The 144179-nt window shown below is 36.1% G+C and overlaps 10 protein-coding genes, 1 long non-coding RNA gene and 4 pseudogenes across 15 annotated transcripts; 4 read left to right on the forward strand and 11 right to left on the reverse strand.

Moving 5' to 3' along the window:
- Positions 1-290: 290 nt before the first annotated feature.
- LOC122315476 lies at positions 291-2532 on the reverse strand (annotated as a pseudogene).
- Positions 2533-10844: 8312 nt separating this feature from the next.
- LOC122315883 (malignant T-cell-amplified sequence 1 homolog) lies at positions 10845-15196 on the forward strand. 2 transcript variants are annotated; one of them, XM_043132168.1, is made up of 9 exons: positions 10845-10998; positions 11471-11531; positions 12420-12501; positions 12599-12666; positions 12784-12881; positions 13841-13977; positions 14131-14198; positions 14576-14639; positions 14841-15196. In XM_043132168.1, exons 2-9 carry the CDS (start codon positions 11521-11523, stop codon positions 14856-14858), a joined length of 546 nt encoding a protein of 181 aa, XP_042988102.1. In that variant the 5' UTR covers positions 10845-10998; positions 11471-11520; the 3' UTR covers positions 14859-15196. The 2 variants fall into 2 exon arrangements, with proteins under 2 accessions (XP_042988102.1, XP_042988103.1); XM_043132169.1 differs by having other exon boundaries at positions 10899-10986.
- A 1042-nt stretch (positions 15197-16238) lies between these two features.
- Positions 16239-17567, reverse strand: LOC122315484 (annotated as a pseudogene).
- On the forward strand, positions 17485-19997 carry LOC122315882 (60S ribosomal protein L18-2). Its single transcript, XM_043132167.1, has 5 exons — positions 17485-17644; positions 17733-17822; positions 18597-18725; positions 18807-18989; positions 19554-19997. The coding sequence occupies exons 1-5, from the start codon at positions 17642-17644 to the stop codon at positions 19710-19712; spliced, it is 564 nt and encodes a 187-aa protein (XP_042988101.1). The 5' UTR covers positions 17485-17641; the 3' UTR covers positions 19713-19997.
- A 2068-nt stretch (positions 19998-22065) lies between these two features.
- On the reverse strand, positions 22066-22995 carry LOC122317060. Its single transcript, XR_006244368.1, has 2 exons — positions 22661-22995; positions 22066-22588 (listed from the first exon to the last, which is right to left on the reverse strand). It is a non-coding gene; the product is annotated as an uncharacterized LOC122317060 (long non-coding RNA).
- A 1509-nt stretch (positions 22996-24504) lies between these two features.
- LOC122317028 (epoxide hydrolase A-like) lies at positions 24505-27760 on the reverse strand. Its single transcript, XM_043133917.1, has 3 exons — positions 27237-27760; positions 25108-25349; positions 24505-24955 (listed from the first exon to the last, which is right to left on the reverse strand). The coding sequence occupies exons 1-3, from the start codon at positions 27702-27704 to the stop codon at positions 24706-24708; spliced, it is 960 nt and encodes a 319-aa protein (XP_042989851.1). The 5' UTR covers positions 27705-27760; the 3' UTR covers positions 24505-24705.
- Positions 27761-41458: 13698 nt separating this feature from the next.
- Positions 41459-42154, forward strand: LOC122314681 (pectinesterase inhibitor-like). The gene has a single exon (XM_043130188.1). It carries the CDS (start codon positions 41482-41484, stop codon positions 42013-42015), a length of 534 nt encoding a protein of 177 aa, XP_042986122.1. The 5' UTR covers positions 41459-41481; the 3' UTR covers positions 42016-42154.
- A 756-nt stretch (positions 42155-42910) lies between these two features.
- Positions 42911-44241, reverse strand: LOC122315485 (annotated as a pseudogene).
- A 5683-nt stretch (positions 44242-49924) lies between these two features.
- On the forward strand, positions 49925-50920 carry LOC122315489 (pectinesterase inhibitor-like). The gene has a single exon (XM_043131419.1). The coding sequence runs from the start codon at positions 50405-50407 to the stop codon at positions 50918-50920; it is 516 nt and encodes a 171-aa protein (XP_042987353.1). The 5' UTR covers positions 49925-50404.
- Positions 50921-81873: 30953 nt separating this feature from the next.
- Positions 81874-84163, reverse strand: LOC122317144 (probable pectinesterase/pectinesterase inhibitor 21). The gene is made up of 2 exons (XM_043134080.1): positions 82825-84163; positions 81874-82699 (listed from the first exon to the last, which is right to left on the reverse strand). Exons 1-2 carry the CDS (start codon positions 83870-83872, stop codon positions 81978-81980), a joined length of 1770 nt encoding a protein of 589 aa, XP_042990014.1. The 5' UTR covers positions 83873-84163; the 3' UTR covers positions 81874-81977.
- A 2480-nt stretch (positions 84164-86643) lies between these two features.
- On the reverse strand, positions 86644-100117 carry LOC122315490 (annotated as a pseudogene).
- A 4962-nt stretch (positions 100118-105079) lies between these two features.
- Positions 105080-107202, reverse strand: LOC122316984 (putative pectinesterase/pectinesterase inhibitor 22). The gene is made up of 2 exons (XM_043133858.1): positions 106009-107202; positions 105080-105854 (listed from the first exon to the last, which is right to left on the reverse strand). The coding sequence occupies exons 1-2, from the start codon at positions 106940-106942 to the stop codon at positions 105184-105186; spliced, it is 1605 nt and encodes a 534-aa protein (XP_042989792.1). The 5' UTR covers positions 106943-107202; the 3' UTR covers positions 105080-105183.
- Positions 107203-107510: 308 nt separating this feature from the next.
- LOC122316983 (F-box/LRR-repeat protein 3) lies at positions 107511-112533 on the reverse strand. 2 transcript variants are annotated; one of them, XM_043133856.1, is made up of 7 exons: positions 111688-112533; positions 110830-110955; positions 110519-110623; positions 110009-110408; positions 109648-109777; positions 109253-109547; positions 107511-108016 (listed from the first exon to the last, which is right to left on the reverse strand). In XM_043133856.1, exons 1-7 carry the CDS (start codon positions 112318-112320, stop codon positions 107771-107773), a joined length of 1935 nt encoding a protein of 644 aa, XP_042989790.1. In that variant the 5' UTR covers positions 112321-112533; the 3' UTR covers positions 107511-107770. The 2 variants fall into 2 exon arrangements, with proteins under 2 accessions (XP_042989790.1, XP_042989791.1); XM_043133857.1 differs by having other exon boundaries at positions 107816-107988.
- Positions 112534-113672: 1139 nt separating this feature from the next.
- Positions 113673-118918, reverse strand: LOC122316745 (glycine-rich domain-containing protein 1). Of its 3 annotated transcripts, XM_043133503.1 has the most exons (8): positions 118607-118917; positions 118408-118525; positions 117643-118023; positions 117062-117334; positions 115041-115552; positions 114808-114932; positions 114403-114563; positions 113673-114308 (listed from the first exon to the last, which is right to left on the reverse strand). In XM_043133503.1, the coding sequence occupies exons 1-8, from the start codon at positions 118801-118803 to the stop codon at positions 113760-113762; spliced, it is 2316 nt and encodes a 771-aa protein (XP_042989437.1). In that variant the 5' UTR covers positions 118804-118917; the 3' UTR covers positions 113673-113759. The 3 variants fall into 3 exon arrangements, with proteins under 3 accessions (XP_042989437.1, XP_042989439.1, XP_042989440.1); XM_043133505.1 differs by lacking the exon at positions 117062-117334; XM_043133506.1 differs by lacking the exon at positions 113673-114308 and having other exon boundaries at positions 114419-114568; positions 118607-118918.
- A 16398-nt stretch (positions 118919-135316) lies between these two features.
- LOC122315494 (F-box/kelch-repeat protein At3g06240-like) lies at positions 135317-136498 on the reverse strand. The gene has a single exon (XM_043131422.1). The coding sequence runs from the start codon at positions 136496-136498 to the stop codon at positions 135317-135319; it is 1182 nt and encodes a 393-aa protein (XP_042987356.1).
- Between the last annotated feature and the right edge of the window lie 7681 nt (positions 136499-144179).

Here is a 144179-nt window from a genome sequence, read left to right on the forward strand (position 1 = left end):
TATTTTCATCACAAATATTTATTGTTCTTGCGGTGACCATAATTTCATGCATACCTATTTGTAATCATAAAGAATATATAGGGCAAAGAGATTCCAAGTGCACCATGACCATAGATCACATATAAGGCCAAAAACAAAAGGATAGCCACCGGACTGATGATCTGTATATTAGATATCGTAGCTTGCTAGATTGATATGTTTCAGTCATTTAAAATCATCGCCTAGCATATAACGTTATTTAACATATACATGATGCATGATAGGATTCGAGTTGATCATCCGGCCATGTCTTACTCAACGACGTTTTCAGCAATGAAACCTTTGACAATTTGTACGACTCTCTCAGCCACTTGTGATGATCGATGGATGTTCAGAAAAGAAACCATGTTGCTTTCCTTCAAACTCTACGTACTCAATCTTCTTTCCTAGCTCTTTCAACCTTTTTGCATAGTTCTCCACCCTATATTTCAAAATTTCGTCGCCCCCTACAACCACCAAAATTGGATCGAGGGCCACTTTTGCTAGGTTGGGACTAGAGGGCCGTCCAAAGGGGTTCACCAATGGGTGTTCTATAGTTCCTTCGAGTGGAAGAGACAATCTCCAAAGTAGGAGGATCCAATATATATATATATGAAAATAGTTATTTTATTCTTGAGCCGATATATGGATCACACCATTTACATCACTTAAATGGTAAGATTTTATTTGTAAGATTCAAATTCAAAAATATATCTTTCAAATCAAATTATAATACGTAAGCACTTTACCAACTAGGTGTGCTTTACATATACCAACTTAATAATAGAATTTCTTATATAAAAAAATATTGATAGATTAACAAAGGGGTTCACCAATGGGTGTTCTATAGTTCCTTCGAGTGGAAGAGACAATCTCCAAAGTAGGAGGATCCAATATATATATATATATATGAAAATAGTTATTTTATTCTTGAGCCGATATATGGAACACACCATTTACATCACTTAAATAGTAAGATTTTATTTGTAAGATTCAAATTCAAAAATGTATATTTCAAATCAAATTATGATACGTAAGCACTTCACCAACTAGGTGTGCTTTACGTATACCAACTTAATAATAGAATTTCTTATACAAAAAAATATTGATAGATTAACATGAAGTTGACCAAAACGATTGAATAGGTCTCGCATACACATTTAATTTTGTCTTCATTATTGTGTGATAAGTTCAACTACAACTCGCAAAATATAAAGGCCAAAATTGATATTTAATTGAGTGCTAATAGTTTTTTTCACCTTACAATTATCATCCACTTGTTCTCGATATGATAATGTTATTATATACATAAGAGTTCCTAACACATGCTAAACCACACACACACATATATCGATGTATATATTCTCCATCTATAGGCCAGGCCGTTTACTAGCTAAATGCTTGGCCGGCAGATGCTCACGATCATATACATGTTTACAAATTAATGTAATGATAAAAATATTTCCATATCATGTTTTAGTAATTTGAGAAAATTAACAATTCTGAAAAATGACAAAACATGAACATATATATATTACCATGTTTTTCTTTGTTAACATATTTCATTGAGATCTAGCTAGTTATGATCTTCACAATGATCAACTAATAAGATTCGCTTAATATGAACTGTTTTCACTAATAACCAAGGCCAATTCTCACTAAAACATGGCAGCTAGGTGATCTAATGAGGATGTTCAGTAGTGATCATGTCGATCTCTATACTCCTATTTATCATGCTTATATATAATATATGTAAGTATAATATATATATCATGCGCCATACCTGTCATGCATATATATCCAAACTCTAGAATGCTTCACATGGCCTCTCTTCCTTAGACCTAGTCCTCACGCTTCTGCCAAAAAATGGAGACAGTAGCACTTAACCCCGCACCTGAATTGGTTGCAACTCGACCGAACCCTTGCCCCCAAACCTAATTTCTATATGATGCGCTATGTTCCCACCAGACAAGTCACCCAACACAAATACCTTATCAAAGTCTACTAATATCCCATCACCTAAACACTTGATTTTCCTTATCATTCCCATGGCTAGATTTTGTAGCCATCTTAGAGAGCATATTGCATCATCAATGGCGGAAGGAAGTCTATGCTCTGGCGCTAGTCTAAAGTTAGGTGAAACGACAAGGATCCTGAGCGTAGATGCAAGGCTGTGACATATCACTACAAGAAATTTGAGTTTTTACAGTGATTTTTATAGTGTTGCAAATAAATTTGCTGCAATAGATAACTTTTTGCAACGAAATATATGTCCTTGCAAATATTCATTGTAATAGATGATTTTAACAGAGGCGGTCACTTAACTTACTTTTTTACAGCGTTTTATTTATTTATAGAGGCGAAAGTATGCGTTGCTTTTGATAAAAACTTATTACAACGGACTACCATCGTTACTAACAGATCGAGGCGCCAACTTACACAAAAATGAAAATATTTTTCCCCCGAAATCATACCCACTCTGTGCTCCTTCTCCACTTCGTCTTGCTTTTCCATTGCTCATACCTTCAATGCCCATGTAACCAACCCGATACACACGGCGTGAAAATCTACCCCCATTGTCGACTACGTCCCGAACCCTAGATTCTCCTCCACTTTATTTTCCATCCGCGGAAGCTACGGTCACGGTTTCCTGAGTAGACGAGCTATGTTCCTTCATCGTTACTATCGAAGTGATTTCCTAACCGATAGCTTTTTGTATCGGTAGCCAAACGGGAGGACGAGACTCTTGGGTATTTACATACCCAACGTCAGGTATCTTTGAAACGATTTTGTCCTTGTCTCCCCCTTCATCTGCCCTCGTTGATTTACAAAAATGGAAGCTTTTTTTTTTTTTTTTTTACTATTGATAGTTGCTAGAATCTGAAAGCCTAAACGTTTTTGCACAATTTTATTTTATTATAACTGCATTTTGGCTACGGGTTGATGTGGGTATTTGATGTTCATAATTTTTAGAGTCTAGTTTTAACCTGTGTGTCCTCTGATTGGCATAATTTTTGATTGAAATCGAAATCCCTAATTAGATGACTAATTATCCAATATGAAGTTAGGTTTTGAAAAGCCGAGAAAAACAGTTTCAAGATACAGGTCAATTAGGGATAACTAAGATGCTTAAATATTGGACTTTTTCCAATTTGAATGCTTTTATGCATGAAAATCTGAAGTTGGCCCTTACGTGGGGTATTTTATTAGATTTTACAAATTTCTCGTCTATTTTATGTTACATATTCAACGTACACATGGTTGATGACTTTGTGAGGAGAGACTAATTGTGTGCTAGGGGAGATATAATTAATTAGTCACAGACACTGCATAGCTAGCTTATATCCTAAATTGTTTTTTTTCCAGATTTTTCTATCCTTTTCAGTGAGCTGAACCCAGAATCATCTCCTTGTAGTGATCATTAGTATAGTCTCCTTTCTATATACATATACTAAGCTCTCACCTCTCTGCCTTTCATATAAAGTTACTGCATTCTAGTGCTAGTCCAAAACTGGAGACTCCCAAAGCCAGAGGTAAGCCCACCCTCAATGCTAGGGAGGTGATGTCCTACCATTTGGTGATGTCCTAGGGAAAAATTCTAAACCAGCATTCTTAATACCCCTTGTAGCTTAATTGAAGAATTGCTGCAGTAGCCGCTGCATCAATTTGTGGCTCAGTGGCTTTGGAAGGCGGATCCTGCCCATCCTTCTTAGACTTTGCAATTAGTGGCATAAACTTTTCTTTCTTGTCATAATTATATGGTATATCAAGACTAGCAGATCCTCCATAGAGAGTATCACTTTCTTTTGAAGAAGCAGTTTTCTTGTCCACCCCATGCCCCACTGAATCATGCTTCTTAGAAACAGAGGCCTTGCCGGGTAGCTTAGACTGAAAACAAAGGACCGAAAAAAGATATTAGTGAGCAAAGAAGATCAGATGAATGTACTTGAGTGTTTCTGACTTGATATCTTTTTATTTTCTTGAATTTCAAAAAGACATTAATACAATAGCAATGTTCAAAGAGAACCCCACAGACTATGGTCAGTGCTCATACGTGCCCACAAGTCAATATATTGTAACGAGTGCAATAAAACTCAACAAGATTGGCAACAGTAGCATTACAACAAACCTCAAAACTTACTTACAAACCAAACTTTGGCACTAAATAGAGGAAGTAACATATTTATCAACCACTTGTAACACATCATGCTTGGACTGTTCCTTTTCTATGGTGTTGCAAAAGGAAAATCCACAAACTTATACTTAGCAATATAAATCTCATGTTAACAGCCTAAACCCATTACAGTCCAAGGAACAGAGAAACGCACCTCTTTAGCTTTCTTAAGGACTTCTAAATAGTAAGCATGATATTGATTAGATGGCAGAAGGAATGGAAATCTGAAAATGTTTTTTATTCTGTTCAACTAGCACAGCTTCAAATTCCAACAAACCATTTCTTAGGATGAACTCAACTATCTTGTCAACAACTCTCTTTAAATCAGATGGAGACTCCACAATAGGAGCCTCAACCTTGGATGTTCTTGGCAAAGACGTCTGTGACTTGTCCCCAGCAGTCTTGGTATGTATAAACCCACTATATTCAGTGTTCATATAAACTTAAAGGTACTAATTCTGTTCCATTAAACTTTGTCCCAGGGACCTGGAGCACCTCATATTTTCAACTTTGTATGTTTTGGAACTTGGCTTTACAATATTAAGTGGTTTGTTAGTGAAGGGAATAAACATTTTCAGCCCTTGAATTATATGATTATTATAGTATTTTATTAATCAAAAAAACATTTTCAGCCCTTGAATTTCGCCTGCCTTACTTTTTTTTTCTGTATTGATTGTAGTGCATCCAATAATGCCAACCAAAACCTCCCTCAATTTTTAGAAGGGGGACCTACTAGAAGATATTAACTTTATTTTTTTTATTTTTTGGGTGGTAACATGCTAAAAGAATGTTCAAGTGAGATTTCTAGCATGCGGTTAAGATCACCATCTTAGCACTAATTTCATTACAATTTAAGAAGCAACTGATCATACATTGTTTTCTTTTACAGTTTTCTCACTGAGATACAAGGATGCAATTTATAAAGGGTAAGTTTAAGCAATCCCACAAAGAATGGCTATTGTTTTGATTCAGAAGAAGTCCAATTTACATCTTAGTTTCATTACTAGCAAAAAGGGCAACAGGACTTACATTGGTAATTGCATTTGGTAAGCTTTTGGATGGTACTTCGACTTTCAATGGTCTAGACAGAGTAGGTCTCTTTAACAGAACTTCTTTACTTGCATTTGAGGTAATATGTGAGGTCTCTTCATTCAGTGTTTTTGCATGATCTTTTCATATAATGTATGTTCCAATCAGAACACAAATATTTCCTGTATTATGAACAGGAAACAAAGTTTGTGCTTCATGGGAAATATCCATTCTCCGTATAGGCTTGATTGCTTTTTAACTATATGAACCTGTTACCCAAGGTAGCTTCTCTAAAAGTTCCAACATCCTAAACTGCTAAAATAAATAACCATAGGATTACATCTATTGTCATAAGTAGTTGCATTCATGTCCTCTATAGGCCCATCCTCTACTAGCTGAATAGCTTTTGACAACCATATGGAAATTGTATGGGTAAGTTACTATATTAAAAACTTGAAAAACACCCAATAATGTTGCAAATCTTCTGTATCACACAAGAAAATCTAATAACTATCTGGTTTGATTCTTTGAATCTTGAGATTTCAGATGCCCTCATTACTCATTAGAGAGAAAAATACTAGAGAAAATAAAAGGAATCCTTGATATGCCAGAGGATAGTCTATTTTGGAAAACCTTAATCCTTCCTTTGTAAAAGTAAGAGTCTAGTTGCTATTCTGCTAATCACTGCATTTAAACTCAATTGCAGTATGTGCTTTCTATTTGAAAGAACCTGCATATCATTTTCATGATAGATGGGGTGTGCTTTTATATTCAATACCTATTGCATCTACTTTGAAAATCTACATGAGAGATTGCATCAATCAACTCTTTTATTCTTCCAAAGATGTTGATCTGCTGGATGTTTAATTGATGACTAATTATGTGCAGGGGGTATGTTAATTTCTAGTCACTGCTATAAGCTACTAACATCTCCTTGTACATGCCAACATGTGAAGTTCCAAGAAGCCATTACTCTAGCTGATGGTAGCATGAAACTTGTTGAATCCATGGAGGGAATTGTGAAGAGCAGTCAACAGGTACACTATAATTCAAAGCCTTTGAAGATACAGGGTTTTAGTGAGAATGCTGTTACACTTGAAAGACACTAGAATTCTATAGATGCATACCATGACTGATAAAAATAGGTGGCAAAGACAAAAAGTGTAATGAGTCTGTTGAAAAGATAGTCTTTCCAGTGAACCGAGCCATCATTGATGATGGTGATGTTGGAGTCTATGTTGGTTGAGCATGAAACGGAGCCATCGCTATAGAGCTTCATTGAGACCAAAGCAATCTTCAACCACATGAAGAAGAGAACCCATTGTTGTACCTCTATTTCTACTAAGGTGTCTGGTACATTAATAATGCTTGCATGTTTGGTTGGGGAAATGAGCTCTATGTGGGGAAGAAAGGTATATTAATATTATATATATATACATAGTCATAAACTACACTAAATTTATTGAGCATGTTTCCACTTGTTGTTCTTATGATTATTTATCTTGTGGTGAACAGTTGCATGCTTGCATGTTTGTTGTTATGAACGTATATTTTAGGCACGAGGAAATTGTCATAGTCCGAAACTAAAAATAATTATTTTCAAACTATTAAATGCCCAAATTACAATCGTCATTCATCATTTGTTTAAAGTTTCATGATTTGTCTTAGGTATCGTTTCATATATGCATTACTTTTAAATAGAATTATTCGAATATCAATAATCCCATTTTTTTAAGGAAATAACTCTGTGCAAATTAATTATGTTGCATTAAAAGAATTTTATTCCAAACCTGTCAAACTACCTAAACCCACAAAAGCGAGTAGAAGCTTTCCAAACTGGAGGGTCAGACCAAAACTGGGGGCAAATCATGAACATTTTCTTTTCTTACATTTTGGTCCCATCCCATTGACCCACTTTAATCCTACTATATATAATATCTATATATTTATCTTATTTTGATAAATATATCATATCTTATTTAGCGAGATGTGATATGATAATATGGTATATATAATTTTTCTTATTAAAAAATACTACATCTATCCAGCGTACCATACCGAACTACATCAATTTATAAATTCAATTTTATGAAATTTCTTTATAGACCAAGCTATATTTTCCATAATAATTTAGGTAACTGGCACATAAAATTACGTATAATGTGTCACATCAAAAAACACTATTAGAGACCATAGAACCTGATATGAAAAATAATATTGTCGTTCAAGTGAAATAGATAGCATCTATTAAATATAAAATACGAAATTTTTTAATTATTATACTTAAAAACATACTATAAAATGACTAATATCATATAATTTCACCTAGGATTAGGGATAGAATAAATAATTATAGGAACCTTAAATCAATAATTTATATTTTTGAAAAATTTTATATACCATACTATCATCTCACTTTAATTTTATTATATAAGATTGTGTATATTTATTACCATTAGATGACTATTTATTATATAATTATTTATTATTTATTAATAATAAATATATCATATCTTATATAATAAAATAAAAAACATTACTCTATATATATATTTAGAGAGTTGAATAGTCACTCAAACCCAATGGTACAATTCTATTAACTTTAATTTGCGCAACCTGTTCACTAGGTCTACCTAAGGAAAGAAAGACCATCGAGGTGTTGCAATCAAATACAAATAAGTTTTTTCTCTTACAAGGTTAACTGGTCCAAAAGGGACTCAGTCAGTCATGTCAAGTCCTTCTAATGTCATCCGACCGTTTTAAGACTTTTCAAGCGTTGTTTTTTGAAATCTTCAGTCAAAGTAATATTATTAAAGCTGTAATCTTATTTTATCCATGTCATTGATTTTTTTAGAGTTATTTTATTATAATAGGGGCAGGAATTTGTATTTTTGAGTAGTGTTTGTATTATGTTAACTCGTTAACATTCGGTTATATAGGTTAATCTGAATCCAATCTCTTAAGTTAAATCTATTAAATTTTTAAATTCCAACTCGATTCATTTAGATAATGAGTCATATTGTACTACCTATTTTGACCTATTTCATAATTAATTAGAAATATAAATATGAAATGGGTCAACACAACACAATTAATTAAATAAGTTGAACTAACACGTATAACTCATTTGATATAATTAACATAATTTCATATCAAAGTTAAAATCTATATTCATTAGTAGTTACAATATCTTAAAAAAAAAAAAAAGACTACCTACTAACAAAAAAATATTAATAGTTTACAAATTTTAACATATAATAAAATCAATATTACAAACCATATAATAACAAATATGAACATAGATCTAGAATTATAATTCCAAGAATAAAAATATAAACATACTAAAAAATACCAATATTGCATTAACTCAACAGTAATAAAATTGTGATTTTAAAATAAAATCTAAATAGGTCACAATGGATTGATTTTGGATTAAGCAGATTGACTTGTTAAAAATCATGTCTTAATGGGTCAATCCGTTTGACTTAAACCCTCTAAGTTCGTGCTGTGTTCTAATTAAATTCACAAGTCGTGTCACATATTGCCACCAATAATTTTTAAATAGGTATATTAAACGCATTATTCATCTATATAATTATATGAAAGCCAAGTTCTATTCTTGATTTGGCTTGTGTACCACATTAGTTAGTTTTAAACTTGATTCGTGCCGCATTACTTGGGTACTCAAGGATCAACCAGCTAAAGATTGTTTATGAAGTGGTGCTTTTATGCAAAAAGTAAAGGAACCGAGTTAGGAAGATTGTTAAAGACTAAAAAGGATTATTAAAGATTGTTTATGAAGCGGTGCTTTTATGCAAAAAGGAAACCGAACAATATTCCCACTAATGGGCACACGATGTTTCTATATCCTACACCATTTTACAAACAATCTCTCCACTATAAGTTACCTTCTTGTCTATTCAATTCAATGTTAGTTTTTATTATGATCCCAATTGAGAAATAACGATAAAAAGAAATAAAGGTGAGAATTAAGGATGTAGCGTTGATAGAAATGGAGATGAATTGTAAAAAGTGTAATTCAGTAAAATTGCTACGGATTGGGGATGTTCGAAGCTCCCCAATTCCTTCAATATTTTCACATACAAAACATTCAAGAATTAAGCTTTTCCAAAGATAAAGATCCTATCTGCCTCCCTCTTCTTTCATATATTGCTAAGTAAGATAATAGAGATTAGCAAGACATTAAAAGCCATGGCCCAACAAACAAAAAGGCTGAATTCCAATTATGGAAAACCCACTAAACAAAGTAGGGGTGAAAACCAACCTCATCGGCGCGATTTTTGGGTAAAATCGACGCCCGACCTACGAGGTGAGATTTGCCAGAGGAACCGACCGTAACCGGTCAATGGAGAGAAGGAAAACCATCCGCATCTACTCCGGTTGTTTTCTGGCAATTCACGGTCGGTTCTCGGTTCCTCTAGTGACGCTGGTTCTCTGAGAGAGTAGAGAGAGAGAGAGATACAGAGGAGAGAGAGAGAGAGAGAGAGAGAGAGAGAGAGAGAGAGAGAGAGAGAGAGAGAGAGAGAGAGAGAGAGAGAGAGAGAGGATTTGAAACTCAGAAACGGCGTGAATCGGGGAAGAAGAAGAAGAAGGAAGAAGAAGATCAAAATGACGCCGTTTGGTTCTAAATCCAACGGCGTCATTCTACTTATTTTTTTTCCTTTTCCCATAGATAAAACGACGCCGTTTGTTTTAATACAAACGACGTCGTTTAAATGTGTTTTAATCACAACTGATAGCATCAAACGACACTGTTTCACTTAAGTTTAAGTAGAACGGTATCATTTTGTATAGATATAAATTAAAAAAAATATATGTTTATGTGGTCGGCCGGTTCAGCGGTTTGAGCTGGCCTCAAATCGCGACCGAACCGACGAACGTCGGTTTTGTTAATTTTATACCGCCTGCTGACTGGTTCCCTGGCGGTTCCAGCCGATTTCTGACTCCAACGGCCGGTCTGTGTCGGTCACGATCGATTTTTCGGTTTCTTGTACACCCTTAAAACAAAGCAGACTAAATATCACTAACATCCCAAGGAATGCTTTCCCAGCCCATCTGCTACATAGACTAAACACTAAAAGACTATAATATTGGCCCATCCGCTTGGCCCATTACGGAAGTAATTCTCCAACTCCATTATTTGACTTAGTTCGGACCCAATTAATGGAGTTTGTTATGGTTTTTTATCACCATTTTACAAACAACCAAGCATTGTAAAAGGAAATCGAATAGACAAACCAGGGTCAAGCAATGTGAAAAAGAAATTGAGGCAGACAAATGGCCCACGGGCATATTTTTTGTTGAAAACGTCTTGAAGAGTTGTGAATATTCTCTAATTTATCTTTTTATATTGACTCTTTTTTTTTTCATCCCTATTTTATGCTCTCTCCATGAACTACGGGTGTTCATAACAGTTGAATTCATGTTTAGGTTTAAGTGGTGTCAATTGTCAAAAGACTCAAAAGTCAAAACATAGAATTAGTTCCAAAAATGATTTATATGCGAGGGGTTTGTGGAGTCTTAGGCCCGTATAAGCGAATCATAGCCCACTTTGCAAAGCCCAACAAGAACCCACAAAAGATTTCATTTCAAACCGCCAAACCCATATTACCCAAATGAATCGGTGCAGGCTACACCGAATCACCGATCGAGTTGCTTAATTACCACGCGGGCCTGAAGCACCTCAAAACCCTAGCTTTTACCTGTACCAGTTCCTCGTATCAGTCGCGAAGCAAGCTTTAATGGTTGCTCTAATGGTTCTCTCTCTCTATCTCTCTCTGTCTCTCTCTCTCTCTCTGCATAGATGGATATATAGAGACGCACGTATATATTTTGCCCCACTTCATATATAATACTTTCGTGATTCTTTTCCTTTTTTTTTTTTTAGGGCTTGAATTTTTAAATTTTTCCCCAAACACTCCGGGCTTTTGAATCTAACGTTAGCTTCATTATCCTTAACATGATCACTTCCACCAATTCAATTTTGCAAATTTAATTTTAATGTCGTCTTTGGTGATTTTATTGCATTATTAGGACGGTATGTCGTAACAGTCAATGGACATTGTTTGAGCGCAATAGACAGTCATATACTAAGATCTCATTTTGATTTAAAAATTTCATTTCATTGATGTATAAAACTTTTGGCGGTCTTTGGATTTAGTCCATTTCTAGAACCAGATTATAGTATGATGGTCACAATTCTAATTAATTTCTATGGCGTGCCTGCAGCAATCTCAAATCACTTCTTAAGATCCTCGAGATATTTTACTGAGGGCAAAATGTTCAAAAAGTAATCCCTCTCTCCGTTTATTCTATTATTCGTCTGTGTGTTTTTTTTTTTTATTATTATGATTTTAGCGAGTTGCAATGGGTTTGGTCCAATTTGTAATGGAGGTCACAAATGAATGTCAAAATGATATAGTGCTTTCGTTTTTGTGCACCATGAAGTTGGCCATGATTGGGAGCGAACGAGAGAAATTGGGGAAGTGGGTTTTACGGACAGTGTTTTGTTTGGCACGTGAGTTATCAGATGGAGATTGTTTATCTTTGGATTTGGAGGTGCAAACTTTTTATGTTTGTGGAAAAGCATTTGAAGCTCGATTGGCTGGGCCTAACTAATTAAGAACGGTAATAGTAGGGGAAACAAATATGGTCTTGCTATGGGAGATCATGGATTTGTGGACTTTGGGGATCACCTTGTTGCAGGCTCTTCTGGGATTTCATGATGGATCTGCAGATGGAATAATGTTGGTAGGAAATCTAAATATTAAAAAATAATGATCTTATTTGAAGGCCTTTACATCACACACCATTTACGTGGTATAATTTGATCTGGTAAATAAATTTTAAAATTTTGAAAAATAGAGATGGTTGGAAATTTCTAGAATGGGTTGTGTTGTGCAGTTGTGGTATATATTTAATTTTCTTTCAAAGGAATTGGGGAATAATTATTGACGCGAATGGATCTTTGGCTTGCTAGTGTACTATTAAGGTTTATTGTATTGGCCTTTGGGGTGGGCTATGCGTTAATCTTCTTGCACCACAACTCTAGGGTTTTTAGCCTTTGGTACCCAATACCTTTTACGCCGTGAATTTAATTTTGATAGGCAGGTATTATTGTATTTATTAATAAATGCAAAATTTTCTCCATGATCCATGCATGTTTAATTTCTACTAGGTTTTCCTCTGAAGAAGTCTCTGCACAAAATCAAGTCAAGGCATCCGTGCAACGCAAAATTCGACAAAGTATTGCAGAGGAGGTGCAGCTACCAGTGGATTTTTTTTATATTCTTTACTTTCAAACAAATGCTTGAAAAGAAATTCAGAAATTTAGATAAGATCTCCTATCTTTTGCAGTATCCAGGGCTTGAACCAGTGCTGGATGACTTGCTTCCAAAGAAGTCCCCTCTCATTGTTGCTAAATGGTTTGTAATTCGCACGAGATATTTTCCATTCACACATTGTTTTCATGGCAACTGTATTACCCAGTCTATTCAACTCCTATTTCTGACAAATTGTTTTTCCTTATCTTCTTCTTATAGTCAAAACCACTTAAATCTGGTTTTGGTGAACAATGTGCCTCTATTCTTCAACATTCGTGATGGACCATACATGCCTACCTTACGACTCCTCCATCAGTGTAATGTATTTCCTTCCTTTATTTCATTTCCCATTTAAAGTTGTGTTATCTACTTTAACAGTGAAAATGTTTTACATGAAAATGTTTCTGTGCAATGTCCATGTTTTTCCTGGATTTTCTTAATTTGATTTGCTTGTCTTGAAGTTATATCTTCTACTTGATTTATATGTATTTGAAAATTTTTGCTTACTGATCATCAAAAAAAGAAAAGAAAAGAAAGAAAATAGACAGATGATTTCTTAGAAAATTGGGTTCATAGCTCTTGGATAACAAAAAAAAGCTCATAAATTTCCTCTCACGAGCTCTAACTTAAATAGCATCTTAGAATAGGATGGGAGGTGTGATTGTTGGTTCAAGACCCACCTGGAGTGTTATCAATCAGAGGAAAATAAAAGATTCAGATGGTTTCGCATCCATACTCCTTTTAAGCAATTATAAAAATCCATTTGGTGAATGGAATGATAAGGCCACAAGGGTTCATGGTTAGTTACCAACTGACTTAGTTTCTTGACTTTCTAGGTATCTTGTCTTAAAGTGGCATACGAATGAGGCTTTCAATGCGGATTGCATTCTAGTTGGGAGCCAAGAGAGACTATTTTCATGGAAACATTCATTTTTTAGCAATTTAGAGGCTCATTTACAGCGGACTATACCTTGCCCTTTATCATTAGATTACTGTCTTTTCGTTTTTTGTATCTACCAATTTAGAGGCTGAAATCAACATAGCACTGGTTTTGTGCTTTTTCCCTTTTAATATTAGATTTCTGAGACTCTTTTACTTATCAAAAAGATTTCTTCCTCTTTTATTTAAAATTTTCTTTGAAATTCTTTAATCTTCTTCTATATCTAATTGGATGGGAAGTACGCATTGTCTATCACTACTGGAGTTTATTGTCAATGGAAATATTATCCCTAAAATTCAAGGCCCTTCATATGGTTTTCTTTTATTGGTTTTACAGATCCAAATATAATGAAGAAATTACAAGTTGACAGAGGTGCAATAAGATTTGTCCTTGCTGGTGCCAACATAATGTGTCCTGGTCTTACATCTCCTGGTGGCGCTTTGGATGAAGATGTGGAGGCAGAAACTCCAGTGGTATGAATTCTACACTTTTTTCAATGGATGCGATCATACATGTTGTACTCAGCATATATACTTTTTGATGTGTACTGATCATATCATGTTTTTGTGTTGAAGTTTTGTTTTTGCTATATATATATTTCTGATTGTAGAACTGAATGCTCTCAGGCCATTATGGCTGAAGGAAAGGAACATGCCCTTGCAATTGGATTTACAAAAATGTCAGCAAAGGACATGTAAGTTAGTATGGCATATTGCAATTTCTATTAATCAGAGTGCTAATCTGGAAGTAGAGGGTAGCTAAGTACCTAGGTTTTCTCTCTCCCTCTTCTTCCCAGAAGGGTAGTGGAGCAATCTGTGACTATGACAAATGTTAGAAGCACAGGCTAAAAGATTAGGTTTACATCGAACTGAGCCAAAATTAGGGCTTCAGCATTGCCGATTCTTGCCAAACAAAAGCAAAAGAGAAAAAAGCAGCATATCCCTATTAGCATATTAAGTTCACTCGTTCAATTATTTATATATCACATGCACGATGTCACTAGTCAGAATAGAGGTTATTCCTTTGCTCATTGGCATATTTAATAAGTTGATCTATTTGCTTGTCTTACAGAAAAGCAATCAACAAAGGCATTGGAGTGGACAATATGCATTATCTAAATGATGGTCTTTGGAAGGTATGCTATGGTTAAATCCTTACCTCTTTATTTGTACACACTTTATTGTTATAACCCCAATGGCCATTCTCGTGTTAAAAACCATGTGACTTTTCCTATAATATGGCTGTCACAGACATTAAAAAAGTATATAATTTGACTGTATATGATATCTTAACTTCGAACAATGCGATCATCTTGATTTTACTACTTACTCTGCAGATGGAGCGTCTTGATTAAGGTGGTTTTCAAGAGCCACAACATTAACATCCTTGGGATAAAGAAATAACTTTGTTATCTCTGTCTATGATAAATGATGGTGACCCGTTGAAGGGATGATGTGTACCAATTCCCATGTAGTTTGTTCATTTTTTCACTGTATACAGTGAAGAAATTAGTTTTAATATATATGATCAATCATTTTATTAATCGGTTTTGTTTAGGTTGGTCGCTAGAAATATTACATTTTGAATTCCTTGCTGCTTCCTTTTGAGCCCCCTCAGGTTTGCTGCTTTTTTGTAATTAAGTTCTGAACTTGTTGAGTTTGAATAACATCTTGTTTGAAGGATTCACTCTGACTTCCTTTTTGTGGCAAATATCCATAACACAAAATGGGTTAATTGAGTGAGATGTTCGTTCACTTTAGAAACCAGGTAGAGCTATATATCTTTATCTGCTGCCAGAATTACCCTTACAGAGAACCAGTTATGAGACCTTTGGAATTAATGGCAAGGAATTGAGTGAACAGTGTGGTGTTGCTTTTAAGATGATGATACTTCTCATGAGGGGTGCAATGTGATTACAGTTTTGAAATTTTAGCATCTACATTTGTAAAACACGTGTAAGAAAGTGGAAAATGTATTTCTCCTCTTCCTCGTATCAAGGCTTATGATTGAAGTAAAATCTTCGTGGTATATATACTTTCTAAAAAATAATAGAAAATAATTTGTTCATGTTATTAGGATCTTAAACGTTTAATAATGCTAGTTGTAGTAGCATCATGGAAATGACAATCGGCTAATACTAAAATTTCATGACAACTATGATTTCAACGTTATAGTTGGATTTTACAATTTTATTTATTATTATCGATGCATTTTTATCACATGAGGTGATATTACATGGGGTTATGCCTATGGTGTTATAAATATCATTACTTAAACAAAAAAACAAACATACTTTTTCGGCCTTGCTTAGACAAATTTCCCAGTTATTTTAAATCAATTTAAACATCTTTTAAATCTCAGGAAAATATCTATTTTAGCTTTTCATCCTAACACAAACTTCAGGCAAAGCCAGTCATGCCTAAACGTTGAAGCAGGTATTGCTTATACAACCAACTTAAAAGAGGGTAAAGAATAAAGAGAAACGCTTCTAGACAGCCCTGTTGTTTATAGCAGTATAACAACCCTCCGATAAGTATCAGACATGTAAGAAAGTGATGAATTAGCACAATACACGAGGATGGAAAGTGATGAATTAACACAATACACAAGGATACAGGTGATTAAAACCGAAAGGTTAATCATTGAAGGAGCTTTCACCCCTGCAGCTTGCTGTTCTTACCTTGGTCAGATATTCGACTAGGTAAAATATCAACTTTAAATTCCCGTCTGTTTTCTAATAGAAATTATCTAAAAATCGAGTTTTTTTGCATTGAAAATGTTCATTAGGCTCGACTGAAAAGTATTGTCTTTGTCGATTCAAAATTAAAAAAAAATGGATTTCTTGTTTCTTGTTCTTTGGGTGAACTACCACTAGGTACTTGCTCCTACAAAATTTTCCAAAAATGGAATCTGGATTTTGTCCTAACATATCCAATGGATCCATCTCCCTTAGAGAAAGAAATTGGTAGAAGAAGTTGTCTTTAGTGACTGTGAGATTGTCCGATTTGACAAAGAAGCTTGCTTTCATAAACCCACTAAACATTCTTTGGCATATATGGGATTCAAATGCATATTTTTAGGTTCAATTGAGTTTGCAGTAGCATCAAGATCCCACCCAGTTGCTTTCATCATGTTGATCAACGAGTTAGAAAAATCATGAATGACTTTGAAAGTAGCTTCTACCGCAGATGTAAACAAATTAGGGGATAAATCAGGAGGTAAAAATCTATTTTCATCTGATGAACCTTCTGATTCTTTTGTTGACAAGCCCTTGAGCTTAAGATTCTTCTCCAAGTTTGCTTGTCTCTGATTTGCCTCATCAATTTGTTGCTGCAACTGAAGAACCTCAGAATCTTTATTTTGAATTTCAAATTGAAATTTCAGAACTCCGTTCGTGTTGGTTGGGGGGGTCGAGCTTAGTCTGTGCTGACTGGGGTGGTCGAGCTCCTCCTGTGCCTTGGGATGAGTGTGGGTTGGGATGGAGTGGAAGAGGAAGAAAGTGGCTCGGGAGGGCTGTATGAGATGTTTTGATCAAGTATTGCCAAATGCAGAACATGTAAAATGAAAGGCTTACGTGTAGTCTTGCTATTGGAAGACTGTTTATTGAAGAAGATCAGCCAGACCGCCCTCTAGGTTTTCTAAAAAATAAAAATATAACCTTCTCAATTATTAATTTTTTCTATTTTCTCGAATGTCCTAATTTTTAAATTTTACTTAAAAAAAACACATAAATGTGGAATTAAGTATCAATATTGTTTGAGAAATTCACATAGATCATAGTATTCTCTTCATATATATTAATATTAAAGTTATAACAAAAGCCCTTAAAAAAATTACTTCTTTCTTTTGGGAAGTAAAATGAGAACTATCAAGTAAAACTGGGCCAGTCTGTTAAACTTCCTAGGGTTCGACAATGGACTCATTGTAAAGCCCCAAACTATGTCTTTTACTATTTTTCTCCACAGACACGTGTCTTTCCAAGATCTGATGCTCTATGAGGACCAATACTGCTCCCCAGTCCGATAACGCGCGATAAAAAGCCTCTCAAAACCCTAGCTTTCATATTTTGAGTTCTCGCATCAGTCGCGGCGTCGCCCAAGAGAGACACCAGACCATCGTCTGCCGAAGCAAGGTCTAATGGTAATCTCTCTCTCTCTCTCTCTCTCTCTCTGTGATTCTAATTCTTATAATACTAATCTGACTGCGTGGGCGTTTCATTTCCGTGTAGGGTATCGATCTAGTCGCAGGAGGTAAGAGCAAGAAATCCAAGCGTACCGCTCCGAAATCCGATGATATATACCTTAAACTCCTCGTCAAGGTCTCTCCGAACTCTACCTATACGCTCGCACACACATGCTCACGTGTTGATTTCAGTATGAGTATGCATATGCTCTTCTGTATCATGTATGTTAGTGTTTTAGTTTCTTATGAACGGATTATGTCCCATGATGTAGTTTTGGTGTGTTCGGAAAACATTAAAGCAGACCCAATGTTGTTTGCCTTCGGAGAGCAAACTCTGGCATAGACATCGTAATTTGAGTTCTTTTTTAGTTTTGTGCACTTTTAACAACGCCTAAGGCCGAGCGCTTCCCTCTTGAGGAAGGGGTGGCGTGGTATTCCACGGGAGAGGTTTCTGTTACAAATCGTGGCGCACAATAGTGCGATAGGCGCACATTAGCAATTATGGGGGCTGCTATGGCCGCTTTGCTGCTCTAGTTTTGTGCAGCTTAAGCGATAGGATTGCCCTACATTTACTTGTAAAAAAAAAAGTCATAATTATTCTCTTTCAAACTTCTCTTACCCAGTATGGGACTCTTAAGAGTGAGGCATCGCAGTGGGCGCGTTCGTCTTTTCGACTTATAATTTTCTGAGCTAAGAGTTGGAATATTGTCAAATCCGTGGATTTGTCTCTCAGCAGTATTTTTTTTTACTTATTAGAAAAAATCATGTTTCCTTCTTTTAAAGTTGTTCTCTGGAAATGTTCAAAAAGTGACCTCCAAGCCAAATGCTTGCGCCTGTAATGTTCCTGTATGAATGTGTGTATCTTTTTGCATAAGTTTACAGTCTGTCTGACTTGATGCTACATGATTAGCTTTACCGTTTCCTTGTTCGGAGAACCGGCAGCAAGTTCAATGCAGTGATTCTCAAGCGGTTGTTCATGAGCAAAGTCAACAAGCCACCACTTTCTCTCTCTAGGTTGATCCGTTTCATGAAGGGAAAGGTTTGTACTTTTTTGATCCACTTTAGTTAGAAAACATGAATCATGGGTTTTAATCCTGTTGCATCTGTGGTTTGCTTATAGGAGGGTAAGATTGCTGTGGTCGTGGGGACTGTGACTGATGATATTCGGGTTTATGAAGTTCCTTGCTTGAAGGTTACAGCACTGAGATTTACTGAGACGGCTAGGGCAAGAATTGAGAAGGCTGGTGGTGAGTGTTTGACGTTTGACCAATTGGCTCTGAGGGCTCCGCTAGGCCAGAACACGGTACTGACTTTGATGCCATTATTAGTTGCTACATTTTTGAATTAGTTTAGGCTATCGCTGCTCCCCTGTGCTTGGATATAACTTAGAATCTTGTTATTTAAGCTCGAGGATTAACAAATGTTCTAAAAGTTTGCAGAGACAATTTGAAATTGCGAATCTTCCCCCTTCTGCATTGATTTTGTTTTGGTTAAAGAGAGCTGGCAACAGTCTTCTTTCTATATTGTGTATATGATGATTCTCTAGTAATACCTTTTAACAATCACAATTTGATATTCCATCCATTATTTTGGAAAATTGTGGAGTCTTGACAAAAGAAGGCATTGTGACATTCAATCCATAAATGCATGCATACACATATACAAGAGTCTATGTTCAAGGTAGTCATCATTTACATAATGGGAAAATAGCAGTTGAGTATTGCCCGAGTACAGAGGGGGGTGTACATGAGAAACACATTTTTCTCTGTAGGGAGATTATGTGATTACTTGTAAGTTCTTCCAAGTCAGTTGGAACAATGTTTGAGAGGTCCACTCCTATTGTATTTAAACATAATCTTTGATGCAGGTTCTTCTCAGAGGTCCAAAGAATGCACGTGAAGCAGTGAAACACTTTGGTCCTGCTCCTGGTGTGCCACACAGCCACTCCAAGCCCTATGTCCGATCAAAGGGGAGGAAGTTTGAGAGGGCCAGAGGAAAGAGGAACAGCAAGGGATTTAGGGTTTGAGTTAATTTTTTTATGGGTAAGGTTTGAGTTAATTTTAGTAGTTGTTGGGGAAGAAATGTTATTTCTTACTATGGTAATTCAAATTTTTGCTAGACTATTAGGTACCTGTGTTGTGGTGGTTGTTTGGCATCGTTATTGTGATATGCACTATGGACATGATCTTTCAGTGCTTGTTACTGGGAGACTTATCTTGTTTTACACCGTCTTGTCTCAAATGTATCAAGATAGGGCATCATGAATATTACGTTTTCTTAATTAGTAAGAAAGACAGTTTTATCTCGGATAGTCACGTTTGGTTCAATACATTTCCGACATAATGATTGATCACAGGAAAAATCCTAAACATAAGCACTCATACAACACTTTTTTTTTTAAATATTTCTTTTGAATTTATTTTTCTTAAACTAATTGAATTCTTCTACTTATTATTCCTATACCAAACATTTGATAAAAAAACAGGGGGGTTGTGATTTGTGGGTTTATTTGTAGCAAAATAGTTAATTCATCATCAATCCTGACCGTATTTGGTGCAATAGTTAATTATTATTGGATATTTTTGTTTGGTCACTTGAGCTACCAGCATACCACCTGATTTTGAGTCCTCTTCTTTACTTCATGTAACTAGAGTTCCCCTAGTCCTGCTTGATTTATTAGATCTTGGGGGGCACTGGGCCCTGGGGAATCCAAGTGGGGCATTAATAAGGCAAGTATGTTCTTCTCAATAATGATCGTTACAAGCATACGCAACAAATTATTGGGCCTATAATTATATTTAATGAGTTATATTGGATAAGCTCATTAATTATAAATTATTGAGGTTCATTATGTCTTTAAATTAAACTCAATAATTAGGTTAAATTTGATTTATTATTTATTAAACGAGTTAGATTATTTAGAATTTAAAAATCAGCCGTTAGAATTTACTTCAATTTAAAATAATTACTTTTAAAATACCTTATGTAGTTTCAGACACTGCCAATTGAATGAATCCTAGAACACGTCTTTGAATTTCAACTTCTCTGCTTGGATGAGCAAGTTTGTACTAAATTAGTGTTACTATGTATTAATCGAGTCAAACTTGAACTTGTTGGTTCTCTCTTTCAAAATTTTCTATAAATATCTTCATATCGTGTTATTTCAAAAAAATATTAAATCTTTATCTAAATCCCAACTCGTAGGAAATTGTAGGAAGACACCCAGAAACAACGGGCCAGTCACCACCCATATCTGTCGCCTTCTATCTCGACCAGTGAGCTGTTGAGTTCAATCTGTCGCACGGTTTCATGATTTCATCCTCTCAATGAGCTCTCTATTCTTAGTTGCTCTTTTTCTCTCACCTTTCTTTCTCACGGAATAGCACTCCTTTTGCAATGTTTTATTTCTAAGCTTGGACACGGACCTTCAACCATTTAACTGTTTTTTTTTTCTTTTCAAAAACAAAGTATAGATATATTTAATAGTTACAAGATACAATAGTTAGCATGGTGGGCTGTGGGAGGACCCTATATTCATCCCAAACCAACAAAAACGATACAAAACATTAAAAAAAAAAAAGAGAAATCTAAAATCAATGACTTGACCCAACCTATTACGGCCATTACAACCTTCTTTTATTTTCTCAAGTGCATATTTGTTCTCTCAGCAACAACCCAAGCTATTTAAATTCTTCTCCTTTCAACTTGTAAATGCTTTTCTGATCTTCAATAAAGAGCATTGGCAATGGCTCAAAGTCTAAAATGAAATTCCGACGTGCTCTTTTGGCTATAATATAAACTTCTAGTTACATTAGTCCACATTTGACTAATTATCTTAAATTTCAAATAATAATATAATATTATTTATTTTAATAATATTGGATTTTTTTTAATATTTTATAAATACACTTCATATTAATTAATAACTTTATTAAAAAATAAAATTATTATTTTTCAATTATTTTTTCCCTCAACCTAATTATTCAATAAATATATTTTATCAACCATTTACCCAACAATCACATATACAAACATACCAACATTTCTTCTACCCAACATTTATATTTAGAATTGTGGTTGAAGCTAACAAACATGCCAACAACTTATTATACCAACCAATCATGATCTACAATTCTTGGGGTATAGGCCCTTTGGGCTTAATTAAACATACAAGTTATTCCAGGAACTTCATCACTTTCTACAATGACATAAAAAATGATTTCAGAACAAGAAAACAGCATCCAAGCTTTTCCCCTCCGCTCACCAATAAAATAGTGAAGTTTACGTAAGTTCCATATGTAAATGTTTTATAAATTAAATGTTTTATAAAAAACTCTTGATCCTAATGCCAAAAAAGGTTCAATATGTATGCTAAAATGTAAGAATAGACATCACATTTGGTGATATTTGTAGAATTGTCTTTCACAGTGCTTACCATTGTGGTTACATTAATTTATTTTCCATCTTATCATTTGCTATATTACATTATGCTTATATGTCTTGCGCTTTCACAATTATGTCTACTTCCAGAATTGAAGGTTATACCGGCCACACTTAGCTCACTCTTCCATAACTCGAGCAGGTAACCAGGTTCCCTCATTTATGTACAAGGCTTCCTAACTCCATACAAATCTTCAATAAGATCATTCCATAAGACATTCTAGGAACTATCTCCACCATTACAATAGCTTTTCTATTCTTGCAAAGAGTTCAATATCCCAGAATTCAATTACATATTCTAAAGCAAGAAATCCGGAGCAATTCACAAGAATTAAACAAAAAATGAGAAACCAAAGAACCCAAAACGCTTGTATGAGTTGAGATTGAGAAAATAGAACAAGTTACCTTCCATGTCGAGTGAAATCGTGACGATTCCTTCTATCTCTCTAGGAGTTCTAGATTCTGTAGACTCAAAAAGTGAGACTCGTTAGGCCAAGCAGCTCAAAGCCAAGAAAAATGCAAACTTTTGCTTACATATAATCCACTGCTGATGAGAAGGGAGGGCGTTTTCAGCAAGTGGGAAGGAAGAAGGAATTCTATGATTTCATTTGGGGAAGAGCGACGGGTTGAAGAAGAAAAGGGCGACAGAGAGAAGGGGACGAAGACAGAGATGAGAGTTTCAGAAGAAAGAAAGAAAAGAAAGAGAAATGGAAGATTTTGGAGATGAAGACAACGAAAAATCGAGAGAAAGAGAGAGCGACAGGTAGAGAAATGATAAAATATTATTTTGATTCTTGTATAGTTCCTCGTCAGGCATGAAGAGCTGTTAAAATATACTGTAGCTAATATGCCAAACTTGAGCTGTTAAGATATACTATAGCTAATATGTCAAACTTTACAGTTAAATCATTGCAGATGATTTTTCTCACATTTATTTTTACTTGGACTCACATTGGGCAATGACAAGGTCATTGTCGATGCTATAAGGGAAATGTGTCTTCCACATAAGTGGTCACTGATAGTGGCCACTGATAGAGTATTTTTTTTTTAATTTAATAGTTAAGTAAATATTTTTTTAATAAATTTGTGATTTTCATTTTTTTAATTAGTTAATGAATTTAAAACAAATAGTTAAAAAAAAAAAGAGAATATTTTTACCTATTTGGTGACTCTCCTATGTGGAAGTAGCACCACCCCTCAAGTAATAAGTCAGACCATGCTTGTTTGGTTGGAAAGAAATTACTGTAAGCCTGTAAATAACATGTTCAGACTTTCTATAAAATTACCATATTACCATAAAGACTTATAATACCCTTTACTTCGTACAGAACCGAATTTCAAAGGAGAATGGAAATTACTTGTCTATCTATAACAAATCTCTAAAAATATTAGATTAGTAATATAAGGTAAGTAACTTGATTATAAATTAAGAGTAACTTATATTAACTAGTTATATTATTATTAATTAAAGTTCGTTCTTAAAAATCAATATTGCGGCTTGAAAATTTAACAGAAAAGGGAATAGGTATATAAAGAAATTGGGAGAGGGTGACGTAGAATTAAATTTGGATTGTGTTAATAATCAATGAGAGTTTGAATTTTTTTAAAAATATGATCTAGTAGTTCATTCAATATAGGATTAGCAGTGACCGAAATTACATAGGGGACTTCTATTAATGATGATTTTAAATTAAATTAGATTTCTAATGAAAAATCTTTAAATTTTATAAAGAGTCTAACTCGCTTAATAAATAATAAATTGAATTCAATCTAATTATTGAATCTAATTAAAACCCTTAATCAACCTCAATAATTTATACCTCGTAAGCTTATCCAGTATGATCCATTAAATATAATTCAAGCCCAATAAGAATGATCAAATTAGAACTATTGAGCCAGGTTGTTATGGTTGGCTAGTCAAACAAATTAGTTAATTAAGACATGCCAGATAATTCATATAAGTCAATATACTAGAAATATTTTCAAGTCATGTATGTCATTAGCATATTTATGAAAAATTATGATTTTAAATTCTCAGCATATAATATTTTATAAAAAATCTTATATTAAATATGTTTATATTATAATGGATTTCTTAATGAGTCTTTGACTCATTTTAATTTGCTTTATATTTACTACAGAACAAGACTTGATCCAGAGAGACGTGCTAGTAGCCTAGATTATATACCAAGATTTTGAAATTATGGTTTTTATAACACAGATTACGAGAATTAATTTTCATAAATACTTCCATGCACTCTTTCTTATGATCTTAGTATTTTTAATAAAGAACAATTTTATAGAATCTTTATATTTGGCACAATTATAAGAAAATATTTGATAGTTAAGTTCAGTAGTAGCACACCAATTTCTCGGAATTTTCTAAAAATAACTTTATTCATAACAATGAGAAGCGGGTGTTACAAAATATTTGCAACATGCATCATATTACTACATAGCTGCGTGATAGATTATATTTATAGGTTTAGTCAACCATTAAGCTTACTTCAATTGGAGGTAACAGACTGAATTTCGAATAAACTAGCAGGAACAAAGCTCAATATAAATAATAAAGCAGTTCAGAACTTTGTGATGAAGTCATAGATGTGAGAATTGGTTTCCTCAGCTCTTTCTTGGTTGATGAAGTGACCTACTCCTTCCATGATAACAATTTCCTCCAGACAGGGCACATCTTTCTTGAAACCACCATTGTTGTGCACGTACTCCTTCACTCCTGGAGTTGTATACACAGTGTCCAACTCCCCTGTAATATACTTCACTGGTACCTTTATTTGAACCCCATTCCATGGTGCCGTGAGCTCCCAATTTCTGCAAGATAAATAAGGAATGCCAACATTTAAGTTTTCATGCTTATATTCGATAGTTAGACCAAGAACTCAAGATTTCTTGGTCTACCTACCAAAAGAGAATTTTTGATAGTTAGACCAAGAAACGTTTTCCCAGAATTTTGAAGTACGTACAGGTCCCAGGCTCGGTAGTAGTTCAATCCTCCAGTGAAGCCATTCTGGTCATATTTGGCGGCGTAATAACTAAACTCCTCTTCTGAAAGCCAAGAGGGCAAGGTAGCTGAAGTGTCGGGACCGGTCCCGTATGCATTTCCTTTAGGTAAGCAGGTTGGACCCAGTCTGCGAGTTGAGAAAATGCCTTTGAGTACATTTGCCGTGCCCAATTGACCAAACTCAGCCTCAATCTCTCCTTGTGCCTGCAACATGCATGCATGGCAATATCAAAGCATCATTGGTTGTGGTTACACTCAATTTCTTGCCATTAGGAATGCCATCTGTATCAAACACTATGCTTTACCTAAAAGCCTCGAGCAAGAATCGTAGCAAACCAGATCATGGGACATACAAAGCTTTCACTTGAAACAAAAAAAGAAATGTTCTTGGATGAAGTTTTAATGGTGATACTCTCTGTATTTTTTGTAGAAGATTTCTGGACATGTTTTTCAAATAGATTGTGGAAGATATATTTACAGAATGCCTTTCTAAGAGGAACAGTTGGCGATTGGGATATGAAATTACAATGAGCTATCAATAGCTCGAGGGGCAGAAGTTTCCATGCTATTTATCATGCATAGCTGGAACGAAGTGCTAGCATTCATGGGGGAGCATATGATGATAAGATTCACTCTTAATGTTGTTGGCACCAATGTTAAAGGCTCAATCGAGATCATCTTCAATTCTCTCTTAATACAAAGAGACAAACACAACATTAAAAATACTATGTGGGATCCATCCAGTTAAAAAATATTATTCTGGCAAATGCTAAATGCTGTTTGGCACACATAATATGGATATATTTATAGAATTTGACCGTCTAAGAGCATTGGTAACGAGTTATTTATCTTCATCTTCATCTTTAAATTTGAAGAGTATGTCCTTAAAATAGTCTACATTGGTTTATTCATATCTATAATTATAAATAATTATATATAGTGCTTATTCAAAGATGAAGACCTACTTTTCCTTCTTCAAATTATATTTTATTGTTTTTTCTCTCTCCTCCCAGCTCTCTATTTTCTCTTTTTTCTTTTTTCTCTTCTCTTCTCTTTTTTTATTATTTTATTATTATTTGATTAAAAAATACATAATCCAATGTAGAAAATTTTCTTCATATTCAAAATCAATTTTTAAAAGATATAATTTTGAATATGAAAATAAAGAATTCATTACCAATACTCTAAGAACATTCCCCGTCTTGTTCCTTATCCTCAGAAAATCTCTAAATTTTTAGGAATCAATTTAACTTGTTGGTTTAAAAAGCACTCAATCCAATTCTCCATTTTAAGATATAGGTTTAGGATATGATTAATGACTCCTTATATTTAGAGAGTTACTGATCATCCTCTAAATAAGTTTATATATATATTTTAGAGGAAATAATTAAAAATGTAGAAATAAAATAGTAGATATAATAATAAAAAAGGAATAAAAAAATATTATTTTCATAAAATGAAAAAAAAGATAAGAAATGAGATGCAAAAATATTTTAAAGAAAGTCGACGTGAATCTCTAGACTCTAACATGTCAATACATTAGAGAGTACTTCTGATTCCCTAGCAAGACTAGTAGGGATTTGTGTCATTTCAACAGACTATTTTGTCGCAATAGTTTTGCATAGTAATGTCATCTGCTCCTGTATTAATTGTGTCTATCTATGTTGATGTTATTTTGTCTTTTTGGTCAGCTTTTGTGTTACATTTGCAGCATACGGTTGCTGTTGTACTCTCTTTTATTGAATGAATCTTTTATTCTTAACAAAAAAAAAGGATTATTATCCACCTGATTTCTCTAATTTTAAAAGGTAAATATTTTAATTATAAAAAAATTATGTAAAATTAAATTTATAAATTAATATGATTTGATATGATAAGTTAAATTATAAAATTATTTTTATTATAAACTAAATTTAATAAATTTTATAAAATCACGTTAATTATAAATTTAGTTTGTATAATTATTTTATGTACGTTCTTCTAAAATGTTATGATACCCCCAAAAAAAGGGAGGCAAATTACTAAAATCACAATACAATTATACAAGCCATATCCGGTTAAGTTGGTTAGGCAAGTAAAATAACTAAGAACCTGATATCTGCATATATAGTAGTCATCTCCAAAGCAAGCTCGCATGCGCTCCACCGGCTTCATATGTGCATTTCTTGGCCTGAAAGGAACACTAAGACACACGAATGCCTTCACTTTTTCCGGCCGAAACATGCACAAGTACCAACCGATAATGGCTCCCCAGTCGTGGCCCACAAGAAAAACCTGATTCACACCCAGAGAATCAATGAGCTCGACAAGGTCTCCGACGATGTGAAAACAGGTGTAGTCGGATATGGAGGTCGGAGTTTCAGTGTCGCCGAAGCCACGAAGGTCTGGTGCTACTGCATGGTATTCAAGTGAAGCTAAAGCCAGAATCTGGTGGCGCCAGGAGTACCAAAGCTCAGGGAAGCCATGGAGGAACAGAACAATGGGGCCTTGCCCTTTTTCTGCTATGTGCATTCTAATGCCATTGACGCTTACAATTCTGTGCTCTATCGCCTTCTCCATGTCTAATCCCTACAAACTTGTTTTTCCTCCTCCTTTCCCTTTTGAGCTGAACTTCGTTGAAGTTTTAGAGTTACTCGACTCCTCTTAATACATCTCATCTATTTATTACATTTTTTTTAAATTTTAATATAAAATATAATAAATAATTTAATTTTTTTAAATTTTAAAATAATATTTTATTTAATTTTTATCATAATTCAACTCATTCCAATTCAACATTTAAATACAACTTTTCCGTCTTTCAAGACAAATGGCTGTTGGGAAACACGTGAATATAAAATGCCACGGTACAAACGAGATTATGCAGTGCACTGAAAGTCTGAAAGGGCAGCTGAGGGACGGAAGGTTTTAAGTGGGATGATACAAAATTCTTATATTATTTTATTATTATAATTTTTTAAAATTATTATATAAAATATAATAAATAATTTAATTTTTTAAAATTTTTAAATAATAATAACATTAAAAAATAATATTTTAAACTTTTATCTAAAATAAAAAATTTTCATCTCACTGTTTAAACCTACAAATAACTTTTAAAAAATACTGGAAATCCCAATAAAGGATCAGTGCATTTTTTTTCCAATACATGAATTTTTATTTTATTTAATAATTAAGTAAGTACTTTTTTTTATTATTAATGTAGTGAATTTTATTTTTTAAAATATTTAAAAATATTTTTAAAAAAATTCTTTCGCGCAGCTTTTTAGGTAAGGGCAGTATTCGGCTTTCCAAGACAAGGGACTGTTGTGAAACACATTGCTACAGTACAAACGCGCGATTAGGTTTGGAGCTTTTGACTGTTTTTCTGCTTAACAATTTTGTGATAAACGTGTCGACGTCGTTCACGATGGGTTGCTTGGATGTTCTACGTTTATCTCGTTTTATTTAATCTCATTTTATTATATTTTAATATTTAAATAGATATATTTTTTAATTTTTAATTTTAATTTCTAATCATTATATTTTTTTAATCTTCTAAATAAAATACAAAAAAATAATTTAACTTATTAAAATTTCAAAACAAATATAATATTATAAAATTATATTCTAATAATATTTTAACTTTATAAAATTTTATTCAACTTTTTTCTTTTCCATTTTTTAAAATTCCATAAAATATCATAATTCACTATTTCACTATATTAACAAGAGAAAACATTCTCACCGGTCCAACTCTTAATATCCAAATAACAATTCTCTAATAGCACTCTCAACAGTTTATATATCATATTATTTAAAATATATATTTTTTATTTTACATACTAATTTTTACAATATGTCATTCATCAACTGATTTATTTTTTTTCTATATCATTTAAATGTTATATTATTTAATAGTTTGTTGGAGAAAAAAATATAAGGAGAGAGAAATTATTGTGGGAGACAAAGGAGAGAGAAATAATAATAAATTGTTTAGAGTAACATATACATGTAAAGGATTTACTGTAGCTAAATGTAAAATAGAAATAGAATAGATGATTCATTGGAATGGACTTTTAGAGCATCCACATTGGCTTCATCAAAGTCATCTTCAAATTTTGATGAAAAGTATAAGTTTTTCATAATTTCAAAAATCTTTCTATCCATAATCCCACATTGGATTAGCTATTGGATTCATCAAAATAATAATATAATATTATATTTTTAATAATATTTTTTTTTCATATTTTGCAATTAAACCTACTATATGTACATTAATAATTTAATTTGATATTTAAATTATTGATTTCTAATTAATTTTTTTCTCAACCTAATTACCAACAAACACATTTTGACAACCCTTCTTCTACCTAACAATCAAATATATAATAATTTAAGGAACAACAAATATATATACAATTTGTTCATCCAAGATAAAATATTATGTTTGAAACTAACTACAAACCATCCGTCTTCTCTACCAAAACTTTACATTTACAATTCTATCCTTGGTCAAACACATTCATTCCACCATACATAATACCCAACATTCATATCTATAATTCTTCAAACCAACTTGTAGATGTAGCTAACCATCCTTCCTTTGCCAAGTTTTTTAGATGTAGCTAATAGTCTTGAATTAAATCCTATAAATATATCCATTCTTGAACTACTTCCCACTCATCAAAAATCAATATTTCTTCTTCCAATTCTTCGCATTTTTTTCTCTTAGTTCCCTATGGATCCCTATAGCAATATTCTTTATATGTTAGATGAAGATTATTTCGATCATGAGGATCTTATGATAGAAGCAATGGCCCTACATAGACAATGACATGCAACTCTCGGAGCATCTTCTTCACCTCGTCCTAATTCTCAACCTCGTATGTTCATCCGACGCAATCCATTGGAAGGTCATGAACGCCTTTGGAAGGATTACTTTGTTCAACCGCCAATATATCCGCCAAACGTTTTTAGGAGGCGATTTCGAATGAATCGTGATCTTTTTTTACGTATACATTCTGCAGTTGAGACTCATGATGATTATTTTTTCCAAAAAAAAGACGCCAGTGGTAGGCTTGGATTGTCTTCCCTTCAAAAGATGACCGCGGCAATTAGGATGCTCGCATATGGGCTAACAACAGATCTTATGGATGAGTATGTAAGAATTGGAGAAAGTACTACACGGTTGAGTATGAAGAAATTTGTAAAGGTAATTGTGTCAATCTTTGGGGGTGAGTACTTGAGGTCTCCAACCAGCAATGATATAACAAGGTTACTAGAAGTTGGACAAAGGCGTAGATTTTCAGGAATGTTGGGTAGTATTGATTGCATGCACTGGAAATGGAAGAATTGTCCTAGTGCTTAGAAAGGTATGTACTCTAGTCACGTAAATGAACCAACTATTACTCAGGTGGGTAAAGAGTAATGATCAAAACCACATGTTGCAACTGAACTCAGCCCATACAAATACCACAAGTGGGCAGAGTGTTACATAGACAGTTACTTCCCAAACAAACATTAGCTCCAACCTCACCAAGTTTTAAAAATAGATGTTGCATGTCATTGTTCAGAAGCAAAACTCTAAACACAAATAAGAACAAACCAAATTCTTCTTTACAAACACAAACAAGAACACAAGCATGTCATTCTTTACATTATCAAATAACAGTGTCCAATTCAAATCAGTGAGGTAACTTTGATTTGCATGTTGGATGTAGTTTCCAATAGTTAACAAACCAAAGATGATAGTCAAATCTACCCACTCACACACAAGAACAACAGACTCAAAAATATTCATCATTTGGAAAAATAAAAATATTAGGACATACTAGATATATCGTATTTTATAAGAAAACTTATAAGAAAGTATCACTTGCTCATCATCCCAAAGCAAATATTTAGACAAACACATAACCAAATGGAAGAATTGCTAGGGAAGAGTTCCATATAATCGAGTGCATACAAAACCAATTCACACACAGCCACACAAATCTTCCTATAGGCAACAATACATTACGGATCAAACAACTACAATACCAGAATGAGTGTGGTTGCTTGAGCTGAAGGGACTGAGTGCACCTTAAAAAATCTGTAAGAAATTCACAAAATAAATTCAACCAACATCAGTCGAATGCTCAATGGTAACCATAAATTTTTCCCAGCCAAACATCCGAAATCAAAAGCCCCAATCGGGGCTGAATGGAAATAAAAAACCGAAATAAGATTAGGGTTGCAGGAGAAAAGCAATCCAACGAACCTGAAATCTTTGCCTTCCGCACGAATCTGATCTGCTTGAAACCGGTAGAAGAAACCCCCGAATGATTCTGCTCCAAGAATCTAAGGAAGAATAAAAAATAGCTTGAAAACGAGAGAAAGAGAGAAAGGGGGAGAGAAAACATACCAGTTGCCTTTGGAGAAGAAGCTCGTGTAGAGTCGAGTGTTCTGCTACGAAGAATCTAACAGAGTGTTCTGCTAGGAAGAATCGAAGTGTAGAGCTGAAGGGATTGGGAGAAATGAAAAAGAGAGAATAGGGAGAGAAAACGCGGGGAGGAAAAATCGAGAGAGGGAAAAGAAAATTGACTGGTAGATGAAATAAAATAGAGTAAAATATTTCAAAGATGAGTGTACAGGAGCACTTCAAATATGAAAGAAAGGTTAGAAATACTGTAGGTCAAAGTTACCCATTTATTGGTTTGACCATCCAATGGAGCCCTTTTTTCACATATTCATCTATTTATGCATTTGGCTCGGCTTTTGATGAAGCCAATGCCAATGCTCTTCGGCATCTTTCTTTACATTTTAAAGAAAAATATATTTTATAAGAGCTATTGGGAGTGCTCAACTAAACTATTGCCATGTGGCTCCATTATTTTAAATCTTATATGCATGACTACATCTAATAAGGTGTAGTGCTTCCCACCGTGGTCATCTCCTTTTCTTCTTTCCTCTTCCACCGAAGCCCCCAAATTCCAACCCCAGAAATTCCTCTACCCAACCCGTGCAATGGAGATTCCAAGTCCTGCCATTAAAGAGTGAAGTTGGCAACGATAATGGCATGAGTCTTAAGCTTTGCGAAGGTTCGGTTTCTTCAAACTCTCCTCTTCTCTTGCCCCTCCAAACTCTCAGATTGCTTCCCAATTCAGCCAAGATTCTAACATTGTTTGCAGGTCACTCACTCACTGTCACCACGTCCTATTTTGATGATGGAATTTTGTTAAACAACTTCAAGATTACCCTGTCTCCCATATTTAATCAAGAGTTTTCGGTTATCTTCGGAATCAACGAGTTCTTTCACCCGTATTTTGAGGTTTCGATGCCGGTAAAAAGCCCAAAGCCCAATCTTGGATGTGGGTTCCTAACGGCAAATGATACAATCAGTTTTTCAAGGGTTAGTTCGTTTGGCAAAGTGAGTGGGCTCTTGAGGTGCAGAGGGTACTATGTAATGGCTGAGTTTCTTAATGGTTTCTGTTTTTTTCTGGCTAAGTGATATCTTGATGGCTTCTTGAGTATGAAATTTTATGAGTGCGGGATCGATGCTTGATTACAATTCTGTTCCCTTGCTCTGTTTAAGTGATGTCATTTGCTCTAACAAAACCACACAGGAAGAAAAAATAAAAAAGGTAAAAAGACAATAAAGGAATATGTAATAGGTGAAACCATTTCTACACAAATAGCACAAATTATAGAGAAAAAGAAATCATGGAAAGTGAATTAATTTTGGAAAAAATCGGGGTGGAATTTGGAGGCATGGTGGAATTTGTAGAGTTACTAGTAATGGTAGCACTAGTGTCACTGGTTATGATTTCTTGGGATTGACGAGCGGAGTGTAATATAGAAACTTGGAAACGAAGTGAAATGGAATCGGCCGAGTTGGGTAGGGGAATTTCTAAGGATGGGGGCTTTGGTGGAAGAGGGAAGATTTTTTTTTTTTTATTTTTTTTATTTTAAGAAGAATCGAGGTCACATGTCCAATAGTGACCCATTCCCATTTTTATTATAAAACTCTCACATATGACGAAGAAATACCCAAAAATAACAAACACCCTGAGTTCCTAAGCCTCAGGCATAAAATCCCAATAAACCAAAAATATTTTCTCAAAACCATTCAAAATCAACATCTAAGAAAATGAATTCCACGTTTATCCATACGTATGATATCCTGAATAAGCCCGTGCATGGAAGAATCATCATAAAAATCTAAAATGGCCTCTCACGTCCCTTGCTTAGCTAGAAAGTCCGCTGCCATGTTTGCTTCTCTAAAAATGTGCCGAAACCAAACATTAAGCTTCCCAACCATAGTTGTAATTTCCTCTCAAAAATTTCAATGAAACCAATACTTACAAACTCCTGATGCTAACCATCCAACTATGATCATTGAGTCTGACTCTACCAAAACATCTTTCAACCCCAGTTGCCTGCACAGCTGAAGTCCATCTAGGAGAACTCTACACTCCACAATGATATTAGTAGCATGACTGTAATAGTGAGCAAAACCTCTCACTACTCCACCTTGATTATCACGAATAATCCCTCCCCCACCTGAAATACCTCGATTGTCGCAAGAACCCCCATCAACATTCAACTTTACCCGTCCTCATTTCGGTGGCCGCCATGCAATTAATTTAACTTTCCTTGTGACAACCGGAATAATTGAACAACCTAGCTCCTCCAAAATCACCCGATCCAATGGGTCAATGTTTTATCTTGCTTGACATATCAACAATTAAAATTTTAATAGATCGAATAATAGCATCCGAATTAAAGTTCATACCTTCCATTCTAACTACACATCGAGCTCTCCATAGAGCCTAGGAGATAATAATAGGGAGAGCCCCCCGAAGCCAGCCAACTTGCGTAGGGATGGAAGCTTGATGCCACCAAAAGCTTATCATGCCCTTCCAGTTTCGAATCTGTGGAACTCTCATTCTACAGGAAGGGGCCGTATTTTTTGAGCGCCAACTCCCCCACATAAAATGTGATTCAATGTCTAAATTTTTGATTGTTTACAACATTCACACTTAGAAACAATCGGTATGTCTAGTTGTTGAATGATGCCATCTATCAGAATAACCTTCTTCTTAACCCGCCAAACAAAGAAAGACATCTTCTTTGGAACCCAATTTTTCCACAACCAATTTTTCCATGCACAACTCTGCTTTCACACCATATGCCAAGCGAACTTGGTGCTGAGTTTTCCGTTAACTGTGGGTTGCCATACGCATACATCCCTCCCTGGTTTCAGTTTAATATCTGCATCATGAATTTTGACTAGATATTCCTTTGGAATGAGTTTCCGCAAGACGTGATCAATTGGCCCTGCATCCGAAAACACTTCTGCCGCCAATAGGTAAATGAGTAATAAGAGGACCATCTCCTAACCAGTTATTTTGCCAACAATTAACATGGTCTGCCCGTATAATCCAACAAGAATTCTGTAACACCTGGGGCATGAGATCCAAAATCCCTTTCCAAAATTGAGACCTAGTCCTACATTGCCTCATAGAAAAAATATGAGAATTACCAATATATTTGGAAGCAAAAAAATTGGACCACATTGACTTTTCATTGATAATCTTCCACACAAATTTCATAAATAGAGAAGCTTGCACCTCGTGCAAATCCTGAATAGCCAACCCACCCTCATCCACCAGTATACAAATTTCGCACCTCGTGAAAAGGGGTTGGTTTCTCTTTCTCTTTTTCATTTGTTATGGATTTTAATCATATGTGTGCATGTGTAGTGTAAATTTAGACCACTATCCTACGTGTCTATTTATAATTGGGGGCTGTTACTTAGCTCTTAGCAAATGGGCTATTTCGAAGAGGAACTGTATTAACAAATCATTTCATCTCATTCTCCAAACATCTCCTAAATCTAGATTTATAGCATCCAATAAGATGTCAACATGTCAGCCTTTATTCTTGTACCATAATAATATGTAAAAGTAAAAGTTATAGTCGCAAAGAGATTTTACAAAAATAAATTTATAAACTGATACGATTTCATATAATACATTAGATTTATTTTATAATAAAAATAGTTTTACAATCTAATGTAACACATCAAAACAAGGTAATTTATAGGTTTACTTTTATAGAACCTCTTTGCGAGGGTTCGTTTGATAACACAACTATTTTAAAGTATTTTCAGATATTTTTTTCCTAAACATCAATTAAACACAAAGCATTTTCAATTTCAAAAGTTAAAATTTTTCATCTAATCATTACTTAATTATTACAATTTTTCTAAACTCTTAAACAAAACACAAAAAAATATTTTTTTAATTTTAATATAAAAATTATATTAAAAAATTATATTCAAACATTTTTTTAACTTTATAATATTTTTATTCAACTTCTTCTCTTTTATTTTTTAAAGGGAAATGATATTCACATCAAGAAAAGCCACCGATAAAACCCACCGATTATTTTTTTGTACTTAATTGTTAAGAAAATATTTTTTTAATGAGTTTGCGATTTAAAAAAAAAAAATATGTCTTAAGGAGTTTAAAAACATGTTTGGAAAAAAAGAATTTACACTTTCTATAGGAACTTTTGGTGGCTTTCCTCGGTGGGTATAGCATTACCCTTTCCCAAAACCTAACAAAGCATATTAATTCAAACTATTATTAATAGATTTACTGAAATTCTATGTAACCAAACGCGGGGGAAGTTTAGATTTAAAACTCATCTTAACTCATTTCATCTAATCATTATATCTTTCACGAACTTTCATATAAAATACAATAAAAAATTTAACTTTTTCATTCTCATAACAAAAATAATATTAAAAAATAATATTTTATTTAAGTTTCATCTTATTTTAATTTACTATCCAAACCTCCCATAAATCATTTCTCATAGGTAAAACATATGAGATGATACTCTAAATCAGGCCTGCAACCTAATTAGTATTTGAGCCCAACCCGACACGTGCTTTTGGGTGTGGCAGACATAATCAACCCGAATCGCAAACTCCTGATTGGGTCAACCCGTATATATATATTCTCTCTTTTAATAATTAGATTCAAATACTAGCGATATACAAATACGATTTTTGCACCAAATTTTATTCACTGCACTAAATTTTTTCACAATCTGTGCAAAAGCCAGATTTTTTCGTAGTGTCCTTGGTATCATTTTTTTTCTTTTCATTTTTGAGGCACTTATTAAAACGATTGGAGTCCCAGATTTTTTATGAGTAGTTTGATGAGGATAAATTCACCTAATGTTATGATGCGTAAGACAAAAACCCTAAATTCTAGGGTGGTGTCTGAAGGGCTGGGCTGCGCCAGTCCATTTTAATTATTTCAATTGTTGTTATGCACGTATTAAGTCCGTAGGATAGTGGGCCACGATGGGCATAGAGAGTCTATTGGGTAGTGGGTTGTTATTAAGTGTTACAGCCAGTTAATTAATTAGTGGGAAGTTATCTATTTAGTCCGTGGGTCATTGTTAACCAAGTCTAAGTTGTAGTCTTTATATTATGAATGAATTGAACAATTTTCTAATAACTAAGAATTACAATTTGAAGGACCAGGCCCCTCGAAGTGCCTACAAGATTTACTACATTATTAGCAACCATAATAGTGGTATCACAGTTGTGTTCCTGCGACATGGGTGAGGGTACACGCCATGCTCAGTAAGCGGAAGCAGTGTCCATGCTGAAGGGAGAAAACCTGCATGAAGAACAAGACCAACAAAAACATATACTGGAAGCAGTGTTACAACAATTGAATAATTTGGCAACTTCATATGAACAATTAGCAGCAACATCAGGAAGTCTACCACAAAGAAATCAGGTCAGTACTAATCCTTTATTTGAAGGGAATGCGAGCATTCGTGCTAGAACCTTAAGGTTGGATTTTCCAAAATTCAATGTCTCTGAACCATGGAATGGATCTTAAAGACACAACAATTGTTTGCTTATTTTAATACTCCTGAGGACCAAAAACTGCAGATAGCCTTTTTCCATATGGAAGGAAAGGCTCTTTCTTGGTATTGTTGGTTGATGGATTTAGGACTTATTGGTGGTTGGGAAGAGATTTTTTTTTTTTTTTGGCATTTAAAGTGCATTTTGGACCCCCAACCTATGAGGATCCAGTAGGGCTGTTCACTAAGTTGAGACAAACTGCTACTATTGAAGAATATCAAACAGAGTTTGAGTACCTAAGTAATAAAATAAGTGGATTAACGGAGGAATTTCGTATTAGCACTTTTATTAGTGGGTTAAGGGATGATTTGAAGATAATGGTGACCATGCTTAAGCCGAACTCTATTTCAGCTGCTTTTGGGTTAGCTAAATCGCAGGAGGAAGAAGTTGCTATAAGTAAAGGTGGAACCAGTCAACCACAAATCCAAGCCATTAGCCTCATGCAAACCCAATGGATAGAAGAACTAAAAGAGACTTACCCCCAAGATCCCTAGTTGCAGGAGCTATTAAGCCACTGCCATCAAGGGATCTTGGACCCATCTCATTACCAAATCTGTAATGGCCTACTCTTTTACAAGGGCAAGCTGCATTTTGGAAACTTGGTGCCATTCTAGCAAGAGATCCTGTAGCAATTTCATAGCAGTCTATTAGGGGTCACACGGGTGTATATAAAACATATGCTCAAATAAAAAAAGAATTTTACTGGCCTGGTTTGAGGAGGGATGTTAGAGCTTTCATCCGTGCATGTGATACTTGTCAAAGAAATAAGGTGAAAACAATTCAGCCCACAGGCCTGCTCCAGCCTCTGTCAATTCCTGCAAGGAACTAGGAAGACATTAGCATGGATTTTATTGAAGGGCTACCACCATTATGAGGGCATATAGTGATCATGGTGGTGATAGACAAATTGAGCATATGCTCATTTCATGGCTCTCTCTCATCCATACACAACAGCAGCAGTGGCTCGTATTTTTCTTGACAATATATTTAAATTACATGGCTTTCCACTAACCATTATCAGTGATGGAGACCCAATTTTTACAAGTCAATTTTGGAAGTAATTATTTTGAATCAGTGGCACAGAGCTACTACTTAGCTCTGTGTACCATCCACAGACGGACGACCAAGCAGAAGTAATGAACAAAGGAGTAGAAGGTTACCTGCGATGCTTCTCGGGAGACAGACCACGTGACTGGGCACGGTGGCTATCACTAGTTGAGTATGCATATAACACTTCAGAGCATACCTCAACTAGGGTTTCACCATATGAAGTGGTGTATGGGCAATCACCCCCATGGATGTTGTTGTTTGAGCCAGGGTCCACAAGAGTACAAGTAGTGGACGAGGAACTCAGAAACAAAGCATTCATTAACAAATTAGTTCAAGAAAAGATGAAGATCCATGCTGATAGAAAGAGAATAGACATGGAGTTCCAAGTTGGAGATTGAGTTTACCTATGGCTTCGCCCTTACTATCAGACGTCAGTTGTGCTAAGAAGAAACCTAAAGCTGTCGCCAAGGTACTATGGGCCGTACATGGTGGTACAAAGGATCGGGAAGGTCGCTTACAAGTTAGATCTACCACCGGAATCTCAAATCTACCCAACCTTTCGCATTTCTTGCTTTAAAAAGACAGTGGGGGAACAACTACAACCTCTTACCGAGCTGCTGAGAGTGATGAATAAGGGAAAACTTGAACTAGAGCCAAAAAAGATACTAAACTGAAGGTTGCTTAAGAAGGGATGAAGGGCTGGAGTGGAGATGCTAGTTTAGTAGAAGGGGATGACGGAAGACGATGCGACATGTGAGGATCGCGAAGAACTGCAGTTGTGCTTCCCTAACTTTAAGAGCAAGGTCTTCTGAAGGAGGGAGTTATGTTATGATACGTAAGACAAAAACCCTAAGTTTTAGGGTGATGTCTGAAGGGCTGAGTTGTGTCAGTCCATTTCAATTATTTCAATTGTTGTTATGCATGTATTGACTCTGTAAGATAGTGGGCCACGATGGGCTTCGAGAGTCTGTTGGGTAGTGGGTTGTTATTAAGTGGTATGTGTTAGTTAATTAATTAGTGGGAAGTTATCTGTTTAGTTTGTGGGTCATTGTTGACCAAGTCTAAATTGTAGTCCTTATAAATATTGCTTCTGTTATGAATGAATTGAACAATTTTCCAGCAACTAAGAATTACAATTTGGAGGACCAGGCCCCTCGAAGTGCCTACAAGATTTACTTCATTATCAGCAACCATAACACCTAACCCTGATTTTTCCTTCAAATCTTAGAAAAGCTTCATACCTTTAACTGATTTGCAAGGCAACTTTTCTCTATGGTGACTGACTCAAACTCATGCGATTCGGAGCAATGAATCATTCAACAATTGCTTTAGAATGATCTCACGTCCTCGACCTTCGAATGACTCTCAGGCTTTTTCAATCCTTTTTTAATTAGAGTGCCATGACTAGCAAATTCACACTCAAACCTTTCCGCTAAGCTTCTACTTGATCTCGGCCTGGTTGGCTTAACGCTTAGCCTTCAGCGTCAACCATGATTACCCCATTGATCACACCACGTAGAAGCAATTTAGTTTCTCCTAGTTTGTAGTAAAATTCTACACCTTTAGCTCCTCTAGCAAGCACTTCATCTTTTGCAATATTCCTTAGTAGTTCTGTTTTCCATCTAGACGATGGATGGACGAACAGGTACGGAGGCGATGGTGATGACATTGTGTTGAAGAGAAGTGGGGATTCAGACTCTAGGAGGGGGCCTAGGATAAAACATGTTCTTAATTTTTATAAGCGGGTCGTTGTGTTGTATGGGTCAAACCCAAGAATTAGTTTAAATCGTCTTTTTCGGATCAGACTGGGTCGGGTTTCATGGACGAGCCAGGCCAAACGATTTTCTGCACAAGCATATTCTAAAACTATGTTTGGATGTTGAATTAAACTGAGATGAAGATTGAATAAAATATTATTAAAATATTATTTTTTAATAATATTATTATTAAAATTAAATTATTTATTATATTTTATAGTAAAATTTTTTAAAAATATAATAATTAAATAAAAAGAATTGAGATTGAAAAATCAAACTGGCCATATTTTGAAAAGGAACATTCCTATGCCCCTCATTTCTATTCGCTTTTACATGCCGCCACCTCTTTGTTGATCAGTTTGCATTAATTCAGTGACTATTTTCTGACACAGATAAAGGAAGGTACTTCTTTGGTACTCCAAATTAACTCTTTGAAGCCTGAATTACAAGCTGCCGTCCAACCCAGATTCTCTCTGACAAAATATACCCGCTGGGCGACCAGTCTTGGCATTTGCATTTTTTTTTATTGTTTTTTTTTAATTTTTTAATATATTTAAATATTTTAAAAAATATAAAAGATAAATTAATATATTAAAAATTATTTTTTAATTATTAAATAAAAATAAATAAATATTTTATTTTTTCCTGAACGGTCAAATAGAATAGTACAAAATGAGCGGCATAGTAGATTTTATTCTTTCTGCAATGAGAAAGTCACAAACTCATCTCACTCAGACGCTATAGCGCCGTTCTCACTCGCCATTGCTTGATACTCTCGTAGAGTCTACAGTCTACACTCGTTTCAAGCTCGAGATTTTGTTTCGGTTTGGTAGTAAAGAATTTTAAATTTTAAGATAAATATTAAAATATTATATTTTAATATTATTATTATTTTAAAATTTAAAAAAATTAAATTATTTATTATATTTTATATGAAGATTTGATAAAATTGTAACGATAAGATAAAAATTTTAAATTTGAGATAAGAATTTTTAACTGTCAAACCGAACCTAAGTCTCTTTTGCCAAATTGGATTTCACATTTGTGGTCTTAATTGGGAGATTCCTTGTTGACATTCTGATTTAAGTAGATATATATTATTGTGGTCCTTGATCAACTATTTGTTTCGATACAATTGATGATGTTTTAAAAATGCTGCAATACGCTTATATATCCATGCATGCATGTTTTGCCATGCCAAAACACGTACCAATAATGTGCAATGTTTTATCTTTCTGAAAATTGTAAGGCATGATTTTACTTTTTCAAACAGCTTTTGGGAGGTGATTTGATCCAAAACTGACAACTTATCGATGATTCTAAATGATATGATAATTTGAAGACGTTATGGATTTTGTACAGAAGAGAATAACTAATGATAAACTGATCAAGTTGAAGAAGTCTTGGCACATACACGGGAGTGGATGGTTCAAACCCCTAATTTAAGCCAACTCCTACTGTCCACAGGAAGCCCAAACAGACCGCTTAAACACTGTTCTTAATATGTGGTCATGCACTAATCTACCTCTTTTCTTCTTTATATAGATATATATATATATATATATCATTAGTTAATAGCTACTAAGAAAGACCATAACATTCTAGTCAAAACATGAAACCCATTGCAGAACTTTTCTTTTTGCTGTTTTTTACTCTATGGGTACACAAAATTCTAGCTGCTCCAAGTGAAATAGCAGATTTAATCCCCATAGCTTGTGATCATACTTTGCACAAAGCCCTTTGCATACAAAACCTTGAAAATGACCCCGAGGGCCTCGAGGCTGTTGATGTTCATGGCCTTGCCACTGTGGCAGTAAAACAAGCAGCAATCAATGCCACCCACATACGTGACCACATCACCAAGCTGGACGAGGACACATCTGACGATGTTGTTCACCAATGTCTGTCGGATTGCTTTCAGAACTACGAAGATGCAATGGATAAGCTTGATGATTGCCTCAATGCCTTGGGAAAAAAAGGGTATGAAGATGTTATAACATGGGTCACGGCCGCCATGAACGATGCTCTTACGTGTGATGCAGGTTTCAAGAATCAAGGCCGCGAGTCTCTACTCGCTAATTTGAGAATCTTATTCGATCAGCTATGTAGCATTGCCTTGGGCCTTACCAATCAACTGAAGCACTGATCTTTCTCTCAAGCTCTTTACCATACCAAGCTTAAGCTTTGCGCAATAAATATGATTTCTTTATTTTGTAAATTTTCATTGTTTTCCAAAGCATCAATAACATTTTCTGGTTTGTGTGCCAAGAAATGACTTTACCCGACTCAACATCTTTGATCATATCCCATGTCATGCTTTTGTTTGTCTTGGCACAAGCCATCCCCTGGAAATTAAATTGAATCCACAAATTGATTTAAATTTTGGTAACAAAGATTAACACAGACCTTCAATGAACCTCTTAATTATTGCAAAGAAACTAACACAGACCTATTTGTTTTCATTTCCTTTTCTAGATCTTGCCTTCCTAGAGCAAGACCATTGACTCGCATTGATCCCTGAGTAAGTAACTACAGCTTTACAGACAAGTATTCTCTGGATAAGAACAAATTAGACGAAAAGAAAGAGACTTTTTGAAAGGAGGAGGACGGTACCTCCAAAAAGAAAAAGTTGAAATCAAAGTTCAATATGAAACAGAACGACCATGTGCTGCACAAACCACTAGATTTTCCTAATGAGAAGAATTTCTTGCACAAGCAACCAAACACTGCCGTTAAATGGTAAAATCAATCCTTTTGTGGTTTGGAAAAAAAGAAAAAACAAAACAAAAGGGTTATCCAATAACGCTCCATGTAAAAAGGGAGAAAGCTCAAACAGAAAGGAATTTGATTTAGGCGCAGATATTGTTGAAAGAGAGAGTTCTGGAGAATTGTATATTTCTGTATATCTCAAACTATACAAATGTGGCCTATATATAGTTGAATATGGTCAAAGTAAATAAGGAAATACAATTAATAGAAAAGATTCTAACCTAGCATAATTACAGGAAATTAAGGTTATAACATAATATTCTAGAGATATTCTAAGATTCAAATATATACACATCCCCCCTCAAACTATAGGTGGTGGAAGTCAACTGGAGTTTAGAAACAAGATCACCAAGCCGACCAGGTGGATGTGATTTCATAAAAATGATAGTAAGATTATCTTCAGAAGAAACTGAATGTAACTGGAGGACACCTTGCTGAAGATGGTGGTAGATGAAGTGACAATCAATTTCAATATGTTTGGTACGCTCGTGAAACACATCATTATGCGCAATCTGGACGGCACTACGATTATCACAATGAAGAGGAGAACTTAGTGATTGAGGAACACCCATATCTTTCAGAAGCCAGCGTAACCACAAAAGTTCGGGTCGTATTAGCGAGGGCATGATACTCAGCCTCAGTGCTAGAACGGGCAACAATAGACTGTTTCTTACTACACCATGAAATCAAATAAGTACCAAGTAAGAAATAATAACCAGTGGTGGAGCGACGATCAGTAGGATCACCAGCCCAATATGCATCAGAATAAGCCTGTAGCTCCAGAGAGGAGTGAGAGGAGAAGTGCAGAGTCTACAGACCATGAAACAGAGTACCCTTGATGTAGTGTAAAATTCGAAGAACTGCAGCAAAGTGGGTAGACCGAGGTACGCTCATGAATTGACTGACCAAATGAACAGCATATGAAATGTCAGGCCTAGTGACAGTAAGATAAATGAGACTGCCAACTAACTGTCGATAAAGTGTTGCATCTGCAAGTGGGGAACCGTCAGTGGCCAGGAGCTTAGTATTATACTCAAGGGGACTCGTGGCTAACTTGCTATCTGTCAACCCAGTTTTGGCAAGTAAATCAGAGGCATATTTGGCTTGAGTGAGATAATAACCATCCTGACTTGAAGTAACTTCAAGACCGATGAAGTAATTAAGATGTCCCAAATCCTTTATCTCAAAATTCTGATTAAGCAAAGTTTGAAGATCTCGAATACTAGCAATATCATCACCAGTAATAATCATATCATCTACATAAAGAAGAAGAAGGATAGTACCTGCCCCAGAAGTGCGAAGAAAGAGTGCAGAATCATATGGGCTAGAAAGAAAGCCTTGTTGAGAAACCATTGACTGAAATTTTTCAAACCAAGCTCGATGGAGCATGTTTGAGCCCATAAAGTGCGCGACGAAGACGACAAACTTTATGTAGAGGATGCTCATAGCCAGGTGGAGGTTGCATGTAAACTTCTTCAGTAAGATCATTATTAAGGAAGGCAATTTTAATATCCATTTGAAAAAGTTTCCAACGACGGACAGCAGCAACTGCAAGCAAAGATCTAACAGAGGTAAATCTAGCAAGGAGCAAAAGTCTCCTCATAGTCAATCCCCGTACTCCTGGGTGAACCCCTTTACAACAAATTGAGCCTTGTAGCGTTCAACTGATCCATCTGCTCGAGTCTTGATTTTATAAATCCACTTACATCTCACTGCAACTTTACCATGAGACAAGTCCACCAGATCCCAAGTATGGGTTTTGACAAGAGCATTCAATTCATCAAACATAGCTTGCTACCAGAGAGGGTCAGTACGAGCCTCACGATAATTGTGAGGTTCGTGGAGGGTGGCAAGGACAGAGAAACAATGATAATCATGAAGATGAGTAGGAGGAACACTTACCCGACTGGAACGACGAGGTTCAGGGAGTGGAGAAGACTGAGGAATGGGTGATGTGGCAGATGGTCCATCAAAAGCATCAACTGGATTGGGTGCAGTAGTGGAAGAACTATTTGAGGAGCTCAGAATCTCTGTAGAAGAGTCATAAAATAAAGCAATAGAGGGATCAGTGAAGATGAGTGAGTGATTAGAGGAGGAAGGGGAGAACGTGGATAGACTAGTAAATGGTTTGTGTTCCCAAAACTCCACATGACGAGAGACTCGAAGACGTTTGGAGATAGGATCATAACAACGATAACCTTTTTAAGTTAAGCCATAACCAAGAAAACAACATAACCGAGAACGGGGTTCAACTTTGGTCCTTTCATGAGGAGGAAGAGTAACAAAACAGGTACAACCAAATACTCGAAGTAAAGAATAGTTAGGAACTATACCATAGAGAAGCTTATAAGGAGATTTGTTATGAAGTATAGGGGAGGGTACTCGATTGATTGTGTACACAGAAGTAAGAGCAGTTTCACCCCAAAATTTTTTAGGTAAAGAAGCAGAAAGTAAAAGAGCTCTTACAGTATCAAGGATATGACGATGTTTTCATTTTGCACAACTATTTTGTTGAGAGGTATAGGGACAAGAACGATGGGACAATGTGTCGTGTTGATTCAGGAACTCAAGGAGAGTTTTGTCATTGTATTCCATGGCATTATCTGAACGAAAAACTTTGATGGTACGAGAAAATTGAGTTTGGACCATTTTGTGAAAAGTTTGGTAAACACGAACAAGCTCAGATCGATGTTGTAACAAGTATAGCCATGTATAACGAGAGTAATCATCAACAAAGACAACAAAATAACGAGATCCCCTCTTAGTAGGAGTGGGTGCAAGACCACAAATATCAGAGTGAATCAAATCAAAAGGTGCAGTCGAAAAAGATTCACTTATATTAAAAAGTAAATAAGTTTGTTTTCTAAGTTGACAAGAGACACAATTAAAAGACTTAAACCCTATAGAACCTAGGTGACCTTGGGAGGCCAAAAGACGAACACGAGGTAGAGAGGCATGAGCCAACCGAGAATGCCATAAATGGGAAGAGATGGTAGGAGCAACAATGGAACAAGACAGATGGGATGGAAGTTGCAAAGAAGTAAGCTCGAACAGACGTTCAATCTTACGGCCTGTCCCAATGAGTTGACCCGTCTGTGGATCCTGCACATCAAACCAGCATTAGAAAAGATAAGCGTAAGACCTAATTCACAAAGTTGACTAACTGAAAGGAGATTTAAGGACAATTTGGGAACAAGTTAAGTGTTGTCAATAGATAAGATAAGAGAGGAAATTGACCCAATTTGACTAACATATAAATGAGAACCATCAGTAGTATATATGATAGGAGTGGGGGACAAAGTAGATTTTTGTGAAAAAATAGTGGAATTAGAAGTCATGTGATTGCAACAGGTAGAATCAAAAAACCAAGGAGATGTACATGAGGTGACAGACAAAGTACTAGAAGACCGGGATAAAACTTGATGAATTAATGCCTCAATGTCAATAGCAGTGAGAGTAGTGGATATTGAAGAAGGCTCAGCAATAGACTGAAGAGCAGAAGGAGCAGTTGGAGCCACTGCAGCAGCTTGCAACAAGGGGGCCCGAGACTGATTTTTGTTCTGCAATTTGCGACATTCCGTAACAGAGTGACCCAGACGTTTGCAGTATTTGCAGAAGACAGTCTTTGAGGACTGAGAATGAAAATGGCCCGAGACTAGAGAAAACCCAAATGTAGTCTTAGGGATGGCAGCAGCATCTGCATGGTGGAACAACGATTCTCTTCAGAAATAAGTTCAGCAACTGCAGTTTCAAGAGTGGGAAGAGGTGTACGATGCAAAAGAGAAATCCGAGTAGATTCAAAATCCTCATGAAGTGCCATCATAAAATGCATAAACTTACGACGATCACAGTAGGAGGCAAATAGCTCAATGTTAGCAGAACATTGGAGTTGGGGATCTGTAGCAGACAACTGTTCCCAAAGATTATTAAATTGAGAATAGAAATCAGCAATGGACTGACCTGATTCCTGACGCATCTGATAAAACTTAGTCTCAAGTTGAAACTGCAACGAATCATCATGAGTGCAGTTGTAGCGTTTAGCTAGAAAATCCCAAGCAAGTTTAGCATTACCAAGCTTGGGAAGCAAGCTATGAATGGATGGAATACAAGTATTGATAAACAAAGACAGTATCTTATAATGAATACTATGCCAATCTTCAAGTCGGCTGGCAAACACATCAACACTCTCATCAGCTTGTTGCTTGGGTGTAAGAATATCACTAGAAACATAACGCCACAGTTTACGGCTTTTAAGAAAAACTTCCATATTGTGGGTCCACATATTATAATTAGATCCGTCTAAAATATTATCAATAGGACGAACAATGTTGTCAAGGTTGGGAGAAGGGTGAGACATACTGCTCTCTTTTCTTTTTATTTTTTTATTTTTTGGTCAACGGTCAATAGTCAACGATCAACCAGTCGGACAGTCGACGGGTCAACGGGTTGCGGGTTGATGGGTCTGGACTGGGTTGATGGGTCTAGGCTCAAATGAAAACTAAAGTAAAAGAAAAAAAAAAAAAAGGCTTGTAAGGCTTACTTGGGCTGGGCTGTGTGAAATGGGCTGGGCCGAATGGGCTGAAGGAGGTTGGGAAGCTGATGGAGATGCTTGGCACGTGGGACGACGCGCAGAGAGTGTAAGTGGCGCGTGGGGGAGCATGCGAAAACGAATCAAGACGCTGTTTACACAAAAACGTCGATAAAATTCTCAGGACTCATCTCAAGATCGGATTTAATGAAAAACTGAGTGCAAAACCAACGAAACTTCCTTGTAGAACTTTTATCAAGTGCAAAGGAAAGAATACCGGGAAAATACCAGAAAGAGGCCGTGCACGGACAAAAGGAAAGAACTCAGATGAATGGCTGTGATACCATGTTGAAAGAAAGAGTTCTAGAGAATTGTATATTTTTGTATATCTCAAACTATACAAATGTGGCCTATATATAGTTGAATATGGCCAAAGTAAATAAGGAAATACAATTAATAGAAAAGATTCTAACATAGCATAATTACAGGAAATTAAGGATATAACATAATATTCTAGAGATATTTTAAGATACAAATATATATACTAACAGATATTAATGTTCTGGAAACGAACCATTTCCTTTTGCTGCTCTATCGCTATGCATTCTAATGTGATTGACACTCATTATCCTATGCTCAATCCTCTCCATCTTACCTGTTGAACCCAAGGTTTCAAGTTTCATGTGATTATAAATCTACACATGGATTTTGATGATAACAAATGAATTCAAAGAATAAAGGAGTTTCAAGCTCAAGTTGTTCGCACAATGGAATCAAGCACATCAAAGAACCAAGCATGAGCAAGAAGGAAACAAGTTCACATTAAAGTTATAGAGTAATGTTGTAAATCTCTTAAAATTCGAAATTAGGATTAATGCTCAAAATTAATATTTTATCATAAAGCATTAAAATACATTTTCCACATGTGCATGAATATTTTTGAAAATTAAATTTGAAAATTTTGAAAGATGATTGATTGTCATCTTTTGCATGTGCATGCCTTGATTAAAGGGTTGAACTTTGAAAATATTAAAGATGATTGATTGTCATCTTTCACATGTGCATGTTTTATTTGAATATTTTCAAAAGTGATTGATGCTTTTTTAGACTTATACAAAAGGTAGATGATTTTGTTTGAAAAATTTGAAAAGTAAAGTGTGCTCATTTTGTCATATGCAAAAAGTAAAAGATTAGGTTTGAATTTTTTGAAAAGGAAAGTGTGCTCATTTTGTCATATGCCAAAAGTAAAAGATTAGGTTTGATTTTTTTGAAAAAGTGAATGATGTTGTCTTTGACAATTGAAAAAGAAGAACCTTTTATTTGAATTTTTTGAAAAAGTGAATGATGTTGTCTTTGACATGTGAATCTTTTTAAATTTGAATATGAAGTCTCATATGCTTATAAATAGATCATTTGAGAGCTTCACATTCACAACACCAAGAGCATACAACATTCATTCAAAGATTTCATTCTCTCTTCTCTAAGCATTGAGCCTTAATCCTTGTTCATTTGAGAGATATAGTTTGCGCTGTATTGTTCTTATTTCACTCATTGATGAGTGTTTTCTGATAACCTACCCACTATCAGCTCTTGTATCAGAAAAAGGGTGTGTATAACCCTTGTGTGTGTAGAAAGTATTCTACACGGGGAATAGTTGAATCACCACGTGTAAGGTGATTGCAAGTGTAGAGGGTGTTCTACACGGATCTTTTGTAGCGGTGTTGTTCAAAAGTGTAATAGGTTTCTATCTCCACCTGAAGGAGGTTGAATAGTGAATTTGGGAATCCTCAAGGGGTAGCTTGAGGCGAGGACGTAGGCAGTGAGGCCGAACCTCGTTAACATACTGAGTTTGCTTCTCTCTTACCCTTACTCTTTATATTTATTGTTATTTCATATTTTGTTTATATTTTATATTATATATTTGATTTATAATTGTTATTTTTTTAATACAACTCAATTCACCCCCCCTCTTGTGTTAGTCATCTGGGCAACATTACCCCCTTTCCCCCTTCCCCCAAATAAACTTTGCTCTGATCCTCGCTCTCTCTTGTGGTTGCTTCATGGACACTAGATGGTGGAACTTGGAAAGGGACGAGAGTTTTCTCTTTTTTAGAGGACTATGACGAAAGGTATTAAGGGCAGGTGGTGTGAACAAAATAAGCACCAAATGCTTTATGAGTAAATATGAGAAGTGTGAAGAGTTCGTAAAACTATCTTACGAAAGTAAAACTCATAAAGTATATTGATATGTTAGATTTATATTATGGTAAAAAGAACATTACAATCTAATGTACAAAAACAAGTCATATCAGTTGGTGAGTTTTTTTTTAGATGCTTTTGTGACATCTCTCAGTGAATTAAATATTTTCTAAATATGGAACATGAACAAGTTACAGTTTTTTACAACTATTTTTAAACTTGATATGAAATTGAGGGTAACAGTGTAAAACTGAATAGGAAGCAGATCAGGGTAGTTTTGTAAAATTGAAACTTATTTTTTGTTAATTGTAAAATGGGTTGTAAAATAGTTGTAAGGTTTGAGTTATGAGTCATGTTTCAATTTCATATGTGAATTATGAAAATTGGGAAAATGATTTACACAACATTTTTTACAACACTTTACACAACTATGTTTTAAATTAGAGGTATTTTTGTAAAATACCTTACAATATAAAAGCAACTTTATTTTATAAAAATACTCTCATCTTACAACATTATTGTGAAATGTGTTGTGAAAATGTATTGTGTATATCATTCTTTTACCCGGATTGCATGGACAATCTAGAGACAGAAAACTCCATACCCTCTTTCTTTCTCTCTCCGTTTGCCAATTGGAGGAGCCAAATTACAGGACAGGATCTAATAATCTGTTATGGTAATTTAAGCCAGATCAAAACTCAACAAACAACAAAATTTGAACAAGTCTTGCTACAAACATGGGAAGAGATAATGCAGACAACTACAGAAACATTGGAATAGATTGCCGAAACTCCTAATTCAGGCTCAACCAAACTCATGTTTTCCATGCAAAGAGAAATGAAGAGCCCAAAGAAATCGCTTAAACATGAGCTTTTCTCCAGCACATACCAAACCCCCCACCCGCAAAAAAACTTCTCCTTATATAATTTACTTCCGCAATGGGTAGTAAATCACAACATTCCAATACTTCTACTTTCTCCCATTTGTCAGCAGAAAAGATCTTTGTTTTTTGCAGAGAAAAATTTTCTGTCTTGACAACATGAAGCCCATCTTCAAGCTATTCTTTGGGTTGCTTTTCACTCTCTGCCCATACACCATTCTTGCTCACAACAAAGACCTTAATTTGATCACCACAGCTTGTGATCGCACTCTGTACAAAAACCTGTGCAGAGCAGTTTTGTCAAGTCACCCCAAGGCCCGTACGGCCACTGAACTTCGCGTCCTAGCCAGAGTTGCCCTGAAGTACGCACTAGTCAGTGCTAAGCAAGTGGAAACCCAAATCAGCAAACTGAAGGATGCATCTGCAGCCCTCAAAGATTGCGCTGAGAACTTCCGGAGTGCAAATCAACAAATCAGTTACTCCTTCAAGGCCTTGAAATCTAAGAGTTATAGTGATGTTAATATATGGGTGAGTGCTGCCATGACCGGAGTCGATTCTTGTGAGGAAGGTTTCAAGGACCTGAAAAGCAACTCCCCAATTGCTAAATCAAGCAAGACATTCAACCAGCTCTGCAGCATTGTCTTGGCCTTTACCAATCAACTGAACGGTCACTAACTAAATCTTCAGATGCCGTCATTGTCCGTCGAATCCTTTGAACGCAACTTACATCGTGTTTGAAATAAAAATTTAAACATGTAAAGCTATGGGTCCCGCCGGTAAAACATCATTGTAGTCTGAAATCTGCAGTATCGATAACACGTACAATGAAATGGTTTTACTTTGATTCCAAATCCGTTTGACATGATCATTCGATTCAAAGAATCTCCGTTCCAGAACCGTTTTTCATGTCTTTCACATGTAATAGCAGATTTCATTCCGTATGACCCCGCTCTCTGCTTCTATGATAACGTCTTTAACTACTCTGAATAGCGCGAAATAAGCTGAATACAGACTGCAAATAAATTAAATCCCTTTTGTTCTCGCTTTCTGTTCGTGTTATATTATTGACCAGACCATTAGATTTATTCACATTGATTTTCCTACGCCAAAAATTTCCCACACAAGCAACCAAATACTTCCCATAACTGGTTGAACCAATCATGGGTTTTAAAGAAAAATGTAATCCAATAACATTGGAGCACATCTCCATGGACCGAAAAAGGAGAAAGCTCAAGCAGAAAGGACTTTGATTTGCTTTACGCACAGATAAAATCCTGGAAACCATTTCCTCGGAAAACGGGTTACCAAGAAGAACTATGTGCGAAGTTTAAAACCCAGAAAGATTGAATACAGAAAAAATACCCCAAAGATAAGAAAATAGAGAAACCCATCATCGATAGTGAAGGTAGGCGCAGAGCCTCAGATCCTGAGGAAAACCATTGAAAGTTCTGTAACCCTAATTTTCTGAACCGTATTTATAGAAGAAAGCTTGGGGAGTCGGGGACTACGGAGGAGCTTAGCTTCTGAAATTACAAAAAGGGCCTTGAGTTTATATTGTTAAAAAAATCCTCTGTAAATCGTGAAATTATATTAATTTATAAATTTATTTTTATAAAAAAAAAAAATTTATCTCTTTGATATCTTTTAGTAATGTTAGACACATATGGATTATATAAGTGTCGAACATTTATTTTAAAAAAGAATAAAATTTATTATTAAAAAATTAATTTTTTTATAAATTATATATTTACTTAATTTTTTTAAAAGATGTTCAAGACGTTTATATTTTATAATTATAAATATAATTTATTTCTCAAATGTATTCCCTTACTGAGGAACTCGGTCTTCGACAAACAAACTCGGGATATTTAAGTTTGGGATATTTAAACCAGAAACACAGATACTACAGGTTAATACCTTAGAAAGCTGAACAGGGCTGCCACTTCTCTCATTCTGCTGTTTCTATACATGGCTCCCATTGCCAGGACAAGCACGAACAGAGACAATGAAACAACATCCAAGGAAGCCAATCAAGTGCCCAATCATCATGCCACACAGACCCCAGGTCCAATTTGAAAGATCCAATCCATAAAAACAGGCAGAAAGTATTATAAACATCTCAAATATTGTGAGTGCCAAGATAAATTAACATGAATGCCACTTCCTAATTGCAAAGGTACATTGAACTCTCACAGCTTATAGATAGAAGAAAAACTGAGAATTGCATTGAGAAGCTTTCAAAGACCCTTTTATTTTCTTCTTCTTTTCATTTCTTTCACAGGAGAAAGTAAAGCTTTCTTATAAACCCAGTATAATGTAGCACATCTGAATCATTTAGGACCTTATGTCCCCTATTATCAGCTTTAAGGAAATTCAAATTCCATTTACCGTTCGCTCGCCCCGATCTGTCCTGAACATTTCATTCCGGCCTGATTTTGCATGGCTTGAAACATTATTCCAACCAGATCCATTTTTTTTGGCCAAATTTCCAACTCACTCTTTTTTTTTTTTTCAATTTGGTGTCAAAATGTTTAATATTTATATATTGTCTAAAATGCTTAAATATTTATTTTGTGTTTTAAATTCCAATTGCATTTTCTTTGATTGGTAGATCCAAATATATAATAAAATTTTTTTATTAATTAATGTCTATGAAAAAAACATGATGGTACCCATATTTTATAAATAAACCATCACTTATGGCAGATGAATAATGTGGTTACAAAATGTGTACCTTGAGGGATACAATAAAGTATCAATAAAAGTATAAAAACTACAAAATAGAAAAAAGAAAAAAGAAAAAAATAGTCATAATTCTTATCAATACAAGCACCATTTGCTAAATTCCTGTCTAGAAACAAAACTACCATAACTCCATCAGTAGCCATCTCACCACCAAAGTCGATATAATATTCATCCTGTACAAACACAAATACAAACTAACAAAAATAAAAATAAAAAACACGAAAAGAAAGGGAACCATTGCTGCCAAAAAACCCACAGAATATTAGACTTTCAAGACAAAGTTTTTGAGACAATCCAGTTTGCATATATTTTGACATAATCCATCCTGCAAGAAAAAATATCAAATGAGATGGGTTAGGTTATATGGATAAGGAATGTAATGACACCAAGAAGGTCAAACATAAAAATGTCAAATGATAATTTTGTCTGATCACAGATACGAATTTGCCTTCTAATGCCTTCCATTATGACTAAATATGATTTAATTTTGTCAAGTCAATATTGCAGTTTTATATATATATATATATATATATATTCAAGGGATCATTTCTTGAGGAATTTCAATTGTGGGGAAGTTACTTTTATAAAAACTTTGAAAGAAATTATGTGCGTCGCAAACCAGGTTTCAGTCTTGTTGATCGCTATCCTCCTACAGAAAAAGAGGAGCACAAACTACTTTCAAAGACAGTTAAAAGCTTAAATTCAAATATTTCCTTCCTTTTCTCATCTCCCACATGTTTTGTAGTATTCCAACTCTAGCAGGCAGTAACTTAATACCGCTTAAATGCACCATTGATCACACTACTTGACAGATCCAATATCATGTATTATATTTGTCAGTTCAGACAACCTAATCACTAGGCCTTATGCTAAGCGAACATCAGATAAGAGCAAGCATCGTTTTAAGAATTATCTTCTCTGGACCATATCGAAGTTAAAAGCCTACCTGAAAATACCAAAAAAAGTGCCAGACATATAATGTAGGGTTTCTAAGAAATCAGAGCAACCTAACTCTACCGCTTTCACATGACTGGAGAAATTAAGGTATGTAAAAAGGAGCAGAAATAGTTTCTGACAAGATGAAGCAATAAAATAATGAAAGATGGGAGGAAGGTTGCAATGATTCAGAAAGCTTTGCCACCAACTTAGGGACACAAATGAGGTGCACATAGGAACCAACTTTGATTGGAAAGATCAATAGAAAATCCGGTCATATAGAAAGTGGTTTAGAGATTTGGTCTTACCCTAGGATTAGCTAGTTTTGTACCAAAAGGAAGGATAAGATCACAAGAAGCAGAAATCCATATTTACCTGAAACAACTTATCAAGTTAAATAAGTTAGCTTGCCAAATAAAGTTCTAAATAAACTTCTGAAACACCATAAGAAACTTCATAATCACCATAAGTCCAAGTAAGGAAAAATCAAGTATTCTTCAATCCTCCTCATTCCAAATATTCTTCAAATTTATCTCTATATGGAAAAAAAGTTACGTTAAAATATAATTGTTAGAAAGTACTATAAAAATATTCTTCTAATAGGAATCTTACCAACTTCTAACTTGTAGCTTTCAGCATCTTCCATTACATCTTGGGATTCATAATTAATGGAGGGAGCCTTCAACCAATTTTGTGTGCAAATAAGAGTTTCAACCATTGTTGGGGCCAATGAGCTATGAAATGAATCTAACACATGACCCCTGATGCTAAATGCTGACTCAGGAGCAATAGTAGATATGGGAATAGCTAACACATCTCGAGCTATATTGGCAAGAATTGGAAATTTGGTTGAATTCATCTTCCACCACATCAAAATATCAAAGTTGGGCGTCAATTCTTCAAGGCTCCCCATGAAATATTGATCCAACTTTGATTTCGACACTACAACACCTTTTGATGCTTGATACCGGTGATATCTAATCAAAATATCATGCTCATCATAATAAGATATTGTTGTGTTGCTTTGGGTTTCACCAAAACTACTTGAAACTATATTGGGTTTTGAATATTGCTTATACATTTGCTCAATCATTTTCCTTAACCTTGTAAGAAGTTCATATGTTCGCTTGGGGCCAAGAAAATTTGTAAACCAAAACTCCAAAACTTCTAACTTACAGCGTGGATCAAGCATAGCCACAATAAATAAGATTTTGTCCACTTTCTCAAAATCCCCCCAATATTTGTCATATTTCAACATCATCCTCTCCGACATGATTTTTAACATAAAATCCTCACTCATAGAAAATTTGTTCAAATGGTTATAGATTGTATCTATTTTTTCAATGAACAAATTTGAAGTTACAAAAATTGAGCTTGAAATCCGTAAGGTGAAATTGTAAAAAATCTTCAATAATCCTACAGAAGCCTTGATGGTTTCCCAATCCTTTAAAGTTGGTGGCCCTTGTCCAACCTCTCACATAAATATGGTCCAAACTGATCATCTTCTTCTTGCATCACTTCAAACGTCGTACGATACTTTAAAGCTACACTCAACATTAGATATGTTGAGTTCCACCTGGTTGGAGCATCAAGAAAAAGAAGCGCATCACCCAAGATATTTCGTCTCTCCACGCATGGCTTGAACTTATTGAGTCTTGCAGGGGAAGACTTCACATATTTCACTGCATTTTGAATCTTCACAATCAATCCATCAATTTCTTTCAATCCTTCACGGACAATGAGATTCAAAATATGTGCACATCTTATGTGAATAAGCTCGTTGTCTAATACCATACAATCCCTAACTTTGGAACTTTGCCTCAAATAATCGATGGTTGCGGTATTAGAAGATGCATTATCAATTGTGATCGTAAATATCTTCTTTATACCCCACCCAAGTACGGATGACTCTATCTCTCTTCCTATTGTCATCCCTTTACGATCATAAACTTTCATAAAACCTATTATTCTTTTATGTAAGATCCAATCATCATCAATAAAATTGGCTGTTATGCACATATAGTTAAGATTTTGCACCGATATCCACATATCAGTGGTGATGCAAATCTTATAACTAAATGACATGAATATATCCCTTAACTTGTCCTTTTCTGAGAAGTATATCTTCAAATAATCTTCCATAACAATAATGCGAGAGGATATTGGAAATCTAGACTCAACTACAGCCATAAAATCATTAAACCCCTGTTTTTCTACAAATCTAAACGGCAGATCATTCACAATTATCATCTTAGCTACTGCCAACCTTATTTTCTTCTCATTATACTTGACAAGTCCAAGACTAGGACCATTACTTGAACCATCCCCATCACCATTCTTTCTAGCTCCAGTTGGAGGCACAATGTTATCCATACGCATCACACCAGCGTTTGATTCAGACCTTGATGAAGGTATAGTACCACTAAATTCCATAAGGCTCAACTGCATTTTCAAGATAAAAAAGAAAACCAAGTATCATTATTCATTAATCAATTCTAAGTTAAGAACACCAATGAAAACAGTACTGTTCATTCCCATGGTTTATTTTTAATAATGCTTGCTTACTACAATAATTAAAAATAAAGTAATTCAATCACAAGCAAGCTTCACTTAGTATTAATCAATCACATACATATTAATCAATAACAAGCATAAGATGAGTGGTATTAATCTAATGGATCTAGTTCTAGAAGACTAATAGTAACTTAATCATGATTCTCCATTTCCTATTTAACAAGACCAACAGTCATTTAGATGCCTTACAGAGCTCAAAACTATTTGCCATAGCTGAGTACTTAATTCAAATAGATAAACTTGAGAGAAAGCAGAGTGAGAAAGTGGGTAAAGAAAATTTCCTTGCATGCCTTGGATTGTTGGCCCAGCTGGTGGGCCAAGTGGAGGGCCATTGACTCCATTAATTAGAATATTTCCAGCAAATCTTTGCAGCAATGTTAAAGATTCGGTTGCAGTTTAAAAACATAACAGATAGAAATGGTCTGATACTGGTTTGTAATATCTGGAAATCGAGTAATGACCTCCGAGCTAGCTTGGGAAATTGACTGAATCCAATGGACTTAAATAATATTTATTATAGCTTCAAATGACTCTACACTATTTTCTTCTGTTTGTTTTATATATATGCATAGACCCCTGATGTTGAGGCAATAATAACATATTAGGACTGCAATATATATGAATTAATAACCACCGGCAAACACGCGCGCATATATATACTTCATACATACAATCATCCAAAAAAATATATACACATATCATGGAGCTGTTCTACACTCAAAATACCAGGCAATGCTATTATCTCTTTCATCAAAGAAGAGTGGCCACCATCATTCCACTAAATGTGTTTGCTATTTTATTGGGCTATAAATATATGCTTTCGGGATATAAAAGTTCATCACTAGCATAAAAACAATCTTGTGGATCCCATTAAGCTATAGAGACTGTAGTGGCCTAGCACTTTAAGTTTTTGGCTGTGCTGTTTATGGTATTTTGTAACATCCAGGCCCCAAAAAGTGTTTTTTTTTATGATTTAATTTTTTTTTGTTATTTTGATTCGTTTCATTTTTATCTTTTTTATTTTTATTTTTATTACTTCCGCAATTTATCAATGGATCAGATTAAAAGGGTTTGTATTTCATTAGGAAGTTTCCTTATCAATATAGTTATCTTTAATTTTCAGTTTGAATAGATTCCTAGATTAGAACCAACACTCCAATTCAAACTTTATCCAATCTCCAGATCACTCATTTACTCCCTCTTTTCCCTCTCTATAAAACCCACGAGACCCTCAGCAAAAATGAGAAAACATTATACACACCAGCCCAACGTAACATCCTCTGCAAACCGAGAAAAAACACTCTCAGCCAACCAAGGCACTTAACTCACCGGAAACAGCCAAGAAATCGCCGGCTAGCCAAACTCTGGCGAACCCACTCTTTCTAGTAAGCCCACGATGGAATCTTCCTCCCTTCTCTCCCTCTCTGTGATTTTTGGCTAGGTAGTTTTTCTCTCTAGCTTTCTCTTTTGTTTTTTCATGTCGCACCACTATCTGAGGAGTTCAGTGGTGTCGCTGACCACCCCCAGTCACCCCTGAGCCGCCGTCACCTTAGCTTCCTCTCGGTGAGCATTGTGTGGCCACTCCCTTTTGTTTATTCCAGTTTCCTTTGTTGCGTGACGTGAGCTTTCCCCGTAAGCCTTTATGCTCCCTTTATATTCAGCTTTCCAGAATGACCATGCCATTAGGATGTTTTCCCAAAATTCCCTTCTTAGTAAGATGAATTTTTGCTGAGGCTGGGTTTTATTTGTATCTGGGCTATTGTTTTAAATCGGGTGGACTTGTTTTATGCAGAAACTATCTTAATAGTTAAGTGAGTTGATTCTTGTGAGCTTGATGATTTTAATGGGTTGGTTGTGTTTGCAGAAAACTGTTTAGATATTTTTTAAGTGGGCTGTTTTCTTTAATTGGGGCTGGACTGGAATTTAAGTTAACCCAAAGTTTTACATGAATAAATATGAGCCCACAGACTTATTTTTTGTATGGAAAATATTTAAGGGATTTTAAGTATATTTTAAAGTATACTTTTTAGTCTATTATTTTAATTAATATTCTAATTGTCTATTCTATTTAACTATGTTTTTTAAGAAAATTATTAAGTTAAATATTTTTTTTAATAGAAGTTAGGGAATATGTTATGAGTTTTGAATAATATTATGTAATCTTTTTATAATTGAATCATTATTAAATTATCTCTTGGGTATTATTTTAAGTATTTAGAATGCTACGACACGTTTTCTAGAAAAGTTAGTAACAATTAGTGTCTTGTATAGGTTACGAGTTACAACGTGAGATTGTGGAAGCAGCACTAAGAGGTAATTAGTATGATCATATAATTGCATGTGTACCGTAAATTTTCTAATGATATATGAAAATATGATGTTTATCTACGTTATGCTACGAGCTAAGTCAAGGTTAGATTTCTTTCACAATCTTTGATGAATTATGACATTATGCTTGTATGAATGAATTTGTTGTTTGATGGAGTGAATGATTCTAAAATCACATGGAAGTCATAAAATGTTCATGTAGTAATTTAAGTCAAGTATGCCATGTAATAAAATAGTCAAATTATGTATGCCATGTTCATGTATTACCTAGATCATGTATGCCATGCTCATGTAGTGATTAAATCATATATGCTATGTAATGTCATGAAGTATTTAGATCAAGTATGTTATGTAAAGTTCATATAGAACTCAGATCATGTATGCCATGGAATGTTTATGTTTAGATCATATTATGCCATGTTATGTCATCTATAAGTATATGCCATGCTAGAAAAGTTCTTGATATTAAATAAGTTCTCATGCATTAAGAAATATAAGATGTTTAAATGTGACATGGACCTAAACGTGGTTCACCATAAAATAAGTGAAACACGGACCTAAGTGTGTTTCACTCTAAGTTATGTTAAGGGTGACACGGACTTAAGCGTGTTTACCACAAGCAATGTTAAGACGGTGTCACGGACCTAAACATGATTCACCATTTGTTAAGTGAAACATGGACCTCAACGTGTTCACTTTAAGTTATGTTAAGGATGACACGGATCTAAACGTGTTCATCACAAGATATGTTAAGGATGATATGGACTTAAGCGTGTTTATCACAAGTTATGTTAAGGATGATACGGATCTAAACGTGTTCATCACAAGTTATATTCAGGGTGACACGGACCTAAGCGTGTTCATCATAAGTTATGATAAGAGGTGCCATGGACCTAAGCGTGGTTTACCATATGTTAAGTGAAACATAGACCTAAGCGTGTTTCACTCCATGATATGTTAAAGGGTGACATAGACCTATGTGTGTTCCTCACAAGTTATGATAAGCGGTGTCACGGACCTAAGCGTGGTTCACCAAATGTTAAGTGAAGACGGACTCAAACGTGTTTCACTTCATATTATGATAAGTTATGGGGTGCCACATACTCAAGCGTGGTTCATCATATAATAAGTGAAAGATAAGATAAACAAGTAATTTATGCATTCATGTTATATGTGTACCATGATTATGTATGTTTCCGTTCATGTTGATGATGAATAGACATGTTATGAGAATCTATGAATGATATATGTTGTTTGAAGAGTCTTTCAAAGATTAGGTCTAAGCTAAATTATATTTTACGGTATGATGTGCTATTTACTGAGTATTCGACTCTTTTTTTGTCTGTTTGTTTTTTTTTTTTTGTTCTTTGCTACGTTTGACTTTCTCAGATGATTGTAAGGACGTAAAGCTGGAGAACCAGAAGTAGATCTAGTGCAATGACTTAGTTTCTTTTATGATTTTTGGATAAAAAGTCACGTGTAGGGTTAGTTTATGTTTTTATTTTACATTTTCAGTTTTATGTTTTCAAAAATAGTTATGTTCAGTTTAATTAATGTTTTCAATAAATGAGGTATTTCAGGATATGAATCTCTTTACTGTACATTATATTATATACATTAGTAACATCTCTATCCTACGGGAGCGGGGTGTTACATATTTACTTAATTTCATTTCTTTTCCTTGTTCTAGACATGAAGGGGAAAAGGATAGGGATAAGAAGACAAGCAGAGCAAGCAAACAGAGAAGTACAAATGGAATTAAACCATCACCTTCTTTGGCCTGTCATTCTTCTTGTGCCTCTTTGAATGATTAGACGCTTCATGCTCACTGTGAGAAGAACTGTCACTTCTACAAGAACTCAGCAATAGATAGACATCAGGAAAGGTGATCATCTTTCTGTTATTTTTAAAAAGAATGGAAAATGCCTGAAAAGCTAATTAACAAAAGCTACTGATGATATTTGAAATTTCTAAGGTCTTATTGTTAAGAGTCTACACCGATAATCATCAAAGAAACAGTTGGCACTAAGACCGCGTAAACTGTTACTTTCATAATCCACAATGAAAATTAACCATCTAAGAAAAAAATAAAAATTGAAGAAATAGTCCTCTAAAAGCAAGCCGTAAAAGCCAAAAGATATAATTTTATTTCTCTTTCATGATCTTTCTCAAGAAGCAAACGGTACATTAATCCAAACAAGTCGTACTAATTATATAAATTATAAAATCATATACATTTACACCGAAAAAAATTAAAATTAGAGCAAGAAACTCAATCGGTTTAGTGGAGAATTGAGATAGATAAATTATAATCTAAAACCTAAAAAATAAGAGAAAGGCATAAATATAGTAATTACAAAGCCAACCAAGATTTACAAAGCTAAAAATTCGAACTGGGAAAACCCTAACTAGAATTATAACTATATATGGGGACCTAGAACCATCGGAGTGGTGATGGACTCTTTGGATACGGTGGTGACGGTGACAGCGACGGCGAGAAGAAGATAACGTCGTATCGGACCCTGACGAGGAGGAGGAATTAAGAAGAGGATGAAGCAGCCATTGGCACACGAAGAGAGCAAAGAGTGGGGTCCTAATTTCCGACACGTAGGGATTTGTTTGAAACTTCCGAGTACAATTCTATGAGAAATTATTTCGAGGTTAGTTGACAGTTTGATTGGCGGAGGAATTAAAAATGGAATAAAATATTATTTTTTAATATTATTATTATTTTTAAATTTAAAAAATTTAAGTTATTTATTATATTTTATATTAAAATTTATGAAAATTGTAATTATAGAATGAGATAAAAATATTTTTCAATATAAACAACTTTTTAATCATCATTTTCATTTAAAATAAAATAAAATATAAGAAAAGGAAAAACATTTGTGAGACACTGCTTGGGTATGTACCTTTTAATAAATTTTTTATGAGTACATTTAATATTTTTTTATTGGATTTTAAGAAAGAAGAGATAAAAAAGTTATATAAAAATATTAAAAATTATTTGAATATGATTTTTAAATATTATTTCATTTTTAAATTTGTAAAAATTGTATTAATTTTTCTCTTTTGTTTTAAAATTTATAAAAGTTGATTTGGTTTTTGCATTTAAATAATTATTAGGTAATGATTAGATGAAAAAATTTAAATTTTGAGATTGATAAAAAAGTTCAAATTTTGAAATTGAAAAGTATTTTATGTTTTAGTTATATTTGAAAATAAAATTATGAGAAATTTTAAAAAGTTTGATCATTCTAAGTGTTAAGTGTCACATTAGACGAATTGCATGTAAGATATTTTTAGCACAAACAAATCTCCTAAAATTTTTTCTGAGGGAGAGGGAACAAATTAAGTACTTCAAAAGGAAAATGATTTGTATAGATTTAGGACCACTACAAGAGATTTGGTTTTTAGAGATAAAAAAATTTGTCTCAAAAAATAAGAATTTCGTCCCTAGAAGTTTTTGGAGACGAAAATTTTTTGTCTCTATTTTGTCTCAGAAAGACCGTCTTAGAAGGTTTTCGAAGATAAAAATCAAATTTCATCTCCAAAAAGTACTTTTAGGGATGAAATTGGGTGGAATCAGTCGAAACCGTTCGAACGGGAATTTTTTTTTAGACAAAAAAATTTCATCTCAGAATGAAGTTCGAATGAAAAAATTACTGTTTGAACAACATGAAATGATAATTCGAACCAAAAATCATCTCTGATCGAATCCGTTCGAACAACACAGTTTGAAGTGACTTTTGTTCAAAGAAAAATTTTAACTATTCGAACAGACAATATATTTACGAAAATATTTTGTTAGGACAAAGTTTTGAAAATATCGTTATTCGAATGAATATTTAATTGTTCGTACAAAGGCAGTGATTGTATTTCCTGATACGTTCGAATGAGTTTTTTGTATTCGAATGGATATATTTTTGTTCGAATGTATGCATAAATGGTAATTTACCATTCGAATGCATTATTTAAAGTTCGAACGGTATTGATCAAACAGAATAAAATTTAATTAAAATGATAATAGTAATACAAATTTAATCAAACATACATCAATTGGTTTATTTGTTTACAAACATCATAAATAAAGGTAATTAAAAAAATTAAATGAACTATGATTGTGGTGGTACTGGTGGCATAGGGTTTTGAGACATCATTGACTGAAATTGTTCAAACATTTTTTGATTATTTAATTGTAGCCTCTCTTCTAATCTTGCCTCTAGATCTGCTGCTTGATCTAATCGGATCAGCAACTCTTTTTCCTTCGACCTCAATCGTTCTATCTCAAGTGTAGCTTCCTCTAACTTCTTAGTTTGGTCGTCATTTGATCTGGTTTTAGAAGAGGATGAAGATGTTGAGGATGACTTCATGCAACGTCCTAAGCCCCTCAAAAATCCAGAACGTGATCCAAGAACTTGAGAAAAGATTTGAGCATCGTTGACAGATGATTCATCAGATGGATCCGCAGCAGTGTCTTTAAGAAATTTCATCTTGTCCTACAAAAAGAAAAACATTAAAATTAGTATAGGTAACAAAAATATATCTAGACAATGAAATTAAATAAACTTAAACTTACATAGTTTGCCTCTGCTTCAGGATTACTCCAAACACCATCACGATTTTTATGTACTTTAGCATACAATTGGGTCAGATCATAATCACCAGGATTTTCTTTTTGTTGCAAAATGGAAATTAATATCAGAATTTAAACCAGAAAAGTATATGTATTAATATTTAATGGAAAATAAAATAACTAACTACTTTTTTTTTACAAGCGATGAAAAGATCGAGAACCTGCATGATGGTGTATCGTTAAATTTGATCTATTTGCTTTGTTCACCGTACTCCGTTGCTAAAAAAAAGTATTATAATTTTATATTTAATACATCTATCATTTTAAAAATAGACAACAACGAAATTGCTTGATAAGCATAATCTTCAAACAGATCACAAACTTTCTCCCAATCGTTTGATGGCATTGCTTGTAATGGATTTTGACGCGCCTCTGTCGTAGTACTGAACTTCTGATAGTGTGCATGACATCGACCTTTGTACCTCCGGAATGCATTCGACATCAGTTTCTCAATCGTTAATCGATCCTCTCGTCGGCCAAAATTTAGTTCAAACTCATCCTTCAAAAAATTAGAAGCAATTAGTATAATTTCAAAATTTATTTAAATAAAAATGTTCTCTTGAGTAACTTATGTGACGCCCCCAAATTCCGTTTGGGATCGGACGGCCATTTGAAGCGTCGAGACATGCAACACAAGGTTACCTGCCCCCGTTCATGACATATAAGATGCAATGTTCCTAACATGCATCTAACAATATGCAATATTCGCAGCGGATAAATTTTTTCTTTAGCAATATTATGCACCAAATTGAAAATATCCCAAATGCTTAAAACATACTTCATACATAAAAACCCATTGAACAACTAAGATCACAACACTAGTCCAAAATGGTTATGATCCAAAAAGTACTAGAGATGCAACTCAATCGTACAAGTAGTAATTTACGTTAATTACTATATTAACATTGATGTCGCACCGTCGCTTAGTCAACTGTGTCTAGTTGATCAGCTATTGATCCTCCTTCAGGTCCTGTAACAAGATCTACCATTCGGGGGGAATGGTAGTTGGGACTACTAAAGTGAGATTTGATTACAAATCTCAGTAAGTTAACAAAAAACTTTCACACAAGCTAATGATGCATGGATGACAATAAAAACATAAATGTATAATCAAATTCACAAGTAATTAAAGCATAACTTGGCGTACAACATAGCATAATTGACATAACTTAGATTGAAACATGAATTGGATTTGACTTGACATGAACTTGATCTGAAACTTGACTTAGCATGAACTTGCTCTAAAACTTGAATTAACATGAAAAATACATACTCCACAGTTGTTGTGGCCCCATGTATTCTACGTGTAAATACATACTCTACAGTTGTTGTGGCCCCATGTATTCTAAGCAAACTTGACTTAACATGAAAAAATACATACTCCACAGTTGTTGTGGCCCCATGTATTCTACGTGTAAATACATACTCCACAGTTGTTGTGACCCCATGTATTCTACGGAAACTTATTCTTTAATTGCTTAAATACATACTCCACAGTTGTTGTGGCCCCATGTATTCTACGTGTCACAATTGCTGTGTCTCACGTAGTGTATGCATCACAATTGTTATGACCCTATACATAAGTAATCAAGATGAAACGTGACTGGAATACAAAAGGACTGAAACCCTGACATAACATAACGTGACTTGAACATAACTTGAAATACATAACCAACTTGAGATAAAAATATTTCGTAACATGGCATAACATATAATAGACAACATATTTCACATGACATACTTGCAACAGTGAATATTACATGACTTGAAATACATGTAATAGATGGCATACTTAGCATGATGTACTTGTAATGTACAACAATACATGACAGAATATATTATGTAACAGATAAAAACTGATGACAGAATAAATTCTGTATAACAAATAATTACGTGATGACTTGGCATGGCATGAAATATATTATAACACACATACATACACTGTAGTTCCTTTACTTAGCACACATACACAGTAGACTGCTAGTAAGTTAAAAGCTAACTTACCTCGATTTCCGCGTTTCTTATAAAACTTTAAGCGCGATCACGAGGAACTGTAATTAGTGATTCTAAAAGTTAGCACTAAATCACTAATAAATTGAAATATATAAAATACTAACTTAAAGAGTAAAATTTCCATTTTACTCTCTACATGTAGGAAAATGACCGTTTTACCCATAACTTAAGGATTTTGCATACAAACTCCAAAAGTCACCAAAATTTACATGCCTCATGTAAATTTTATCCTCAACTCAAATATCAATTTAGAAAAATTTAAAACTAATCACAACTATTAAAACTCCATAGGGCTGAAATTCCCATATGCTATTTCCATTGATTTTTGTTTCCAACTTGTTTTGATCAACCTTTTGATCTATGATTTATAAATATGTGATCTTCAAAAAAAACCATCACATGGTTTAAAAAGATATCCTAAAACATATATAAGCTTCTAATTCAAGATCACATGGTTAAAAATTAACCAAAACATAAATTTAGCCAAGAACATCTACGCTTTGGCTTATTTGAATATTTCTTTGCATAAAATTTCATATCTTTGAAACTAACATAAAATATCTTCAAAATAATAATATAACATGTATATAAGATGCTTAGGATCCTCCAATAAAATTATCAAAGTCGTTGGAATAGGTTTAGACCACCAAAGAGTTAAACTTTCTCAAAATAGAAACTGTTTTTCCTCTTCCAGTTTCTAAGTTTCTAAATCTAAGAAAATATTTCATCAAAACCTTTAATCATGCAAAAATCCTCAACCAATAGTCATATATACATGTTAACAATACTCCATAAAAATTTCGGACCAATATCTATCAATTAGCTTGGTCAAAAACTCCAAACTATAACATATTCTTCAGTTTATCTTCTAGAATGACCTTTTTATAGTTTAAATAATATTTTATGAACCAAATGATCTTCAAATGGGACAAATAAGATATCCACGTAAACTAGACTAAAAAAGGAACAACTTATATGAAGGAGACTTTATGATAAAATACTTATAAAAGTTTCGAAATGGGCATGCAAAAGAACTCCTAAAAGCTGTCCGAGAGAGAGTTTTTTATTTTCTTTTAATGGAAAGTATAAATGAAAATAATTTCGTGGGTAGAGGTGGCTGGAGATACTTATGGATGAGATATGGAAGAGATGAGGCTGGAGTGAGAGTTAAGTATAGGACTCTCTTACTCGAAGTGAGAGTTAAGTATAGGACTCTCTTACCTAATAATATCTATAAAAATCAACTCAAGATATTTTTACCCAATAATATCCACGAAATTAGCTTAAAATATTTTTATTCAATAATATACATAAAATTAGCTTAAGATATTTTTATCCAATAATATCTACAATTTTGAACAGATGTTTTGTCCAAAAATATGAAAAAGTGTTATTACGCCATAAGAGCTTAAATAACCCTCCGAGTCTAATGACACAAACCATAATACATTTTGACACTTCTAACTATCTCCAATAATCAAAAACACATTTCGGATACCATAGTAAATAATAACACTAACTCTTTAGTTAGACTAAAACCTATATGATTAATGGATTCGTGAAAACTTATAAAATCTTCGCGAGGTTCCTAAAGTCAATAGAAATTCCACAATTGAATTTCTAGCGGGCTGTTATAACTTATTACCAGACAATAATTTTTTATGTGATCTTTCACATCTTGAGGAACTTTAGCCCAGGAGGATGTAGGCATTGGTGCATACGTGGGAGTAAGTGTACTAACATAAGAAGCAAGCCAAGCTGCTGAATCCACAGAGCCACTGGTGTGATCATCAGGTATATCAACTCTAATTTTACCTACTTTCCTTATTTTCTCTATGCCGACACCCCTCGTAATGCCTCTAACTTGACGCTGATTTACAATAGCTATATATACAAAAATTAAGTCATATATTTTAATTAAAATAATCATATAATTTAAAAGATATGCAATGATAAAATACCTTGTTCTGGTTCTGGTGATATTGGCCCACCATTGTTGACAGGTGAATCACACGGGGAGTTAGTAGGTGGTGGGGATGACTCACGTGTTCTTTTGCTTTTAGGAGGCATATCTGTTTGAAATTATAATAAGTTATTATTCAAACAAATGGAAGAATCTTTTTATAAGAATTATACCTACACAAATATCTGTTTGAAAATCATTCGGTATTAGTTTTGTTGGACCAGTCGCTCTCATCATCAGTAGACACTTCAGTTGATTCATGTTCTTCCGACATGTCACCTTCAATTACTTCGGGTTGAACATCTTCTCTGCGCAATGGGACCATGTCATATTGGCTTAGATCAACAAATAGATTGATGCCCGATTCATTTTCTTGATATGCTTCTTCATGGTCTGGACTATCAACTTCTTCATGTGGTTTGTCTGCCTCTGGAATATAATCATATACATTTCTTGGTGCGAACTTCTCGACTACCCGCCATGGATTTCCGAACTCCGGATCATCTAAATAAAAAACTTGATTTGCTTGGTTTGCGAGAACGAAAGAATCGTCCTCATACCATTTGCGAGAAGTATTGACACTTATAAAGTATTCATCTTTACCCAACCTAGGATTTGAGACATCCCACCAATTACATTTAAATAACTAGACCATATATCCCCCCACATACTTTAACGCTATGATATCTTCCACAATTCCGTAAAAGTCGATATTATCATCCCCATGACTTCCTTCGACTACAACCCCACAATTTTGAGTTTTCCTATATCGTTCTCTGTCTGCTGTGTGAAATCTATATCCACGCACCAAACATCCTAAATATTGGATAGCCCGCTTAGACGGACCACATGCCAAATCATATACTTCTGGCGAGATTTCACCTGTATGTTCACTATATTTCGATGCAACCTACATAAATAAATTTTATTCTACTCATATCAATATCATATACAAATATCAATCCCATATACAAAATGTATAAAATTTAAAATAATTGTGCATATTTATTTTTAGTAATACCGTATGTTCAAACCATGAGGCAAATTCTTCTTCGTGCGTCTTTTCTACATCAGTCACACCATTCGTCTGAAGTAATTGTATATGTTCACTGCGTATGTTAATGTGAGCTATTAATTGGTATCAATATATATTATATTATTATAAATACATTTAAAAATACTATTAAATTAGATGATCATCACTAACCTCAAATAATGTTCAATCTCTTCAAAGTTATTCAAGACATACCAGCGAGCTCTTTCAAACTCTCGCCCACATAGGTCATAGCCCCCTTGTGCATCAATGAGACGTACTTTCTGGGAAAACACAGTAAATGCTAACGAAACTCCCATTTGTCCACCTTCATAATTTCGATCTGGTCTTGTAAATCTAGTACCAACCCCACGAAAATACATTGAACAAAGTGTATGCCACTCATTATGAATATATGACTCTACGATCGATCCTTCCGGACGAGCCTTATTCCCTACAGATTGCTTAAGTTTTCTCAAAAACCGTTCAATAGGATACATCCATCTATACTGAACAGGGCCAACAACTAAAGCCTCACGAGGTAGATGCACAGCCAAATAAACCATTACATCAAAGAATGAAGGTAGGTACAAACTCTCCAACTTGCACAATACCAATGCAATGTCAGCTTCCATTTTTATTAAGGTATCAACTTTCAACGTTCTACTGCAAATACTCCTGAAAAATCGTCCTAATTCTGTCAGAGCTGCACGAACATCTCGAGTAAGCTTTCCGCGCACACCAACTGGCAACATTCGCTGTAGAAATATATGGCAGTCATGACTTTTGAGATCAGTTATCTTCCAATCATGAGCTTAGACACATCTTGACATGTTTGAAGCATAACCATCGGGTAATTTGATTGTCATGAACCAGTCACAGAATTTCTTTCTCTCATCACCCGAAAGTGTATACCATCCAAGGGGCATATAAGCTGACGACCCAGTATCTTGCAAATGCAACTCCGATCTTATTTCCAACTCTTTCAAATTTTTACGAGAGTTGACTGTATCTTTTGTCTTCCCTTGTATTGACATCAGGGTACCCAAAATATTCTCGCATATTTTTTTTTCAATGTGCATAATGTCTAGATTGTGACGGAGTGTCAAGGTAGACCAATATGGCAACTCAAAAAAAATACTTTTTTTGGTCCAATTCAATTCCACTGCTGGCCTTTTCCTCTTTCGACATCTTGCATTTTTTCCAAATCTATTGTCTGGAACATCTTCCAATTGAGTGAGAATATCAATACCAAAATACTCTGGTGGTGATGACCTACACTCAACCCTTCCATCAAACAATGCTCTATTTGAACGCCATCTATGATCATGAGGTAGATATCGACGGTGTCCCATGAAACATAACTTTCGACCATTCGTTAACCATTGAGATTGTGTATCTTTGTTACAAACAGGACAATCCATCTTTCATTTCGTACTCCACCTAGATAAATTACCGTATGCCGGGAAATCATTTATTGTCCAAAGTACTGCAGCATGCATCTTGAATTCTTCCGACATGGCCATATCATATGTATTGACACCCTGCTCACACAACTCTTTCAACTCTGCTATCATTGGCTGCAAATATACGTCTATTTCATTTCCTGGTGACCTTGGCCCTAGGATTAATAAAGTCATCATAAAATAGGGATCTTTCATACACTTCCATGGTGGCAAATTATAAGGCATTACTATAATAGGCCAAGTGCTATGAGAAGTGCTCATGTTGCCAAATGGATTAAAGCCATCAGTTGCTAACCCAAGACGTACATTGCGAGGTTCTCTGGAAAACCATGGATACTCGTCATCAAATTTCTTCCTTTGTAAGGAATCTGCAGGATGCGTGAGGAATTGATCATTTTGAACTCTCCCTGTGTGATGCCAAGTCATATCTGTAGCAGTCATTCGGGAAGTAAACAATCTCTGAAGTCGAGGAATAAACGGAAAATGTCTTAGCACTTTATGAGGTACATTACGCTTATCTGATGTCCATCTTGACTCATTACACACTAGACATAAATCAAAGTCTGCATATTGCTTCCAAAAGAGAATACAATCATTTTTACATGCATGGATGATTTATAATCAAATCCTAAACCTCGCTTCAATTTCTTCGCTTCATAAAAATTTCAAGGTACTACATTATCCTGTGGGAGAGCCTATTTAAATAATTCAAGCAACATATCGATGGCCTTTGCAGAAATACGACAAATAGACTTAATATGGAGCAGACAGACAGTGAATGACAACTTGCTATGATGGGTGCACCCTGGGTACAATTCTCGTTGTGCATCCTCCCATAGTAATCTAAATTCTTCATTTCCCTCAAATGATTGTGCAGATGTTCCTTCTCCAACCCTGGCACCAAATATGCCTGCGCCAAGATCCCCTAACATTTCAGTCATATCTTCTCCATTATCATTGCTATTATCAGAAACATCATCATTTATGTCGTCCGTGCCAATCTCATTACATTCATCCATTTGATTGAGATTACTGCCAAATCGAACTCCCTTAGGAAATGGTTTGCCATGTAAAATCCAATGTGAATATTGTGGATCAAACCCATTTACGAATAAATGATCCTCCACAGCCATCATATTATATGAACTAAGGTTTTTGTACTTCTTGCATGGGCATCTTATAAATCCTCGACTATCAACACTCCTAGAAGTAAATTCTAAGAAAGACTTTACCCCTTGTGCATATTGCTTATAGTCGCGACCAAGTCTATCTCCCAACAACATCCAACTCTTATCCATCTATAAAAAACCTAATTCATGGGATAAGCACTATTAATAAACTATTATAATAAGCGTGTCTGGGTACCAAATAGTTTTAAGGTAGTTGGTCCTATCCCATTCGAGAGACTATCATCTATATCGCATATATACTCAGTCCAAAACTCGTATGTTAGTAAAAATTCGGTAGCATTTCCCTACAATTCTTCAAGTATGTCAGTCACGGTAAGTCATCGACCCTATTCATGGGCAGAGAAACTTACGAACTACATACTTGAAGAATGTAAGAAAATACTAAATCAAAATTTTAATTGACTAACACATGAGTTTTAACTGAATATATATGCCATATAGATGATAAAATCCCAAACTGTCCACTTTGGACAATTCAAGAGTTGTACCCAAACATTTTTTACGAGAATATTTGGCCACAACTCTCGAACGGGTCTAAGGTTTAACTGCATGTAAAATAATTAGAAAATCCAATACCTTAATAATAAACATAACAAGTATACATCATAAATACATTACAAGTATACATGATGGGCCCTGCCATATATTTAAGTACTTATAATTATTTACTTAAAGATTCCATCATGTTAATCATCTTAATTAGAATACTTAAATAATTATGAAAATATAAGTTATAATTTTTTATAACTTATATTTTATAATTATAATTGAAGTATTAATCTATTAATTAGAGTACTTAAATAGAATTAATTATGCATTATAATTCTTTAATTAATTACAATAAGAATATTTAGAATATTAATCATCTTAATTAGAGAGTTTAAATAATTCTGCATATTTAATTATAATTTTTTATAACTTATATTTTATAATTATTCTTGAAGTATTAATCTATTAATTAGAGTACTTAAATAGAATTAATTATGCATTATAATTCTTTAGTTAATTACAATAAGAATATTTAGAGTATTAATCATCTTAATTAGAGAGCTTAAATAATTCTGCATATTTAATTATAATTTTTTATAACTTATATTTTATGGGTTTTTTTTTTAGTATTAATCTATTAAATATTTTCACTAATACATTAAACTTCTTTTATTAAATATCAAATAATTATATTTTAAGTTTTCGAATATTACAATACAGTACTTAAATATTTACAATTATACATTATAATTACATTTTATAATTACTTTATAACTATCATCTAATTGATACTGTTCGAACAAACACTCAATATGTTCGAATAGAATAAAGCCATCATTTGATTCCGTTCGAACTGATTACATTCAATTTGAACAATATTCAAAGTGTTCGAATGGGATAAAACCAGAAACCAGTCACGAAAAAAAGCAACAAACTGAATCGCAAAACACAATTTTCATATACATGATGTCATATTTCAATACGTATATTGGAAACTATATGATTATCCCTAAATATGATTATTAAATAACTTAGAAAACTATAAAAACTTACCTTCAATTTTTGCAATCCAATAAAAATATCAATCCACAATACTTATATATGTATAAAACACATTAAACAGCTGTTCTATCCCAACAAATAAATGCAAGAAATGAAATTGTACTTTTAAACGAAAAACGGAATGAAAAATAACAAAAAGACCATTTACTTCTTCTCCTTCTTTCTTCTCTCTCAAGAATCTCTTCTCTCTCACTTCTTTGAAGCTCTCTCTCTCCAAAACACTCTCTGTCAGCCTCTGCCACGCTCTCTCTCTCTCTTTCTTAAACTTCAATCCGAGTGAAAATAAAGTTAAAGGATTGGGTTAATAATATGTGAATTTGCGTTCGAACAGATTTTTTACAAGTTCGAACGCAAAAATAAAAAAATCACGAATTTTTCCCACAAAATTTTCCCGTTCGAATTAATAATATTTCAGTTCGAACTAAAAAAAAGGAATATTCTCCAGCATATACCGATAATTTGGTGCAAATTTTCCCTCCAAACAAAAAACTTCGTTCGAACAAAATTTATATCTATTCGAACAACTTAATATTCGTTCAAACAGATAATAAAAGAAATATATAAATATACTTATTATATTATTATTAGTATATAATAAAATACAATACACGTTATAATACTAAGTGTCAGTAATAGCATAATACTAAGTTTTTTATCAATCTATAATATTATGTATTACTAATAGACTAATATTTTATTTAGTATCACTAATAGTGTTATACTTATAATTAGTATTACTATAAGTATAACACTAAGTATCACTAATAGTATAATACTATCTATTATAGCATAAATATTTGAAAACTAATAGTACTATAATACTTTCTAATATATTCTAAGTACTTGGTTTATTAATTACTAATACACAAACTAAATATATTAGATATATGTATTTTATACTTATATTTAATGCAATGTTTTACTATAGACTTAGTATATTACAATATAATGCAATGATTTACCTGAGACTATTTTTTACTCAGCTAATGCATAATTTAAATATTAGTACTAATACTAGTATATATTGTTTTACCTCTTGTACTTATATATATCAAATTATTTTTGAATTATTACAATATCCATTCGAACAAATACCCTTTCAGTTTGAACTTATACCCTTTCCGTTCGAACAAATTTACGTTATGGAACCCGCGATACAGTTTCTTCTTCGGCCATTTGTGCATCCTCTCATTTGAATAGACCGATCGAATCCTCCGCCGTTCGCAGCCTTAACACCGCCGCAAACTCCGACCAAGTGCTCAAATCCCCTAAAACAAGAGGTATGGGTTAAATATTTAGAATTTTAACTGATTAAAATATAAGTTTTGGGGGGGTTCGGATTTTGAATCAATCCGACCCCATTTTGTTGTTTTGGGGTTAAATGACCCAAAAGTAATCGGTAGAAATGATGGGGCTTTACTCCTCAATCATTCCTGCCGATTAAAATATTGGTACATTGACCCTATTGAATTTGTAGATTTGGGATTGAGTCGACTCAAGCATGTCTGTTTGGCTTAATCCTGTTCGAATGAGCTTATATTCTATTTGAATTAAAGTTATTTCAATTTGAATGGAATTTATTCTCATTCGAATGGAAAAGATGTTCATTCGAATGGATTTATTGCTCATTTGAATTAAGACATCATTCGAATTACTTTTATGGTCATTCGAATGACGTTAAATTCCATTCAAATGGACTTTTACTTCATTCGAATGAAAATTGAGACCATTCGAATTGAATTTTAATCATTCGAACTAAACATGCTATTTGGTAGCCCGAATTCGAACGGCTTTTAATCCATTCGAATAAAGACTTGCCAAACACTACAAGACAACATCATCAATAGACAATATTCACTTTAGTTAAATTACATAATTATTTTGTATATCAACAGTATTCTAATGGCAAGCAGTAGTGGAAGAAAACATTCCCGACCCCAAACAGGCCAAAGTAGCGAAGTAGCTCCTTCTCAGCTTGTCGTGCGGCCTATACTTGTTGAGCGGGAGATCATTCTGGATGACTTCCGTGATCCCACTTGGGAGGGACGGAGCATACATGACATCATCATCGATCGTGGATGGACCTCTATCTGTCGGCAAAGGGGCGCAGCATATCCTGAGACGGTCGGTGAGTTTTACCCTGCCATGGGAGTGCAGTTTGGTAATGCTTTGTGCTACAACTTAGTAGTACGGGGAGTTAGTATTATCTTCTCTCTTTGCGTTATTGCTGAGTTTCTTGATATGCAGCGGTAGCCTGGTGCATATCTTGCAGCACCAGCACCAGAGACAGCAACGACTGCACCATCTGGAGAGGACACACCAATTGCATCCTCATCGCCAGCACCGGGATGTACAGCCCGCAGAGCTGGATATCGACTCAGATGATAGTGAGAGCCGCGTTGAGGTACCTGATGATGGTCTCACAGACGATCAGGTTCGTGCAATTGTGCGAGAGCCTTCAGCTCCTCCATATGATGGCAGTAAAGTGATCCGACAGGGTGACTGTATAGCATTTTTTAGAATGCTTAATCTGATTGTCAGATATAATATTGATCCGAAAAAACACAAGACTGATTTTGGGATCGAGCGAGCCAGATTTTTGTTACGGTTAGTACGGGGGGAGCCGATTGATCTGGCATTATATTTCTTCCTTTGCATTTGATCAGAGTCACGCTTTTCGGGTGGATGTAGTCTACCATTTGCACTGCTGATATCTAACCTCCTACTCCAATCGGGGGTTCAAGTGACTTCGACTGAGCGGAGGAAACCACAGATGAGGCCCGCTAATAGGATCACATTCAGCAAGAGCAGGGGTCACTTGCCGAGGACTCATACCGTACAGGATCAGGATCAACCTCCGCCTACTGATCCAGCTTCTATTGCTGCTGCCCCTATTGAGAGACAGCCTGCTGGGGCTACTCCAGATGAGGTACGAGCTATATTGGCAGAGCACCGCCAAATTATATTCAGGGACTTCATTCAACCCATTATGGATAAGCTTCAGGATGTGGAAGGACGCTTACAAACCTTACTGGAGGATTTTGATTTATTTAATAAATAGATATTGTTAGTTATTATTTTATTTTTTTTATGTTGTATAGAACGTTTAACTCCTTTTGGGATGTGAGTAATGTATGATTTTTATTTTTAGTATTTGCTAGCCTCTTTTTTGTTAATTATATTTTCTTCTCATTATACTTAATATTCATAATAATTGAAAAAATGACACTATGTTTAAGTAATATTTATTTAACTAAAATATTTTTAAAATAATTACATAAAATTAATTCATGAATTCGTAAATATTTTAATTCATTGTAAATCATAATATATAATATATAGAAATTTTTATTTAATTTGAAAATGATAAAAAATTAATAGAAAAAATATGTATCTTTTCAATTAAATAATACCGTTCGAACGAATTATTACTAATTTGAATAGATTAATTTTATGTTCAAATTAAATTTTATAAGTTCGAACGGTTTCGATTTTTTGAGACGATCTAATTGTCCCAGAATCTCCTGTTCGAACTAATATTTATTAGTTCGAAAGGATTTATAAGGTTCTCCCTATTTTGAGATGAAATTTAAATTTCGTCTCTGAAAAGTATCTTTAGGGACGAAATAAATTTCATCCCTAACAAATTTCGTCCCTAAAAAGAAAATTTCTTGTAGTGGACATGTAAATCTCATACAATTTAAAATAAAAAAAAAACAAAAAGTTCCATAATAAAAAATACTTCTTCATGGTGGACCCCACAATTTTTAAAAAGAATTGTATAAGATTAATACATTCTAAACTTGTATTAGTATTGCTTATGAAATATGAATGATGTGATGTTCTCGCTCTATTATAATATATTATGTAATTAAAGTTATTTATTTATATATTAATTTTGATAGACATGACATCATATAATAGGATGAAAGTATCACAATAGAATAATAGTTCATGTATTATGAAAATACCTAATAACTGTATATTAAAAAAGAAAGATCCATTAAGTGGTCCGTAGAATTTTTGCATGATAGTTTTTGCTCTGACAAGAAGTTTTGTCTCTTAATGACAAGAAGTTTTGTCTCTCAAACTGTGGTTTGTAGAGTTTCATCATAATGTTAGAAGAATTATCAAGAATGCGGGAGTCTCTTACTCTCACGGAAGAAGAAAGCCAGGTAGTATCAGTCACTGAGATTGTGGTCAACATCTCTAATACTAGAGGAAAGCATTGCATCTTGTCCTAGATAGTTATGGAGAAAACTGTGAACAAAGAGGCTTTTAAAACCACTTTAGCAAAGGTTTGGAACCCAATGGGATGGATCAAGTTCAATGAAGTGGGGGAGAATATATATGTACTGGAGTTTGAAAATGTCATTGACAAGGAGAAGGTTCTACAAGGTAGGCCATGGTCGCTTGATGGAAACCTGGTCAGTCTCCATAGTTTTGATGGAGCCTATCACCCCAAGAGTTCAAGTTCACACATGAACCATTTTGGTTGCAACTCCATAACCTCGTATGGCAGCAATGACAAAGGAGATTGGGGAGATTATCGAGCTAGTCATTGGCAATGTAGTCCAAGTGAAGGTTGATGATGGAGGTATTGGATGGACGATCTATTTGAGAATTCGAGTAGATTTGGACATCACAAAACCACTAGTGCATGGCAAGTTTCTTGATCTGTATGAGAAGAAGTTGTAGATTAACTTCAAATACGAATGGCTTCCTAACTTCTACTTTTGATATGGGGTGCTAAAACACAAGAGCAAAGTGTCAGGTGGGTGATCTTTCTATTGGACAACAACAAAATCAGTATGGCTCTTAGTTGAGGGCTTCATCAACTTTCCCACCTAGAGGGGCCAAAAAGTATAGAGGTCTGTCGGAATTAGTAGGGCAAGAACACCGGCAGCAAGCTTTCTCAGACGATGAAGGAAGGAGCATTCCTGGGAAAGGCAAATCAACTCAAGAGGAGGATGAATGTGTGCAATTTAAGGAAGTCAAGGAGAATATCTCGAATGTGCACATAGAAAATTCCCTTAATTCTGGGATCTCTAAAATTGGAAGGAATGTAGCATATACTTCAGACTGTCCCAAAACCTACAAGGTAACTTCTTCCTTTAACGGTGCTACACAAAATATTCAGAACGATATGAGAGAGTGGAAAGTTAAGAGGGTGGAAACTATGATCTTAATGCCTGACAATAGCAGGAAATGGCTTTTTACTAGGTTTTGTACCCAACTATAGCTAAGAGGGTGGAAAGTTGGAGCCTTCTTCAGGATACATCCATTGAAGACAATGGCCTCAATGATCTGGGTTATCAAGGAGATAAATTTACCTAATGCAACAATAGAGAGGGTAATGATTTTACCAAAAAAAGACTTGATCGTGTACTAGGGAATAAGGAGTGGCTCTCTATTTTTGGCTCTTTAACCATTCACACTCTAGTTGCCAATTGCTTAGACCATAAGCCCATAATTATATCCATGCAACCCCAGGATGATCACATAAGAAATGTACTTTTCATGTATGAAGCAAGCTAGGCTAAGAAAGAGGGCTGCAACCAAGTGGTACAAGGGGCATGGCGGGCCTCTATGTATTCCTGCAATTAGATCACTAACACCATGTAGGGGCTTGAAAGATGCAAACCGACTTTAAGGCAATGAATGACTCCTATAGGGCTCAAGGGATGATTATCAACTCAAAATTTGAGTTGATTAGGCACCTACAAGAGATTAATGTTGGGGAACTGTAACATATATCAATCAGTTGAAAAAAGAGGCAGATCAATTACTAGAAAGGGAGCTACAAAATGGAAGCAAAGGGCCAAACAACAGTGGTTAAATGATGGCGACAAAAATACCAAATTCTTTCATAAATGTGCAAGTCAAAGAAGGAAAACCAACAAGATTTCTACTATTATTGATGAGGAAGGCTACTTTACCTCAGTGCCTTCTGAAATCAACTGCATATATTAAAACATCTACAAAAGTCTATTCTCCTCCTCAATACCTAAAAATATAGAGGCATGCCTAGCACCCACTTCTACCTCAGTAACAGAAGAAATGAATGATACGCTAACTCGAGAATTCACTGCAATGCTAGAAGTTTCTAGCGTGCTTGGATCTCCTGGTCTAATGGTTTCCCTTCTGCATTTTATCAAAATCGTTGGGATATATTGGGCTCAAAGGTTTGTGCTGTAGTGCTAGAAGTCTTAAATAGGGGAAGTTGGACATCTAACTTTAATGACACCCGCATAGCATTGATTCCTAAGGTAAAGGCCCCATCAAATGTGACTGAATTCCGACCCATTAGTCTTTGTAATGTTCTCTACAAAATAGTGGCAAAATTCCTTGCCAACAGATTGAAACACATACTTCCAGATATCATATCACCCACCCAAAGTGTTTTTGTTCCTGGCATGCTCATCACAGACAATGTTATAGTTACTTTTGACTTATTACATACCATGACAAAGAGGATGAAAGATAGAGATAGATTTATGGCCCTTAAACTTGATATGAGCAAAGTGTCTAAAAAATTTGAATGGAAATTTTTACATGCTGTCATGTCAAAAATTGGGTTTGTTAAGAAATGGATAGATTTTGTTATGCAATGTGTGACCTCTATGTCTCACTCCCTAATCATTAATGGCTCTCCTTTAGAAAAGTTCTATCCTTCTAGAGGGATAAGGCAGGGAGACCATCTCTCTCCTTATCTTTTCATACTGGTATCTGAGGCTCTGAGCAGCATATTGAATAATGTTGAACTAGATGGCCTGATTACTGACAGCTTGCTTTTGCAAAGCAAGTTCAGTGGAATGAAGCAAACTTTACAACATTCTAGAAGTGTATGAATAGGCCTCGGGATAAAATTTTAACAACGACAAGACAATAATGTTATCTAAACGTTAGACAAAGTTATAATGGTTCCATTATACATCTTAATCTTGATTGAACCAATATCAACAATCTCACAAGCTACATCATTCCCAACTAAAGCAAAATCACAGTTGATTGATTCGTAGGTAATGGACCAATCTATTTTGGGACACATATAGAACATGTAAGCTAAGTCTATAACCCACTTGTTACCAAAACGATTGCTAGATCAGCCACTAACTGCTAGCACAACATTAGAGCCGTTAGACTGTTCTTCAACGCTAACAACATAGGAGGAACTTGTACCTTCCTCCTTGTTCTTCAATTTGAGACACTCGTCCTTGTGATGACCAAACATGTAACAGTAGTGACATTTAACATTTTTCTTATTAAATTTTGAATTGTCACTAGAATTATCTCTACTCTTCTCTCAATTTCTTTTCCTAGATCTACCACCAAAAGAATATTTCACAAACAAGTAATCAGCTTGATTATCCGTGCGTTGTACACCTAATTTTGTTTTTAACTCCTTAGAACTCAAAGCAGATTTTACATTTGCCAAGGAGATACTATCTCTACCATATAGCATCGAGTTCACAAAATTATCAAATGAAACCAGAAACAAACACAACACAATTAAGGCTTGATCTTTATCATTAAGCTTAATATCAATATTCCTAAAATCCATTATGATTTTATTAGATTTATCTAGATGGTTGGAAATAGGAGTACCTTTCTCATCTCGAGAGTGTATAATCATTGCTTCAAATACAAATGGTTGGTGAGGGACTTTTTCATGTATAGACTCTTAAGTTTCTTTCAAAGATCGGTGGCAGTCTTTTCATCAACGACCTCTTGGAATACTCCATTTGGAAAGAGACAACAAAATAGCACTATGTGCTTTCTCTTCATCTTCCTTTGTTGATGTAGAAGGCTCATCCAAGACCTTTTAAAAAAAAAAAACTTTTGCCAAGCCTTGTTGTCATAACAAAATCTCATCTTGATGTGCCATAGACTGAAACCATTTTGACCATCAAATTTCTCTACTTTGAATTTTTCCATTACCATCTCTCAAGATCATTCATAGAGCCTGGCGCTCTGATACTAATTTGTTAGGATTAACTAAATATATAGAGATGCCTTTGAAATAGATTAGTAGAAACAAATAACAAAAGTTTGACAATCACACAAAGAACATGAAGATTTAAGTGGTTCGGCTTGAACAATAGCCTACATCCACTAGCGGAGACTATCTCAAGGAATTCACTATCACAAAGATGTGGAGTACAAGAGAAAAATCATAAATCACACCTCAATCCAAAAGCCCTAATACACCTAATGAGCTCTTAAAAGCTCACCAAATGAGTTCTCTCTCTTTTTGGCCACAACTCATATTTTTTCTCTTTACAATAATATGTTTATGTATAAAACGACGCAGGAATTAGGTTTTCTAAATATTCACTCGAGCGGACTATCAAGTTGATGTCGAACGAACAATCTGTCTAAAGTTCACTCAGGTTAAGGTTGAGCCAAAGTTTGCTCAAGCCAGAGTCGAGTCAAGATCGAGCCACGATCAAACCAAGTCTTTGAAATGAGTTTTTAATAGAAAATCAAACTAACATTCCAACACATTATAATCCGGTTATATACATGAATTAAAGTATAAAATAGTTACATTAATTAATGTCCCATAATTATTCTAATTAGCACGATATTAATGAGCCTCAAGATATATATGCTAACTTCTGATCAGCAGTACTGCAGATTACTTATTGATCATGAATATGGCAAGAACATGATGCAGCATTCTAAGTGACACAAACTGATTATCATTTGAAATAAGAGGAGTGTTACAATAAAGAGATTATATAAAAGTAAATTTATAAATCGATATAATTTTATATGATACATGATAATTAGATCTGTTTTTTATATAATAAAAATAATTGTATAATCTAATATATTACATCAAGTCACGTCATTTTTTAAATTTATTTTATAAAATCTTTTAATGATTAAAGCATGCATATATTTCTCTTGAAATATCATTTTTACTAATTGTGACTGCATTATTCGCATGCAGTACTATAAGCATTAATCTATTTCTTTTTTCTTCTTCCCGCTATTTTGTTGGTCAATGGGATAAATCAAGAAATTTAGAATTTGTACATGATGATGGTTACATAAGCTGGTTCGATCGAGGTTTTTTTTTTTTTTTTTTTTTTTTTTTTTTTTTTTTTTTTTTACAATTTCTAAATAGTACTCTATTGGTTGGATTATTTATATGTTAATTGTTGATCATTCAAATTAAATATAGTCACAATCCAATGTGGGACGGCTTTGAAACTGGACATGCATGCAGAAGGGGATCAAAAAAGAAGAAGTAGAAAAAGCAATCTAGAAATCAGAACAAATATTTCAAGGTTTTCCTATGATTTGTGTCTCTGTGGTGGTGAAGCCAGAGGTGTAAGGCAATCCGATGGGCTTAATCCACATATCGCCCCAGACAAACCTTCCCGGGGAAAAGTCCAGTGCATGCGCGCGCGTGATGTTCTTGATTCCTCGCCATTTTACACGATCTTTCAATTTTGAACCGGGGCCTCGGTTGTTGAATTCAGCATAGAAGCATGTCCTGAGGGCGAAATCACCCATCCAAGGCAGCCAACCTTGAGGTTGGATCAAGTCGTCAATGTAGGATTCCATGATAATGGTCCTCGAGTATTCCTTCCATGGCCGCCCGAGATATGCCCCGCGATCGAATCTCACAGGGTAGAATGCGGGATCTGCGACGAAGGTGCAGTCTTGGAGGATCAGTGCTGTTGGCTGGCGCCTCTCTTTCCTTCCTTGTGCTGTCACAATGCATTGCTGGTTTTCCAATGGCTTGCGGACAACAAAGGTACAATTTTGGAGGACTGCAGCAGCATCGCCGAAGACGAAGTCAATTGTGCCAGAGACGGTGCAGTCACGGTAGAATTGGCGCTTGGTGTGTGCGTAAAGCGTGTCTTGGTATCCATCCATGGAGCAGTTGTAGAAGATGGACATATCGGCTTGGACTCTTAATGCCACAGCCTGATGTTTCTCAGGGCCGGCAGTGTTCTCGAACCCAATATTCATGGCAATGAAATTATCCCCGGAAACAGCTGCATGCATGATTCAAAATTGTTAGTTTCAAGAAAAACATACATAGAAAACTACTTCTTTTACCAGCTCAAACTATTGGCATATATAGAGATATGGACTGTTGAGGTTAGGATTTTGTACGTACAAACTGTTGAGGTTTTAAAGGTGGGCGTGCCATCGATGAAGTTCTTGTTTCCTGTAATCCTTGTCTTTTGAGCTCCATCACCAAGCATCATCAAATGGGTCATAGACTTGTTGATCTGGACGTACTCGTGATAAACTCCTTCCTTGATGTAGAGAACGAAGGTCTTGTTTCCATTCTTGGGGATGTGAAACAATGCCTCATTGATGGTCTTGAAATCTCCACTTCCATCCTTAGCCACAACAAGGTCGTGCCTAATGTTGTTGGCTGGATGTGCCTCGAGAAGTCTCCGAACTCCGAGATTGTTGATCCACTCCTGGGGGACGGAATCGCCATGACCAAGAACGTTAGGGAGGTCTTGAAGAAGACGGCGGTGTCCGGACAGGCCTGGTATCTCTAACCCTGTGAGCACACTAGATATATCAGAGATAATGGCAAGGCCATTACTGCTCAGCCTCATGGCACTCTTCAAAGCCTCCTTCATTTTCTGCCCAGCGTGGCTGGTCGTGTTCTGAAAGCCATCCAAGCAAGTTTCTTGGTATGTAATGACAGCGCTGAGCCAAATCTTCAAATCAATAAGCACCTTTTCTACTTTGGAGAGATCAAACTCTCCCACTTCTGCAAAAGCGTGCTTAAGCTCAGCAATGGCGGAGTCCAAGAGCTCTTTGCAATTATTAAGGGCTTGCTTGGCTCTAGGGTCCTTCTCTAGCTCATGCAAGACAATGGATTTCTTGGCACCCTCGCTGATATGTTTCATTGCCACCTTAAATGCAGCCTGAATGAGTTCTTTAGGATCTGTGGTTTGTCCTGCCTCAGTGTTAAGGGTCTTGATGCAATCTTGTTTGTAATCAGTGGGTTGGCAAATGGATTCGATAGCTTTCATTGTGTCGGATACTTCATGAAACTTGTTGCCATTTTTAGGATCGCTGGAATCGAGACGATTTAGGTTAACACCAACAGTCACGGCGACAACCATGGACACCAGCAGTATGGAACACAAACTGATAATGGCAATTCTCTTGCTCCTTCCATCATCATCCTCTTTTGGCATTTTGAATATTGCAGCTCTTTAGAAATAAACAAAAAGAAGTGGAAAAAACTAGAACAAATAAACAAATTAAAGACTTAGTTTTTTTAAACTTTCTGTAATTTGTTGCAAAGTTCAATTCAATATTGAAGAGCTGCTCAAAATGCCTCAAGGGAAGGATCTCATGCAAAGCTAGCTGGTGGCCTTCCCAAGCCCACTCCGGAGTGTAGTTCTTGGGAATTCTTTCGAGGGATGACTTATAATGGAGAAGAAACGTACAACCCCTTTTTGTTTAAAAGTTGGTTACTAGTCTCACAAAAACATGAGGCTTGGAGGGAAAGGGGAGAGTCAAAGGGAAGTCGGATGGTTGCTATATATACTGTTTTTCTTCTAAAAAATGAATGGCCGTCATATCTAGAAGCTGTAATTACATGGAGGAGCCTTGTTGGCATTTTGCTATATTCCAACTTTCCACCTCTCTCTCGACTTAGGCCATCGAGCAAGGCTATAAGCTGCTTTTCTTCACATCCACAAGATTCTTGTGTTAAATAATTATATCAACTTTTAACGGATATATATAAATATATATATATATATATATATATATATATATATATATCTATATTTATATATAGGGACGGGGTCACGATTTATGTAAAGGGAACCTCAAGATATATAAAAAAATTTATATAACAAAAATTAAAAGATTATTTAAAAGCATGTATAAGTACTATATAGTAAGTTTCAAGTTTGAATGTAAAATAAAAAATAAAAACATAGAACATGGCACTTGATCTCAATGTTCTTTTAACAAATAAGGGTTATTAATTATCACATTCACTCTCAATATAGACTATAGTAAATAATTTATAAGAACGTCGTTATTTATTTTGTTTCGAAACCCTGTCTCAACAATATTATTAAAAGCTGAAAAAGTTCATTTAATTTATTTTTATTTTGAAACTTAATCTTAACAATGTTTATGATTTAAAGTTTTTGACTTGTCCATATTCGTTCAACTTAATTAAGCTTTCAAAATAAAAGGCCGCAAAGAAAATGATCTATAATGATATTCAAAACTAATTTAAACATATATACAACATAATAATTTATATATATATATATATATATATATATGATTTATAGAGAATAAAACATATTCGGGATTAAAAAAAATTCATATCTAATACTCTTTATTATAAAGATCTCTTCATGTGCTATTTTTCCGATACGTTAAGAGTTTGCAAATTTCTTTAGAGAAAATTATTTTAATTTTCTTTTTACCTAAAAGTTGTCAAATAAAAAAAAAAAAAAAATTGGAGGCAAAAGGTTAAGAGATTTTTATTTTTTATTTTTATTTTGAACTTAGTTCCGCCCCCCTCTCTGCTAATTGAAATAACAAATTGTAGTCATCATTAGAAACGTCAATAACGAGCCCATCAGAAAAATACCGAAGGTTCAAGCCTTCGAGGATAAATTAATTAACAGTTTCAAATCTCGGTCAACTAAACAATTTTTTTTTTTTTTCTTTGAGAGGAACAGAAATATAAGAAAATTAGGTGGATTTATGTAACTAAATGGTTTGAGGAATAAAGTCTCCATAACAATTCCACCATATTGAAATATCCTCAACATTTCGAGCAAATCGGGCAAGAATGTAAATAACCTGATTGCCTTCTATATAGACATGCTGAAATTTTCACTCTACATATAATCCTTGAAGTTTTTTGAATTTAACAAGGCAGCAGATTCAAGTTCAGTATTGAGCACTTGTACAGCCATCAAACGGTCTAACTCAACCAACAATTTTTAAATTCCCATGTTAGCACACAACTGTAAAGGTTGAAATATAGCCAACAATTCAATAGCTTCAGTAGTGCTTGCTTCAAACTTGACTTCGCTAGCGGCCAACAGAACATCACCATTAGCTACAAAAATAGAGTCTAATTACAAGACGATATAATTTATCAAAAAAAAAAAAATCCTATTCATCATCCCTATACACCACACATCATTTTTTTTTATTATTTTAAATTCTTTTCTCGTACTAAATGCATGATATATGAATGATAAGTAGAAGAATTCAATTAATTTAAAAAGAATAAAATAAAAAAATAAAAGAAAATGTGATGTGTGATGTGTGAGAATGATCATGAGTAGCAAAGTTCCAAAAAAAAATATTGGAGAACAAATGCGGCAAGTTAAGTAACAGATCAAAAGATTAAAACAACGATGTCACACTAGTCTTAATCAGCTAAATAAAGCTACAACAAACAGCTCCAATTAATGATCAAACACCAAGGAAAAACATACTTACAAAAAACGAAAACAAATTAAGAAATAAGTACTACTATTCTTATCTTAGGAATTTATTTGATAACGTACTTAACATACTCTTGCTGATGATTTAATATGTTCTTAGACGAAAAAGAAGGACACAAACATATTATTAAATGGTAATGTTTTAAATCCAAATCGCCACTTAATTAATAATAACAAGATGAGAGAGAGAGAGAGAGAGAGAGAGAGAGAGAGAGAGAGAGAGAGAGAGAGAGAGATGGTACTGCATGCATGCTTGGTTGGGGAGTCCACCACCCAATTAATTTTGGATATTAGTATTTTGTCAACTAGTTATTAATTAAGATGCTGATCAACGATGCCTGTAGTACGTAGTTCGACGTACAGCTAGCATAGAATTATTTACAAGAATAATTTAACAGGCGATCGAGTTGCCTTTTACAATTGAAACATGTAATTAATTGAAGGATGTGATCAAGACTCAACATGCCATCAATTTATCGTAAGCCACCTGTGTAAGGCACTCCTGTTGCAGGCAACCACGCATCTCCTATTGTAAAGTTGGACACAGTGAAATTAGCGGCATTTGTCGCATTTATACCCTTATGTTAACCAGCCCATGTAGCCCTTTTAGTAGTGTTCGATCCTGTCCCCGTGTTGTTATATTCTGCACAGTATAATGTAGCAAGGGCAAAAGTCCCGGAGCATTCATGCCAACCCAAAGGGTCAATTAGGCTATCCACGAAAGACTGCATGTAAAGAGTTCATGAATAACTCTTCCATGGCCTCTGGCCCTAGGTATATTTTTGTTGTTCCATCACTAGAAGCCAAGTCCCTGGCTGCCCTAATGCTACTGTTATGAATGGAAGTCTTGGTGTTTTGGTTGGTCCGTTTTGCTTTGCGCTGTGCTAGCATTGAACTGATTGGAAGTCTTGGATAGATATTGCAATCTAGGAAAACAACGGCATCATTGACAAAAATGAAATCAACTGTGCCATAAATATCACATTCTCTATAAAATTTCCTGAGTGAATGGGTATATAATGTGTATTTATCATTTTTCATATAATGTGTATTGGTAGCCTTCGAAACTACATCTATACAACGTCCACATGGACAGGTCAGCCCCACTTTGGACTACCATGGCTTGGTACTTGATTGCCCCCGCTGTGTTACGGAAGGTGATGTTTGCCGCCACAAATCCTAGCCAGACCACGGTTGCGCACAACATAAATTATAATTCTTAATTATAAAGAGAGCATAAAAACACCAGTACATAATGTATGCTAAAATATTTACAACTTCTGCAGCTGGGAGAGGAGTTGTATTTAACTTGTAACTTTCTGCAATAGCTTAGCAGATAAACTAAACAATATAAGTTCAAAAACAAGTTGAAACCCTTCTATATATATCCTCTTTCTACTTTAGATTTTGTTTGCCTTGGTTTGAATTGAGTAAAAGATCATGCCTTGTTGGTTCTGGTGGTTGATGTTGCCAAATGTTAAGGGGCATGAGAAGGGCAGCATCAAATCTGTCAAAACAGAGGCCCATAACAAAGCACACAACAAATCCCTCAGAGCAGAGACCACACATGCACAATAGAGAAACAAAAAATCCCTCATAGCAGAGACCTCACATACACAACAGAGAAATAGGGATTTTTCTAGTAACGTAACTATAGGACATGGTCTTCTAATCCTAGCATTATGGAACTCTGTTAGCTACAATAGTTGTCTATATATAGTTTGTAAATACACAATAGAATGTATGCAACAACAGAGAATGAAAATACTATGTTTCTTCTGTGTATTGTGTCGAGCACCTGATATGCATTTTGAGAGTTAATCTCATTATGGTACTAGAGCTTGTTAAGACCAACATCTATTTTTTTTCACACAGCTCAATGGCTTCCGACGATTCTTCTCCTATTTCTACCAAATAGAATCCATCACCCAATATCACTCCCACCACACTCAACTTTGTGAGTAACTTCATTACAATCAAGCTTACTATTGAGAATTTTCTCTTATGGAAAGCAAAGATGGTTCCCTTCCTAGAGGGCCATCAATTGTTTGGTCATGTGGATGGTTCCATTTCCATATCTCTCTCCATGATTGATAGTCTGCCAAATACTGAATATACACAGTGGCTACCCTTTGACCAACATATAAATTCTTCACTGTCCGAGCCTGTCCTTACTCAAGTTCTCGACTGTGCTACTGGTTAAGACGTATGGGACAACTTAAATACTTTATTTGTTTCCTAGTCATCTACACACGTTATGCAAACCCAATATAAGTTAGTCACCTTAAATAAAGCTGAGTCAATCACAGAATACTTCAATAAGGTTAAAACCCTCTTTGTGTTGTTCGGTGCGGTTGGTCAACCGTTATCTTCATATGAATTTTTTGTTTACTCGCTTGCAGGACTTGGCACTTAAGTATGATGCGTTGGTCACCTCACTTACCACTAGTGCCGATCCCCTTTCCTCACAACAAATTTACAATTTCAGTCTCCGCTTCAGTATCAAACCAATACTTTACTCAGTGGTCCTTCATTAGTCGCACATCTCACAATTTCAAAATCTATTTCCACTTTTAATCATTCTAACTCTGGAAGAGGTCCTAGGGGATTATGAGGTAGACGCGGAGGAGGTAGGTTGAATTCTACCTCCTTCTCCACTCAACTTGACAATTGCCCTCTCTGTCAAGTTTGTAACAAACTTGGGCATGCTGCCCTTTCATGCTATCATAAATTCAACCATAGTTATCATATAGCACCTCCCTCATCTTTATCAGCCAATATGACCACCACATCTTCAACTCCATCCTATATTAATTCTTGGTTTCTTGATACCGTTGCAACTCATTATTTTACATATGATTTCAATAACCTTAATTTGGATTCATCATCATATCAGGACTCCGATCATGTGAGCATTGGAGATGACTCGACAATGCCTATACAGCACATTGGCTCAATGCATCTCCACACTTTTTTCGACAATTTTCTTCTTTCTAAACTTCTGCATGTTCCCTCAATCACAAAAAATTTGTTATCTATGCATTAGTTTTGTTATGATAATTTTTTCTATTTTGAATTTTACTCTGACTGTTTTCTTGTAAAGTATTTACAAATTCTAGGGGTTCTACTTTATGGCACTATTAAAGATGGCTTGTATCTCCTACTTGCGGAGGCCACGACTTCATCTTCAGTGTTGGCTTCTCCTCAAGCTTTCATTGGTGAATGAACCTCCTCTTTTCAATGCCATCTTCGACTTGGACACCCGTTTCAACGCACCACTGTTTTTGTTATTCGTAGTTTTAATATACCTACTAGTTCACACGCACCTGTTCATCATTGCATTGCTTGTTTACAAGCCAAAAAAATGCACTTCCACACCCTTATCTTTTTCAAGGTCCACAAAACCATTTGAGTTACTTCTTCTAGATGTATGGGGTCCGACCCCAATTCTATCCACAAACAGTTGTTGATTTTATTGCCTTTTTACACTATATGAGTAATTATTTTTCTTCAAATGTAATGATTGTTCAATCTAATTGGGGTGGTGAATTCCGACCTCTTAAAAAATTCTTCAATATTTTAGTATTGCACATCGTGTTACATGTCCCTATTCACATGAACAAAATTGGACTATTGAACGTCACCACAGGCATATAGTGAAGATTGGCTTGTTGCTTTTAACCCAAGCCTCCTTGCCTTCTCAATATTGATTTGACTCGGTTCAAACATTTGTTTTTCTTATTAATTGGATGCCTACTCCTATTTTAAAAAGTAACTGATCTCCCTTTCAAATTCTCTTAAAAAAAATTCATGATCATAATTTTCTTCGTACTTTTTGCATTGCTTGTTGGCCAAATTTATGACCCTACAATAAACATAAAATGAATTTTAGATCCACTCTGTGTTTTCATGGGCTACAACCCAGATCACAAAGGATATAAGTGCCTTCATCTCCCATCGGGTTGCATCTACACTTCTAGGGATGTCATTTTTAATGAAAATCAATTTCCTTTTAATTCCCAGCTCAACTCATCTATCCCCGACCCACCCACTGTTTTACCTAACTTCATTTGTACTAGGCGAGCGTCTCAACATCAACTCACTCAAGCCCACTCTCACATGCCCATAAACCCTCCCTCACCACTTGATCGAAACCATCACTCACTTTCACATCCCACTTCCTCTATCTCTAGGCCCATCTCTCCACCGACATCACAAAGCCCAAACTCCATTCAATCTAATCCCCTTTCACTCAATACACTCACCTCGGCTTTTATCCCCGATAGTGAATCATCCCCAAATTTACACCCTTCTCAATTCCTAGGATCCATTTGTCCCGAAGCACTCTCTCCCTCATCCTCATCTCTTCTCATTCCACTTTCTGCAGTTCAAAGTCACAACTCTCATCCCTTGGTAACATATGCTAAGGTAAATACTCTGAATTTTTATTCGCAATGATAGCACTATGCCATGGCCTCCATGAAAACCTTCTCTCTCTCTCTCTCTCTCTCTCTCACACACACACACACACACACACACGCAATATGCATCTACACTGGTTCCTGAGGAACCTATGAATTACACAGAGTCATCTAGGTTTCCTGAATGGTGAGAAGCCATGCAATCTGAATCTCATGCACTTCTTCACAATCACACATGGGACTCAGTTCCCCCATTGACCTCCTTTAATGTTTGGGGACCCAAATGGATCCTCAAAACAAAAAGGAAGGCTAATGGTAGTCTTGAAAGGCATACAACACATCTAGTAGCTAAAGGAATTCACCAAGAAGCTGGAGTTGACTACAATGAGACTTTCTTTCCTGTAATCAAACCAACTACCATTTGGATTCTACTATCCTTAGCTGTTTCTTTCAATTGGCTACTGCAGTAGTTAGACATACAAAATGCCTTCTTACATGGTGAACTGGAGGAAGCCGAATATATACGACAACCCCAAGGTTTTGTTCATCCTGGCTTTACCTTCCATGTGTGTAAACTAAAAAAGGCCATTCATGGTCTATAACAGGCCCCTCGGGTTTGGTTTTTTAAACTTAGTACCAAGTTATTTTCACTTGGTTTTCAAGAGTCGAAATCTAATCCTTCTTTTTTTATTTATCATAATGCATCTCATATTATTTTTGTTTTGATATATGTAGATGAAATTATTATAACTGGTTCCAACTTTCCATTAAATTTTGAGTTTATTTTTTATTTTTATTTTTATCTTGGCATGTCATTCCTTGTTAAAGACTTAGGCCAGCTTCATTATTTCTTAGGAATTGAAATTTCTAGAAATAATCAAGGCTTGTACTTATGTCACAGATATGTGTCAAATCTTCTTAAGCTTACAAATATGCACAATGCAAAACCAGTTTCTACTTCAATGTCCTCATCACTTAAACTTTCGGCTTTTGAAAGAAACTCCTTTGAGGATCCTCATCTCTATCGTAGTGTAGTTAGTAGCTTGCAATATCTGTCTTTCACTCATCCTTACATTTCATTTGCAGTCAATAAAGTGTGTCAATATATGCATAATCCAAAAATTCTGCACTGGCAAGTTGTCAAAAGAATTCTTAGATATCTTAGACAAACTCCTCACTTTGGTCTTCATTTGTCTCCATCTTCAAAATTAACACTTTCAGCTTTCTTTGACTGACTGGGCTAGTAGTCCTGATGATAGAAAATCCACAGGCGGGTTCTGTGTATTCTTTGGATCTCACCTTGTTTCTTGGATCTCAGAAAAGCAACCAACTATTACCCGATCTTCCACTAAAGCAAAGTATAAAACTGTGGCTAATACCACTTGTGAACTCCTTTGGATTCAAAATCTTTTGATGGAACTTGAAATTTTTTTAAAAAAACCACCAACACTTTGGTATGATAACTTGGGTGCAACTTATTTGTCAGTGAATCTAGTTCTACATGCTTGCACCAAATATGTAGAGTTAGATTACTATTTTGTACGGGATTGGGTGGCCACCAAAACCCTTTTTGTTTTATTTGTTTCCAACAAAGATCAGCTGGCTGATATCCTCATAAAACCATTATCTACACTCAGTTTCTTTTTATATAATCAAGTTTCATTGTTTCACAAGTGTCACTTGCATCGAGGGGAGCTGTTAAGGAAGATGAGAAGGGCAACATCAAATCTGTCAAAATAGAGGCTCATAACAGAGCACACAACAAATCTCTCACAACAGAGACCTCGCATACACAACAGAGAAATAGAGATTCTTCTAGAAATATAAATATAAGAATATAAATATAGGACATGTGTCATCTAATCCTAGCATTATGGAAATCTATTAGCTGCAATAGTTGTCTATATATAATATGTAAATACACGATAGAATTTACACAACAACAAAGAATAAAAATATTGTGTTTCTTCTATGTATTGTGTTAAACACCTGATATGCATTTTGAGAACTAATCTCATTACCAAACATCAGAACATAATCTTATTCAAAACATATGGTTATAGATTAAGACGATCAGAAGTTGTATTTTTGGGTCAAATATTACTTCTCTATTGCTTTGTTCATTATCTATAGAATTCTGGAGATTTTCTATCCAGGAATAATGATCAAAAGAAAAATAACACCAATACATGAAGTTTCCCACGAAATCTTTAAGTAGTCGAATTTAACAGTTTCTTTGGGTATCTTCTATGTGAAATTATATATAAAGAACACAATATTCTAAAGTTGCATGAATTTAGCTTACCAATGTCGAAGAAATAAATATAGTCCAACCATCCACAACGTTATGACTACATGTGATCACAGTCCGGTTTATTCCATCACCAATCATCATCAAATTTTGCTTGTTCTTGGCAATGGAAACATACTCTTCGTAAACTCCGGCCACCACGTGAATCACAAAGTATCCATTGCCAGTTCCCATATTGATTGGCGTAGCAGCCACAACATCATTGATCATTTTCATAAAGTTTCCATTACCATTCAGGTTCACAACCACTATTTGCCTGACTAACATATTGCCCATAGTCTGAAGCAGTTTTCGCAATAACAAACTCCGAAGTTTCTTGATTGTTGCTGCTCGACTTTAATATTAAAGGGAAAAGATTCTTTAGAAACTTTTCCAACGTGGAAAATATGTGCTTTCTTTTCTGTTAGCAACCTTCTTCTCTTTGCTTGAGCAACCCAACTGCGGTTTATGAGCGCAAGAGATACGCTATAGAGCTTAGTATCATTAGAGAAAGGATCTTAAAGGCCATTTTTAATGCTAGATTCTGATGCTATCTCATGAAGGCCATCAAAACATGTTTCTTGGTTAGTCAAAGTGGCACTAGGCAGTGTGTGCAAGTCCTCGACCTGCAAGCTATTCAGACTATTTGTCACGTTTATATTTTGTGAACTGTTGGACAAGAAATCCATGTTCAGGTAAGCTAAAAGTAGACAATCTTTGAGAGCACAAATGGTGGCCTGGGAATACGAGGAATGGGGTCGACTGAGGTATGATTTGACAAGCCGATGAAAGTCTTTTGCCGATGACAAGGATCGGCGAACAAAGTGCATGCCTGCATAATCTTGTATGGTTCTGGATTCATTGGGTGGTAAATTGGATTTGTCAAAAGATGGGTACGGTGTGGAGTTGCAAATGGTATCTTGGGACTGTTGGGAGCTGTTCTGACACAGAGACGATTCTAAATAAAGGAGGGATGAAATTTAACCTGGTTCGGCAATTGCCTATGTCTACAGATGCTGTAATTTCACTATGAAAATAATTTTTACAGAAAAATTTTCTCTGCTCACCCACTCTCTTCCTCTTTATAGGAGAGCAGATCACTACGTTGCAGCAATTTGCTGCATGATGCTTGGGGAGGTGCCTAACAATACAAAAGAGTAAACGGTGCAACGGTGCATTCGGTGTCTTTCGATGCATATTTCACTGTTCACTGTTTTTGTCTCCACCTACAACAATCTCTCACTTGGAGACAAATGAGTCTACATATCTTCATAGCAACTATCACAGCAACTTTAAGTCATGTCTTTAAGTACGAAGTCCAACTAAAGCTATACACAGCTTCAGTTTGTCAGCAGTAACTACTTTTGTGAAGATGTCTGCTGGGTTCTCTGTTCCTCGAATCTTCTCAAGTATCAGATGTCCACTATCGAGAAGAGATCGGATAAAATGGTATCGCAACTGTATGTGTTTTGTTCTAGAATGAAAGGCTGGATTCTTTGCAAGAAAAATAGCACTCTGACTATCACTGTGCAGAATGCCTTTTTCATTCTTCTTTCCCAATTCCTCCAAGAATGACTGCAACTAAACCATTTCCTTCCCTGCTTCAGTTATAGCAACGTATTCCACTTCTGTAGTTGAGAGAGCAACAATCTTCTGTAACTTAGAAGCCCAAGATACAGCTATACCAACCAGCGTATACACAAATCCAGTAGTACTTTTTCTGCTGTCAACGTCACCTGCTAAATCAGCATCTACATATCCCTGTAGTTTTAAACCTGCTTTTATAAAGCATAGTGACGTATTTGAAGAGCCTTGTAGATATCTTAAAATCCACTTGACTGCTTCCCAATGCTGCTTTCCTGGATTACTCATGTACCTGCTCACAGCTCCCACTGCTTGTGCAATATCTGGCCTTATACAGACCATGGCGTACATAAGACTACCAATAGCAGATGCATAGGGTATTCTGTTCATGCATTCTTGCTCTTCCTCCGTCTTTGACGACTGATCTTTAGTTAGTCGAAAGTGACTAGCTAAGGGTGTGCTCACTGGTTTCGCCTTGTCGATGTTAAACCTTCTGAGTACCTTCTTTACACACTCCTCCTGCGAGAGCTTGAGAGTATCATTAGACCTGTCTCTAATAATTCTCATACCAAGGATTTGTTTTGCAGCACCCAAATCCTTCATCTCAAATCGCTTTGACAACTGCTTCTTCAGTTTATTGATCTCCTCGATGCTTGACCCTACAACGAGCATATCATCCACATATAACAGTAGGATAATATAAGAGTTGTCAAAGTTCTTCATATAGCAACAATGGTCAGCCTGCAGTCTTGTAAATCCATTACTGCACATGAAGTTGTCAAACTTCCGGTACCATTGTCGTGGAGCTTGTTTTAGGCCATACAAGCTCTTCTTCAGTTTGCAAACTAGATTCTCTTTTCCCTTCACTGAGAATCCTTGTGGCTGGTGCATATAAATGTCTTCCTCCAAATCACCATGAAGGAATGCGGTCTTCACATCTAACTGCTCAAGATGTAGATTCTCTGCAGCCACAATTGCCAACACTAGCCTGATCGTTGTCAATTTTACAACTGGAGAGAAAATGTCTGTGTAGTCGACACCTTCCTTTTGTTGAAACCCCTTCACGACCATTCTGGCTTTGTAGCGCTTGCTACCATTGTGCTCTTCCTTAATTCTGTACACCCATTTATTGTGCAAAACCTTCTTGCCTTTTGGAAGCTTAGTTAGCTCCCATGTCTGATTTGATATCAGTGACTCCATCTCATCTTGCATGGCTTTCTCCCACTTGATCGAATCTTCAATTCGTAGAGCTTCATCATAACTTTCTGGTTCACTACTATCTGTTAGCAAGATGTAGTATAGAGATGGTGAGAACCGCTGTGGTGGCCTAATTGTTCTTGAAGATTTTTGAGTAACAGTGAGTGGTGTACGTTGTTCGATCTGTGTATCATCATTTTCTTGAACCTCGTTCTGATCAGTGTTGACTCGAGTAACATCAAAGTTAACAACCTCAGGTTTCTTTGGCTGTTCCTCAGATTCAGCTTGTGACTTAGTTTTGTACAGAATCTGCTCATTAAATATCACATTTCTACTTCTGATGATTTTGCAATTTTTATCATCCCAAAATCGATAGCCAAATTCTTCATCACCATAACCGATGAAAAAACATTTTCTAAATTTGGCTTCTAACTTGTTATGATCAGTAGAATCTATGTGAACATATGATAAACAGCCAAAAACTTTCAAATGGGAAAGATTTACCTTCTTTCCGCTCCAGACTTCCTCTGGTAGATCGAACTTTAAGGGAACTGAAGGTCCCCTATTAATCAAATAGGCTGCAGTGTTAATTGCATCAGCCCAAAAACATTCAGGCAATCCTGAATTCAGCCTCATGCTTCTGGCACGTTCGTTGAGAGTTCTATTCTTGCGTTCAGCTACGCCATTCTGTTGCGGTGTCCCGGGAATAGTCTTCTGAAATCTAATCCCATTTGCATCACAGAATTCTTTGAACCCTCCGTCGATGTACTCTCCTCCATTGTCTGACCTCAGACATTTTAACTTCAAGCCTGTTTCATTTTCAACCATGGCTCTCCACTTCTTGAAAGTATCAAATGTGTCAGATTTATTTTTCAAAAAATAAACTCATGCTTTCCTGCTTGAGTCATCAATAAAGGAAACATAGTACCGCGATCCTCCAAGAGAAGCGACTGGGGATGGCCCCCACAAATCTGTGTATACCAACTCCAACTTTGTAGATTTTGGAGTTCTACCATTTTTCAGGAAACTAACCTTTTTCTGCTTCCCAAAAATGCAACCTTCACACATGTCAAAATTAGTTGATTCCAACTTTGGTAACTTTCCCTTGGATAATAGTACTTTCATTCCTTTCTCACTCATATGACCAAGCCTTTGATGCCATAGGTTGGCATTTGCATCAGCAATTGCAATAGTATCTCTAATACTTGAAGTCATGTATAGAGTACCTATTTTTGTGCCTCGAGCTACTACCATAGCTCCTTTTGTTATCTTCCACGTGCCACCGGTAAATAGTACCAAATGCCCATCAGCATCAAGTTGTCCTACAGAAATCAGGTTCCTCATGAGCTTGGGAACATGTCGCACCTTCTGTAGCAACCATGCACTTCCATTGGGCAGATTGATTGGTACATCTCCCATGCCTTCGATTTCCAACGCTTCACCATCTGCTAAGTACACCTTCCCAAAATCACCAGTGAAATAATTCTGCATGATTTCTCGGTGTGCTGTAGTGTGGAACGAGGCTCCTGAATCTAACACCCAAGATTCAATTTGGTTGTCGACTGAAAGGAGTAAGGCATCTCGGAGCTCTTCTGTTGTGGCATTAACAGAGTCATGCTCATTCTTCTTCTTTGCTTCCTTGCAATTATTTTTGAAGTGGCCAATCTTGCCACAATTCCAGCACTGTACTTGTTTTCCGGACCTAGATTTACTTCTGCCTCTTCGAGACTTCGATCTGCCCCGATTTGAACTTCTACTAGCTCCTCTACCTCTCGTCTCGAGGTTTAAGGCAGAACTGGAAGTTGATGCTTCTCCTGTATCTCTTCTACGAACTTCCTCGCTAAGAATATGGTCCCGGAAATCTTGATACTTCATCTTTGTTTTGCCATAAGAATTGCTAACAGCTGTTCTCATGGCCTCCCAGCTTTTTGGCAATTGAGCTAGAGCAATCAGTGCACGTACTTCATCATCAAATTCAATCCCCACTGAAGCTAATTGATTGATGATGGTGTTGAACTCATTCAGATGCTGAATAACTGGAGTTCCTTCTGCCATTCTCAAGTAGAATAGCTTGTACATCAAATGCACTTTGTTATTGGCTGATGGCTGCTCGTACATGTCCGATAGAGCTTTCATCAAATCCGCCGTGGTCTTCTCCTTTCCCACATTGTGTGCAACTGATCTTGACAATGTTAGTCGAATGACTCCCAACACTTGTCTATTAAGGAAACTCCAATCTTCATTGCTCATGTCATCTGGCTTTCTTCCTAGGAATGGAAGATGTAGTTTCTTCCCATAGAGATAATCCTTTATCTGCATTCTCCAGTAGGCAAAGTCTGTACCGTCAAATTTCTCGATACCAACACCTTTAGCTTCTTCTCCAGCCATAACTTTACAAATGAGTTCAAATTCAAACAAACAAAGATCACCGTTGCGTCTGAAACACTCGAGTCTAGAATGATCCAAATAGTTTGTCAACACTATTTGATTGTCGCGATGGAACTCCAACTGGCGTGATCTAGCCCAAAATGATCTGCAACACGTGGATGGTTCAGATCCAATGTACTGATGCCGAATCTCAAAATTTCGACCATACGGATGAGTCTGGAATGATCTAAATAGTTGGAAAGCACTATTTGATCGTCGAAATCGGAATCCGAATGACTTAGATCTAGCCAAAAATAGATCTGAAAAACGGACGGTTCTGATCTGTCTGGCGCGTGAGATACACGCGCTGCACAGTGCGCGTGGGCAAATGCTTGGGCGCGTGTAATACACGTGCTACAGTTTTGTGGCGCGTGGGGTAGAGTGAGGCGCGTGTGTCACACGCGCCGAACCTCTGTAGGGCGCATGGGGGCGCGTGTCCTTCCCCCGTCTTCAACCTCTGGAGCGCGTGAGGGCGCGTTTGGTGCGCGCGTCTTCAACCTCTGGAGCGCGTGGGGGAGCGTGGGTTGCAGCGGATGCATGCGCCTATCTTCTAGGGGCACGTGTAGCCTCGTCCGACCTCCGTTTTTGATTCCGTTTGCGGCAACGGATTTGTCTCGACGCGAGGAACACCGTGGAGTTGTCAAAAATTGATTTTGAATAACTTGAATTTTCAGACAGCTTGAACTAGTGCTCTGATACCAGTTATTGGGAGCTGTTTTGACACAGAGACGATTCTAAATAAAGGAGGGACGAAATTTAACGTGGTTCGGCAATTGCCTACGTCCACAGATGCTGTAATTTCACTATGAAAATAATTTTTACAGAAAAATTTTCTCTGTTCACCCACTCTCTTCCTCTCTTCTTTCTCTCTTCCACACTCTGTCTACACACAGTCCGCACACTTAAGCTCTCCTATTTATAGGAGAGCATATCATTACGTTGCAGCAATTTGCTGCATGATGCTTGGAGAGGTGCCTAACAATATAAAAGAGTAAACGGTGCAACGGTGCATTCGGTGCATATTTCACTGTTCACTGTTTTTGTCTCCACCTATAACAGGGACGTGGTAGAGGAGCTTGCAAGAGATGGAGATCAGTAGGAGAAGAAAAGAATATGCCGGAGAAAAATGGTGCATAACATACTGGATAGCTTGAAAGCCTTTAATGTCATCAAAGTATTTGTGGACTGCGTACGTTCACACATGAAAGGGACATCTGAGTTTACTTGTAACTACTGCTCGATATATAGCGTAGTACTGTTTATATTATGTTGTTAATTTGCGTCATTGAAGAATCGCCTAAACAGTATTGAATGAACAACTTCCTGCAAGTTTATTTAAATCCTTATAGAATATGGTATATTCTATCCTTTAATTTGAAATTGTCCCAAGTTTGAAAGAAATTGTTATTTTTGACTACTTCTTTTGGAGAATATAGATAGGATGATCACAACCAAATGATCATATATTATACAAACAAAAAGGAGATATATATATATATATATATATATATATATATATATTTGTACAAAAGACATAATCAACTTTCAACTTCAAAGATCCATCTGTAGAAATTAAGGAGATCATAGATGTACAATTAAGAAATGAGTACGTCATGTTATTTATTTATTTATTTTTAATTTTAAAATTTTATCATCTCCAGCCAGTTATACTTACTGATGTAATATATTTTAATTGTCTTTATGTGCACTGTGCCCTCTAGATCTCTTTCAGTTGAGCTGATGGCCTCGCTTCGCTAGTTAGAGTTCATGTGCTCTTCCTGATTGTTTACCACTTAACCAACAATTACTTAAAATATATAACATCAACGGATTTATCACATATATAGAAACTACCATATTCGATGACAGAAACGCGCGCATGGCAAGAGAAACATAAATGATCCAAGCTCTCCTCCATTTTACCGAACATCTTAATGCTTGAATGATGTCTAGTTCTTGATGTTCTTTATGAGTGGTGACTTTCGAATAATTCCAAGGATATATGCATAGTCCTTGCAGGAATGTCATGATCGCAGCATAACTTGTAATATTTAAAAGGAATCATAATCTATTGAAAAACCACCTACAGTGTGAAAACAGAGAGAAGCACCATTCTCTCCCTTGGCATATTAGGCGCCTCCATTTCTTCCGTAAATTCCTCCACCGAAATTGTAAGTTGTAGGCTGCTCTCCTATAAATAGGAGAGTTTAAATGTGCAGAAAAATTCATCCTCACTACGGTGAGAGATCAAGGGGCGGTGGGCAGAAGAAAGACAGTGGGAGAAGAGAGAAAGAGGGACGTGTGAGAGATGAGAATTTGTAGATTTTTGTAAATCTTGTACAAATTCTATAAAAAAGGCTCCAATGGACGTAGGCAATTTGCTGAACCACTTAAATATCGTCTTGTGTAATTTTCGAACTGGCCAGAGGTACAACAATTGGTATTAGAGCTTTGGTTTGAGCTGTCTGAAAATTCAAATTGGTCAAAATTAATTTTTAACAACTCCAAGGTGTTCCTCGCGTCGAGACGAATCCGTTGCCGCAAACGAAATCGAAAATGAAGGTCAGAAGAGCCCACACGCGCCCCTAGAAGATCGGCGCGTGCATCTGCTGAAACTCATGCACCCCCACGCGTTCCAAAGGAGGAAGACGCGTGTTAGACATGCGCCCACGCGCCCCCACGTGCCCTGCACAAGTTCAGTGCGTGTTATACACGCACCTCATGCGCTCCCCATGCGCATACAGAAATGTAGCGAGTGTTATCCAGTCGCCCACGCGCCGCCCCAGACGCCCTACCCAGCGTGTGCATCCCACGCGCCAGACAGATCAGAATCGTCCGTTTTTCAGATCATTTTTGGGCTAGATCTAAGCCATTTGGAGTCCGATTTCGACGATCAAATAGTGTTTTCTAATTATTTGGATCATTCTTGACTCATCAGTACTGTGGGAATGTTGAGATTCACCATCGGTACATTCGATCTGAACCGTCCACGTGTTGCAGATCATTTTAGGCTAGATCTACGCCAATTGGAGTTCCACTGCGATGATCAAATGGTGCTGACAAACTATTTGGATCATTCCAGACTCATCCGTATGGTGGCAATGTTGAGATTCACCATCGGTACATTCGATCTGAACTGTCCACGTGTTGCAGATCATTTTGGGCTAGATCTACACCAGTTGGAGTTTTATTGCGATGATCAAATAATGCTGACAAACTATTTGGATCATTCCGGACTCATCCGTACGGTGGGAATGTTGAGATTCGCCATCGGTACATTCGATCTGAACCGTCCACGTGTTGCAGATCATTTTGGGCTAGATCTACGCTAGTTGGAGTTCCATTACGATGATCAAATAGTACTGACAAACTATTTGGATCATTCCGAACTCATCCATACGGTGGGAATGTTGAGATTCACCATCGGTACATTCGATCTGAACCGTCCACGTCTTGCAGATCATTTTGGGCTAGATCTACGCCAGTTGGAGTTCCATTGCGATGATCAAATAATGCTGACAAACTATTTGGATCATTCCGGATTCATCGGTACGGTGGGAATGTTGAGATTCGCCATCGGTACATTCGATTTGAACTGTCCACGTGTTGCAAATCATTTTGGGCTAGATCTACGCCAGTTGGAGTTCCATCACGATGATCAAATAGTGATGACAAACTATTTGGATCATTCTAGACTCATCCGTACGGTGGGAATGTTGAGATTCGCCATCGGTAGAGTCAATCTGAACCGTCCACGTGTTGCAGATCATTTTGGGCTAGATCTACGCCAGTTGGAGTTCCATCGCGATGATCAAATAGTGATGACAAACTATTTGGATCATTCCGGATTCATCGGTATGGTGGGAATGCTGAGATTCACAATTGGTACATTCGATCTGAACCGTCCACGTGTTGCAGATCATTTTGGGCTAGATCTACGCCAGTTGGAGTTCCATCACGATGATCAAATAGTGATGACAAACTATTTGGATCATTCTAGACTCATCCGTATGGTGGGAATGTTGAGATTCGCCATCGGTACAGTCGATCTGAACCGTCCATGTGTTGCAGATCATTTTAGGCTAGATCTACGCCAGTTGGAGTTACATTGCGATGATCAAATAGTGCTGAAAAACTATTTGGATCATTCCAAACTCATCGGTACAGTGGGAATGTTGAGATTCACCATCAGTACATTTGATCTGAACCGTCCACGTGTTGCAGATCATTTTGGGCTAGATCTACGCCAGTTGGAGTTCCATTACGATGATTAAATAGTGCTGACAAACTATTTGGATCATTCCGGACTCATTGGTACGGTGGAAATGTTGAGATTCACCATCGGTACTTTTGATCTGAATCGTTCATAGTTGTAGATCAGTTGTGGGCTTGATCGTAGCCAGTCAGAGTCGTGATGGACTCATTTGTTTTGGGCTTAATCGCAGCCAGTTGGAGTCATGATGGACTCATGTGTTTAGGGCTTGATCGCAGCCAGTTGGAGTCGTGACGGACTTATTTGTTTTGGGCTTGATCGCAGTCAGTTGGAGTCGTGCCAGACTCATTTGTTTTGGGCTTGATCTCAGCCAATTGGAGTCGTGCCAGACTCATTGCTTTTGGGGCTTGATGTCAGCCAGTTGGAGTCCAATGTTGCTGGACTCAGTTCGTTTGGGCTTGATTTAAGCCAGTTGGGATCGTGAAGTTTGGGGAGCAAACTCCAGATCATTGGACGATGCTGATTAACTTGTTATATCAGCAGGTTTTTTGCAGTCATAAAACTCATGGAGCATAATGTTATTAAGATAAGAACCACAACGGATCTCATTGTGGCTTTCTTTGAAAAGCCAATTGCAAATAACAAAGTGTAAATGAAGAAACAGTTCAACTTCAGAAAAGGCAGAAGATACTATTGTTGCCCAATAGCATTTGACGTTGTGGTCAAAAGGTTGGGAGTTCATGAGAATGGCTGTGAGTAATTCTGCAAAGAAGTCAAACTTGAAGTTTCTTAATGTAAGAGATCTTATCCTAGATAAAGAGGTGCGCAAAAGAGATTCTGGTAAGATCTCGAGTTGTTGGTCCTGAATGTTGATAGTAAGGACAGAGGCAAGTCAAGATCTAGACAACAGATGACTCGCTAGAAATTGTGGCAAGACAGGCCATAAGAGACTGCTAAAATCAGGAGAAAATTGAGAATGATGCTGTAAATATGGTGACTGAAGAAATACATGGCGTTGCATTTCTTGCAGTGCACAATGCTGTTAAAGACAGCTTGAAGACAGCAGTCATTCAGTAGTATTTTCTCAAAAAGACATGGAAGGTCACGAATGATTCATTTGTCTTGGCTCGTGGTAATAGTCGTGTGAATGAGATGAGGAAGTAAAAGGAACTCAGTTTTACTTTTCCTCATCTAAACTTGAAGAAATCTCCCTAGACCACGACATGAAGCAAATGTGTAAGAGATGGGAACAAAACGTCAGATGTTCGAGGGATATCTACACCTAAAGTTGATGATTGCATGACTGCCAAGACGATCATACCTCCATGGTGGTTACTACCTTAAATTATATCTTGCTGAATGAAGGTAGTGAACTACGGTATGAAGAAAAATCTTGCAAGAAGGGAGATTATGCAAGTCAGAGATTGCATACAAGATGGGCACATGCGACTAAAGACAGCAGCAGGATGATGAGTCAGTCAAATCAGAGATGGAGACCTTAGCAACAGGTTCTCTGATTTCCAGTGCAGTGGGATATGTGTTGCCCTATATAGATGTGTTGATTAAGGGCATTGTACGTGATAAACTAAAGTTATGCATCACTTTAGTTAGTCTTCTAAGATGAAGACATGAGTTGTAAAATTGTATAGATGATAAGGGATCATGCTAGAGATAGAGACTAGTATGTTGAAAACCAATTTCCAAGTTGGAGATTGGTGTGATTGTAGGATTATGGAGTCTGGTTTGAAAGCTATAAAGGTACCAGACAGATTGTTCACTCGGATGTGGCTCGAGTGAAGCTCAGTTCGCTCAAGGTGTGCATGAGTGCGGACTCATGGACTCGAACAAAAGAAGAATCCAAGAGAATTGAGATTGTGCAGTAAAGCACTTATAAATCTCCTCTGAAGAAAATCCCTTGCAAGGTCCTTGGATGTAGACGATGCGAATGCATTTGAAGATGCATTTGGAGAGGCATTTGGACATCCATTTGAAGACGTACCTGCAGATGCATTTGATAGCAGAAATCTCTCATTTCAAAGAAAGAGGTGCATTCATTTGAAGAATGAATCAATTTACAATCAGCCTAATATGGCACACTTGAGTGGAGGGGGTGATTGTTGAAAAACCACCTGTACTGTGAAAACAGAGAGAAGCACCGTTCTCTCCCTTGGCATATTAGGCACCTCCCACAGACACCCACAGTGTCTGCACCTCCATTTCTTCCGTAAATCACTCCATCGAAATTGTAAGTTGTAGGCTGCTCTCCTATAAATAGGAGAGCTTAAGTGTGCAGAAAAATTCATCCTCACTACGGTGAGAGATCAAGGGGCGGTGGGCAGAAGAAAGACAGTGGGACAAGAGAGAAAGAGGGACGTGTGAGAGATGAGAATTTGTAGATTTTTGTAAATCTTGTACAAATTCTATAAAAGAGGCTCCAGTGGACGTAAGCAATTTGCTGAACTACTTAAATATCATCTTGTGTAATTTTTGGACTGGCCGGAGGTGCAACATAATCATCATCGAGCTTATTCATTCTACGTACGTACCAATCCAAAGGACAAAGCTCGATGGTAAAGGCATATAATTGTCCGTGATAAAGGCAGCTTCGGTCTGACCGTATGTTGGGCTTGTTTCAAGCTAGCTAGGATGGATCGAATCAATCAGATCGATAAGGTTGGCTTGGGCTAGATTAATTTCCATACTTAATTCCAAATTAGCATTCAGAAAGCGACAATGTTAATGTGTTGTGATTTGAGCAAATGACCGTAGACATAATCTGTGCACATTAAACTAAATAGTACCTTTATTATTTTCCATGCATTAATAGAAAACCATGGAAATTAGCACATATGATAAAAGGACTAACAACATTTACAATAACTTAATTGCTCAAACCCGCTGTGAACCTGACGCCTGTAGCCGGCAGCCATGATCGCCCATCGATGAACCTCCCGGCAGTAAAGAAACTAGCAGTGGCCGCATCCTGAATAACGTGATAACCCGGCCATTTGATCCGCCCGGAAAGCGATGCCCCAGGCCCATAGTTCTTGTACTCACCGTACCACAGAGTGCTCAGGGCAAAGTTCCCATACCACTCGAGCCACCCTCTTGGCTGGACTAGACCACTCATATAAGTGTTCATGAAAACAGTCCTAGAATATTGCTTCCATGGCCGCCCTAGATAAGTTGGTTGGGTAGCAAAAATATAGCTATCTTGGAATGAAAACCCAGTGCTCTGATGTGGGTTTTTCCTGCCTTGGGCCGTGACTGTGACCTTTTGTAGTGGTAGTGGTACTCTGGTGAATATTTTGCAATTTTGGAGGACGGCTGCCCCATTGCCAAAAATGAAGTCTATGGTCCCATAGATGCTGCATTCACGGTAGAATTGGCGGAGAGAGTGAGCATAGAGGGTGTCTTGGTGCCCTTCCATGCTGCAGCGGTAGAAGGCGGATTGGTCGGAGACGACACGGACTGCGACAGCTTGATGGTTTTCTGGTCCAGCCGTGTTTTGGAATGTCATGTCCCTGGCAATAAATCCCTTCCCGGAGATGGCTACAAGCATATAACATCGTGAACAAATTAAGTACAATCATTAATCATTTTGCATGCAAGGAAAGAAAAGCTTTTGGAACATGAAGTTTTTGTGTTTTATGTGCCATATTAGGTCAATACAAAAGAATAACAAAAAAAAAAAGGCAATACGTACCAACAGTGGCAGTTCGAAATGTTGTCCATCCTTGCATGAAATGCCGATTGCCTGTCACAATTGTCTGTCCCATCCCATCCCCGACAAACATAATATTGGTTTTCTTCTTCTTCATATCTATGTTCTCCCTGTAAACTCCCTTCTTCACGTATATTATAAACCTCCTATTACTATAGCTTGGAGCTGCGTTAATGGCTTCTCCAATTGTACGATAACGACCACTTCCGTCCAATGAGACAACGGCATCAAAATGCATGGCATGTGGGTGAGACTTGAGAAGTTTTTGATCTCCTTCCGTCATCCAATTTGGAAAACCCGTACTTTTCTTGGTCGTGATATTTCTAGTTGGTTTGAACGGTAAGCTATGTAGTTGAGTGTACAAAGCCAAAACATTGCCAATAAGCTGCGTCACTTGTTTCAAGCTTCCGCTTATGAAACGTTCGACGTGTCTATCTGTGCCCTCAAAGCCTTCGATGCAGGTGTCCTGGTTGCTCAGTGCAGCACTCAGCCAAGCTTTTAGATTTCCTTCATAATGATCGCTCTTTAAACCCGCTCGAATGTTCTTCATCTCGGATAAAGACCATGCCAATTCGGTGACCGAAAAATCGAGAAGTTCTTTACAATCCTCGATTGCTATTTGTTCACGATAACTGAACGACAAAGCAGTGAACCTAGTCATCTTTTGGATGGCTAACCTCGCTTCATTGAGTGTATTTCTAAGGGCAGCACTCAGGATCGAATTTGTAGAATTTTCAGATGTTTCCAGCTCGGCCTGCAAATTTGTGAGGCATGAAGAATGATTGTCAACGTTGGTGCAAGCTTGCATCATCAGGGTTTGCACGGTTTGGTCTGGTTCTTTTGAGGAGGGTCCATGGGAGAGAGCTTGAAGGTGAGGCAAAAGGACGAGAATTAGAAGAAAATGGGCAAAGGCCATGCTGTAACTTTGGCTATGATAAGGGAGGAGAAAGGAAGATGTTTATGGTTCTTTTGATCAAAGAAAAAAGAACATACATATTTATAAATGAAGGCATGAAGGATTGTTTGCTTTCAAAGAAATGGTTATCTTTTGAGTTCTAAAGCTGTACCTTCTTTTATGCTTTTTCCCAAGACAAAGTTCAAGCTCTTATGCTTTCTTTCGATAGCATGGCCTAAATATTCCGTCCTATGGCTGAGTAGAATGCTTCTATAACTGGTATTCCCTATCGCTTGCTGCGTATTGCACAATGAAGGGATCCTTGCTAAGATTACATTTCCAACAATCATAGTCGAGCACTATAAGTCTTGAAGCCGAGGACCTCATTCACATTGTTATGGTATATAAAAGCATCACAGAGAGCACTTAGCTAACAGGGAATATGAAAATATATATACACAAGTTTTGCATCTCACCTCATTTCTAAACAAATATGCTACAAATTGGCCATTTGGCAAGCTTTAGTACCATGGAAAGAAAGAAAGAAGAAATGTCCAATCGGGCAGGGGATCCTAAAAAAAGTGAAATATGCGGAAAAAAGAAAAAGAAAAACAATTTTATTCCGTTATATTATAGTCTATTCTAGCCACTTAAACGTCAAAAAATTATTTTGGGAAAACCCCTTTCTCAAGAGAGGAACAGGGAAGCTGATTCGTGAAACTCACTGAAACTTCTCCATGATCTTCAAGAAAACCGATGACCAATGGTTGTTTCTGACTTGCAAATATGCCTTGAGATATTAAAAAAATAAAAAAAAAATAAAAAGAATATTAAAGAAAAGAGAAAAGCTTAATCCCAACTAAACATGCAACCCCTCGCATGCAGTGTCTCAAGTGTCTCTGAAGAAAGTACAAGTCTGAGGCGAGAATTTAACTTGAGCTTTCTGATCCGGACAGAGCAGGCCCTAAGTGCAAGCTCAAACCCCTTTACTGTGACTTTCGAGAGATGCACTAGCTTGGCATCTTGTAGCCGTGTTAGATTACCCATCACCATGCACAGCCCCACATCTGACACAGCACAATAGCTCATATTTATCTGCCACCATTAATATGGTTCAGTTAAAACCCCTCCCCAAAAATCCAAAATCAAGGGATTTTGCCATTATTCATCGGCAGTCGACAGACATGCATTTTATGAATCTAGATACAGATATGCACCCTGACTATTTGACAATAGAGTTCAAGTGGAAAAAAAAAACAGGTGACTTTGATTTATAGTAACCACTAATAACTTCAAATTCTCACTTTTTTATTGTTGTTCTCAGCAAACATGCTACAAACATATGTCACCTTATAATAGATTGCAATTATAAGGATGCTATTTAATTTGCAGCTCTAAAAAAGGCATTTTATACAGGAAGTTGTTGCTGTATTTGATGCAAATACTTTTGTAGTATTTACTTTTTATTATTTGAATTTATACAATATTAATTTGCAACATATTAAACTTTTTTTTGATAGGTATTTGCAACATATTAAACTAGAGACTCCAATCTTAAAGCTAGTTACTGAGCTTGATTTCATTTGAATTCTTTGAAGTTCGGATAAGTCAAAAGAGGAGACTCCACTGGGAAACGGTAGTGTATAAACATTTCTCACTTAAAAATATAGGTTAAGGACTTAATACAGGCAGAAGGGGGTTGTTTAGCAGCGAGTATCTCAATTTATAGTGGGATGTGAATGTAATCAATTGGTTCAAAGCATGGATCCCCCAGTGGCTTTTGAGAGCTGCACTGCTGAAGAGGTTAAAAGTTGCGTATCATGGGTGCCTAAATGATATTGCAACACTTCGCAGGAAGGAAGCTAACACAAAGTTGCTCATCAGATCTGGTAGGTCAACTGTTCTTAGTGTTCTTTCTGATGTCCCTATCTTTACTTTGTCCTTTCAATATCTAGGTTTTGTTTTCGACAGATAAAACATATACGCAATTGAATTAATGGGAAATGAGATTCACTTAAAAACACCTTCAAAATGCAAGACCAAATAATGGAACACTTGTAATGCATTTATCATAGGCCTTACAATGTTATCACACCATTTGTGTTTCGAATTCCGATAAACTCCCTGGCCCCTAATCCTTGATATCATTGTCACATGCAGTGTCTCTCTATAGATAAGGTTCCTAGAGATGGTTTGCTGCAATTCTCTCACAAATTGTTTGTTATTATTTAGTGTCTCACTATGCTCGGTGGTTATGTTAGTCAGGAGTAGTCTCTATCCTTATTTTTCTGTGAATAAAACTGCATTTAAATTCGAAAGAAGGGAGCATACCTGCCGCATGTTCCGTGAGTAGTAGGCAAGTGCCCAGAAACCAGAGTCATCAATCTTTTCACAATGTTTTAAATCCAATTCTGCCAGTCTCTTACACCCAGCTGCAACTGCTGTCAAACCCACACTTGTGATGTTGATGAGCCCACGCATCTCTAGGTCAGAGAGTTCCTTAAGATGGCCAATATACTGCATCCCCCTGTCGGTAACTCCATTGCAGTAGGACAAGTTCAGCTTCATCAATTTCTTGCAACCATTTGTTAACGCAGCTAATCCATCGTCTCCTATACCTGTACAGCTGGAACCCAAAATATATATAGATCGACTGATAAGAATTCACCAAGACTATTTTCTCTACTCTCAATTCATAAATAAAAGGAATCCAGGGCTTGAATTACCGGTATAAATCGAGTTCACTAATTCTTGTACAGTTAAAAGCGATATAAGCCAATCCTTTGTCTGATATGTTTGTGCACAGTCCTAATTTTAAGCATAAAAGTTCTGAGCATCCAGACAAATATTTGAGTCCTGCAAATAAGAAGAGAATTACACTCAAAAACAATTCAAACATAATTAGAACTTGAAATAATTGGAACAGCGTGACAATCTATTTGAACAAGTATACTACTAGTGCATGCAAAAGATAATGAAACAGATTCAGGATCCGCATGTATATTAACTACCTTTTGTATAAGCAATGAAGGTAGATTAACCATATTTAATATGACAATACGTAAAGGATAAAATTTGAAAGCTTACCTTTGTCATCTACGCCAGAGCAATCAGTCAGATCAATCTCCTCAAGTCCCAAACAACATGATCCAAGCTGATTGAGACTCTTCTCGGTGACTTTATCGCAAGACTCTAACTTTAGGCACACAAGCTTCCAACAAGATTTTGCTAAAGCTGAAATTGCTGCATCAGTGATAGAACGGCAACATGTTAGATTGACAATCTTCAAATCCACACAGCCAGATACTAGCTGCATGATGCCCATGTCGGTCACCCCAACACATTTGCTCAACCCAATTTCCACCAACGACTTGCAATTGGAGCTGATGATCTCGAAAATTGAGTCAGAGACTCGAGCCCCATCAATTCTTATTGTGTTTAGATTCTTCAAGTCCTTCAAGCAGTGGAGAACCGTTGCCGGAAGCCCCTGAAGGAAATCACAAGGTTCAAGCATTAACAAGATACACACAGATACACACGCACATATATATTAGGGAAACCAAATACATGCACCAAATAGCTAAGAATATTACTCACCAAGAGACAGTATCCAGCATTGAGCTGCAGAAGACCGTTATGTCCTCTTGCTACAGATTGTAAACTAGAGGAAGTCAGAAATTCACATCTAGATACGTCAATCACCTGCAGCCCTTGGAAAATAAATAGTTTACAATTAAATTGATTATTTTCAACCCTATGTGTTACAATTAATACTCATAATTGTGAATATCAGCTCAGAAAAAGGTTATTTACGAGTTAATCATTTATTTTCTAATTGTTTGTTAGGCTGAATTGTCTATTTTCAAACCTATTTGTAAAATATGGTGCCCAATTATAAAGTATCTCACCTGTAGCAATGGGCATCTATTTTCTAGAAATTGTAATCCAACATCATCTACAAAAGGGCATCCCGACATAGCTAAAACCTCCAGTTTCGGCAGAGAAGCAATTGAACGTAGAGATTCACTTGTAAGCTGAAACCACGCCACGCAGCATATTTAACCAAAAACAAATAAATAAAACACGTAGCATTTAGATTGAAAAAGTTTGCCAACAAAAAAAAAAAAAAAAATCAACGAAATAAACAATTCAACATGTTGTCGTGTCTGCTTCTAGCATGCTGTTTGATCACCTATATATGATGTCCTCACTTGGGTTGGGTAGATAAACCATAAGATTTAAGTATTTCTTCAACTTGTTTAAGATTCGTCTTCCATGTTCTTTGTTAGGATGCTGAGTAAGTGGAAGACAGGAAGTGGCAGAACACTATCGAAAAAAAAAACAGAGGATACTGGGAAAAATTGCTCTCAAACTAAATCTTTTTTTTAATAATTAAAAAAAAAAAAAAAAAAGGATAAAAAAGAGGCAACTAGTGGAACTCGTACTCCTTGGCCCGAGCTTCTATATACGTGAAGAGAGATATACACTGGAATGACACATGAAGAAAACTTCAAACTAGAAAAAGTTGATCAGAAACAAAGAGCTAAAAACCAGAAAAATACAAAGTAATAAGAGAAAAACAAATGTTTCACTTTCCTGACTAGAAACGGACATCAAAATGGAAACGTACCCCCATGTTACGAAAAAGTTCGAAATATCAATCTCAAGCACATATAAAAACTCTAATTTCAGTCCAAATATCCACATTTTCAAACCTTCCACCATTTCCAACTCTTCAAACAATTAAAGAGAGAGAAAAAGTAAACCTTGAGATACGAAACATCAAGAGACTTCAAGTCCAGACATTTCTTGCACAAAAGATCCACACCCAGATCGGATATCTCCATGCACCACTTCAAGCTCAGCCTTTCCAGCTTCCCACACCCAACCGCTATCCTTGCCAACCCAACATCGGTGACCCCCAAGCACTTGTCCATCCTCAGCTCCCTCAGGCCTTTGGCACACGATATCGCCGAGGCCTCCATGTCCCCGTAACCCCAGCAGTATGACACGTCCACCGCCTCAAGACGCGGACACGCCCGAAACAGCAGCTCCAACCCAGAGTGTCCCAACCCGGTTGCGCGACTAAGCGTGAGCCGAGTCAAGCACCGAGTCCAATTCAGCCATTCAGGCCGGCTCAGTAGGAGCGAAATGGCCCCATCTTCGATGCGTGGGCAGACGGAAAGGTCGAGGGAATCTAGGTTCGTGTACTTGAAGAGAAGGCACTGTAAAAACTCGAACCTGAGGATTCGGAGGGATCGCCTACTAACCAAGTCGACTCGGAGGAAGTCCTTACAGACGATTCTCCACGTCTTCCGGTCAGAATCAGATCCGAGTCTGGTATAAACCCGGACAAGTAAGTCTTCGGTTAACACAGAAAGCAATGATATGGGCGACATTAAAACGGCAAGACGAGGTGGAGGTGGAGGTGGAGGAGGAGGAAATCGATCCCGGTAGGTAGTTACGGAGAGACAGCTTCTACCAATCCAGGATCATTAGCAGGGACACTCTGTTTGCTCCGGGTTGGTGAAGAAAATCTGAGCTTGCCTGAGATCAGAAAGGAACAGCCGAGAGAGAGGGAGGTAACGTTGAGAAATAGCTGGGTGTGGGAAATTGACCATGGTTGTATATATGTAAACACAAACAAAAACTAGTTTGACTTTGGTGAGGTGGCACAGAACTATTGGTTAAAGGAGCGGCCCGGCCAGTTCCTCGAAAGCGGAGCGTTTAAAAAATTAACGGAGTACTGTTATGTACGGTACCGTTAATGGGTCCCACCAAAAAACCGTACCTATCTTACTTTGACTATCGAGATCTCCGAAAAAGAACCAAGTGTTTAAATCCAATCCAATGGGCTGGAGTGGGACAGACCACAGCCACCTGCCCCTCCGTATTTTCAACGCAATTATGGTTAATAAGCGCTTGTTTGGACGTTGAGTATGAATTGGAAAAAAATGTTTAAAAATGTTTTTTGAAACGAATTCCTTACAGATTTTGTAAAGAGTAATAATAATTATATTCGTGAAAAATATAAATATTATATATTTATTTTATAAAAAATTAAAACTTTTTATTAAAAAATTAATTTTTTAAAATAATTTTATATTTATTTATTTTTTTCAAAATGATTATATACCGTTTACACAAACATAACTCTTTTTTGAATTTATGTTTCCATTCAAGATATTTTTAGATAGTAAAAATTAATGAGAAATATCTTGGGAAAATTTTATTATTTAAGTTAATTTTTTTAAAAAAGAAAATATAATCCAATCCAGTATATTTGACCAAAAACAAAAAATGATTGGTCTAAAAAAACAGTTATCAACAAAGTAATTTAATATTGTTATTAGTATTTTACAAAAATTATTTGGTTGTTTTTCAAATATGCATGAACGCTGCTTGAAAAGGAAAAGAAGTAGATAATTCAATGTAAAATTTTACAGCCATGAAAGAAAAATCCAGACAACCTCTCAAGCCTTTATATTCCCTGTTTTATTTCCTTTATTTCAACAATCCATGTTTTTTTCATTGTTTTGTCTCCACAAGTTTCAAATACTTTGCTCACATCACTCCCTGTCTTAGCCGTTTGGTCAAAAACTTTGACAGAAAAGTGTTGACTCCTCATACTAAAAAAATAAATAATTGAGTCCAATGGTTTTTAGAACATGAGATATATCACTGGGTGACAATTGAGTTTCCCATCTAATTAAATAAAAAACTGCAGGATCATGGACAAAAACACAAGAAATTGCATGCAAATCAATGCAAGAATCTGTATGGATTTTATTCATTAATGTAAAAATTACTGACACAAACAAAATATAAATTCATCGTCTCATTTTAAAATCCCTCGCTTGTACAAGTCATCACTACCTTCCACAGGTGAGTAATTCAGAGCTGGTTGCCTTGTGATGAGATCAGCTCCATCTGTTCCCATCAGTACTGCCTTGGCATTCCAGTACCAAGGTTGAAGATGAGGTGAAGAAATAGAGGAGGAATATGAAGAAGGATGAAGTGTTACAGAACCCCAATCTCTAGCTCCAAGCTTTGCCTCCTTTAATCTTCTCCTGGTTAACAAGCACCCCAGATCTTCCTTTTTCATCTTCGATACACTTATGAGTATCGAAAGACACAGAAGAAGGGCCAATGCTGCATCCTCTTCAGCCAACAATTCAGCCACCAATAGCTTCCAATTTAAAAGAGCCGTTGCTTTTCCAGTTGGGTTTTCCTCCGTGAACCTAACAATCGTTACAAACCCTTCCTCCTCTTCATCTTCCTCTCCATCTTCGTCTTCCTCATTTTGATTTTGGATTTCTTCGTCTTTGCTCTCTGACTTGATGTTCTTCACCTGATAATGCATTTTTCGCCCTTTCAGTAGCTTCACCTGCCACAAATGATTGATTAATTACCTAAATTATGGGCCAAATAATCTAAAATGTATAAAATCACATGATAGCAAGAGAAAATTTCCACCCAACTGAGGATTCAGGAGATGCTTGATTTCCCAGGTAGAAACACAGGCTTGATATAGATGTAGATGATTCCCACCCAATCATTAGTTCATCTCCTGTTGAAAAGTTCCATGCAGCTTTCCATTGTTCTGGTGGTTCTTTTGGTGTTGCCGTTGCAATCACTTTCTCTGTACTAGATGGCAACAATGACAGAAAAAGTGTTTACAATTGGATTCTTAGGAGACGTGAACAGAAGGGGCGGAATTAAGGTTTATGATCCATTAAGAAGCCAACATCTTCATGGACTTCGGTTTATTATAAAAACCATATATGTTTATGGTCTATTTTCACAAATGACACACATAATAGGAACGATCATTTTTAAACACTTTTATGTTTATGGTATCGTTAATTTATTTATATACAACATACCAGGAGCTCTACCAATGGAACCAGCAACATAAGACCATGAACCTTCACGTATCTCTATAATCCTATCCTCCCATTTCACAGGTGAGGGAGTTTCACCTCCTCTTCTCCAAAACCCTCCTCCAACCCTACAATTTGTATTCAAATTGTTTTAATTAGTAAAAGACAACAACATCATTATATTCTCTATTGAAATCCCTATTCGAAGAGTACAGGTAGAAGTTTTGAAAGTTCACCTCATTCGCACAACAAAACACTCTCTTCTTGCATGATCAAGAACAGTTTTTGACAACCAACGGCCTTCTTGAGGCCGATACCTATTCATTCTGAGAATCAAGTCGGATATCATTGCACCTGAATCATCTGTGACTCTGTCAGGGACACATTTCAACAAGTATGGTGCTTGAACTGGTGGAGTAATTGAAGCAACAATTCTAACTTGTTGAGAGACTTCTCGTTCCAAAGTTTGAGAGGGTGCTCTCAATAATTCATTCCAATGGAATGTAACAGTCCCTTGCAGGCTACTTCCTTTAAAACAGTGGCCACCTTGGCGAAAAATCTCAAGTACGACTCCCTTGGTTCCAAACTCACAACAGAGATTCCAAGACTTTTGCCAAGAATCATAGTGGAAGTTGGATATGCTTTTATCAAGCTTCAACTCCTTGTGACCTCTTAACATTCTAAGACGAAGAAATTCCCATTTAACATTCTGTTGCGTGGCCAAGTTAAGCTTTACAAACAAACAGACCTGTGTTCAAAATAACAGCAATGATTTCACCAATGTAGACAAGAAGTACCTCCATTTATGTTTGTTGAGGAACAAAAGGACATTTCTTCAATGATTGGTATAAAAACTAACATTATTAGATTGAAAAGCCTCTAATTGAATAATTAAATCTTATTGATTAACCTGATATATCACACACATGAAACCATGATTCAATAAATAGAGCTCCCATATGAACTAACTAATCATGTTTAATTAGACTGCTTATCATTGGACTTTATTCACAATGTAGAACCCACAGCAGTATGACGAAGTGGAGCACAAATTCATGAATGTAAAGCCATAAGAAAGAACTTTGAAAAGCAGCATTCTAATATAAAATAATTAGCTATTCTCATAAGTCTTTTTTGATAAGTAATTAGCTATTCTCTTAAGTCCCCCAAATAAGTTAAAAATCTAGATAAAAAAACAATATTTTACATATATTTTTACTTATTAGTGAGAAAATGTTCTTCATCACTTCATTGTCTCCCAATGCATCAATAGTTTCACCAACTATTTATGAACCTCTGAAATCCTCTTGCATCGTTTTTTTTATCAGTAACTATACTCTTATTTTCCAGTGTTCTTGAAGGTACATTCTTTATAGGTCACTAGGCAAAAAATAGACTTTTCCAATTATCTGCACAGTACAAAAGAAACTACGATCTTTTTGTTATTCCCAGAATGGTGAAGTTCACATATTGACACTAGCTCAAGCTTCCACTGATGTGATGCTCTTGTATGAGGAATTCGTTCATCTAAAGAACTCTATAAGCACCTTCCCATGTTCTCTGCCCTTGAGTTTGTTATGGGGCTTGCAAGGTTAACAGCACCTTCCCATATCCACTAGACAAGATGATAAAAACTTTGGTATTGTCCTAAAATATTCTTCCAATTAAAAGATCTAAGCTTGCCTGCTGGCTGCTACTAATCCGGGTTAGACATTACAAGATTAATCAAGAACGTTTGCCTCATCGTTGAAGCATTGCTCTGGCACGTAACTTGTAGCATTACATGGCTTGTTTTCAGATATAGGAACTATAAAGAACCAGCAAGTAGCTTTGGTCAAAGAGGGGAAAGAATCACCCGGGAAAGAAACTGTAATTGCAGTTAGTGTGCCCAACAGAACTTGCAAGAGGACTTCAACAAACAAAATGCCAAAAATTTCTCAAGCCAGAAACTACCTTACACAAACGGCTAAAGTTTCGCTGTAAACTATGAAAAGTATGGGTTACGGTGGGGGAAAAGAAGAAACTAAAGACATCTTTAATAAGAAAGAAGATCTAAGTTATCTTGCTTGAACTGAAAGGGCGCAGACTTAAAATTACCACTTCCCACTATCAGAATTGATGGAACTCAAAATGAAATAGATTAAAAGGTTCTAAATTGAAGTGGGTGTAGGCATCAAGTTGTGGTCCTTAACAGGAATGTAATTTTCAAGACAATGTCAAACAAAACACTTAGAATAAAAAGAGAGTGCCCAATAACCTCAAGTAAAAACCTAGGTAGCATGGACTTGTACTTGGTGTTAACATCTGTATCAGACACCTCCCAGTGAACTGGCGATTTGACTGAGGCAGTTATCTCCGATTTCAAGGCTATCTCTCCACCAGCTTTTTCATATGGCTGATCAAATGCCGTCTCCCACAACATCTTTGTCTCTTTTACCTCTTTTTCCTTCACACTTTCCCACACAGTCACCACCTTCCCCATATCACCCTCCATTTCCTTCAAGTCCTCTGCGTATAGTGTTGGGTAGCTCTGATATATTCCACACCATTAAAAATTAGAGCTGTACTCCTACTCGGTACACTTGATTGAGAAAAGGCACGGGAATTTGATTATATGAAGCATTTTAAAAACAAATCAAGAAAGAAGATATAATTTAGACATATACCAAAATTTAAAAAAAAAAAAAAACATTAAATGAAAATATAGTTAACCCAATAAAAATAATTTCTCCAGGTCTGTTTTCTTTACCTCCTGAGTAATAAATACTGTCATTTTGAGTCTTGACTATAAAACTGCTGTAAAACCAAAAGAAAAACCCAATGATAAGGAAAACCAACCTGATGTGTCAGCCACATTAGTAGGATGTCTGATGCAGGCACGAAACGAGAACACTCATCAGAAAATCTCTGCACCATATGCAAAAATCCCTTGTACCTATGCCTTGCTGCAATTAAGTACACAATTTCAGACCTATATGCCTCTGAAAACTTGGAATACAAGAATCTATGTTTTGTGACTTCCGCCAATAGCTCTTCGTCTGTGACAGCTGGGATTCGCACATCTAAATCGGTTTCATTCTCGAATGGCTCAGATGGGTATTTACGACTCCAAATTTCTTTGCATCTCATCAATGCATACTCTTCGTTCCCTTCATTAAAAATTGCCGGTTTACCAATGAGTTTTGAGAACTTTAACTCGCAATATTGCCTGTAACTCACCTGAAAAATGGTGTTTTTAACTTCAACTTCTTATTGATATCTATATAATTTGAAATTAAAGAAATTCAAAAATCTTAGTATCTTACATGGAGTAACTGGAAGATTTAAAGAAAAGAAAAGTCCCATATGTTACTTGTGAAATCCCATGTTGTCTTGTTTCCGATTTACACTTTTTCCCGTGACTAGTGCAACTGTGCATGTGGTTTCTTAAGCCAAAGGTATGGTTAGCTCAGTTTAAGATAAATTACTTATTTTCTCTTTTAGTCCAAGTTGTTTCGAGGGTCCAACATATCGGCGTTACTTACAAAACGCTAAAAAAAAAAACAGACGACTTTATTTTCTTTTGTCATGCTTTCTCAGGAACCAAACGGAACTTTACTTTACCGGGTTCAAAGTGTGGCAAAACCAAACCCACTCGACATCAAGAGGAGGAAGGACCAAAGGAGGCGTTGACCCCACCACCGTCAGATCAGAAACCAACGGCATCCACAGCTCATTGTACCTGTAAAATAAACCAACACTTATAAAATCCACCGTCCGATCAGATCACTTCAACAGAAAGCCTACACTCGTCCGTTGAGACCTTCTTATAGCTTCAACAACTCTCGCTTTCTCATGAAGCCACCGAGTATCAGCCACAATCCTCAAGAACTCGATATTTCGCCTGGCAGCTGAGACGAGATCTACCCCAACTAGCATCGCTTCCACTTCCCGTATCCCGCCGAGGTTTCTTCCCGACGTGTTACCGGAAATTCCGGAACCGTTACAACTATCCGACATGAGGCAGGGACAGAGAGACGAGGAGAGCGAGATCCGCGACCAAGCTAGAAACTTAGCTCGTTGAATGATGGAGGAAAGTATTCACGAGTCACGACAAAAGAAAGGAATATAATAATTGGAGCTCAAAGAAAAGAATATAAACACGACACGGGGAACAAAGACAGATGGGAAAGATTAATTACGACGTGGCATTTGATATTTTTAAGGTTGGGGAACATTAAGCCACATGGTAAGTTTTTGTCGTGGGGCGTTAGACAGGAAAAAAAAATGTTCATTTTTCACGTCACTTTATCTCAGTAACATTTTTTTCATGATCGCTTACTTCAATTACGCTATAAATTTTAAATAATTTTATTTATTAATTGTTTTAAATAATCAATTAATTGAAAATGTTAAAATGTAAAATAAAAAATAGTATTTCTCTCAAATAACTTTAATTATGTCACTTAAAGTACCTTTTGAAAATGAAATCAATAAAAATTATTGAAAAGATTAATTTCATGAACACGAATGGACTTATTGAAATAGATTGGACTTCGAACTATATATTAATTTTTATGGGGCAAAAATTATTAATTCAAAAACACTTGTGAAATTGTATAAAAAAAAAAAAACACTTGTGAAATTCTTCATAGGATTTATTGAAGGGTGGCTCTAACTAAAAGTATATAATATTATTAAAAAATACTTATTTAATTATTAAATATTTTAAAAAAATAGTTGGATCTCCTTTTGTAGCAGAGACAATTGCATTATGGAGAGCTTTGACTCTGTGCGAAGAATTAAATGTATGGGAAGCCGTTTTTGAGGGGGATGCGCTGGGTGTTATTCAAGCTATCAACAGCAAGGAGGAATCATGGGAATGGAGCGGGCAATTGATTGAAGATATAAGAGGTATACTAGTAAATAGACCTTTATGGAAAATACAGCATATATACAGAGAAGGTAACAAACTAACTCATTTTTTAGCTACTTTTGCTTACAATGTAAAGGAGGAACAAGTGTGGATAGAAGATGGCGCTAAGGGTTATTTCAGTTTTTTTTTACAGGATAAATTTTGTAACGACAATAGTTGATCAATAAAGAAGGTGATGTTTGTTTTCAAAAATATATATATATATATATTTAAAAAAAATATTAGAGGGAGCAACCAGCATTTTCCTTTATTGAATGCCAAGAAATTGAGGGGATCTTAGACACCAAAATGACTCAAAACGTGGGGTCCAGGTCCACGTTTTACCCACGGCACAAAAATAATCGAATCGTACTGAAATGCCAAAAGTCAAAAGTGTAAAGGATGATGAGGTAAGTGAGCACTCAAAAAAGGAACAGGGCAGCAAGCGGTGGAGTTGGTGGACAATTTTGTTTTCTATATATCTTTTGTGAATAATTTTATTTAAATGTTTTTATATTCTAATTTTATTTTTATATAATATCATATGACAAATTAATTAAAATAAAGCTTGTATGTCGCTTATAGTTGACTGTTATGTACAATATATCATTGGGTAATTTTTTTTTTTTTTACTTAATAATTAAGAAAGTAATTTTAAGTGTATTGGTATATTTTTTTATTTTTTAAAAATATTTAAATATATTAAAAAATATTAAAACAAAAATGAAAAACAAAAAACAAAAAGTGACTAGTTGTATAAATGAACGGTGCTATTCAGGCGACAAAGTAGCACTGCTCAATTAATTATGCCGATTCTCCAAATAAGGCATTGCCACTTGCCCACCATGCACCTAATTACACTAATTAACTAATCCACCATGTTTTAAAAATATTGTTTTTATTTTAGATTTTATCATCTTCAATTAAAATAGATGATCGATATATGTGTTATATATATTTTAGTGCATTTTTAAATAATTAACTTATGAAAGTACTAAACATATGTATTTTAATATATATATATATATATATGAATTATGAGGCCAGATGATAAAATCAAAGATATATTAATAATATATAGCATTACTATTGATCTATTCAGTATTCTTTTCTTCATTGGTGCATGGATTATTTATCAGTGGCAAAAGGATACCGAAGGGTTGTGTTCTCTAATATCGTCCCAGTTAACAAAACTAACTAATTTTCTTTACCAGCTAAAGGGAACCGGAGAGTTTTGTTCTCCTTGTATCGAAGTCCTAAAGAAAAATGATAGATATATAATTATTTTTATAATTTTTTTTATAATTATATTTTAAATTAAGGATATTTTGTAAAATAATTTATAAAAATAATATCACTTTACATAAATATCTTCATTTTAAAATACAATTTTATAAAAAGTTATAAAAAGAATTGTATATATATCATGAGTTTTGATACATACAAGTAAAGTCGCGCATTAATCTGCGTACCAATACTGATTTTTTCATATTTAAAATTTAAATTAATACTGTTTTCAATAAAATTTACTTTTTGACCAATCATAATAAATTAATGCACATATTAATATACAATTATATTTTTGTAATTAGATTTTTTCATATATCATTACCCAAGCCGAAGAAAAACCTACTTAAAACCAAGTCTAAGAGAGATCGAGAGAGATCTAGAGCCCTCAAGTACATGAATGCTCCTAGATTAATACCCACTCCGATTATCTGGCCATGCCAGATGCATGGATCTATGGTGAAACAAAGCTATCAGGTTACCCACTCCGATTATGCGGCCATGCCAGATACATGGACCTATGGTGAAACAAAGTAGTAGTAGTAGTCGTCGTCGTCGTCGTCATCATGATGATGAATCATCAAATTAATGGAAGTGTACTGGCATTTACATATTTTTCCATCCACGGTCGGTCTCTGTCCACAAAATCGTAAGGGCAAATTTTTCGAATTAAAGAGATAATATTAGCTCTCACGGGTTATCCTTTAAAGGATAACAGAGTCCAGCCATATCATGATGAGGCGAGTGCTTTATATAGATACATGTAAATCTACTACATTAAATGACGTATACATGGAGCTTCATTGATCAGATGGTTGATTTGAAAAGGAAGTGCTAGGTAATTTGCAATAAGATATGACTAAATTAAAGTCGGTAAATATGATATCCGTTAAATTTATTTTATAATAAAAATAATTTTATAATTTAGTATATAACGGCAAGCCCCTTCAATTTATAATCATAATTTTGTAAGATCTTATTGCTAGTTCTCAGAATAATTTGTGGGTGTCTATAATTAATACAAATTTAATTAGTTGGAATTTATCTAGAATTACATCGACTTGGTGAAGATAAGTCAAATAAGAGCGGGTGGTTTTCAATGTTATTTAAATAGATCGAGTCACTTTTTCTTTAAGAGTTGTTTAATGTTCTTACCTGTACCAAGTTACCAGAACTCAGCAAGTCAGTAGAATTTTGTAAGGACAACATGCATTAATTAGGAAATCAAATGGATTATAGGGAAAGCTGTATAGGACTGTTCATCTGGATTTTGACTTGAAAATCTAGGTATATCTAGACTGGAATTCGGATTTCATATCTGGACCGAAATTCGGGTTGGGTTATCTCGGATGGGAACTTGGATGAATCCGAATTTTTAAAAATTTGGATTCCGAGTTTCAGGTTCGAACCCATTTTTTTTAATATATAATTTAGTAATGCTACATATAATCGTGGAGTGTACAAATGCCGCGCAATCGTTTTGAAAAAGAGTGGAGTCCACGATTAAAAAATTAATTTTTTTTTTTATTTTTTTATGTAGGTTCCGTATTAATTTATTTTTTACAAAGAAAATATGCGATGCTTATATAATCACGACTACAAATAATATTTATGATACATAAAGTTAAAAAGTCTATAAAGAAGCTGTTCAGCCCCAACAGCAGCATCACTTTCATCGAAATGGCAATGGACTTGGGAATGGATGAACTTACAGTAAAGGCTTATATACGTACGCATAATGGCAGACCCATTAAAAGCCCCATTATTAAATTGCTTGTCTTCTTTTCCCATATGTAGTTGCTGAATTGTTGAAAGGAGCAACGAGGACAACCCATATTCAAACCCACGTTAGCAGTATCTTGCTTGCGTGAGAGTTTCTCCTTCACAGCTGTTACTCGATTCAAATAATCAAGGCATGCGAAAGTGGCGTGGCGTCAAACGCTCAATACGTCCATTCTTGAGGCAGACCCATATCATGATGGCTCGTGACTGGCACCGTCCGGCTGTGGTATTTCTGCTTTGAATTTAAGATTTTTCTCCTACCCATCATCGAAGCATCTGCAAGCAAACCGACAAAAACCATGTGACCATTTCTTTCTTCAAAGTGGAAGACACGAAAGAGAGGACAATGTCGATTAACCATACCGTGTTGAAGAGAAGAACCACCATTTTGGGGGGGATACGACGAAGGCGAAGGGTTTTTTACCCCCATTTAAAAAAAAATTCGTGTACTAGGTTTAAAATTTGGGTTTCGGGTTTTAAACTAAGTACCCAACCCGGATACATCCGAGTTTTGCTATGTTGTTTCCGGCCCAGCTAAACCCATAACCAAAACCCGATTATTCGGGTTTTTTGGTCGATAGTCCTAATTACACACTCCTAGATAGGGGTGGTGCCACCTATCAGGTATATCCCCCACTATTCATTTGGGTTGGATTTCATCCCAATCAAGTCGGAAGCCTAATAACTGGATTCTGATTCTAGTTTTTGGCCCAAACAGATCTTGGCTGGGGCCGAAAACTGCATCACACTACCCAGCCCTATCTGGGCTGAGTGTAGTTATGATACCCGAATTCCAGGTTTTATATATAAAAAAAAAAAAAACAGTTAAAACTTAGCTCCTAATCTCTCCTTGAAATCCTAGCCACTGCAATATCATGGCTCCGCCGCCGTTTCTCCCTTGCCAAATGTTTCGATCACCACCTTTGATAGAAATTGCTGCTAGCCCTTCGAACATTTATCTCTTGTTGGTTAGTGGAGATAATCCTAGTCTATTTTCCAAAATTCAAAAATCTTGCGCATCCATCTAGATCAAGAAGAATAACCACAGTAGCAGTTGATTGAGGAGGAAACCCACACCGAGATTGAGAGATTGGATCTAGAGACAGAGTTTCTTCTCTTAAAGAGACAAATTGGGAGTGAGTGGGAACTTTTCTAGGAGATCGTGACCCCCCCAAATCCTACAACGACAATCATCTCATGAAATCTCTTCTTGACAATGAAGGTTCGTTTTTCCTTCTTTGGTGAAGATATGTTAATGATTAAGTTTTGGGTTAGTTTATCCTCTTGGGTTTAGGAGGTTGATCGAGTGTAAAGTGTAAAACTTATTGTGAGAAATGGAGTGAAGTGTAGGGAATGGATTCATGGGATTAATGATTTTAAGAGTCTAAGTGAAACAATGCGTATTGTTTAAGTGATACGGTGTGTTGTGAGTTAGTGTAATATGGGTTGAAACGGTGCGTGTTGCATCTGTTTGTATTAATTGAGTCTAATATGTTGTCGTTTTACATAAAAAGGGGCTTATAAAAGCAGAGGCCTCGTATGATTCTGTATTGAAGAATTTTAATAGAAGTTGAGTAATAATAGGAGGTTGGATGTCCCTTGAAGTATTCTTCCAAGAATTCTATTCTTGATTCTTGGATTTCAGTCATTTTATTGTTCACAATTTTTTGAGTTCTTGATTCAAGTTGTTTTGTGTGAGTTGTCACTGGTACAAGGTACTTAACAGTGGTATCAGAGAGGAAGATCCTTTCTTGGCAGAAGGAACTAGAGTAGCGTTGAAGATGCATCAAGAAAGTACACAGAAGCAGCAAGAAGGCACTCAAAAGCAGCTTGATGAACATCGTCAGGCAATTCTGGGCATAACTGACAAGTTGGACCAACTTGATGATATAATGAAATCTTTTATGAACAACAAGTTCTAGTAGATGTTTCTAATGATACAAGATTAATGAACCATGATGATAGAGGTTTCCAACCGAGGGGTATAAGGTTAGAATCTCCCCATTTCAATGGGACTAACCTTGTTGGGAGGATTTTTAAGGCCACCCAATATTTTGATTTCCATCAATTGTCAGTAAGTCAAAGATTGTTGATGGCCTCTTATCATATGGAAATGGAGGCATTAGTCTAGTACCAGGATGCTGTGGATTGTGGACTGTTTACTGGTTGAGAACCTTTTATCAAAGCTCTACAAGTGAGATTTGGCCCAACTGCTTATGATGATCTTATGGAGGCCTTGACAAGATTGAAGCAAACATCATCTATTGCTGTGTATAAGTCTCAGTTTGAAGGGTTATCAAATAGCCTTAAATGGTTGTCTGAGAGGCACAAGTTAAGCTGTTTCTTGAGTGGATTAAAGGATGAAACTCGATTGCTAGTTTGAATGTTCAATCCTATTAATCTCAATGCAGCTTTTGGGTTGGTAAAGATTCAAAAAGAGTACCTTTTGTCAAATAGAAGACACTGGAAGAGTGGAGGGAAACAAGAGTGGATTAGTGAGAAGAATTTGGAAGTAGGAGTGGAAGGAAGTAAAGTGAATAGTTTGGTACAACCTATTAGAAAGATTTCATCTGCTCAAATGGATGAGAAGAGGAGAAAGGGCTATGCTATCATTGTGAATAGAAGTGGAATCCAACCCATGTTTGTAAAACTCTAAAAGTTTATTTGTTGCAAGTTAAAGATAAAAAACAAGATGATGCTTTTATTAATACTGAGAGGGAAGAGGATAGTGAAGAAGTTACAACCTTGAAAAAAGGCAAAGGGAAAGAAAAAGAAGGGCTCGAGATTTTGATTCATGCAATTGCTATGCAGGGTTGGTACATGTCTAGTGGAAATTTTAATAAATTTAGGAAGTACTCACAACTTCCTGGATCCAATTGTTGTAAATTCAGCTAAGCTTAAGATATTTTCTGATTCAAGCTTGCAAGTGAGGGTAGCTAATGAGGCTAAAGTTTTAGTAAGGGAACTTGCAAAGAGGTGATTACAATTCAAGGGGCTAAGTTCAAAGTACATTTCCATGTTTTGTCATTGGGGGATTGTGACGTTGTGCCAATGGTTGGGAACCCTGGGTCTTATTAATTGGGATTTTACTAGCATGTTAATGAGCTTTTGTGTGGGTCAAATGAAGTTGTCCTTACAAGGTTTAAATTTTGATAATATAAATGTTCGGCCTGGAGAGAATTGTTTTAAGTCTTCTTTGATAAGGAAGCAAGGCTAGTTGATGGTAGTGGAAGAAGTTTAGAATGTTGAGAAGCAATCTATAGAGTTGGCTAAAGTTTTGGAAGAATTCAAAGTGGGTTTTGCTGAACCTGTTGGTCTGCTACCAAGAGGGGCTTTTGATCATCATATTCCATTGAAGCAAGGAACAACACCTATTTCAGTAAGGCCCTACAGGTATCCACATTACCAAAAATTTAAAATTAAAAAAAACAATTGTCCAATACTTATTGCAATATGAAGTTATGAGGCCTAGCTAAAGTCTTTTTTCTTTACCAATCTTATTGGTGAAGAAGGCATATGGAACTTGGAGAATGTGCATTGATTATCATGCATTTAATAAAGAAACTATCAAAAACAAGTTTCCAATACCTATCATTGATGAGTTTCTTGAGAAATAAAGTTAAGGATATTGAAAAAACAACTTTTAGAACTCATGAAGGCCACTATGAGTTCTTATTAATGGTCTTTGGGCTTACTAATGCCCCTGCAACCTTTTGAATACATTAGCACTGGCATTGCAGTCTCATTAGCACTAGCATTGTCAACTGTAATACATAGAACCTTTTGAATTCTCCAATCCTTTAAACAATCATCCATTAGTGCCCTAATGGATGCTCCCTTATGATCAATAATTTTTTTGAATCCAATAATCCATTTTTTCAAATTCCACTCACTGTCGATGTAGTGTGCTGTGATACATATGTAGGAAACGTTCTGTATGAAAGTCCATGTGTCAGTTGTAAATGATACTCTCTGGCTAGTGGTAATAAACATCTTCTTTATCTTCACCTTCTCTTTTGCAAACTTCTTCATACAATCCCGTATCACTGTATATCGTGATGGCAATGGAAATCGTGGCTCAATAGTCTTGACAAACTTTCGGAAGCCTCTTTTGTTGACTGTGGTAAAAGGCATCTCATTTTTTATTATCATCTCTGCAAGCATATCCCTCAACAATTTCTCACTGTATTGAGGGATGACCATTTTCTTAATCTGTGTACCATCAGTGGCCGTAGAAGTTTCATAACTGAGCTTGGTCTGATCGGTAGTTGCCAATCCCTTCCCTATTTTATACCGCTGGTAACCATTAAGACAGGCTATCAAGACAAAGGTTCCTTGCTTCTTTGAATGACATCCACAAATTGCCCACAATGGTGACATCTCGCCTGTGGGTTCTCACGATCACCCAGATCCTTGGTGAAATGTTCCAATGTCCAAGACATTTTTTTAATAGTTCGTGGCTGAGGTGGCCTTGCAGATGGAGGTGGTAGATTGGGATCATCCCCAATACCCATCTCCTTATCCTCATTAAACTTATCCTTATCTTCTATGTCTACTGGGAGTGGGAATCGACTACTTGCACAAGAAGTAGCTGTTCTAGAAGTGGGCCTAGTACTCGGTGTCGGTGTCAATGACGGAATAGTGGCATTTGGATTCCCTTATGACCTTCCACTAGGTGAAGCATCCATATCTATCAAAAGCATACTCATTAAAAAAATAACTCTAGCTATCAATTTGCATACTCATTAAAGCATACTCATTAAAAAACAAAACGCAAACAGAATTTCATGATTAATGATGCATGCAATTTAGTATTGAGACTCTATATATATAAACCAACTTAACTAGGGTTTAACTATAAGCATTGTATTTGTGTGCTTCAAATGCTCACAAAATTGTTACAGTTGAGGGATCAGCATTGTAAATAGTTGTCCTCTCATTTACTGTCCTGCCTCAAGCAATTAAACAATGATCAGAAATCATATGATTTTAGGACAAAAGGCAGTTGATTATATTATGTAGAACAGTATATCTATCCGTATACACATGTCTCCATCCCCATCATAGTGTTAGACACTCTAGAAGTACCTCCCCTTCATTCCCCTACCTCCTTATAACTCTTGCCATTGTTTTGCTCCAACTTATTGGAATACTTTCAACATGAGATTATTTTCAATGGCTTCAAGTATCATTCTAAGTTGGCCCACTCATGACTATATTAGTAAGACAATAACATAGTTGGACGAGTAACATCATTAGTATAGGAAAATGTAATTATTCTAGTAACATCAATTACAAAAGGAAAATCTAGTTTTGCAAGGGTGGCTTTTGTCAACAAGATATTTACTCTTAAATTGCTCCAAATTGTTATATTAGATTGAATTGGAAGACCCTTTGGAGAATGTTAGAGTTAAATTGGTGAGACAGACTGGTGCCAAAACAAATGACCTTGCTGGCGACGGTTCCTCTACTTCAGTCATTCTTGCCAAGGGTCTGATTGCTGAAGGCATGAAGGTATGAAATGGATGTTGTACACGAGTAGCCTGTCTATTACATTGCAACAGAAGAAGTGTTTCTTGTGATTTATTATAACATTGTGCTATAATGCGGGCTTTCTAAAATACTAGGCAATAGTTAGAAGGTTGGATTTCTACTATTGAACTAGTGCCAATGTGAATGCTCTTTCTAAAAACTTGGATTTAGTTACATATTAGAGATTAATATGAAGCCAAGTTTTGAGTGTCGATTTGTTGCCTATAAGGGCTCACCACCTAGGTGAGGCTGCATCTTTAAAAAAATCATATTGGCAAGGCTTGTTAATTATTGGTGAATTGGCTTATGTGTAGTTCTTATATCTTATAGCTATATTTTGGTTTCTTTATATTAAAGGCACTTCCGGTGTGAAATAGTGGATTAGTAATTTAAATCAAGAGCCGCCACTACATTATTCTAAATATCATTCATTTTCTAGATTATTGCTGCTGGTATGAATCCTGTTCAAGTTGCTCGTGGGATTGAGAAGATTGCAAATGCCCTTGTGTCTGAACTCAAACTAATTTCCAGAGAGGTAAACAAGTTTATCTTTCTTATTTGGCTTCATCAAGAAACACTGTAAGTATCATATCATTTGCTTTAATAAACTGCAATACATATCACAGTACATAGATTACCATGGAGAGCACTAAAATTACTAGTACCAAAGTGCCAATCATCGATGCAATTACAGTCATCATAAATGAATAATCACATAAAAGAATAATCACAATCTGGCAATCTTTAATTTAGATTAAATTTGTAAAGCTATAATCACATAAGCACTAAAACAAATTTATAATCACATAAAAACATATGAACAACATCATTAATCAATCTCAAAATAGATTTATGTAACCCAGCTCAGGACAAAAAAAAAAAAAAAAAAGTCTAAATCTACCAATTATATACGAATTTATAATCGTCAAATTAATGTCTAAATCTACCAACTATATACCAATTATATACCAAAATCCTCATATGATTGAAGTACCAAAATCTACCAACTATGAGAATATATAAGATGAAGAAAATACTAACCCTAACAATGATTTTGTACTGTGAGGTGTGGGCAGCGGCATTGTGAAGATGGCGATAAGGCAAATGGTGGTGCGACACAGCTACGTCGGCGGCATGAAGAAGAAATGAAACGGGGGAACAAAGGGAACAACGGTGAGACCGTGAGATACTGAGACCTGAGAGATGAGAGTTGAGAGCCACTGAGCGGTTGAGTAAGGAAAGAAGAAATGAAGAAGAAAAGTGCAACGGGGGTCTTCTTCACATAGCAAAAACACTTCGTTCCTATTTAAAGGAACGCCATCGTTTAAGTTAGGAAAAAACACATACACACACACACAAATGCAAAACGACTTCATTTTGAATCTATGTTTTTTTAGGAAAAGTAGGAGTCAGAGTTTGGAGTATGGAGTCTTTTCAATTCCGACTCTGAATTCCAACCACTTCGACTCCAACGAAGTTGGAATCGGAACGGAGTTCAAACAGAGTTAGAATTGTCGAAAATTTGCACAGCTCTACCCTACGGGGCATGTAGGGGGTAGGGTTTTCAACCCCAGACACTGCCCCTGCATCCCAGGGGTAGGGTACCCTACCCCCACCCACTTCAATAATGGAATATAGCCCACTAGCCCAAAATTTATTCATGGGTCTAAAAGTAATAAAAACACATTTTTTGACCAAAATTGTAAATATGACTATAATTTAAAAATTATGTAGTTTTTAAATTTTCTAATGTCTATTTTATGTAAGTTATAGTATAATAGGGTAGTCCTTTTATAGATTGCCTTGGCAATACAAGTCTCACACTTAAGCAACGTGGAACTTTTTATTGCCTTGGTAGGATATACACAAAATATGAAGTAAAAGTTCTACTTAATACATAAAAAAGCATTAAAAAATAAATTTTTTATTTTTTAATTTCCTAGCTTTCCACCCTTTGGTGTTTTGGATGAGGGATGTTATTGATTGTGTTTGTAACTTTTTTATATTGATTAGGGTTTCATAAGGGTTCAATTTGGGCTGGGGGTAGGGTAGGGGCCGAGGCCCAAACTATTGCCCCTTGTGCACGTGAGGGTGGGACCGGAGCCCTCCATTTGTGGGGTGTGGGTAGTACCCCTACTCCTATATTAGTATGTATTATGTGGTACTCCTATCCTGTACTATCACAACATGTTATATAATTGTAATTATTTATTTACACATGACCAAATATAATTGACATGCATGACATCTTATGATAGTCAGAAAGCACTACATGCTTGTAATGTAAGAAAATATAATAATTACGCAGATTATAGGTGGGTTTGGCCCCATTAATGCACTTAATGAGATCGAGTTGCATGTGCCTTATAAGATAAAAGAACAAATTAATTTAGTCAGATACACTAATCTTTTTATTTTGTTAGAGATGAACTCTGTGAGTCCGTAAGCATTCACAACATTATCTAAGTAAATAGTGGATCATAGGGTTGAAGTCTTATATCACGGCCCAGGTTGAGCAATTTAAACCCAATTTAACAGATCGAGAAGACAATACAAACTTGTGTTGGTTTTGTTGAGTCAACCCAAGTGTGAGTGCAGGTGGTGTATAGTTGCTGCACATGCACCGTTTGGTGTTTTGTTGTATTAAGCACCAACTGCAGCCAGCCACTCACTCCACCGTAATTCTGCAGCAAATATTGACCAAGAGAGCTCTTGATCAAGCTGCACCGAAAGAAGACTTGAAAATGCATGTGTCTTGTCCCCCATGGTTCTCCTATAAAAAGAGATGAATTCTGAAAATGAAGATCATCCTCACTGCGGTGAGAGATCAAGGGCAGTGGGAGAGAAGAAAAATAGAGAGAAAGAGGGACGTGAGAGAGAGATAGAAATTTGTAGAGTATTTTGTAAATCTCGTACAAATTCTATAAAAGAGGCTCCAGTGGACGTAGGCAATTTGTTGAACCACTTAAAAATTGCTTTGTGTGAATTTTTGGACAGGCAAGAGGCACAACAAATGGTATCAGAGCTCTGGTTCAAGCTGTCTAAAAATTCAAGTTGGTCAAAATCAATTTTTGACAACTCCAGGGTGTTCCTCGCGTTGAGACGAATCCGTTGCCCCAAACGGATTCGAAAACGGAGGTCGGAGGAGCCCACACGCGCCCATAGAAGATCGACGCGTGCACCTACTGCAACTCACGTGCCCCACGCGCATCGGAGGTTGAAGACGACTGATCCCCACGCGCCACGCGCCCCCACGCGCTCTGAAGGTTGAAGACGCGTGATAGACACGCGCCTCACGCGCCCCACGCGCCCTACAGAGGTTCGGCGCGTGTAATACACGCGCCTCACTCTCCCCCACGCGCACAAGGTACTGTAGCGCATGTAATACACATGCCTACTCGCTGCACACTCGCACTGTGGAGCGCGTGCATCCCACGCGCCAGACAGATCAGAACTGTCCGTTTTTCAGATCCATTTTCGGCTTGATCTAAGCCATTCGGAGTCCGATTTCAACGATCAAATAGTGCTTTCCAACTATTTGGATCATTCCGGACTTATCCGTATGGTGGGAATGTTGAGATTCGCCATCGTTACTGTCGATCTGAACTGTCGATGTGTTGTAGATCATTTTGGGCTAGATTTACGCCAGTTGGAGTCTAATTGCGATGATCAAATGGTGATGTCAAACTATTTGGATCATTCGGGACTCATCCGTACGGTGGGAATGTTGAGATTCACCATCGGTATAGTCGATCTGAATTGTCGAGGTGTTGCAGATCATTTTGGGCTAGATCTACGCCGGTTGGAGTTCAATTGTGATGATCAAATAGCGCTGACAAACTATTTGGATCATTCCGGACTCATCCGTACGGTGGGAATATTGTGATTCGCCATCAGTACATTCGATCTGAACCGTCCACGTGTTGCAGATCATTTTGGGCTAGATCTATGCTAGTTGGAGTTCCATTGCAATGATCAAATAGTGCTGACAAACTATTTGGATCATTCCGGACTCATCAGTACGGTGGAAATGTTGAGATTCACCATCGGTACTTTTGATCTGAACCGTTCATAGTTGCAGATCAGTTGTGGGCTTGATTGTAGCCAGTTGGAGTCATGACGGACTCATTTGCTGTGGGCTTAATCGTAGCCAGTTGGAGTCCTGACGGACTCATTTGCTGTGGGCTTGATCGTAGCAAGTTAGAGTCGTGACGGACTCATTTACTGTGGGCTTGATCGTAGCCAGTTGGAGTCGAGATAGACTCAGTTCGTTTGGGCTTGATTTAAGCCAGTTGGGATCGTGAAATTTGATGGAGCAAATTTCAGATCATTGGACGATGTTGATTAACTTGTTATATCAGCAGGTTTTGGCAGTCATACAACTCATGGAGCATATTGTTATTAAGAGGAGAACCACATCGGATCTCATTGTGGCTTTCTTTGAAAAGCCAGTTGCAAATAACAAAGTACAGATGAAGCTTTGGTGTGGTAGTGTGGATACGTACAGTCTAAGGAGGTTCTGTCTAGGAGATTGGAAATTTTAAGTGTGTCCATTGTGACCCTCCAATCTTTCCTGGGAGCTGACTTAGTGAGGTACTATTCATTTCTACGGTAAATTTATCAAAGCAATGTCAGGAAGTAAGGCTTCAAATCTTGTCAGATTTGAGGTGGAGAAACGGTTCAATTTCAGATAAGGCAGAAGGTACTATTGTTACCCAATAGCATTTGGCGTTGTGGTCAAAAGGTTGGGAGGTCATGAGAATGGCTATGAGTAATTCTGCAAAGAAGTCAAAGTTGAAGTTTCTCAATGTAAGAGATCTTATCCTGGATGAGGAGGTGCGCAGAAGAGATTCTGGCAAGATCTCGAGTTGTTGGTCCTGAATGTTGATTGTAAGGACAGAGGCAAGTCAAGATCTAGACAACAGATGACTCGCTAGAAATTGTGGCAAGACAGGCCACAAGAGATTGCTAAAATCAGGAGAAAACTGAGAATGATGTTAATATGGTGACTCAAGAAATACATGGCGTTGCATTTCTTGCAGTGCACAATGCTGTTAAAGACAGCTTGAAGACAGCAGTCATTCAGTAGTGTTTTCTCAAAAAGGCGTGGAAGGTCACGAATGATTCGTTGGTCTTGGCTCGTGGTAATTGTCGTGTGAATTAGATGATAAAGTAAAAGGAACCCAGTTTTACTTTTCTAAAGAAATCTTCCTAGACCACGACATGAAGTACAGGTGTGAAAGATGGGAACAAAACGTCAGATGTTCCAGGGATATCTACACCTAAAGTTGATGATCACATAACTGCCAAGACGATCAGACCTCCATGGTGGTTACTACCTTGAAATATATCCTGCTGAATGAAGGTAGTGAACTACAGTATGAAGAAAAATCTTGCAAGAAAGGAGATTATGCAAGTCGGAGACTGCACACAAGATGGGCACATGCGACTGAAGATAGCAGCAGGATGAAGGGTCAGTCACCCAGATCAGAGATGGAGACCTCAGCAACAGGTTCTCTGATATGTGTCAAGGTCTGTGCGAGACCATTGATTCCCAGTGCAGTGGGAGATGTGTTGCTCTATATAGATGTATTGATCAAGGGCATTGTACGTGATGAACTAAAGTTATGCATCACTTTAGTTAGTCTTCTGACTTGAAGACATGAGCTACAAACTTGTGTAGATGATAAGGGATCATGCTGGAGATAGAGCTCGGCATGTTGAGAACCAGTCTCCAAGTTGGAGATTGGTGTGATTGTAGGATTATGGAGCCTGGTTTGAAAGCTGTAAAGGCACCAGGCAGATTGTTCGCTCGGATGTGGCTAGAGCGAAACTCAGTTTGCTCAAGGTGTACATGAGTGCGGACTCATGGACTCGAATAAAAGAAAGAATCCTAGAGAGTTGAGATTGTGTAGTTAGGCACTTGTAAATCTCCTCTGAAGAAAATCCCTTGCAAGCTCCGTGGGTGTAGACGATGCTAATGCATTTGAAGATGCATTTGGAGAAGCATCTAGACATCCATTTGAAGACATACCTGCAGATGTATTTGATAGGGGATCTCTCATGGCTGACAAGCATTCTAATGAATGAGTGCAATCATTTGAAGAATGAATCAGTTTGCAAGCAGCCTGGTATGGCACACTTGGGTGGAGGGGGTGATTGTTGAGTCAACCCAAGTGTGAGTGCAGGTGGTGTATAGTTGCTGCACATGCACCGTTTGGTGTTTTGTTGTATTAGGCACCAACTGCAGCCAGCCAGCCACTCCACCGTAATTCTGCAGCAAATATTGACCAAGAGAGCTCTTGATCAAGCTGCACTGAAAGAAGACTTGAAAATGCATGTGTCTTGTCCTCCATGGTTCTCCTATAAAAGGAGATGAATTCTGAAAATGAAGATCATCCTCACTGCGGTGAGAGATTAAGGGCAATGGGAGAGAAGAAAAATAGAGAGAAAGAGGGACGTGAGAGAGAGATAGAAATTTGTAGAGTATTTTGTAAATCTTGTACAAATTTTATAAAAGAGGCTCCAGTGGACGTAGGCAATTTGCTGAACCACTTAAAAATTACTTTGTGTGATTTTTTGGACAAGCAAGAGGCACAACAGGTTTCAGTATCTAGAACACAGGGTGTGATAGAGGTAATTGCATTTGGTGGTACTGCGCGCATGTAGATTATTATATTGGTTGTATATTTTCCGAAACATTTTCCGAAACATTTTCCAAAACATTAAAGAGGGCATTTGCTAATTTATTAAGAAGAAATTGCCAAACTGTTTTGAAAAAAATTCTATGTACGTAGTTTTCATTCAGTCATACAACTAATGCTATTATGCTATTAATGCATGGACAGAAACAGAACAGACAAGAAGATTATGTAAAAGAGAGATTTAAGTGCATGCAGAACACTTGTTCTAGCTCAGGCTAATTCCTTAATCATAAAATTCTCTTCACTCTTATATCTGGTACGTACAACTTTTGCTTGGAACATATTCTAATGCTTTTCACAATTGTTCTGTTCTTCATACTATATCATTTGCTCCGCTTATGGAAACTAGGCTTTCCATGTAAGTAATAACCTGGAACGAGAGACTTTCTCCTTCAATTTGAAGATTCGTCATCTCTTTGGTTGAGGGGTCATACAAGGCCAGTTGTCCATCATCTTTTTCCCAGAATATGATGTCATTCATCCAATATTCTAATGGTCGAAAAACTCCAGTAAGAGGGCCAACCCTGAACAGCTTTGTCCAAGATTCCGTAACCCCATATTCATGCAACAACCATATATCCCACCACATTCGCGACCCCTCTTCGCCTATAACTTTCCAAGAAATAGCGAGAGCAACCAATTCATTCAACAAGAAATATTCTAGATATTTATCAAAGGGATACACTATATCGCTAACATCTGGCAGCGGAGTTTCTAGGAATACCTCCTTGGTTATGTCAAATGACAAAATACCTTCCCAATTTATACCATTATCACCTGATGCCCACCAAGTACCCATCCCATTCTGGTTTGTCCTCATGCCTCTAGTAGAATCCCAAATATGACAAGGGACGCTGTCAATTTCTCTCCAAGAATCGGCTCTTAAGCTATATACCTCACTACGGTACGTGATTATCGGGGAGTATTGTTCTAAGTAAGGGTCGGGTTCGTAGAGATGGAAATGGCTGATTATCTTGTAATCGTGAGTTTTGGCATCAAAACCAAATCCGATGCCGTTAAGGGAGACAACATCATAGTCGGCAGAAAGGAGGGGCATGTTTGATATGGGGACAACCTTTGTCTCTTTAGTTGCAGGGTTCCATAAAAGAGTATTATTCCAACTACCGCTATCGTGAAGACAAACGAGACCATTACAAGAGCCCACGATATACATCCGTGCTCTCTTGTCGATAATTCCAGAATATGATGATGGTAAGGGTACCTGTGCGAGGGATACTTGGAGAGTTTCATAAGAAAGTGTGGAGACGACAAGTTTCGTGGTGATTTTATCACGCCGCTTAACTAGAAGAAGGGTATTCTTGTTCCGGTTGGACGGGGACTGAGTGTGGAGGAGGTGTTTATAGATGAAGGTTTGATCTGAAATGAAGGCGTACCAGGATTTGCAAACGCACTTGAATCGCGATAGGGATATAACAGGCAGCCATAGCAGAATCTGTAACAACAAGTCTTCTGGAAAGTGGTTGTTCATCACCATTGTAATTTCTTTACTTGATTGCAAGCTTGACTGGCTTGCGCAATATGAAGCATGAGTATATATGTACGTCTTCTTATTATAAAGCCAAGAGGTGTGAAAAGCTAATGAGAAGTTGGCGAAATAAATGTGCAAAATCACCCAACGTTAATGTTGTTTATGCGCTCATAAAGGCTTTAATTCCCTCGAAATCTTCTCTGTTTTCATGAATATATTTGTTGCTAATTATCATGCACATATACATATGGTTTATTTGGGAATTATATATAGTTGCATTTATGGCTGGCCATTGATCTTATAATAGCTGGCAATAATTAGATCATGGCGTATGAATGATTTTCTCTATGTAGAGATATCGATCGACTCATATATATATATATATATATAAATGGTGATTTTGAGTGTTGTGAAAAGATTGTACTTACCTTTTCCGGAGAGATTCTAATTAATTAATTAATAATATTGTTTTACCCATACCCGAAACACCACAATTAATTAGCAAATCGTCAAAATTCTCAGGGTAATATAATTAATATTATATCGAAAGGAATGCTATATATTAATTACCACATGATGCGCGCTGACACAAAATCAGTACTTAACATGCTCTAGTATTTCCCTCAAGATACGCATTAATCATGCACCTACGTACTTCAAGTATGTGTGTATATATGTGTATATATATATACACGTACCTTTGATCTTGGAAGGTACGCGCGCAGCTTTATGTTAATTAAGTAACCTTTATATATGAATATAACATGCTGCATGCAATGGCATTTAGCCCAATAATATTCCATTATTCACAAAAAATAACAATATAGGCAACCTATTAGAAAGATCTCATATGCTCAAATGGATGAGAAGTGGAGAAAGGGTTGTGCTATCATTGTGAAGAGAAGTAAAATCCAACCTATGTTTGTAAAAATCTAAAAGTTTATCTATTGCAAGTTAATGATTAAGAACAAGATGTTGCTATTATTAATGCTGAGAGGGAAGTTGATAGTGAAGAAGTTACAACCTTGATAAAAGGCAAAGGGAAAATAAAAAAGGGTTGGAGATTTCGATTCATGCAATTGCTAGTTATCATAGTAACAATGCTATGAAGTTGCTAAGCAGGATTGATACATGTCTAGTGGAAATTTTAATAGATTCAGAAAGTACTCACAACTTATTGGATCTAATTGTTTTAAATTCAGCAAAGTTTAAGATGTTTTCTGATTCAAGCTTGCAAGTGAGGGTAGCTAATGAGGCTAAAGTTTTGAGTAAAGGGACTTGTGAAGAGGTGATTACAATTCAAGGGGCTAAGTTCAAAGTACATTTCCATGTTTTGTCATTAGGGGATTGTGATGTTGTGCTTGGGGTTTAATGGTTGAGGACCTTGGGTCTTATTAATTGGGATTTTACTAGCATGTCAATGAGCTTTTGTGTGGGTCAAGTGAAGTTGTCCTTACAAGGTTTAAATTATGATAATATAAATGTTTGGCCTGCAGAGAATTGTTTTAAGTCTTCTTTGATAAGGAAGCAAGGCTAGTTTCAGCAATTGATGGCAGTGGAAGAAGTTTAGAATGTTGAGAAGCAATCTGTGGAGTTGGCTGAAGTTCTGGAAGAATTCAAAGAGGATTTTTCTGAACCATTTGGTCTACCACCAAGAAGGGCTTTTGAATATCATATTCCATTGAAGTAATGAACAACACCTATTTCAGTAAGGCCCTACAGGTATCCACACTACCAAAAATCTGAAATTAAAAAAATTGTCCAAAACTTATTGCCATATGAAGTTGTGAGGCCTAGCCAAAGTCTTTTTTCTTCACCAGTCTTATTAGTCAAAAAGGCATATGGAACTTCGAGAATGTGCATTGATTATCGCGCACTTAATAAAGAAAATATCAAGGACAAGGTTCCAATACCTGTCATGGATGAGCTTTTTGATGAATTATTTGGAACAATAATTTTTTCTAAGTTGAATTTAAGATCTGGTTACAACCAGATTAGAGTTAAAGCTAAGGATATTGAAAAAACAGCTTTTGGAACTCATGTGGGCCACTATGAGTTCTTAGTAATGGCATTTGGGCTTACTATGTCCCTGCAACCTTTCAAGGTCTTATGAATGACATCTACAAACCAAAGTTTTGAATACTATTTCAGTAGCCATTTCGATTAAGCTATTGGAATGAAATATCTTGGTACTGCTACCATTTTGGATACCGTTTTAGGATTAATTATATATTATATATAAATAATTATATATATATAAATAATTATATATATATATATATATAAACTATCAACTAAAATAATAAATACATATATATATGTAAGTGTGTATCATGTATATGTGTATATATATGGAAGAATTGAAAATTTCTAAAATGAAGATGAGAATTTTGAATTTTAAGATGAAATATTAAAATACTAAATTTTAATATTATTATTGTTTTGGGATTTGAAAAGGTTAAGAAAAAGTTGAATTATTTACTATATTTTGTATGGAGATTTGGGAAAGTTGTAATAATGAGATGAGAATTTTCAGTTTGAGATGAAAATTTTAATCAACCAAACCGGATAGTTTAACAAAATCAAAAATTTGAGAAACAGAAACAAAGAAAAGAAATAAAAGAATAGAGAAATTATTAAAAATAAAGATATCTAAGAAAAGAGAGAATGATGGGACATACTTAAAATTACAAAAAATTAAAATTATATAAATACATTTTATACCTTAGAACTAATTAAATACTATCTAAATTTAAAATTTACAAAAATGCCATCCAAGTATAAGAAAATTACAAAAATAATCTGAAACGGAATAAGAGCCGGAATGCCAATTTCAACCGAAATGGTCGGAAGTTGACCAGAATGGCCGAAATGGACCGGAATGTTGGAGCGAAATAGAACAACGAGGTTTAGTGTACCGAATACTATACCAGAACGGAACAGAACGAAATTCAAAACTATGCTTCAAACCCTTCTTGAGAAGATTTGTTTTAGTCTTCTTTGATGACATTTTAATTTACAGTTCAAGTTTAGTAGAACATGTTGAACATCTTAGAACTGTATTGGGGGTGTTGAAGCAATATACTTTGTATGCAAAGATATCCAAGTGCAGATTTGGGTTGGAAGAAATCAATTATTTGGCCCATCTAATTTCTGGGAGTGTAGTTAAATGTGATCTTTCAAAAATTTCTACAATGCTGGAGTGGCCTATTCCTAAATTTGTAAAGGCTTTGAGAGGGTTTCTTGGTCTTACAAGTTATTATAGGAAATTTGCAAGGAATTATGGCATGATTGTAGCCCCATTGACTGAGCTGCTTAAGAATAATTCTTTTGCTTGGAGTGATGCAGCAACTCAAGCATTTTTTGAATTAAAGACAGTTGTAACTCAACCTCCCGTATTAAGGTTGCTAGATTTTTCTCAAAACTTCACGATTGAGTGTAATGCTTCTGGTGGGGGGTTAGGAGTTGTACTTGTGCAGAAGGGTCAACCTGTAGGTTTTTATAGCAAAGTTTTGAAGGGCAAAGCACTCTTATTGTCCACTTATGAAAAAGAATTGCTTACATTAGTCCCTGCAGTTGCTAAATGGAGACCATATTTGTTGGGTAGAGCCTTCCTGGTCAAGACTGATCAACAAGATTTAAGGTACTTATTTGAACAAAGGGTTGGTAATGAGGTCCAATAGAAGTGGTTTTGGAAGTTGATAGGCTATAATTTCATAATTGATAATAAGAGGGGTAAAGATAATAAAGTGGCTGATGCTAGGGGTGTATAGAAAACTGAAAAACCAATCGCCATCAACGTGAACCGACCGTCCACGTCAGGAACAGGTTGGAACCGGTGGTGAACCTATCGGCACACGGTGCCATTTCTTCAAAACCGACCTATGTCGGTTCGATAGCGGTTTGACCCTGGTTCAAACAGCTGAACTGGCCAAACCAATAAAGCTTTTTTTTTTTTTTTTTTTTAATTTAATATACATACTCAAAACAACGTCTTTCCACTTAAGTTTAAGTGGAACGAGGTCATTTTTTTTAGTATCTTAGACAACAGATAATTGAAAAGATGCCGTTTAGAAATGGCGTTGTTTCATGTAAGGCGTATGAAAAAAAATTTAACTGAAATGACGCCGTTTGATTTTAAACCAAATGACATTGTTTCGAGATGAGACCATCTTCAACCTTGAGCTTCTTCTTTCCCCCGCATCTGTTGCACTCTCTCTCTCTCTCTCTCTCTCTCTCTCTCTCCCCCCTTTACAACACACACTCTCTCTCTACTCTCTCAGGCGAAATAAGCCACCAGGAGAACTAAAAACCGGTCGAGAACCGACAGAAAATCGCCAGAGTCAATACGGCCAGTTTTCCTTCTCCCCATCTATCGGTTATGGTCGGTGGCTCCTCCCACTTCAACTGCATCAGTCGGCATCAGTTTTACCCAAAAACCGCGCCGAATACGTCGATTTTCACTCCTAGTTGATGCACTTTCAAGATAATCTGAGGAAGAAGTAGCTGTCTTTGCACTAATTACATTTCCAACTTCAGATTGGATTGAGGAGTTAAAGCAGAGTTATCAGTTATGTGCAAACACCAGTGGCATTCTGTTGAGGCTTCAACAAGGTTAGGAGGGATCTAAGCATTATACCCTGCAACAAGGCTTGCTGTTGAGGAAATGCAAGATAGCGGTGGTGCAAAATTCTCTATTCAAACCTAAGGTGTTACAACACATTCACCATAAACCACATGCTGGCCATGTGGGATACCATAAGACACTGCATAGAGCTAAGCAGGAAGTTTTCTGTGGAGGCATGAGGAAGGATATTAGAAATTTGGTCAGAGAATGTGAGATATGTCAGAGAAGTAAGAATGTGACAGTTCACCCAGCTGGCCTTTTGCAACCACTGCCTATTCCCTCTTCTCCATGGCAAGATATTTCAATAGATTTTATAGGGATTGCCTCTTTCTAAAGGATCCATAGTAATCTTTTTAGTAGTAGACATGCTTACAAAGTTTGGGCATTTCTTCCCTATGGCCCATCCTTATACAGCCACTAAAGTAGCTGAGATAATTTTTAATGGATTTTTCAAGCTGTATGGACTTCCCAAGTCAATCGTTTCTGATCAAGATCCCATTTTCACAAGCAGTTTCTGGAAAGAGCTATTTTAGTTACACGGTACTACCCTTAACTTTAGCTCTGCCTATCATCCTTAATCTCTGGAAAGAACTATTTCAGTTAAATGGTACTAGCCTTAACTTTAGCTCTGCCGAACATCCAAAATGTGATGGGCAGACTAAAGTTTTAAATAAGGTTTTGGAAGGCTACTTGAGATGTTATACTAGTGACAAACTTAAGGAATCGAGTTTGTAGATTCCTATGGCAGAATGGTGTTATCACACCACTTGTCACTCCTCTACTAGTTTATACCCTTTTGAGGCTCTTTATGGATTTCAACCTTCCAGATTGTTAACTTGCATTTCTGGCACTAGTGCTAATGCTGCATTTAATCAACAATTAAGGTCGAGGGATGAGATTATGACATTGTTAAAAAAGAATTTGCTGAAGTCTCAACAGAGAACGAAACTGTTCGTTTTCGAGAAAGAACAAAAGAGTTTTTGAAGTAGATGACTGGGTGTTTTTTAGGCTCCAACCTTATAGACAAAAGTCTGTGGCTACGAGGCATAATCTAAAGCTTGCTTCAAGATTTTTTGGTCCCTTTAACAGAAAGTTGCTTCTGTAGCTTATAAGTTGGATTTGCCTAATAGTTTAAAACTACATTCAGTATTTCATGTTTCTTGCTTAAAGAAGAAACTTGGCTAGAATATTACTCCATCGCCTGCTCTTCCACCTTTGGATTCTCAAGGTCAAGTCAGCTTGAACTTAAGCAAATTTTGGAGAGGAGATTGAGGAAGGTGGGGTAGCATGCAACTACTAAAATCTTAGTGAAGTGGCTTGGTGCACCAACTAAGGATAATTCATTGGAGTTGTTGTGGAACCTGTAGAGGCTTTACCCAAATCTCGTGGGCAAGGTCCTTTAATGGAGGGGGAATTTATCAGGCCCTTGAGGTCAAGGACCGTAAAGGGGGGGAGATTGTTAAGTGTAAAACCTGTTGTGAGAAATTGAGTGAAGTGCAGGGAATGGATTCATGGGACTAATAGTTTTAACTGTCCAAGTGAAACGGTCTGCACTATTTAAGTGATACGATGCGTTGTGATCAATTAGTGTTATATGGATTGAAACGGTGCATGTTGCACCTGTTTGTATTAGTTGAGTTTGATACGTTGTCGTTTTACATAGAAAGGGGCTTATAAAAACAGAGGCCTCGTATGATTCTGTATTGAAATATTTTAAGAGAAGTTGAGTAATAATAAGAGGTTGGAAGTCCCTCGAAGGCTTCTTCCAAGAATTATATTCTTGATTCTTGGATTTCAGTCATTTCATTATTCACAATTTTTTGAGTTCTTGATTCAAGTTTTTTTGTGTGATCAGTTGTCACTGGTGCAAGGTACTTATCATCTAGGCAAATAACATTTTCAAAATTTTTTAGGTTCCATTACAAGGCTGATGCAACAAGTGAAATAGAGTTTTTTTTTTTTTTTTTTTCGTTGCAGAAAATGTTTGCTGACACGATGAAGCCATGTTCTAGCAGATTTGGTAATGGAAGGTACTGTGGTTCAAGTTGCAAATTAGAAGATAAGATGTTTGGCATACCTTCCGTTAATAGTTAGCATGAGCTATCTACCCGTTTCTATCTCTCTTTGCCGAAATGTTTCTAGTACATATCACTGCGAAATCGTGATTCATTTGGAAAAGGCAAACAAAAATGATCCAATCTAAGAGAAGAAAACGCTTCGCAAAATCGCAAGTAAGGGGGGAAAGCTTGGAAATTTATTTTTTAATGCTTTTTTATTCTTAAATCTTTTTTTATTCTTATATCTCATGCTCATTCTGGTACATGTACTTTGTTGAGGTGATTGCTATCAAAGCTCCTTGTTGACACTAACTGTAATCCCAGAAGATTCCAATCTAGATATGTGAAAAAGATTTCTTTCCAGAACATTGTCTTTTGGTCATATATAATATAGATATATAGTCTTTTTACTAGTGATTTTGAAAATCATGTAAAGCAGCCGGTGAATTTTATATTGTTCAATTCTAATATAGATATATAATCAAACACAAATTTTCATTTGTTGCTGCTGCCTGGTACATCTATTGAGGCTCATTGATGCTAGAATAAACTTTGAGCAACCCGCACCCTAAGAGGCAGGGGGTGGGGTTTTCAGCCCCAGACACCGCCCTTGCATCCCAAGGGTAGGGTACCCTGCCCCCCGCCCATTTCAATAATGGAATATAGCCCACTAGCCCAAAAATTTTCATGGGTCTAAAAGTAATCAAAAACATATTTTTTGATCCAAAATTGTAAAAATGACTATAATTTAAAAATTATGTAGTTTTTAAATTTTTTAGTATCTGTTTTATGTAAGTTTTAGTATAGTAGGGTGGTCCTTTTATAGGTTGCCTTGGCAATACAAGTCTCACACTAAAGCAAAAAGAAATAAGAAATAAAAAAATAAAAAGCAATGTGAGAATTTTGTATTGCCTTGGCAAGATATACACAAAGTATGAAGTAAAAGTTTTACTTAATACATAAAAAAGCATTAAAAAATAAAATTTAGAAATTTATTTTTTAA

Source organism: Carya illinoinensis, chromosome 7 (genome assembly GCF_018687715.1).
Source record: "Carya illinoinensis cultivar Pawnee chromosome 7, C.illinoinensisPawnee_v1, whole genome shotgun sequence".
In the NCBI taxonomy this organism is placed as follows: Eukaryota; Viridiplantae; Streptophyta; class Magnoliopsida; order Fagales; family Juglandaceae; genus Carya; species Carya illinoinensis.

What these genes read in the sequence shown, in the direction of transcription:
- LOC122317144 (XM_043134080.1), bottom strand. Translation starts at nt 83,872, where the DNA reads ATGCCAAAAGAGGATGATGATGGAAGGAGCAAGAGAATTGCCATTATC. An exon ending in CTTTAAAACCTCAACAGTTT is followed by an intron (nt 82,700 to 82,824) that starts GTACGTACAAAA and finishes TCATGCATGCAG; the next exon opens with CTGTTTCCGGGGATAATTTC.
- LOC122315883 (XM_043132168.1), top strand. An exon ending in TGGAGGCAGAAACTCCAGTG is followed by an intron (nt 13,978 to 14,130) that starts GTATGAATTCTA and finishes GAATGCTCTCAG; the next exon opens with GCCATTATGGCTGAAGGAAA. An exon ending in AAAATGTCAGCAAAGGACAT is followed by an intron (nt 14,199 to 14,575) that starts GTAAGTTAGTAT and finishes CTTGTCTTACAG; the next exon opens with AAAAGCAATCAACAAAGGCA.
- LOC122317028 (XM_043133917.1), bottom strand. Translation starts at nt 27,704, where the DNA reads ATGGAGAAGGCGATAGAGCACAGAATTGTAAGCGTCAATGGCATTAGA. An exon ending in ACTATATATGCAGATATCAG is followed by an intron (nt 25,350 to 27,236) that starts GTTCTTAGTTAT and finishes TGCATGTTGCAG; the next exon opens with GCACAAGGAGAGATTGAGGC. An exon ending in TACTACCGAGCCTGGGACCT is followed by an intron (nt 24,956 to 25,107) that starts GTACGTACTTCA and finishes TTTATCTTGCAG; the next exon opens with AAATTGGGAGCTCACGGCAC.
- LOC122315494 (XM_043131422.1), bottom strand. Translation starts at nt 136,498, where the DNA reads ATGGTGATGAACAACCACTTTCCAGAAGACTTGTTGTTACAGATTCTG.
- LOC122315882 (XM_043132167.1), top strand. An exon ending in TCCGTTTCATGAAGGGAAAG is followed by an intron (nt 18,726 to 18,806) that starts GTTTGTACTTTT and finishes GTTTGCTTATAG; the next exon opens with GAGGGTAAGATTGCTGTGGT. An exon ending in CTCCGCTAGGCCAGAACACG is followed by an intron (nt 18,990 to 19,553) that starts GTACTGACTTTG and finishes TCTTTGATGCAG; the next exon opens with GTTCTTCTCAGAGGTCCAAA.
- LOC122316745 (XM_043133503.1), bottom strand. Translation starts at nt 118,803, where the DNA reads ATGTCGGATAGTTGTAACGGTTCCGGAATTTCCGGTAACACGTCGGGA. An exon ending in TAATGTGGCTGACACATCAG is followed by an intron (nt 117,335 to 117,642) that starts GTTGGTTTTCCT and finishes GGAATATATCAG; the next exon opens with AGCTACCCAACACTATACGC. An exon ending in TGTTTTGTTGTGCGAATGAG is followed by an intron (nt 114,933 to 115,040) that starts GTGAACTTTCAA and finishes TACAAATTGTAG; the next exon opens with GGTTGGAGGAGGGTTTTGGA.
- LOC122315489 (XM_043131419.1), top strand. Translation starts at nt 50,405, where the DNA reads ATGAAGCCCATCTTCAAGCTATTCTTTGGGTTGCTTTTCACTCTCTGC.
- LOC122316984 (XM_043133858.1), bottom strand. Translation starts at nt 106,942, where the DNA reads ATGGCCTTTGCCCATTTTCTTCTAATTCTCGTCCTTTTGCCTCACCTT. An exon ending in ATTTCGAACTGCCACTGTTG is followed by an intron (nt 105,855 to 106,008) that starts GTACGTATTGCC and finishes ATATGCTTGTAG; the next exon opens with CCATCTCCGGGAAGGGATTT.
- LOC122316983 (XM_043133856.1), bottom strand. Translation starts at nt 112,320, where the DNA reads ATGTCGCCCATATCATTGCTTTCTGTGTTAACCGAAGACTTACTTGTC. An exon ending in ATGCTGGATACTGTCTCTTG is followed by an intron (nt 110,409 to 110,518) that starts GTGAGTAATATT and finishes GATTTCCTTCAG; the next exon opens with GGGCTTCCGGCAACGGTTCT. An exon ending in CTCTGGCGTAGATGACAAAG is followed by an intron (nt 109,778 to 110,008) that starts GTAAGCTTTCAA and finishes TCTTATTTGCAG; the next exon opens with GACTCAAATATTTGTCTGGA.
- LOC122314681 (XM_043130188.1), top strand. Translation starts at nt 41,482, where the DNA reads ATGAAACCCATTGCAGAACTTTTCTTTTTGCTGTTTTTTACTCTATGG.